This window comes from Podarcis bocagei (genome assembly GCF_964188305.1).
Source record: "Podarcis bocagei genome assembly, chromosome: 1".
Classification (NCBI taxonomy): domain Eukaryota; kingdom Metazoa; phylum Chordata; class Lepidosauria; order Squamata; family Lacertidae; genus Podarcis; species Podarcis bocagei.
Genome location: NC_138125.1, coordinates 29062520 through 29206698, shown reverse-complemented (window position 1 = coordinate 29206698; position 144179 = coordinate 29062520). Strand labels below are relative to the sequence as shown.

General features: G+C 43.7%; 1 protein-coding gene and 1 long non-coding RNA gene across 3 annotated transcripts; both read right to left on the bottom strand.

Moving 5' to 3' along the window:
* Positions 1–74731: 74731 nt before the first annotated feature.
* DIO2 (iodothyronine deiodinase 2) lies at positions 74732–99810 on the bottom strand. The gene is made up of 2 exons (XM_081206991.1): positions 97508–99810; positions 74732–81277 (listed from the first exon to the last, which is right to left on the bottom strand). The coding sequence occupies exons 1-2, from the start codon at positions 97727–97729 to the stop codon at positions 80708–80710; spliced, it is 792 nt and encodes a 263-aa protein (XP_081063117.1). The 5' UTR covers positions 97730–99810; the 3' UTR covers positions 74732–80707.
* Positions 99811–107616: 7806 nt separating this feature from the next.
* Positions 107617–143872, bottom strand: LOC308576021. 2 transcript variants are annotated; one of them, XR_014003001.1, is made up of 3 exons: positions 143751–143872; positions 108840–108959; positions 107617–107964 (listed from the first exon to the last, which is right to left on the bottom strand). It is a non-coding gene; the product is annotated as an uncharacterized lncRNA (long non-coding RNA). The 2 variants fall into 2 exon arrangements; XR_014003002.1 differs by lacking the exon at positions 143751–143872 and adding an exon at positions 111200–111271.
* Between the last annotated feature and the right edge of the window lie 307 nt (positions 143873–144179).

Sequence of the window (144179 nt, the reverse complement as noted above, 5' to 3'; positions counted from 1 at the left end):
TCCTCCAATGTGGAGATCATGAAAATTTTGGGAAACCACAAGAGCAAGTTCCTGCCCATGATGGGAGCCATCAGTAAGAACAGGAAAGGACCCTATGGAGGAAAGAAACTTGGGGGGGGGATGAGACCCATTGTCTGAACCACTTCCCCACCCATGTTAGTCATAGGCTCAGTCAGTCGAGGGCTCACCCTACAGGGAAAGACTGCAGGTCAATGGCAGAGCACCCACTTTCCATCCAAAAGTCCCAAGTTAAAATAAATTCTAGACTCTAATTCTAAGTGCATGTCTACTTCTAGCTGGAAGACCCCACAATCCTCAAATGTGTCCACACCAGCAAGACACCATGGCTTATCTAGCCAAGATTGTTATACCAATGCCTATGGAACCGGAGCCCAACATCTTTATACTTTACAACTGCACATTTTCTAAAGAGAGGCTTGGGGAATCAGGATAGCAATGTTCATATGTTACATTCAACTAGTGTACAATGTGTGAACACAAATAGTTGGACTGTACATGTAAAGTTCAAGGAGTACACAGTTTGAATGTCTGTGTATACAGTAGCTGAGCTATTCAAATCTAGTGTACACTCACATGCACTTGCATAGAGACAGCTTGAACATGTGTTTGGTGTAATGTGGGAACTAGCCTCAGTTCTTAAGTCATTGAGGTATGCAGGAACTGTTGAGAAATCTGCTTGAGGAGGAAGTTCACTGGCTATCTAAAAAGAGAATATGCAATGGCAGGGCTAGGTTAAGATGTTTCCCTACATGAGGTGAAAGACAAACTGGTGCCCTTCTGTTCCAGGTAGACTCCAGCTGGAATGACATCTGCATTTTACTTCAGTATTAACAGTGGGGCATTTTGCACCATACCTGAGGACATCAGGGTAGCTTAGAGGGTACAGATCAAGCTACTGCGGAATGGTGAAGGGTTACTGCTCCCAAAACACCTGCGACACTTTGCCTAAAAGTAGGCCCAGCCTTGTGTAACAACTTGCTAGGGCGAAATTTAAAAGGCTCATCTTTTTTGGTTATCTGCCAAAAAGATTCCCTTCAGGACTTGGTGTCAGACAATTATGCACATTATGGACATTTTGTGCCTCATTCTGAACATTGTCCTTGAGGGGAACATATTACTGAGCCTGAGGGATCACTGTGCTCTGCTGCAGCACACCAATGCCTATGGCATTATGGAGGAGCATTGAAATATATCACCTATGAAATGAAGACATTAACCCAGACCTGGTCTGTTTATTCCAAGCCCAAGAAAAATCTCTCCAGAATCTTTCTCACAAAGCAGTTCTGCTACACATATTACTTTGAAATATAAAGAAAGAAGAAAGAAGGAGTCATAGGTACATCTTCACTAGTTACCACAAAGAAATTTCCCCTTTCTTGCACATAAAGCTTTAATTCTGAGATCAAGTTTTCCTTTTGTAGGGTATTTGGCTGTGAATATGCTCAGGTCAGCTTGGGAATCTTCTTGCAAGTCTGAAAGGCAGGGCATTTAAAAAAGAAACAACCACACAAGCCATGTGTAACATTAGTTCGTTCACCCCTTCTCCATTGCAAATAACTGTTTAGGAGCCTTCCCTTTCAGGTGGCCTTACAAGATACAAGAGTTGTGGCAGGATTGACTGTTTGCCACCACCTGAAGGAGAAGCAGCTAAGCATTCCTTTTCCTACTCCTCTTCTGTTGCACAGCCCTCTTCTCCTGTGACTATTCAGTGGCTAGAAGCCCCAGTGCCTATATTCTGTCTCCACTGCCAGAGGCAGTATGTTTCTGAATCCCTATTGCTGGAAAACACCAGTAGCAGGCAATACAAACCAGGGCCGGCCCACCTATGAGGCAAGGTGAGGCGATTGCCTTGGGTGGCAGGATCCACAGGAGCAACAGATCCAGCCTCAAAGGAATGCATCTCCTGTTGCTGCCACCACTGCTTAACAAAAGGAAAATTGGATCATTAGCACAGCCTAACTGGGGTTAGCAGATGACTATGGTGCAGCTCTAACAATAGAAAATGCTAAGCATCAGGGTGAGCCCTGTGACCAAGATGGTGAAGGCAGGAAACTGGGGCATGGTAGGCACTGGCAGAGGAACAGGAGTGCAAAGGGAGTGGACCACCCCCGGCACCACTATTCCCGTAGGGTGCCACTGCGGCGCCCACCCGACACATGCCATGCACCCCCGTGCGTGCGCTGGAGTCACGGCCCCACAAGCGGCACACCACACCCCCAAAACACGCGCCACGCCCTCGCAGGCGGCATACCATGCCCCCTGGATGTGCGCCATGCCCCTGGGGCACCAGCCATGTCCCCACCTTCTCTCCAGCCCCAACAGTGGAGCATGCAGCTTCGCCACTGACGGGAGGTGCTTGGACTATGAGAAATGGAAGCTCACAGCTAGAGGCACATCAACACAGAAAAAATGAAGATGGCAGTGATTGAATTGGGGCAGGAAGAAGAGAAGGTATGGACTTCCGGTCGGCGCCAGCGCTAATGGCGGTCCTTTTTCCGAGCTCCGGAGAAGGACTGCCCTGCGAGTTCGGGTCTGCCCCGCTACGGCAAGCGGGGGACCCCTAAAATCACAGGCGCGGAAGCCTGTGAACGAGGAGATTCGGTGGGCACCAAAAGCGCCCCCCCTTTACCGCAGAAAGAGCCTTTTTAAAGGCTCTGGAACGACATCGGGGGAGCGCGGTGCTGAGAATCGCTACCCAGCCCGCAGGGTGAAGCCGCGTCGCTATTAGTGGAGAGCGCCGATTCCTTCCTGTAAATTACGGACAGAAAAAACCCGTGAGTAAAACGGAACTTTTATTTGGATCTAAAATTCGGAGATTTGGCTGAAAGCGGGGAGGTTAAAATCAAGGAAGTCTGCCTCCCCCCGACTGCATGAAAGCGAAAGCAACGGAACTTTAAAGCTGCATCCGTCAAAACTTTGTTTTTATTTATTTAAACCTGACACTTGGACCTTAGATCTCCCCTCTAGCTAGCAGGGCAGAGGGGAGGTGAAAGAGACTTTGGTAACTGCATGATTTATTTAAAAGAAAAATCCTCTGCTGCCTCAGTTACTTAAGAGCACGAAACGGTCTGCCTTTTAGGACAATAGGACACTGAACTGACTTTTTCCTGTAAAAGTTACACTGTGATACAAAGTTTCTGTATTGTTTGGCTACAGTACATCAGAGTAAGACGAAACAGTATCTACTGGAAAACTGTGGCAATTTGCAGCTACAAGCCTCCAGCTATATTTGCTTTAATTGCTTTAATTTCTCTACGTCTTTGGATATTCTCTTTGTCTCTGCATTTGGACATTTTATATTTGGCCATTTTGATTTGCTCCCCCTAGAGGGTAAAGTAAAAGTTGGCACGGCTTAAGACAGTGGAATTTTCCAGTGGGGAACAGCTCCCGTGGGAAACGACCTTGACATGAGTGGCTCACAAGAGGAGATAGTCACAAGAGCCAAGACCAAGCAACAACAACAACAACAGCTGCAGCAACAACAGACAAAGAAAAGAGGCTCAATTTCAGGCGTAACTGCCGGACTTGCAGGAACAACAGGACAAGAAAAAGGGACAGCTGTTTCTATGGAAGCCGTGACAGAAGCCCTGCTCAAGGTAAATCAATCTCTGGAGTCTCTGACAAAACAGACTTCAGAAAATACACAAAAATTAACAGAAATATCAGTAAGACTAAACCAGAATACAGAATCTATAAATAAATTGGTGGAGGAAAATTCTACTACACGTAAAATTGCCGAAGAAGCGAAAGCTATTGCTGGAGAGACACAAGAGAATTTAGAGCCGATTGCCAAGAAGGTCCATGAGCATGACGCAACTTTAGCTCTGTGGGAATTACAGAGAAAAGAGAGAAATTTGAAATTGAGATTGATTCCAGAGAATAAAAGAGACAATCTTGCGGAGTACTTGACACGGGAGTTTGTTGACTGCTGGGATCTGGAGGAAGACGAATTCAAAATTACAACAGCTTTTAGACTGGGCAAAAAGCAGGACAGAAAGACCCCGAGAGACTGCCTGATTACATTTAGATCTAAGGAGGAAAGAGATAAAATATTAGGACTACACTTTGAAAAGGCTTTGCAAATTGGAAACTCAGCTGTACAGATCTTTAAAGACATCCCAAAATATATCTTGGATTTAAGAAACTTCTACAAGGATTTAGCTCTTCTGTTAAAGAAAAACTCCATCCGCTTCAGGTGGGAATTCCCACAAGGACTGTCTTTTGACTACAACGGAAAGAAGGTGAAAATAAAGACAATTCAAGACAAAGACAAATTTTTGGGAAGAAATCAGGAGGACCTGCAGAAGGGGACTGTGGACCCAATTGCAGAACAGAGGAGAGCATTAGACATTCTGAATTTCTCGCTTGGACAAAAACCACCACCATCAGAAGAAGAGCAACAACTTGGAGCTGTTGGAGGAGTGTCAGAAAAATAACAAGATGGCTCTGCAATTCCTTAGCTGGAATTGTAATGGGCTCAATGGGCCTTTGAAGAGAAGACAAGTATTTCACATTTTGAACAGAGAACAACTGGACTTGATATGTTTACAAGAAACCCACATAACCAGAGCTCACAGGAGATTACTTATAAACAAAAGACTAGGACAAGAATTTATTTCATCAGACAAAGTTAAAAAAAGAGGAGTTGTGATATATGTGAAAGAGAAATGGGCCCCAAAAATGATGTTCAAAGATGAGCAAGGGAGATATCTGGCAGTGGAGATACAAGTACAAGGAGAAAAACTTTTAGTTGTTGGAATCTATGCACCAAATGAAGGTAAATCTGACTTCTTCAAGAGACTTCATGAAACTCTGATGGACTATTTGGATTACAATATGATAATCATGGGAGACATGAATGGTGTGGTCTCCACCAACATGGACAAGGCACAAAGACTAACAGTTACCAAGGAAGGGAGACTTCCTAGGACCTTTTTTGAAATGATGGAAAACATGGACTTGATAGATATATGGAGAACAAGGAACCCTCTAGAGAGAGAGGGAACCTTTTTCTCCCAAGCAATGATGACCTGGACCAGAATTGATCAAATCTGGATTACTAGTGGCATGGCTCCAAAGATTAAGAAGGTAGAAATCTGCCCAAAAACTTGCTCCGACCATAACGCCGTGAAGATGGAAATGAAACTTACAACAACTGGTCAATTTAGATGGAGAATGAATGACACCCTCTTTCGAGACAAGGAGATCCTTATCAAGGCCCAAAAAACCTTAAAAGACTATTTTGAAATAAATTTGAGGGCTGACGTGGAGAAAAGAGTGATCTGGGACGCAAGTAAAGCGGTGATGCGAGGCTTCTTGATTCAACAAAATTCAATAAAGAGGAAAAAACAAAATGAGAAAAAAGAAAAGATTTTGGAAAAGATAAAGGAAGGAGAGAAAAAATTAAGAGTAAAACCAAAGTCCCAGGAGATCCTAAGAGAGATCAAGTTATACCAAACACAATATATGGAATTGATGAACCAAGAGATTGAATGGAAGATAAAGCAAATGAAACAAAAGACATTTGAATCAGCAAATAAATGTGGCAAACTTCTGGCATGGCAATTGAAGAAAAGGCAGAAATTAAATACAGTTACAAGCCTAGAAGTGGATGGAAAGAATATATCTAAACCTAATGAAATTAGAAATTGTTTCTTGAGTTATTTTAAAAAACTCTATACTCAAGGCCCGCAAAATGAAGAAGACATAGACAAATATCTTGATAAATATGGATTACAAAAAATCTCTCATCAAAGCAAGATGGATCTGAACCAGAGAATAACAGAACAAGAGATAGAGGCTGCCATTCAGAATATGCAATTGGGCAAATCTCCAGGACCAGATGGACTGACTTCCAGATACTACAAATCGCTGAAGGAATGGTTGACTCAACCATTAAAAGAAGTTTGTAATGAGATTCTTGAGGGGAAAAAGGCACCTGAATCGTGGAAAGAAGCATATATTTCACTCATACCAAAGACAGAGACTGAAAAGACTCAACTGAAGAACTACCGCCCAATATCGTTACTTAATGTGGATTACAAAATTTTTGCAGACATTCTGGCAAAAAGATTTAAAAAAGTGCTGATGGAGATGATTCATGGGGACCAAGCAGGCTTTCTCCCAAAAAGACACCTAGCAGATAATGTAAGGAACATAATAGACATTTTGGAAAAGCTAGAGGTGAATATAAATACTAAAGCAGTACTGATTTTTGTGGACGCGGAGAAAGCCTTTGACAATATTTCTTGGAGCTTTATGACAAAGAATCTTCATGGGATGGGGGTAGGCCAAGGTTTTGAGAATGGTATGGCTGCAATATATTCTGAACAAAAAGCTAAATTGATTGTAAATAATGCAGTAACTGAGGAACTTAAGATAGAAAAAGGAACACGACAGGGGTGCCCAATTTCCCCATTACTCTTCATTTCAGTTCTGGAGGTGTTGCTGAATATGATTAGGAATGACCAGCAGGTTAAGGGAGTGCAGGTCGGAGCTAAACATTACAAGTTAAGAGCATTTGCAGATGACCTAGTATTGACTTTGCAAGAGCCAAACACTAGTACGAAAAGGGTTCTAGAAATAATCCAACAGTTTGGCCAGGTAGCTGGTTTTAAATTGAACAAACAAAAAACCAAAGTTTTAGGAAAAAATTTAACAGATACGGAAAAAGAGAAATTCCAAGAGGAGACAGGGTTGACGGTGGTCAAGAAGGTGAAATACCTAGGGGTTTATTTGACATCTAAAAATGTGAATTTGTATAAGGACAACTATGAAAAATGTTGGTCAGAGATTAAAAAAGATCTAGAAATATGGTCAAATTTGAAATTGTCAATGTTAGGCCGAATTGCAGTGATTAAAATGAATGTATTGCCTAGAATGTTATTTTTGTTTCAGACCTTGCAGATTCTTGATAAAATGGAATGTTTCAAGAGGTGGCAGAAAGATATTTCGAAATTTGTCTGGCAGGGCAAAAAGCCCAGAATTAAATTTAAAATACTGACAGACGCTAAAGAAAGAGGGGGTTTTGCCCTGCCGGACTTAAAATTGTACTATGAGGCAGCAGCTTTCTGCTGGCTGAAAGAATGGATGCTCCTCGAGAACACAGACATTTTGGATCTGGAAGGTTTTAATAATGCTTTCGGTTGGCATGCATATCTATGGTATGACAAAATCAAGCTGCATAGTGCCTTTAAAAATCATATTGTTAGAAAAGCATTGTTTAATGTTTGGATAAGATATAAAGATTTGTTGGAAAACAAAACCCCTAGATGGGTATCACCAGTGGAGGCCAAGGCAGTGAAGAAACTCAATATGGAGGTCGGATGGCCGAAGTATTGGGAAATTTTGGAACAGGATGGAGATAAGTTGAAATTACAAAGTCATGAGAAATTGAAACATAAAGTACAAAACTGGTTTCAGTATCATCAAATAATGGAGTTTTTTAAACAGGACAGGAAAATTGGCTTTCAGATGGAAAAATCAAAACTGGAGACTGAATTGTTAGAACCCAATACTAAGAATTTATCCAGAATGTATAACTTGTTGCTGAAATGGAATACACAGGACGAAACAGTCAAATCGGTTATGATTAAGTGGGCACAGGATGTTGGTTATAATATTATGTCAGCTGACTGGGAATGGTTATGGAACACCGGTATTAAATTCACGGCATGTAATGCCTTAAAGGAAAACATTATGAAAATGGTCTATAGGTGGTACATGACCCCAGTCAAGCTGGCAAAAATTTATCATCTGCCCGATAACAAATGTTGGAAATGTAAAGAGACTGAAGGTACCTTCTATCACCTTTGGTGGACATGCCCGAAGATTAAGGCTTTCTGGGAAATGATCTATAATGAAATGAAAAAGGTACTTAAATGTACTTTTCCTAAAAAACCAGAGGCCTTTCTCTTAGGCATTGTCGGCCAATTGGTGCCAAAGAGGGATAGAACTTTTTTTATGTACGCTACAACAGCAGCAAGAATACTTATCGCGAAGTATTGGAAGACACAAGATCTACCCACTCTGGAAGAATGGCAGATGAAAGTGATGGACTATATGACATTGGCCGAGATGACAGGCAGAATCCGTGACCAAGGAAAAGAGACGGTGGAAGAAGAATGGAGAAAATTTAAAAGTTATCTTAAGGACTATTATAAACTTAATGAATGTTAAAGTGTTGTGGTTCTCAGAAACAAAGGGATACAGTGATATAAGGTCAGAATATAGAGATGACTAAGATGACAGAGGTTGGAAAGTAACAATTGGGAGTTGCTATAAAACTATGGACATTGGGATGCAGAAAGGGGGGGTATGGGGAAGTCCGAGAAAAGAGGTTTATGAAAATATGTTATGAAATTATACATGTATGTTTGTCCTTTTAAGTGTTTGTTTGTTTTCTAAAATTTTGTAAAACCAATAAAAATTTTATAAAAAAAAAAAGGAAGAAGAGAAGGTATGGGAATCCTTAATGACTCCCTCCTCCATAGCCCTCTAAGAGCAGTGGTAAGTAACCTTGAGACTCCTCTCTCCCCTGCTTTGGAGGGCCATAGCTTAGTGGAAGTGTGTCTGTCTTGCATGCAGAAGGTGCCACATTCAATTCCTGGTGACTCCAGGAGACACTTTTGCCTGAAAACTGCCTGGAGAGCACATGCTGAGCCAGCAAGCTAGACTCATCATTGGCTCTAACGCAGTATAAGGCTGCTTCCTATGTTCTTCAGACCACCCTGCAATTGGAGCACTCGGAGCAAAGGATGCAAAAAGCAAATAAAAAACAAGGACTGAGAATATTATCTGGTGCAGCAAGGTGGGGGTGGGGTGGCTCCTCTGCCATAATTGAAGCCTCAAGGGCCACACAATATTTTCTGGGCACAAACTCAACTTCTGGAAATGAGCCACAGGCTTAAAAAAAATATGTTTGCAGGCACCAACACTTAAGGCTGTTGCTGTTGCCAGACCCACTGGCAGATGTGATTGCTCTATTTGGGGGGGGGGATAACAGACACTTGGCTGAGCGGCTGCTACCTCACTGCAATTTTGCCTTGTGGGAATTTACCGCCCAGTCTTGCAGACGCTGATATGGCCGTGCTTCATGCTCTAGAAGAGAAAAGTTAACACTCTTTCCCAGCAATTGCCTAAGAAACGTTTTCTTCCCCTGCAGCTTTGTAGCCTGCAATAAGCAGACTGTGTCTGTAGTCAAGTCTACTGAAGATTAAAAGGCCAAAGAGGTGCAAGGAATTTTTGAGCTAAAATGCTCCAGCAGCAGTACTCTGCTCTTGATTTCAAAGGTAGCAAAGGGTTGGTGATGATGCTGAGCTCAAAGCTTTGATTTGGTCCTTATCTAATCAGGATAGAGGAGCCAGGGGCTCCGTGCGGCGCATCTGCCGGTGAGGTCAGATTGGCCAGTGACCGTGAAATGTTTTGCCATTTGGTTTGGTTAGTTGTTTATCGGCCTACCTTTGCAAAAAGGAGTTGGGTTTGCTGATGTACATCTTAGAACTGTATTACGGACTGTGGTGCAGCTCTGGCAACATAAAACATATGGTTCACCCTGTGGTCAAAGAATATGTTGAATATTAGAACTATCTAATATGTGAACAGCATAGTAAATAAGATGGTAGATCAGAGCCAGGTTCAAATCTTACTTCAATCATAAACTCATCAGTTGGCCTTAGGTCTGCCAACATCCTCTCAGCCCCATATCTGCAACATAAGAAAACCATGCTATACTTCAGGTTTAGCACCAGTGTGTAGAATATTGAGGCAAGTCCCAGTCAGGGGGTACCACCACTGCTTTGGGTCAGTTGGGCAGAGACTGAAGAGATGAGCCGTCCAGCGAATGATGTGTAGCAGGATGACTCCCTTTGCCACAGCTGTTCCTGAGGTTTTGGTGGTGAGCTCATGTACACCAGCAAGTATACATGCTGCTGGTGTGTGCGTTTGTGTGTGTGAGGCTGGCTTCATTATACCAGTGGCGCTGGTGAGGGAAAGGGGCATCATACAGTCCCAGAGTTTCACTTGGTGCTGCCACTATAGCCTGTGCATCACCTTGCAAGTGGCAAAAGCCAGGCCCTTTCAGGGGGCCTTATGAGGTCAGACGGAGCACCTTACCCAGTTCATTGCCTCCAGAAAAACCTGGGAAAAAGACCTGTCAGCATTACTGGATTATAAGGATTACTGTGACAATAATCCTGGACTCACACATTTTTATGAAAACTTTTTGATGAATACATGTGGGATCAGGACTGCAGGACTCTACTCTTAATTCCTAACCTCCATGTCCGTTTAGACATTAAACTGAACTCTACACAGAGTTTTCTCTGGACAATTGAGAACTTAGAGTTTCTAGTCTTGCAGAGGGATATGCATGCAAAATAACTGCACATGCATGAGCTTTATGGAGCTGTTCAGCTGAATGCATGGAGTCTGGGAGGGGTGACATTTCAAGTGACCCCACCCCACTGTTCCCACATTTTCACTGTAGCATTTGACTAGAAATTGTATGCATGAAGCATTTTGAATGCTCTAACGGTGCTATTAAAATATAAATATTATTGTCAGTTAACTGTTAGCTGGGCAAACACCTATTTGGACTGCACCTCATTTCTGTTTATAGTGCACTGTGGTCCACTTGTGAGTGCAAACAGTAATGCAGACGGAAAACACTCTAGGGGTGCATTTTTTTGACCACTTAATAGTACTTTGCATTTGTATTGTGATTTCAGGTATTCAAGGTGCTTCTCATCCTTTATCTAGACATAATCCTTACAGCACTATAGTAGGGTTGCCATTTTTTGAAGTGCAAAAAAGAGGACACATTTGCTGACTTCTGCTTTAAACTATGGATCGCTTTGACGACTCTCATTTTACATACCCATGAAAAAGAGGACGTGTCCTGGAAAAAGCATCCATATGGCAACCATGCACTATAAGATAATTCAGCATTGTTATTTTCATACTTTAGATGGGGAGACTGAGAGAGAGAGACCTGCCAGTGAGTTCATGGCAGAAACATAATTAGACTGGAGGCTTCCTGACTCATACCTTGGCTTCTTCACCACTGTGTTTTATCAGCAGCCTATCATTTGACTTGGGAATGAGTCTGATTGACCTGAACCAGTCCTTTTTTCCAAGTAAACATGCATGTGATCATGCTGCAGAAGTGCCATTAATTAGTGCATTTAATTACGCACATGACTAGTATGATTAATTACTGTAAAATAACTATTCACCATTACTATTAAAACGACACCTTCAGGTTCCATGTGAATTCACTCAAATTGGCTGCTACTGAGACAGCTGAAGCTTCCATTTGTTGGAAGACGTTAGACAAGGAGGAATTCATGTCATGTATTATGAAAAGCAGAGGGCACTTGCTGCCTGTTGCCATTAATTGATAGTGAAGGAAATGGTCCTTTACTAAATGCCAGGAATTGACTTAATGGGATAAAGTTTGTGTTCAAGCCCTACGCGTGCCTAGTGATGAAATTACAAACGCACTGTACATTTGTTTTCAATGCAACTGTCAATTGAGCGAAAGGCACACTAGCACAACTACATGTCTAATGGCTCGAATCTGATCTCCCACTCTTTTTTCTCCACAGCAAAGTGGCCTGGCAACTTCAAAAAGAGAGAGGAGGAAATGCTTCCTTCCTAACTTGTTAGCTGCTGTACATGTCTCTGGCTGAATGGCAAAGTGTTTTTATTCGTCAGCTTACATGGGAACTCTAAACATTTTAACTAAACACCCCAAACAGCTGTTACCAAGGGCATTTCTGCAGTTCTTGGGAATGATCATTGCTGTGGGGCGGGGAGGAACGTTGCCTGTAAACAGACCATAAGCTGAGTGATGATAATTCTGTGGTGAGAGCTAAAAATGGTCTCCTATTGCCACTAAAGCACTGTGGTGCATCTCAGTTCCTAAAGCTTCCCGATTAACTGGACACAGGGCATGTTTGAAGATGCTTCGGTGATGTAAACTCAATTAAGTGTGCAGGACCTTGGAAACAAGTTATTCTGTGCGTAGGTGGGGAAGGCCTGACATTTTGCAATAAACTAAACAAAAATCCTTTAGGCAGCACTGCAAGAGACAATTCTGTTCTGTGCATCAGAAGCAATAGAATTAAAGGGGTGGAGGAACCTTATTGGTTGTGCTGTCCATGTTGACTCCTTGTGAGTTCAGCTGCTATTTCTGCACTTCTACACATTGAGACACCTCATGTGATATAGAACCTGGATCTTCTCTGAAGAGGGATTTTTTTTTAAAAAAAGAAGTGTTGACATAAAACTGAATTCTCAAGCTGGCTTTCCTTTCTTTTCCTGATTATGCTCTTGAGTGATAACCTCTGCCTACCTATGACTATGAATCTGCTGCTGGCCTTACTGATCCCCTAATCCTGCTTTTGAGATTGATCTCTTCCTGACTTTGACCACGTATATACCTCTGGTCCTTTACCACTCCTGGACTCTGCCCTCCACCATATCAGATATGCTCCTTGGCCTACTTGAATGGGCAGCCGCCCTCCAACACCCCCCACCCAGGGCCACAACCTGATGGTAAGGATGCTCAAGGATTTTTTTCAGTCTGCATTTTTAAGCAAGCTAAATTAATACTTGGATTAGAACACAGTTATCCTCGAGGCTTCACATTTTTCCGAATTCTGCAACACAGCTCAAAAATGTAATAACATGCATATTTTAGTTTTAAAATGTATACAAAAAATCTGTGAAAACTACATTTTAAAATAATGTGTATTTTCATACAAGTTTTTTTAATGATGATGATGGTAATAATTATAATTGCAGATTGATATGGGAACAAAATAGAATGCACTTTTGAATGAGCACCTGCGGATCTCACATGGACCACAGATAGAAAGATTTATCCATGGGTACCTGATGGTCTAGAGGAGTCTGTCTCACATGCTAAAATGTCAAATCTAACCCAAAAATTCTGATGAGTCAGATCACCAATGCACATTGACTTTTGCCATCAGCACATGATGATAATTAAGTAGAATGAAGTATGGCTTACACATCATCTGACACCTGCCAAGCTGAACACAGCCTATCACACATGATTGGCAGTCTAGGAATAGGTTGATATGTTTACCTGCCTCGGATTACAAAGATTCATGAACAGGAATGGTAAGAGTGGCAAGTCACTGTTAAGGACCACTGAAATGGAGGCAGAATGCCTTTCTAAAGTCAACATCCTGCAAATGTGAAATGATAGGTGGTCCTTAACAGTGACTTACCACTCTTACCATTCCTGTTCATGGAACATTTATTTGATGTTTATTAGTTTGTGACTCCATGCACATATTGCATATCTTCTGTTTATGAATTTTGAAACAGTATTATGATAAAAATATTGTCATTACTGTATATTATTAGCCAGCATGTTGCTCGTTGTTGCTTAGAGTGTTTTGCAACACCGGGGATTTTCTTTGTTGTAGGATTACAAAGATGGCATGATTGTCAAACACCTAGCAGGTGGCAACACATGGATGATAGGTAGCATTTGGCTTGGCAGGTCTGTTGTGCTGGTCTGGATTTGGCTTGATGTGTCACTTTTCCTGCACAGATTGCCTGAAAGGATTCAACGAGCAAGCTAGCATTCCTCCCAAATTTTGCTATTTGACCACAGAATGTTGAATGCCTTCAGACAAGCTTGTTCATTTTGATTCTGACCACATGGTGAAATTGATCATGCATGCAGTCTGTTGTATAGAAGCAGCTTCTCTGTCTTTTGGCTGCCCCAGTTTCAATGCAAGCAGGAGATCTGGGCAGACCAAGTGATATGCACGAAGCCGAGTTGCTCCCATTGAGATAAAACAGAAAACCTTGACATTTACTCCAGAGCCAGTGTCAAAAGAGTGAAGAGTCAAAATCCATTCCAAGGCTTGCAGTCTTTGACGAAAACATCCCCTGTAGTTAAGCAAAAGTGACAATTGGCTGGTATTGTATTCAACCATCTCTGACATCTCCAGCTTGAAGGAATGAATGAGCATTTGTAGAAGCTGCCTGATAGGAAATAGATCCAAAACCCTTAATTACTTGGACAACCCAATCTCTTGCATACAGTCAGTAGCAGCAAAAGAAAATAAAGAGGGGCAAACTCGAGGTTAATAGTCAAAGATTTGTTTGCATGTGTTGGAGATACGTTCTTCTCCCTCTCCCATAGTATTAGAACTTGACACCACCCAATGAAGCTGACTGGCAGTAGGTTCAGAACATACCAAAGGAAGCAGAACTTCATACCATATACATGGAATTTATTGTCGCAGGTATTTAAATAGTGAATTAGCAAAAGATACGTCTGTCAGCAACAAGTACTGGCCTTATTAGCTAAATATTACCCCTAAGGCAGTATATCTTTAAATATCAGATATTAAGGACAAGAGTTACTGCCTTCCTGTCCAGCTTGTAAGTGTCCTGGGGGCATCTGATGGACTGCAAGAAACAGGGTGCTGAATGAGATCAGGGAACCTGTGGCTCTGCAGATGCTGTTGGATTCTATCAGCCTCAGCCAGTATGTGATGGGTCATGGATGATGGGAATTGTAGCTCAGCAACTTATGGAGGGCAACCAGTTTCCCTTCCCTAGACCAAATGGATGCTTAGTTTGATCCAGCAAAGTTTTTGTTCTTAAGTGTGTGTGTGTGTTCTGTTCGTTCTGTTCTGCTGAAGAGCATCATTTTTTCCTCAACCCCACCCTTCCTTTGGACATCTCCTGGAACACAATGTCAAATCAGTTACTAACTGTAATGATAGCACTCACAATTTGTTGACACACCCTTAGTGCTAAGGACTTGGCAATTTGAGGACTTGCTCTGGAGTCACATGACCTGGGCAGCTCTGTGGGCTTTTAGTTTCAGATTTGACAGAGACACTTAGAGGGTCTTCTGAATAAAACTCTTGATATTAAACTATTCCTCATTCTTGCTGCCTGTTCTTAGACCCAGAAACTTGTCACTAAGTTTCTTAAAGGTACCGCTTTCTAAACCAGTGAGCCCACTGTGTTCTCGCCTCCTTGCACATCACATTTCACCCTGAGCGTTGTGAAATAACAAGTGCTACCTCAAAATATCATTGAATGCCTTTGAGAGCAGGGATGAAGCAAGGGGGTGCATATGTTTTAAGTTCATTCATGGCCTAGATGACTTTCCTATATTGATTAAGCAGTACTTTCCAAGCAGGTATATTATCTTAGAAAATAATCAGTAAATTAACTCCAGGACATCAACCTCCTAGGAAGATTAATGATACATAATTTACTTCTATGAAAGAAGCAAGCATCCAATAAATTAGAAAATGCACACCACTATCAAAGCAAATTGTTAAATATCTCCAGCATTCACTTTATTGAGTGGTTGACAAATGGATTTTACATTCATTCAGTCACATCAAAACTGCCTCCTTGTTGCACATCCTGCTATGGCTCTGGGAACAAAGGTACTTGTTGCTTATTAAGCATGCCATGCACATTCTACTCAATCCCAAACTGAGATAGACAGACAGACAGACAGATAGACAGTATTATGCCACTGTCATAGATTTCTCCCAAAGAATCTGGGGAACTAGTTTGTTAAGGGAGCTGAGAATTGTTAGGATACCCTCATTCCTATTGCACAGCTACAATTTCCTGAGTTTCCTGGGAAGAGGAATTGATTGTTAAACCATTTTGAGTATTATGACTTTTTGAGAGGAACACAGGTCTCTGATCAGCTCTAAGCACCCTTAACAAACTGTGGTTCCCATGATTCTTTGTATGGTGTGGATATGCCAATAGATAGATAGATAGAGGATAGATGGATACAAGCACACACACACAAACTGACCTAGTATATAAAGTAGCTTCTTCCCTATGACAGTGACTAGGAAAAGGATCTAGGGGTATGCACTCTCCAAAGGCAGATTCCAAATTATGTGAATTTTTTAGCACCCCTTGCCAAATGGTTGTAATGACTGTTTCTAAGTCAGTGCAAAGCATGGATGCTATAAATACCCTGGAGAGCTGCTTCCTGTGTTACTATGTAAGGCCACAACAATTTCAGGCGTAAGTTTAAGGCATAACAATTTCTGATGAGGACGTGGAATGGACCATTGCAGGTCTAACACCACAAACGGAACAGTTGTGTCACTTTAAATGACATCCATTAATTCCATACATTCAATATAGGGAAAACAAACATGGTTGCATGTGTGTAGGCACGCTAAAGTAGAATTGACTTTTTATTACTTTTATTTATTATTATTTTTTAAAGACCTAGAAGAAGAGGCTGAGATTATCTACATAGGAGTGAGAGAGAGAGAGAGAGAGAGAGAGAGAGAGAGAGAGAGAGAGAGAGAGAATGTCCGCTGCAGCATACAGAGGACGATAAAGAATTTCTGCATCTTCCAATCTTGGCAAATAATTAAGCCTCATAATATCGGTGCCAGTATGATTAATGAAGAGGAAAGGACAATCTCTCTGGTGCTGCTGTGCTTTTTAAGTCGCAAGGGACCTTTAACCCTTTCAATCTAAAGATGATTTATCTCATTTCAAGGCAACAATTGCTCTCCTTGCCGCTGCCTTTTAGAAACAGAATCCAGTCATTACTGATACTCCCCATTCTGCACCAGAAGCTTTGAGAGACTCTCCATTAGGGCCGTTCCAAGTTGTTTTCTTTTCTTTTGTTTTTGCTTCACCAGGCATATTAAAAATTTGCTATGCCTCCCCCAGTATGCACATTTGTGTCTTATTATAGACCAAGCAACATAATAACTCATTCAAGCTGAAATCCTATGCACACTTACCTAGGAGTAGGTCCCATCAAACACAATAGAATTTACTTCTGAATAGACATGTAAGACATGTATAGGTTTGGGCCATGGTTGGCTGTGATAGTCCCTTTTAAAATTGTAATTTTATCCATTTTTAAAATTTATCAGCAGACGTTATTGTGTTCCATTTTACTTATTCTGGAATAAATACATTCCCCCAGCCCCAGATTCCTGAACATCATTCTTAATGCAGATTGACTTCCCTCTGGCTATAGTTCTATGTGCACATTCCTGGAAGCCCCCTTTGAACAATTGGAGGTATGCAATAGGGATGGTAGGAAGTGGATATATTGCAAATATGATGTGGCAGCTTTATCCAGGCGTGCTTGGAATGTTGAACAACAAAGACAATTGCTTCATTTGCAGTTGAGCTAGCCTGCTCTCCATCCTGTAGGACAACTTGTGGAAGGGTTTTATCATGTTCCTTCATCCCACCATAATGGCCTAACTACATATGACACTAACAACATGGTTAGTGACACACACACACACACACACACACACCATCATAGTATCAGACTAGATGTGATTCCAGATTATCACCTGCTGTTGTCACTACTGGGGCTTCCTGATAATAATACGTTTCAGCCTTTTTCTCACCTAGGTGTAATATAAGCTATGGGTGTGCGTGGGCCACAAGATGTAGTCCACACCCTAATTCAGTTCTTCAGAAAATAGACCAATTTGGTCCAAAGCACTTCGCAGGCTGTGCAGTTTAGTTGAGATCTGAATACTGATTCAGAAAAATGTCTCCCCCTTCCACTATAACAAGAAAATAAAAAGCAGTTATAAATTAGGCAAAACTGGATGAAATTTTCAGTGTTCCGTTCTAAGTAGATGAAGCTTGCTAAACTACAGACAAATGGGTCCAGGAGTTTTAGCACTGGGTACATTTAAAATCTGATTTTTTAAAAGAAGAGAAAGGAAGCATCTATAGCTCTCTCTCTCTCTCATTTTGCACGATTAGATGAAATTTGCAGGCTTCTTAGCCCGTTTTGAGGGAATGAAACTTGCCAAACTTCAAAAGGAAAGTTGCAGTGGTTTTCCTGCAAGAGCAGGCTTTACAGTTTGGGGGTGTTCTGTTTTGTTTTAAAAAAGGATTCACCTAATCTCTATTTTGTGGACAATTTGTATGCAAATAGAGTACATGAGCGGTGGTCCTAGCTAAGAAACCTGCCAAATTACAGGCAAATAGGTTGAGGGGATTTTGTGGTAAGGTCCATTAGACTTGATTTGGGAACAGCGGAAATTTCAAAGGAATTTCTTTTCCTCCCTATGGTTTTGAGGGAAATGATTTTATTATGAAAATGGTATGCGTTGCAGAGGTGCCCTTAGCCTGCAACATTTCAGAAGCATGGGTGAAAGGCTAGGGAAGGTGGGGACAGGCAGAGCTTCAGACTTGGTCCACTTTGGTCCTTGATTCAGGATTCAAATGAATCAGATGCACACCCATAAAGTGAGACATGGCTCTGAAAGTGAAAGAATCTGAGACTAATAGACAAGATAATAGAGTGAAGATACCACATAGCACCAGAACCTCTGTGTTATCCTTCCACTGACAAGCTAAGACCTTCCTAGTCAGACAGACCTTTGAAAATTAAGGCGCAGACAGTGCTGATCACTGAGTTGCTGTGTTCAAAATGTGTTATGATGTATTTTTATTACTGTTTCTAAATGACGTAAGCCACCTTGAATCCCAACTTAGGAAAAAGGAAGGATAAGTAGGTAAACAATCGCAGTGAATTGGGGCCTGCTATAAACCATGTGTACTCTGGGATATATTTTCACCCCCACCTCTGACCCTTTTATCTTCCTGAAATGCTACAAGACTTAAATAAAGGGATCCTGTCTTTGATTACAGCAGAACAACCAGGCAATACCATTGGCACACTTCAGAGATCCTTGATGTAGACCTTGAGGGTTTTTATCTAGTTTTTATCTGTTGGCAGAGTTCTTCCACTGGCTAGAAGTGAATTCCTCCCAATTAGACAAGGCTAGGAGTAGTTCAAGGGGTTGCTTATCTAAAAGGTGTTAGGAGAATCAACACTACACTGCACCTCGGTCGGGAGAAGGAAGCATAAAACTTCCACTGTCACCACTTCCCCAAGAGCATAAGGAAAATGTTCTCACCATGGATAAACTTTCATTTGATGTTTGCTAAAAACTCCTCCCTTATATGTAAAAGTTAGTTATGAGATGTAAAAGTGTATTTAAATAGTTAGTCTTTGAATTGTTAATTTTTTTGAGCTCCACCATATCTCTTTCACACTATGTGCACAAAGACATCATCATACCCTTCCTCTAATCATGGAAACCTCCATTTGGCTTGTCATAGGTAATATCTATTGATAGGTCTCGTCTCCCTGAACTTCTCTCTCTCTCTCTCTCTCTCTCTCTCTCTCTCTCTCTCTCTCTCTCTCTTTCTCTCTCTCTCTCTCTCTCTCTGCACAGTAATAGCCATTGCCACCTGTTATTGGTATGAATTCTGCAAGTTAATTATGCATTGTGTAAAGAGGCACTTAAGGTATTTTCAGAAATCTTTACCATACTTTAGATATCACACCACAATGGACTGTTAATGTGCCCTTTTCATAGCTACATTACTGACATAAAGAAAGTCAAAGAAGGACCCATCTAGTAGAATTTTCTCAGCAAGCTTTTGTGTATATAAATCCCTCAATGTGAATCTTTTCTTTTCTTTTCTTTTTACTGGAATTCCAGGAAAAACAAATTGCCAGGTAGGAAGAGAAGAAAGAGGAGGACCAAACCATTAAGACAGTACGAATTAAAAGCTTTTGGGAAGATAATGCAGGATGAGAGATAGCAGACTTGTATTCCATCTGCCGTTAAAATTTTGCTTGACCAAATGCCTCACTTCCGGTCTGATGCCAGTCAAGAGAATATGAATCCATAAAGCTATTCTCTATCTATTTCAAATACAAGTAATCGCTCTCATTCCCACCCACCCTTGCAATATACTTTCCATTTGAAAAATGGCCTTTTCTCTTGCTCTCCATTATATGAAGCTGTTATCCATGGAGATGTAAGTGGATGGTTTTGATTACCATTTGGTTATGCTGCCTCATTGTTGCAGGAAGGCTCCTTCTGTAATAAAGACAGTGAATAGCACTTAGATAATAGCCAGGCGTAGGGTTGATGATGTGTTAAATTATTCCTGATGTATATGAGAGAAGCAGATGATTAGTATTAGCACTATGAGAAAGATTTCTAAAGAGCACAATATAGATGTTGAAGATGGGGTCCAGAAAGACCCCCGTGTCTTCGAATACTTTAGGAGATTTGTTAAAATGAAATGGAGCCAGTGACTTGCCACCCAATTGCTCCTAATGCAAAACTTTGAGGCTAATCTGGAGGTTCCAGCTCAGGCAACAAGGCTGGCTCTGCATCTGACGAGGTCCTGGGCAAAGTCTCCTATGATAGGCCCCTTCTGGTGTAATTAAGACATAGCAATATGTTGCAGTGGAAAACTGGGGTATCTGTCTTCTGGGGTGTGCTCCTGTGCGAGTCACGTGACCCACATGAGAGCACAGTGTCCCAAAATGCCTATTTTGGGGCACTGTGCTCTCATGTCAGAGCACGGCCCCCCAAAACAGGATGTCCCGATTAAATTGAGGGGCTATGAATAGTGGGTCTATCTGGTTGTGTTGCACTGTTCCAAGCAGTAGTGGGTGACTCCTTTGAGACATTAGGTCAGGAGCACTGAGGGGAATTGAAAGGGTGGCTAGGCCCACCTACTTGAGAATGCTCAGAGTACCAGGTCCGGCGGGGGGGGGGGAGGAAGCAGAGAGAGGCATCTTCTCTGGTCTGGACCCTTCAATATTGCTGGGGCCCTGGCAGTATCTCCCAGATGCTGTTTGGTGGGCTATAGAAAGTATAATTTGCATGGGCATAATGACTCTCCCCATACACATTCCTTCCTATCACAGTTGTGCTCCTCTCAGCCTGCCAAACATCTGATGGGCTGAGGGTAGGGTGGCTGCTGGTACCACTTGCTGAGATCCCATTGCCTGCCTGTCTGCTCCCCATCCTAGTGGATTGGACCTGCAAAGAGCTGAGGTGCATGCCAACCAGCTAGAGGGGGGGAATGCATGATGGGATTGCTGTTCATCATGTGCCTCTCTGCTGCCCAGCTGATGGATCTAGAAGAATGAAGGTGAAAAGCGGTATTGACATTGTAACCACTAGGAAGGGCTCTAAGGGCGTTTCAGAGTTGTTCATGGTGAGAATTAAGTAGTTTCACAGGGTGTTCCTGTACGTGGCTACTTAGAGTACATTGAGTTTACCCAGGTAGGCGTGTGCAGGTGTGAAGCCTTAGCCATATTAAGGCAAAGCTATAGGGAGAAGCAAGAAAAGCTACCTAGGTGTGCATTAGTCTGATGATGCTTATGGTTAAGTTCTGTTAAAAATCGTTTCAAACTGTGCTGAGCTGTTGGCATTAATTGCTCTTGTCTCTCTGTACATCTGTAATCAGCACCTACTGGCATACATTCCATGTTCCCCTCCAGGGCTGCCATTCACAATACTAATCAAAATGGAGAATGTTCTGCATTTAGGAGAATATTCAAAACAACAGCATGGAATTTGCCACTTGGACATAGGACAGGATGCCAAGGGAAACCTTTTTTTCATCTTCTGAAGTATTGTCACTGTTCTTTCTGTAAGCACAGAGAGAAACGTTGCAAAAACATGTGGCATACCTTCCCCTTAATGAGTGCCAGCACTTACTAGATCACCCAAGTCCTTGGAGGGTACTTGAAACCACTCCTAGCATCTTCACCAACAAAGGAAGTTTTCTGCCTGCTTTCTTGGAATCAGTTAGCATTACGTCACACAAAGGGAAAACTCCAACAGCAACGGAGATATTGCATTTTTTTTCTCAGGTGAAGTGGTTAAGAATGGAAACAAAAACATCTTTATCTCTTCCCCCGCTCCCCTCAATAAGAACAGGAGTTTTCTCCATGTGTGTTAGTAGTGCTTATTGGTAATACCAGTTATGTCATATCAATGGTGTAGCAGGGGGGCGGGGGGAGTGTTGCCCCAGGCACAGTTTGGGGGGGCATTCCTCATGACGCCCTGTGACATTGTGAACTGTTGTGTCCTTTGCATACGGCCCTCCAGTTGGAGGGCTCCATGAGAAAGATGCAACAGGCATGCACCTGTTAGGATCACCCTACTCACGTGTAGGACCCTGGCAGAGACACATGCCCGACTGGCATGTTCTCTACCTCCTGGTCGGTCGGTTGGGAGCTTCAAAAGCTTTCTTCAGCCCAAACATCACAGTGACTGATACCAAGAGGCATCAGCACACTTACGATCCTGCAGACTATTGGCAGTTTGCGTAACAGAACTCAGTAGCACAGCATTTTGGCTAATCTACTTTTATTTACATATAATACACTTGGAGCATTCTGACTCAGCTCCTTCCTCTTTCTCATCAGACAGCAAAGAGAAAAAGGACAAAGGACAATAATCCTGCATTCCGGAACACAGTAACATAAAACAACCTGTCTCCGTCACTTCCCACTCTGTGGAATGAAAACATACACCATCATGTGATAGACAACAATCCCATGACTGCAAACACAAAGCAAGAATCCTAACATCACCCTGCCAGCCCCATGGCATTTTTGCAAATCTTGCCAAGTGACACTGGGCTCGCAGGCGCCCTGAGTGCACCTCTCAAAGCAGGGGGGCATTGGCTGTATTGGCCAGGCCGGCTCTCCACTCCAGTGGGCGGGAGTCACTCCAGCATCGCACCCTGCCCCCACAGTGGTGCATGTGCACACACCCCAGGCACCAGCAAGGAACACTCTGCCACTGTGCCATATCACATTTCTGTGAAAGGCTAACAGTAGAAACATGAATAGAATCTGACAATACATATGAATCTGTGAATGTCTGATTCAGGGAGAAATCATGTGTTTACCTGCCTGTAAGCCTGTATCATTAGGCCAGTATAGACCCACTTCTGCAGTCTGGAGACCTCCAGGAATAGTTGGGCTACAGCTCCTATCATTCTTGACAATTGTCTATGCTGGTTGGGGTGGATGGAAGTTGTAGGCAGGTACCAGGTTCTGGTGTAGGCTGCACTGGCTACGTGAACCAATGGTCTGATTCAGTACCAAACAGATTCATAGATTTCTGTGTTCCTACAACAGAGATCTAAATGACAAAGGGAAAACACTATTTGCTTTTGTGGGTAAGTTTCCAGACCATGAAATACCAGAAGGCTGAGCTATTCAAGAAAATAAAACAATGATTTTTGCACCTAAGAGTGCAAAGTGAATCACTGAGTGTGGAAACTGCTTGGAGTAAAAGAAGAGGAGAATTTTCAGGAGGGCTTTGGTGATCACCTTTTAGCAAAGCATTTATCCAGGGGGTTGCCAAGTGGATGTAAGGTGAATTGAAAAACAGAATAGGGTGTTGTCTGTCTTTCATCTCCCGTCAGCAATCCAACAGAAAGTACCTCTATTTTCCAGGAGAGCTTCCGGCAGAGAACCGGCTTTTGGGCAAGTGAAAGATTTCAGGCCAGTACATCTTATTACATGGGTGGTCGAGTTATTGAACTCTATTGACAAAGGGCTGGATTTTCTAGCAAGACGGAGCTTCATTAAAATTCTGCAGAGACTGAAAATTCAATAATCTCTCTCACAAAGAGCTGCATGAGTGGGGCTGATTAGGCAATTTCTCTCTCATTCCATTCCTTTTGCTAAAAGCGTTGTTACTTCTTGTTGGTACAAAAAGACAATCATTAAATGAGCATTCGCTATAGTTGATCGAGTGGAAAGTTTTAAAGGTGCACCAGTTTCTTTCTTAAGGCTTTATTGAGGCCTTTAAAAAAAAACCTCACAACATGAGAGTCACAATACTAGATAATTCTAGACCGAATGATTGAAAATTAGATCAGAGACCGTTCCGTTCTGGGATCCTTCCTCTTTAACTCCTCTGCTGGTTGTTTTTTTTCCAATGGCAAGATGTGGAGAACCATTGGTGGCAGGTGTGCCAAATTACGCCCAACATTGTGGGTGCCTGGTGCACAAGTGTGATGTCACATGCTGGGAGGAGCCCCAGTGTGCCCTCTGAAAGGCCTGGCGGGGCCTGCTGTGGCTGTGACAGGCTCCATCGGGTCCTGCTGCTTCTGCAACGGGCTCCAATGGAGCCGACCACTGCAGCGGCAGGGCCCGGCTGAGCCCACCAGAGCTGGAAGAGAGCCCAACAGAGCCTGTCTGACTGTAGAATATTGAGGGGCCCCAGCCCCCACATTGAAACTTTTGTGGGTGCCTGGGCACCAACAGCCCCACAGAGATGGTTCTGGTGACTGGTGTTGTTTGCCAAGGGTGACACACAGTATGTCTACACTGCTCTAAAACCGTAACTGAGGAGTCTTCATGTAAAGGAAGTCACATGGTTCCAAAGGGGAGAGAGCTCACTGCAATGTGAGCCTGTTGCACATTGTACAAGCACAGGTGAATGTGGAGGTGATCTTTCACACATTCAGCAGGGTATGCAGGTGTCCTCTTTTTTGCTCTTCAGAATATGGCAACCCTAGTGTTGGTAGGACAGGGACAGGAGATGTACCAGGGGCTTCATCAGTGAATAGAGTCCCACAGCCTCCTTCATGTGCTCAGTGAAAAAAGTCTGTCTAATAGCTTCTGTAGATGAGACCTGCTCAAGTCATGACCTGCCAGCTGGCCATGAAGGATACCTGCAGGCTCCTCAACTCCCCCTCACCCTGTTTAATCAGTCCCTGGCAGGCAAAACAAAAAGTTTATCAAGCCCTCAGTGGGGCTGGTTAGTGGAGCACTGTGCTCGACTTACTATACCACATAAAAAGAGCCCTGCTGGATCAAGCTAAAGTCCATTATAGTCCAGCACCTTGTTCTCACAGTGGCCAACCAAATGTATAGGAGAAGCCTGCAAGCAGGACCTTTGTGCAGCAATGCTCTTTCCTTGTGATTCCAGCAACTGGTATTCAGAAGCACACAGCCTCCAAACAAGGAAGAAGAACATAGCCATGATGGCTAGAGGCAAGTGATTGCCGTATCTTTCATGAGTTTGAAGCAGTCTAAGTTGGTGACCATCATTACATCTTGTGGGAGTGCATGTGGTCCAGCCATCATTTAGATGGTTAAACCATCCTATGTATTACGGGGGAAGGCATGGGTGCCCGCCAATCTCACCTCTCCGACGACCTTTCCTTTATCCTAAAAGTGGAAATGTATTCTACCCTTGAGGAAATAGCTCTTCAATCAAACAAAATATTCATCCTGACATTTTTCATCTGAAGGATTTATTTGTTGGTTTATTTGTTTGTTTATGCCCCACCTTTTTCTCTGGCAGGACTCAATGTGGCTTACAGATAAAAATAAGAACCACTTAAAACACAGAAAAAACATAATTTTTTAAAAAATTAAATATTGATACAATTAAAAACAATGTACAGATATAAAATCTATGAAACCCACACCAACAATTACAATAAAAACAGCACAGCACCAGTCCTTTCATTAAAAGCAGTCAGTTCCCAAAAGCCTGTTGGAACAAGGAAGTCTTCACCTGCCAGCAGAAGGAAAACAAGGTGGGAGCCAGTCTAGCTTCTCTGGAGAGGGAGTTCCAGTGTCTGGGAGCAGCCACTGAGAAGGCCCTTCCCTGCACCCTGACCAAGCATGCCTGGGACGGTGGTGGGCCTGAGAGAAGGACTTCCCTTGAAGATCTCAAAACCCAGGCAGATTTGTATGAGGGAATAGGAAGCTCAGTCATGAAGAGCTTTAAAGATCATAGCCAGCACTATGAATTGTGCCTGGAAGCAGACCAGTAGCCAGTGAAGCTGTTCTAGTGAGGGAGTCATATGCTCCCTATAACCAGCCCCAGTCAGCAATCTGGCTGTAGCTCTTTGAGACAGCTGAAGTTTCTGAACACTTCTCAGAGGTAGGCCGACATAGAGCATGTTACAGTTATCGAAACAGAATGTAATTAAGCCGTGTGTCACTGTGGCCATATCAGGCATCTCAAGGAATGGGCTCAGCTGGCACTTACCTGTGCATATCTGGAAATCACACACCAGAACCTGAACATTTATGCTCAGGGCTGAATCCAGGGCATGCCCAAACTGTGCACCTGTGTCTTTAAGGGAAGGGTTACTCCATCCAACACAGGCCAAATCCCTATTCCCTGTTGTGCCTTCCGACTGACCAAGAGCACCTCTGTCTTATCTGGATTAAGTTTCAGTTTGTTCACTGAATATTCACTTTATTGGGCCATTGTTTCCATAGATGGCATCCCGGTGGAAAAAGTGGGCAGTATGCATTATTACCCACTAGAGGGCAGGCAAAGCTCACAATTTCAAAGGCCAATGGCTCAGTAGAGAAGAATTGGTTCCTGGGATCTCCAGCATGTTCCACTTGTTCTGAACTTCCTTCCTTCCTCTTCTCAGCCCAGAACATTGACGAAAAGCTGTCTAAGGGTGAAGCTTTCTTTAGCTTCATCTGAAATGACCTAGCCCCAAACCGCTTGTCAGATCATCAGAGGTGGCTCAAATTGGCACAGGTGTGCTGCGTAAGAAGATAGGGATATTTTTAATTTAGTTTATTTTAATTTTTAGCACAATCACCTCCAGTCAATCTGCAGCCTGTGCAATAAACATTGGGGTGGCGGGGACAGGCTACTCTATATCTGCACCCAATAACCTTTCCTTTTATAAATTCACCCATTGCCTCAAAGCATTGAGCCCAAAGTCATTAAGCCAAGTTTGGCCTGGAACAGGGATAATAGCTGTTTCCCTTGCCCACCCCTCATGAGAGGGAGAGAGACCCAGAATGTAAAAGGTAGCAACTCAAGCATGAATTTAATGGGACTTACCCCCAGGGAAATATGCACAGGACTGTGCTTACTTATCAGTAAATGTGCTTGGGTTGCACGCTTAAGGAAATTACTGAGGAAAGTAGAACAAATTGTATAGGGAGGGATATGCAGCGCAAGATAGGTAAGGAGAGACCCCCTAGCTCAGAGGTAGGCAATGTGATGCTCATCAGAAGTTCCTGGACTACAGCTCCCATCTGGTCCTGCCAAAGCAGTCAATAGGCAGGAATGATGGGAGGTGTAGTTAAATGACATTTGGAAGAGCACTACATTGGCTATCCCAGACTACTAGCTTCTTTAAAAAGAGAAAGAGAGAGATAGAGAGTTCTTATCCCAGGAACAGCAGATGCAACGGTTGCCGAGTTAGTGGCTCAAACTGGAGGGAGGCTATGAATCGTATGCTACAGGGCTCTGTCCTAGGTACCATATGCTGTTCAAAATTTGTATAAATCAGGAGTCAGGAAACTTTTCAGCAGGGGGCCAGTCCACTGCCTCTCAGACCTTGTGGGGGGCCGGACTATATTTTGGGGAAAAATAATGAACAAATTCCTATGCCCCATAAATAACCCAGAGATGCATTTTAAATAAAAGGTCACATTCTACTCATGTAAAAACACACTGATTCCCGGACTGTATGAGGGCCAGATTTAGAAGGCGATTGGGCCACATCCGGCCCCCGTGCTTTGTTTGCCTATCCATGGTATAAATGTCCTAGGAGCAGGGATGAATGAATCTATAAATTTTGGCTCCTCTTAGCTTCTAACATTTGCAATCTTAAGACAACTCTCACTTGTTTCTGACTGATAGGCCTGGATTCAGTGTTCGCTGACTGCCAGTGCAAGGACTGTTGCACTAACGTAAGTGTGAAAATAATGCTTTTGCAATATGAAATCCAATGCAACCCTTGCAGTAGCGGAAGCTTGTTGGGCAAGCAGTGGTGCAACAGGTTGTGCAAAAGCTTGCACAACAGGAAGAACTAGGGCTACAGCAATCTGTTGCACAACCCTGGCTTCCTGTGCCTACTTTAGCATTAGCACAACTAGTGCAACATTAAGGGACTGTAACTTAGCTCTGTGTTGAATTCCTCCATTTGTTTCCCCTAATACACACATTCTCCTCTGTAAGTTTGTCCAATACAAATATTTTTGCAAAGCAATTTCCCTGGATATCGTGCATCTTTATATCTTACTTTCCCTAACAAATGTATTTATGCAGTACTATGCATCTTAATAGGGACGCGGGTGGCGCTGTGGGCTAAAGCCTCAGCGCCTAGGGCTTGCCGATCGAAAGGTCGGCGGTTCGAATCCCCGCGGCGGGGTGCGCTCCCGCTGCTCGGTCCCAGCGCCTGCCAACCTAGCAGTTCGAAAGCACCTTTGGGTGCAAGTAGATAAATAGGTACCGCTTACCAGCGGGAAGGTAAACGGCGTTCCGTGTGCTGCGCTGGCTCGCCAGATGCAGCTTTGTCACGCTGGCCACGTGACCCGGAAGTGTCTCCGGACAGCGCTGGCCCCCGGCCAATAGATGTGAGATGGGCGCACAAACCCCAGAGTCTGTCAAGACTGGCCCGTTCGGGCAGGGGTACCTTTACCTTTACCTTTTATGCATCTTAATGCGAGAACGGCACTGCAAAATTAGGATAAGTGTGAATTTCAAAGCATGGCCCTCTTTGGTTTGTGTTTTATTTTGGAAGATTTGAATAAGGTAGGTTCACCTTTAAATGCAAGCGGAATTGAATTTCTCCCCCATTCCTACTTGGAAAAGGGGTAGAGGGAATGCTCTTCACATCTGCCAATGACACAAACCTGGGAGGGGTAGCTATAACTCTGCAGAAGACAGAGTCAAGATTCAAAGTGAACTTGACAGCCTGCAGCACTGAGCCAAAACCAACAGGATGAAATTCAACAGAGATAAATGCAAAGCTTTTCATTTAGGTACCGAAAACACACAACCCTGACACAAGCAGAGGATGGGCGAGACCTGGCTTAGCAGCAGTACAAGTGAAACGGATCTGGGTGGATCACATGCTGAACTTGAGCCAGCAGTGCAGTGCGATTGCTAAAGCAAGTGAATGCAGTCTTAGGTTGCATTGACAGAAACAGAGTATCCAAGACCATGGGAAGTAAGAGTTCTGCTTTGTTCTGTGCTGGGCAAGCCACATCTGGACTATTATGTCCAGGTCCGCGTGCCACATTTTAAGGACAATGAGACACTGGATTGTGTCCAATGGACAGTATTCAGGATGGCGAGGGGTTGGAATAGTTGAAAGGGCTGGGAATGTTTATCCTGGAGAAGAGGAAGCATGATATCATTCTTCAATCATCTGAAGGGCTGCCATGAAGAAGGACAGAGCAGACTTGTTCCCTGTTGCACCAGAGGCCAGGACAAGAAGTAAGGGGTGGAAAGTACAGGGAAGTGGATTGTCATCAGAAGAAACTTCCTGATGGGAAAGCTTGTTTGACAGTGGAGCAGACTGCCTTGGGCAGGCGTGGGTCCTCCTTTGCCAGAGGGTATTAAAGCAGAGACTGGGCAGCCATCAGTCTAGGATTCTGTAGCTGCAACCTGTATTGCAGAAGCACAGCGTTTGGACTAGATCAGGGATTCCCAAACTTGGGTCTCCAGCTGTTTTGGGACTACAACTCCCATCATCCCTAGCTAGCAGTACCAGTAGTTGAGGAAGATGGAAACTGTAGTCCAAAAACAGCTGGAAACTAGATGGCAACTCTGGACTACATGACCTCCCTTTTAATTCTATGATCCTAGGGAATGTAAAGGAATTGTTCCTCCTTTGTAAAATTTATCCAGCCTTGCCATCCTTTCTACTGGCCTTGCTCTTGGGCCTTTAACAGCCCCTTTAAATTAGCACATGAAGCTTTGCCCATCGTATGCCATCCCATAAAAAGATCCAGCTGTCTGCTGCCATGCCTGTGTAAGGAAAGAGAGAGACAGATAAAGAAAGGACGCAACTCTATAGACGCATATTTAAAATATTGCTATATTGAGTAAGGTAGGGCGTATTCCAGCTAAACAGCAGCCCTTTTGAGTTCCACTTTTTTCAGTGTAAGAGTTAAGGGCATGCTTAATTCTCTGTCACATAAATCAATAGGCTTTAGGGCTTAGCTTTTGCTGGATGGTGCCCTAAGTAGGTAAAGAGATTGGCCCTGTCAGAGGATAGAGTGTGGATTTCGTTAGGAGTCAAAGAAGATCTCCTTTAGTTCATAAGGTCAAAAGGCCTGTGTGTTTGGCGACTGGAAGAGCTGGAGTCGCACTCCCTCTTCTCCTCATGTGTGCTTGATTTAGGGGGTTGATATTGGAGCAAGAAAGAGACTTTCCATTGACTTCAAAGGCCTTTGGATCAGGCTGCTGTGTAGTCATTGTATCAGTGGCCTGAATTCATTTCAGATTGGCATCCAGACAGCACAGCTGACTGATGATCTGTTACAGATGCAGCGAAGTGGCCTGATGCAAGGCACTCTCCCATCCAACATCCACAATGGAGTGAAACGTCATACCAGCTCTGAAGAGCTTCAGGTCCCTCGTTGAGCATTTTACTCTTTGGAGAGAGTCTCCTCCAGGGAACCAAGGCAAGGGAGATAAGTTGTCAACAACAAGTTCAGGTCATCTTTATGGTTTGGGTAGGAGATCCTACAAACACATAACAGAACCATCCTATGCATGTCTACCCAGACATGCCCATGATGGAACTACCCATGCAGGGCTGTCTTTACCCAGGGGTGCAAGGGGTGCAGGGCACTCGGGCGCAAATTCTGGGGGGCACCAGGCGCCTGCCACTGAAGCCGCCTAAGCTCTTAACTATCTACCTGTTATGAAATTATAAATAATTTTGATCAAGCTAGAAAAACAAAATACATATATACCTAGGTATTACTGAAATGTATACCTACTGTTTCACTAAAGGACTTTCGACTTTGTGCACTCATTTACCAAAGACGCGCCACGCCAGAGGTGGCGCTTGTCATTCACAACGGCGCCATGCACGCGAAATTAACTCTTACATCAAAATATTATGTTAAGTGTTGTGTTGAGCTGCTATGCGGAAGCGGGGTCAGTGGCACCTTTGACACGACTGATGTTTCTCCTAAGTAGGTGCCTAAACAATACTTATAAGTTTAAGTGTGGTGGTGGTGTATACTTAAGTATAAGTGTATTGTAAATAAATGAGCAAATAAAAAAGTTTGTTTCTTTTTCCTACCTTCTTTCGTAAACAGGAGATAAGGCGTAATCATGGTGTCTGACACAAGCACAATAAAAGTTAATTTGGGGGCTAAACTAATTTTGGGGGTGCTGGACAGATCTTTGCACCGGTGGTGCATATGCTAAAGACAGCGCTGTACCCATGTAGTTCCACCATCGTTCATACTCTCTGGGAAGTGGGTATAGGACTGTAGCCTAAAAAAACTGGAGAAAGTGATTTTTTCTGGGACGGAAGGTCTTTTAAGGAAAAAAAGGGGGGATATAAAATCTGAAAGCACAACTGTACAAAAACAAATCCTTCTTTTAATGAGCTTCTGGTTCCTCCTGGAAAGCCAAGAAGGTACCTCACTGCATATAAAGTTCTTCCAATAGATCATATTTTCCACCAGAGTCCCTTTCTCTATATCTCTCTTTATTTATTATGAGAAAGCTATTTCCTACTTAAAAAGGAAACGCGTTAGTTGTTGTTAGAAAGCTCTTTCATGAATCCCAAGCAACTGATTTTATGAAACGTGTTTGCTTGTAAGAATGCCAGGTTCTTATTTAAGAGGAGTCTGTGCTAGATCAGACTAAAGTCCTCTTTCGTTCAGCATCCTCTTTCCCACAGTGGCCAAGCGGGTGCCTATGGGAAGACTGCAAGCATGACACAAGGGCAATAGCCCTTTCCCACTCTTGTTCCCCAGTGGCTGCATTCAGAAGTGTGCTGTCTCTGATCCAGGAGCTAATACATTGCCAACATGATTAGTAGTTACATCCTCCAGGACTTTGTCTAATCTCCCTTTAAAGCCATCTATGTCAGTAGTGGACTTCCTGTTTTAACTATGTACTGCATTGAGTTCTGTCCTGAATTTTCCACCATTTGCCTGCATTGGCTGACCCTGGGTTCCTCCCTAAATTTCCTTCAATTTTATACACCTTTATCATGTCTCCTCACTCACCGTTTTCCAAGCTGAAAGACCCTAGAAATTGTGTCCTTTCCTCAGAGATGCTGAAAGTGCAACAGTAGAGATCAGTCAGTTTCCATCTTAAGGGTTAATTTTGTTATCAGTAATTCAGCTAACCAAGAGGCTGGTGGAAGAGGTGTTGCCTGGCAACCAGGCAGAGTGGCAGGAGCTTCACTGAGGTACCATGTGCTTTGATTGACTGTGTAGTTTTGAGGTAGTTTTATCCCCTTTGTATATATGTATGGTTGAATGAATGTCTTCCTTCTATGTACACAAGGCCTGACCTAAGAAAAACAAAGCCACTCTGTTCCTTTTGCCTCAAATGTTGCACTATTTTGTTCACTTTTACTCAGTAAAGTGTTATTGGGGCTTTTCTCTCTGGACTCTTTCTACATTATTTAAGGGAGCAATCCAAACTCAAGATCTGCTAGGATCTAGCAGATTTCTGGTGCAGCTGGCCAATTCCTAGTACAGCTGGCTGTACCAATGTAGCTCCCTCATCCCAGCTCAGCCACAGCTAAGCCAGCTGAGTCGAGACTGGCAAATCTTATCCTGGCATAAGCCTTGAAAAATTATACTTCCTGCATAATGTGAGTATTGACCATGGTGCCAGTTCATAACTTTGAATGTTTCCACACTAGCCTGTTTCTATGGGGTTGCCATCTTCCGTTCACTTGCTGTATACAGAGAATTCAGTTTTCATCAGTGCTAAGTTCTGTTTCTCTCTCCTTGTGCCATTTGAGCGGCAATCTTACCAAGCACCAAGAGAAGGGGAGCAAGGGCTCCTGGACTGCGCTGTTAGTAACTAAGAGAGCAGCATTTCTTCTGCCTGCTGCACCAGTACCCAGGTTCTACATTTAAAGAGCATCAACCTTGAATGTAGACTGTCCCAGTTTTAATCCAAGGCATCTCCAGGTACAACTGAAAGAGGCCCCGATCCTGAACAATAGCTGTTGGTCAGTGCAGACAATACTGAGGTAGATGGACCAATGGTCTGACTCAGGATAAGGGAACTTCCTTTATTTTTCAACATCCCTGGCCATGCTGGCCATCTAAGGGCTGCTGCCCTCCCTGCATCTTCCCCTGGAAGCTCCCAAAATAGGTAGGAAAGGGGATTCATATAAATCCAATGGTTTCTCACCCCCCCCCTCTTTCTCTATGTGTGATTTTTTTTAAGGAACCACTTAACAATATACTTGGTTGTACTGTCTTTAAAAGTGCTGGGTTAATCCCTTCAAAGACACATGGAAGCCTTTGGCTTGGAGAACCATGAGGGCCTCACGGATTGCAACATCAGACTCAAGTTCGTTCATATATCCATTCCTGCAGCTTCCCTAAGCCAAACTTAATCTCTTCTGCCCTCGGGTTTTAAGAATAGACAGTGCCAGCTTCGCAATCCAGGGCAGCAACATGCCACTGGCAGGGATCCCAAAGGAACTGGTAGGGCAGATCAGGTTCATAAACGCTGCATCCTAATGGCTTGTCTGGAGCAAGAGCTCACCCACCTGAAGAGCTTACATCCTGACTTCCTCTAATGACTCATCCCAATGAAATCTGGCATAATTAAGTGCCTTAATCCTCTTTTCATGAACTCAGTGGCAAAACTCCACCTGCCTTTCAACCTCTTTTGGCCATGTGTGAACTTGTTTCTTCCTCTGACCCATCTCAGTTTTTCCCACATTATCATGACTTGTGTGAGACATCCTTTTCCAAGTGTCCCCTTCCAATATGACTCCTTTGAGTGATTAAAAATCCTTCAGAAGATCTACAGTCCTAGATCTTCCACCATCTCTTCTGGTTTGGCCCTTCAAAACTAAACTTGACCGGTTATTCATGAACTCCTTTCTCCTGGATCACAAAGCCTGGTGACCATGATTCTCTTGGCCATGTTTGGATTCAGTTTACTCACCAGTATCTTTGAGTAATTAGGATCAGGGGAAGACGAAAGAGACACAGAGATGAGTGTTAGATCAGCAAAATCCATAGCACAATGTTCCAGGTCTTGCACTCTGGCCAGCAACTTTTCCACTGCCACTCAAGTCACAGAATAGTCCTGGTTAGTAGTAGTAGTAGTAGTAGAAGAAGAAGAAGAAGAAGAAGAAGAAGAAGAAGAAGAAGAAGAGGAGGAGGAGGAGGAGGAGTAGTTGTTTGGATTTGATATCCCGCTTTATCACTACCCTAAGGAGTCTCAAAGCGGCTAACATTCTCCTTTCCCTTCCTCCCCAAAACAAACACTCTGTGAGGTGAGTGGGGCTGAGAGACTTCAGAGAAGTGTGACTAGCCCAAAGTCACCCAGCAGCTGCATGTGGAGGAGTGGAGACACGAATCCGGTTCCCCAGATTGCAAGACTACCGCTCTTAACCACTACACCACACTGGCTCTCTTAGTGTGGAAATGAAAGTCAATTAGCATCTTCCTTTAAAAACCTATGGAATTCACGCATCTCTAGAGAGAAGCAAATCTATTTTGCACCCCGCCCAGTGATTAGGAGGAAAGATTAGTGCAATACATTCTCTGAAGGTAACTTCCCAACAACAAATCCAGTATCTTCTCAACACCCCCAATAATTGCAGTGTCTGCTTCCAAGCCAATGCAAAGCATAAACCCAATATATGCCCCAAGCTATTCATAACTTGGAATAGATCCATCACTATTATGAAAGCCACGAAATCCTACACTGTCTTGAGGGGGTCTGTCTCATCCAGTATGTCAAAGATGCTCATGCCAATAAAATTGGACATGGTCAACATCGGCTCTGAAACGAACACATCCAGATCATCAGCCTATTGTGCAATGGGGAAACCAGTATAAGAAAGCCTTCAGGACAAAGAACACACATTCATCACTGGAAATCTACCTTCATCAGGCAAAGCCAGGTGCATCTAAAAGGTGCTAATTGCACCAAGCACAACATGGGTTTTTGAGCAAGATTGGGGTGTTCTGATGTATATGTGAGTGTGCTATGTACTCTGCTAAAAAAAAATAACTGCACAAAACCAAACCAAATCCTGTATCTGAAAACACTAAATTCTGTGAACAGTGCATAAGTTATGTAAACCAGGACAATTTGCAAAAGGACACTCCTGTCCTCAGAAGGGACAGATTTCCATCATCCCCTCTGCCTTGGAAGAAACTGGATTTGGTCTCTCCCAAAACTGACACCTTGGAAAGTTGCTGTGAATAGTGAACTTGGGTCTTTTGCAAGGAAAGTATTTACTCTGCCACTGATATATGACCCTTCCATCTTATTAGCCACCCCTTCCTTCAACACTCTATCCTAAAGGCCTGGGCATCAATTCATCCCATCATTAAGTTACCTACAGTAGATCTCACCATAGTTCTTTAGGGCAGCTGTTCTCTCAAATCTGCTCAGGTGTTTTGTTTTGGTTTAAGTCTACATGCTGCTTTTTAGACCTGATTCAACTGCCCTTTCAGGTAGGTTAGGTTGAGCAACAGTGGCTGGCCCATGGTCCCCCAGTGAGCTTCGTGACTGGGTGGAAATATGAACTCCAGTCTCCCAAGTCCTAGTCTGACACTCTAACCAATAAACCACACTGACTCTCAATACTCCACAATGATTTTAAAAGTCTCACACTTTAGACCATCCTAAATTCTCACACAAATCATTAACAGCCCAATTCTGTATCCGGTACTTACTGTACTACACACATTGTTGCCAGGGCACTCTTATCGTGGATTGTTTGCAAACCCAGATGCTAATTCTGGCAGAAAAAACAATCAAAAGTTGGGGGGGGCTGGATCTACACTCAGGAAAAATGATATAAATAAGTCAGAAATTAAATCACTATAACTCAAGAAAACAAACACTATGTAAAAATCGCATATATATTTTTTTTGCTCTCCGGTGCCATCTGGTGTTGCATGTTTATCATGTATTCAAAACATTGTTTTTTGACTAATGTAGCTCAGAATTGCACTCCATAGGGCTGGGTGGAACTAGTGCCAAGAATTCAATAATTGTACCAAGCATAGCATGGATTCTTGAGCAATATGAGGGGGTTCAGATGTGCACCGAAGAAAAGTCTGTACTGAGACAAACCAAATTCTGTACCTCACAAAGCTGGATTCTGCAAACAACCATTGAATTAAGTACATTGAGCCAATTTGCAAAATGTAGCTTATTCTGGATCAACCCAGGTGGCACCCTTGAGGAACACTGCTCAGTCTGCACGACTTGTGACAGAAATGCCATGGATGCCTTAGGTCAGATTCCTGCATTGCAGGGGGTTAGACTAGATGACCCTTGCGGTCCCTTCCAATTCTAAGATTCTATGATTCTATGAAATATGGCTCCGAATGTGCAGAAGATAAGTTGCAAGAGGCTTGCTGTGCTGTGTATGCTCATTTGAGACCACTACAATTATCCCGGTCCTTTTGGAACTGTAATTTCAACATAGGATAAAGATCTGGGCACTATGTTTAAGTCCATCACACAGGGAAGAGCTATTGCATTTCCCCCCCTTGCAGCATACATCACTATATCCATTGCTGATAAGACCAATCAACTCCTTTCTCCTAGTGCTGAATGTTAGTTCTCATAAAGAGAGGTACGTTAATTCACATTGTTGCTTCCCATACCCCCAGTCCTCTAAGAAAAGGGGAATCATACATCTGTTTGTATGCTTGAATTAGAAAACAGGCCCTAGTCAACAAGAGACTTAGACAAAAGCCAAATGATCAAATTTACTGCTTGAAAAAAGAAGCTTGAAGTTTTAGAATTGATGATAAAAGCTCTGGAACTCTTGGCTGCGATGTGAGGCCGTTGCTGAGGAGGTGAAATCCCGAAATCCCAAACGCTGCTGCTTCTCTTTCTATATAACTTTTAAGAGTTTACTGTCTCTTTCAGTTTGCAACTGTTGCCAATTAAGACTTCCAGCTGTGCAACTCCCCTCTTAAATCTAGAATCAATTTGCCATAGCTGCTCTCTACAAGTCTAGAAAATGCGCACAGTGTAGCTTGACACGGTGATCATTGAAAGCTGGCTGTTGCCTGTGTGCCATAATTACCGATAGTGGTAGGAATATTTGTTATATAATTATTCCATAGCATTTTAATAATGTAAGATTCCTTTGTGTTTTAGAAAGGAGACAGCAGATACAGAAGGTCCCAGGTTCAGTCCTTGGCATCTCTTGGAAGGGCTGAGAGAGATCCTTATCTGAAACTCTTCTGCTCCCACTTAGTACAGACAACACCAAGCTAAATGTACCAATAGTCTTAAAATAAGCTTCCTATATCTAAATCAACCAGGGAAGTCCCTTTCCCCCCAAAACATTTTCCCCCACTTGTGAAATATGTTGATGTGTTTTTGGTAAAATTTTGCATTCTTTATTTGGATTAACTGTGTTATTACAGTCTTTCCATGTACCGTATATCCTAGGATGTTTCTTTCTGGAACAACTGGTTTCTTCTGGCTTGTACCTAAAGAACTACATTTCACGTAATGGCAACTTCTGATTCAATCATGCAAGAGATCTGTTATCCCACTTTCCTCAGCTACAGGGCAGTCTTGTATTGTGGAAACGGGTGCTTCACCTTTTTTTGCACGACAACAATGGAAAATTTAATCCAATCTGTTTAAGAGATTCCAGGGACTGTTCTAGGCATCTGCAGTCAGAACTCTATTGTTTTGGAGGAAAGCTAATGCACCTGGAAATTGCACATTCTGAAAGAACATAGCATCGTTGACAATTATAATCACTGTTTCCCGGTGATCAACAATGGAATTGTGGCGTACAAGTTAGTTGCAGAAGAAGGGGCCGTGATAGGTTTGCTTTATGATGATGTGAAATGCCAAAGATACAGACAGACCTTGCAACTCAAAATGGATTGGAGGAGGAAGAATATCAGCAATTCCAGATCAAAATAAAAGGAAGGCAACCCTTAAAGACGCTAGAGAAAAATAATGATGATGAAGAAGAAGAAGAAGAAGAAGAAGAAGAAGAAGAAGAAGAAGAAGAAGAGTAGTAGTAGTAGTAGTAGTAGTAGTAGTAGTTTGGATTTGATATCCCGCCTTTCACTCCCTTTAAGGAGACTCAAAGTGGCTAACATTCTCCTTTCCCTTTCCCCCCCACAACAAGCACTCTGTGAGGTGAGTGGGGCTGAGAGACTTCACAGAAGTGTGACTGGCCCAAGGTCACCCAGCAGCTGCATGTGGAGGAGCGGAGACGCGAACCCAGTTCCCCAGATTACGGGACTACCGCTCTTAACCACTACACCACACTGGCTAATTTATTCACACACCCTTCAGTTTATTATTATGCCTAATATGTTTTTTTCATCAGAGGCAGTAGTCATTTCTTGCCTCCTGGATGAGGAGTCTGTTCTGGGTGAACAAAGAGTTGTCATGCCTGAAACAGGTATAATAACAGAAAACAGGGCTAGTCTTGTAAATAAGTCATGCTATTTTTTTCAGCATCTTTTAAGTTAAAGTCCACCACTTTACAGTTGTTTTGGCCTTACAACCAAACAGATCCCACACAGTAAACATGAGGTTAATGCAGGGCAATTTTATTACCACTTAAACATAATTTATAATCATTTCTAAATTGTTCGTTCACCCCTGGTCAATCACTTTAGAAACATGTGGAGAATCTGGCTACAAGCCATTTGTCTACATTATTTTTAACATTAGTTTCCTATCTACCACTGGTGTAGGTAACATCATAGCAGTTTCACATAAAAGGGAATACAAATGGGCAGAGGATTCCCTACTGAGGCCATGAAGGTATGGAGTGGCAGAGCTGCCACCACATCCAAAGCCCTGCCAGTTGGGAGTGGTTGTGTGTGTGTGTTTTGGTGGGTTGTTGTTTACAGTTTTTGCTGTGCCATCTCCTAGGCTGGGGCAGTTTTTGGGACCAAGGATTGGGCCTCTTAGGGGATCTATGGAGCTTTGAATCCTGAAGATCCAAAGTGTCTTGGACCTCTTTCTTTCTTTCTTTCTTTCTTTCTTTCTTTCTTTCTTTCGACAACTTGGGGTGTTGGATTAGACTGCTCCTTTAAAAGCATTTCCATTCCATTCCAAACCCCAGATGGTGGGGTAACTGCTATGCAGTAAGCAACCTGTCTCACGAAGAGCTTAGCAAAGGTTTGCAGAAGCTCTGAAACTCTGCAGAAGGAAATGTTGCACCATTGTGGGACACGATTTGCTCCTTTCCATGAAAAAACCAAAACCAGCGAATACGGTGAGATATTACTGTCCAATAAGGACACTCACAGATCTCCTGTTGCAGCTGTAGGCAACAGGGCAGCCTCATACATGGCTGGAACACTTTGCTTTGTTTGAACACACCAGAGTCTATTGACCTGGACCGTTACAGAGAATTCCAAGTACATTTATCCAGAATAATATTGAGATATGGGTGAGGTGAACGTGTCCGTGCCAAAATCCAAGTTGTCAAGGCCACATTTTCAGCAGTTACTCGTGTCTTTCTATCTGTCTGTCTCTCTGTTAAAAATGCAATCTATGCACTGCCAAACGACTTTACATTTCTCACCATGCACTGAACCAATGTTTTCAGGGGACCCAAATGCTTTCAGTATCATGTCTTTCGATACAGCTGTCGATTTTTAAATCACCCTGGGTTTGTCCAAGCGGTACCCTACTTCATGGAGAGCATGAATAATAAACAAAAGCGTACAGGAAGGTTTTCATAGGAGATTAAGTGTGAAAACGAGGGAAGCATCCAAGATAAGAAAAGCAGATGTGGTTGCATCAGAAACATGGGAACAAGAGGTCAAAAAGCAGCAGTGAAGCAAATACAGGATAAAAATGGAAAAATGCACTGCGGGACCCAAATTCCATGTAAATACTGATAGGATATTGGGAACAGAGGCTATATATGGAAAGGTAACAATTTCACTCCCAGCAGCAAAGAGCCTATCCAGCTGCATCATGAGTTTTGATGGAAATAGGAAATGGTGATGATGAATGACACTAAGGATATGATAGTGTTCCACAGAGTAACTATTTCCAGAAGGGTATCTTGCAGAAAAACAACCAAGAGTCTTGAGGCATATTAAAAACTAATAAAACTGATTATGACATAAGGTTTTGTGGACTGGTCACCTGATGAAGTGGCCTCCATACTATGTCACCGGTGTCATGGCACACCCTTTTTGTTCTACTGAAGACACCCAAGACTATAAAATTAGGTGTGTGTGAAGGGAAAAGATGTCATGTTGATATGGCTACTTCACATGTGGGAGTGCCATTATTTGATGACTGCAGTATCAAATGATGACTTGCAAGTGTGAAAGGGCCATCCACAGATAGAGCTTATATAACACCTCCAGGGTGTTGTTTTTTAGCAGAGTCAGTCCACACATTCAAGTGCAAGTCATCAGGTATATGAAATGTCTCCCAGTACGTTTCCGAGCACAATTCAAAGTGTTGGTGCTGACCTTTAAAGCCCTAAACGGCCTCGGTCCAGTATACCTGAAGGAGCGTCTCCACCTCCATCGTTCTACCCGGACACTGAGGTCCAGCACCGAGGGCCTTCTGGCGGTTCCCTCACTGCGAGAAGCCAAGTTACAGGGAACCAGGCAGAGGGCCTTCTCAGTAGTGGCGCCCTCCCTGTGGAACGCCCTCCCACCAGATGACCAGATGTCAAAGAGAACAACAACTACCAGGCTTTTAGAAGACATTTGAAGGCAGCCCTGTTTAGGGAAGCTTTTAATGTTTGATGTATCACAGTATTTTAATATTCTTTTGGAAGCCGCCCAGAGTGGCTGGGGAAACCCAGCCAGATGGGCGGGGTATAAATAATAAATTATTATTATTATTATTATTATTATTATTATTATTATTATTATTATTATTATTATTAATGAAGTGATGCATAACTATCCTAAACCACTAACTACAAGGAAACCAGAGTGTGCATGGCTAAAGTACAGGGCGAATATACATAGGGATCTGTTTGTGCAGATTCTCATTTTTCCAATATTCAGTTCTCCATCTTTCTACATCAGTTTGCAATTATTATTTTTAAAGAAGTCCTCTTGAAAACTCATCAGCATTTTAATGTGAATTTCTCTTTTCTGTGTGCAATTTTGCCTAATACACATATTTTGCAAAGCAATTTCCCCAAATATAATGCAGGTATGTTATTGTCACTAATATATGCATTTATAATGCACACCTCATGGTAGTACATTTACTTTTGTACACATCACTGGGCTGGAGAACTGCATTGCAAAATTCAGAGAAGTGCAGATTTCAAAGGATGTCTGTTTTAGCTTGCATATTGCTTCAGAAAGCATTAATTAGGTTAGTTCACCTTTAAATGCAAACTTAATCAAATTTCTCCCCCATTCATAATGAGTATACTGAGTTCTTACATTCCATGTCCAGAGTGGGGCTAAATGTCACTAGGGCCATGTAAGGGCCAGTGAAATGTAGAACAAGCCAGTAATGAGCAGGATATAATGAAGGAGATCAAAGTAGTGAAGGGGGTGTTAAGTACTACGGACCCCAATCAAGGTTGACACTGTTAACCAATTCTAGATCAAGCAAAAATAAATGTGCATAAGTTAGGTCTAGCAAGGAGCTTTCAAGAGAGCAGTCAAAAATGGACAAAGGTTAAAGTCCACAAGCTATTTACTCTACAGCAGACCTGCTAAACCTAGAATAAATGTCATGTGGATTGCAGTTCAAGCAATGAAAACCCATTTGCATGATTTTGAAAGGAAAGCTATGGACCAGAAAACAGATCAACCACATTGCAAAGCTTAATATACCACATGCAATTGCATTATTTTAACAATATTCTTTCCATGCCTATTTTCTTAATAGTAACAATGGGGAAAAATAAAGACCCAAAATAGCATGCACGGATGTCATCAAAATTTGTTCTTCTCTACAAAGGATATAGTTATAACTTGCCAGATGCACCCATTGTGTTTTTTTAAGGGGGGGAAAGGCTTTATCTAATAAAGTGTACCATATTTTCCTTCAACAGGCATGCAGACTAGAACCACTGTACCCTTCTTTCTGTCATTGTTAGGGGTTTTTGTGGTGGTACCCACGTCATAAGCAATGAACCAGAGGGGGAAACCTTAATAGAAGCTAACATTAACCCATAGCCTTGGCCTATAACAATATGATTAGCATGATCTTTACAAGGGGAAAGCTGGGTGGTAGGAGAGGTTATGTGGGGGGAAAGTCCACACATGTGGACATGATAAAACAGGAACTGAGAAGCCATTACAAAACAAGGAAGAAACAATACTGGTTTGTAAGAAAATTAGGTTGCTACTGCAAGTTTAGACCAAGTGAGAAAACATGAAACCATAATCTTCTTTCTGAGACTAGCCCCCAAAAAAGGAAGAGATTTTATTTGTCTCTCTGGGGTAGACTGACTTCCTGCTAAGGATCACAATAAAATGCATGTTGTACAAACAAGCAAACAAGCAAACAAACAAAAACTGCAAACCTATAGCCCCTGGAAGGACAATCCAAAGGCCAAAGGATAGACAATATCTCCTTCTTCAACGTCAGACATAAAACTCCCACAGTGGAGAGTAAAATTTGAAGTTGGATTCTCCCCCTCCCATTGCCACCTATAAAAATAATATCTGGTTTGATACAATCCTACAGACAGATCCATAACATTCTCTCCAGGCATCCAGGGATACCCAGTATAGTACTGTGCTTCCAGTTCTTAAGAGAAATTAATTTAGTGGCAGCTAGTGACCCCAGTTCTTGCAAATATTGTATCACTCCTCATTTCATTTCTTTCTACAGGAATTGGTGATGTTGGATGTTTGTTCTCTTCATTTTTCACAGCTGGACTGGATTTTTACCATTCTTTTATGTGTAGAAAGCAGACAGAGTAAAGGAACACAGAACAGATTCCAGGAGTTCAAGCTGACTAACAAATGTTTGCTGGGGTCAGCAGCAGGGGATTCATTCCTATGGAATAAGAAGGTTTTTGTTAAATTTCCTCCTTCCATTCCAAACAAAACTGGCCTTAGCCTGCCTTCTGTTTTTATGAGATTTTTCATATAAACCTGCATTTATCTGTTCACTGGTTGATTTAAAAAACAACATCTTAATCCTGAAGTTCCACATGAAGAAGTGAACTGTAACACAGCCAAAGTCTGAGACAGTTCTTTGTTCTCCTTCAACATGAGGTCTAAGTCCACCGTCATGGCCTGTTGCCTCAAAATAAGATGCAATGTGTTGTGAATCCTAGGCTGAGTCAAGGTTCCTCCTTACTTTACAGCAGGACTGGAGATTCTGTGGCCTTCCAATATTGTTGGACTTCAGTTTCCCTTAGCCTCGACACACTGGCCAATGATTTGGGATTATGGTAAGAGATGAAAGGAGTCTAGCAGCATCTGGAGGGTGAGACAAATGCTCCATCCCTGTTTTGCAGGAGGGGACAGCTGCTACCACAAACAGTGGCCATGTGTGCTACTTTACAAAGGATTGTCTTCCATTTAAAGGCCCAGTCTGAAGATAAAGAGCTCTAAGTAAGGAGAGTTGGAGCCTTGAAGTTGCCCATCAACAGACTGAGCAGGCACAGTGTTCACCTGGTCACAGTCTGCCCCACCATGTTGAGACATATCAGTGGGGGATCTTAGGGTCTCAAATTTCAGTGGCACCCTGTGCGACACCCAAATTTGGTGCCCCCTCCGCCTCTTGCCTTCCATTCTACATCATAGTTGTGACACCCCCTGCAGCGTCCCTCCTAAATCGCGCTCTCCTAAATTCACCTCTGGACATATTGCATTTCTTTTAAATTTATAGTATTATGTGTCTGTTTCATCTTATTTTGGTTACCTTTCTCTCATAGATTAGAGAAGGAAACTAGCGAGAATTTTCCCACGGCATTCTGGCACACCCCTTGCTACTTCCACAGTAGAGTCGACTAGGTTTCAAAATTCAGTTTATGTCATTCAGCAACCCTTCTCACTGCCTCTTTCTTCCTCTTCACACTGTCCAGATTGAGATACTCAGTAAAGCTCTGTGCTTGTGCATGCTGTATAGAAATGAGAATTTGTTAGCTACCCGTGGCAGAATTCTCCCTTGCTCCCACACTTCTATGACCTAAGGTCTTCTGGGTCCTAGGACTTTCTTACTCAGAGGTTTGCTACTTGTTTCTGATCCCTTTTCTTTGCTTTTAAAAGACACCTGGTTTGGGGTGGGAGGGAATGAAGCTGGTGAAACATTTACCATTACTTTGTTTCACCACAAATCAGGAGCCAGAAAAATGACAGAAACCATCCTTGCTTATCAGCAACCCTCAACCCCTCATTTTACTAGGCCTGGCCAAGAATTGTCATTTTTATGTGACGACAGGGCTTCTATACCTGTAAAAGCTCCACAAGAGGCATAAATGCAACTACTGAATTAAATATGCTTATTATTAACCGGACAGAGATGCCTTGATGGGAAAAAGTGCAGCTGTTCAGTTTTGATCAGTCATGCAGCTTTTAAAGACACAGGAGCCCTGCTATTATATAAACATCCACCGTGTGGTCGGGCTTCCTTACGTATTTACACGCTAGCAATAGACTTCCCAGGAGGGCATGCATTCTTTGAGTATTAGGCAAACACACAAGGAAGGCCAATCATGTGGGCGGGATTTTGTATATATTCCTCAGAGTGATGTAGGAGCAACTGTGAAGGCAGCAAGAACTACATCGGAAACGGAGCCTTTGCTCAGTCTCTTGCTTTCCCTTGGCTCTGCTTAAAAGCCTAAGTGCATCTTGCTTACAACCAACGATGAAACAGGGGGCTGATGTTAATTACACATTTTCTTTTCCTGCAACATAGAACCATAGAATCATAGAGTTGGAAGAGACCACAAGGGCCATCACAAGGGCCATCGAGTCCAACCCCCTGCCAAGCAGGAAACACCATCAGAGCACTCCTGACATATGGTTGTCAAGCCTCTGCTTAAAGACCTCCAAAGAAGGAGACTCCGCCACACTCCTTGGCAGCAAATTCCACTGTCGAATTCCACATTTTCTCATCCAGTTAACTTGTAACCTTGTAGGTCTTCTTGGACTCCAACTCCTATCAGACCCAGTCAACGTGGCCAATGGTCAGGAAAGATGGGAGCTGGAATTCATCAAGATCTGGAGAACCACAGGTTCTCTGCCAATGCTTGAATGGGCAGATCACAGAATCACAGAACTGTAGAGTTCGAGGATCATCTAGTCCAACCTCCCTGCAGTGCAGGAATCTTTTATCCAACATGGGGCTCAAACCTACCACCCTGAGATTAAGAGTCTCATGCTCTACCAGCTGGGCTATCACTTAGCTTGAAGCAGAATACTTTGCTGGTTCCTTGAACCTGCCTGTTCCTACCCACTTTCCCCAAGGTTGAACTACTAACAGACAATCACATCAACATTATTATTATTATTATTATTATTATTATTATTATTATTATTATTATTTAAAAGGGGGGAATAGTTGCTTTCATTGAAGTTCAAACAAACCAAGCATCGGGGAAAATTGAATCCACAGCGTTTGGTTGCAACTATACAGCTGAGTGTATGGATTCTTAGAAGACTCGTTGCTGATTTCCCATCGGAAACTGCTCCACAAACTAATTTTGGATAATGTGCACCGAAAGGCCTTTCCAGTCAAGGTAACCTATTGGCGGCAGCTGCCCAGTCATGGAGGATTTGTTAATGAATGACAATATGTAAGAGACTTGAAATAATACATAAAATTCTACTAATAGGCAAGTCCTGAGCGCCAGCTTTAATAAGAGGGGAGAAATGATTACATGTCTAGCAAATCTGCTGGCACACAGTAGCTGGAAGCGACTCAGATCTACCTTCTGTTCTCTGTTTGAAGCCAGTAAAGCGAGCGGGAAAGCACCCAGACATCATTGGTATTAACCAAGACCTTCTGAAATTCTATGGCCCCCATTAGACATAATACATAAAATCTGAGCCTACATCATTACAAAGGAGACAGCTGGTGCAACAGTCACACAGGAACAGTGGGCAGGATGCTAAGCTTTGAGAGTTTATAATAATGAACCATGCATATAACTGCATGGAATGAGACAGTGATGTCCCCCTTGGTCCTCATTCTTCTGCAGCCGAGAAGAGGGAGCTTCCAAGGCAGCCAGCAGATATGTGCATATATGTGTATCATTTAAGTGGCTGCCAGGCTCAACGGAGAAATTACTGCTTTGATAGAAAAAGGGAAGGGGACTCTTGGGTAAAGCCCTGTTGCTTGAAGTGGGCCATACACAGTGGGGGTGCACTCGCAAAAGGACAGATGAAATAAAACTCTGCAGGCAAAATAGGACTTTTAAGAACACCCAACTGGTTTACGGGTGATATGGGATTGTCACGTAATGCAGTCTTAGAAATTTCAAGCAGCAAAGGCTCCCATATAGAGAGAGAAGCAACAGTCTAAGTAGTCCAAAAGCCCAGTATCTAAAGGACTGTCTTCTCCTAAACCAACTTCCTCCTCAACTGTGATTCTGTTCTTGTTTATGGATGGGAGAGAAATGTGGTCCAGTTCCCATTTAAAGGCGAGGCTATCTAATTTGCAATTTTTGAAACAAGATGTGAACCAAAACACAGCCATCCTTCAAAATTTGCAGATCTCTGAATTTTGCAATGTGTATTTTACAATGTGTACAAAATTGCATATACAAAATTGAGTCTTAGAAAGATTATTAGTGCCGGATCCTATGTGTATGTCATTGCCCCAAATATGCTTTCTCCTGAAACAATATGGCTCAAGCGTGTCATGCCATGAATCCCCTTTTGCAGCCCATCTTAAAACTATCATAAGACCACACTGAAAGAGGAAGAACATAAAGTTTATAGAAAGTAATAATAAAATTGCAAATTTCAGCATCCCCCACATATTTATCAATATGTGGATTTGCCGAAAGCAAATCTATATAGATCCCCATTCCCTTCACAAAGTTAGATGAAGGAAGATTTGTAGGTTGACTCCCTACGTAATCTGGGGGCATGTGATGCAATCACATGGTAATATCTAGTACAGCAGTGCCATAGAACCTCTCTTCCATCAACATTTCTACAGATTATCTGGACAGGGCTCAGGCAGGACAGGGGGGCAGCAAGTTTGAGGTGGCTTGGACACACTGGCAGGGGCACCGGATTGGCTTCCCTGATGTGTCTACCCGACCCTGTCTTTGCTGACACCCTGCCCTGCCCTGCCCTGCCCCACTCCATCCCCCTCCAGATAAACTCTAGCAGTGCCAGTGTCAAGACACCTGGAATACTATGTCCAGTTCTGGGTGCCTCAGTTTAAGAAGGATGCTGACAAGCTGGAATGTGTGCAGAGGAGGGCAACCAAGATGATCAAGGAAACCAAGCCTTATGAGGAATGGTTGAAGGAGTTGGATATGCTTAGCCTGGAAAAGTGGAGACTGAGAGGAGATATGATAGCCTTCTTCAAAGATCCCAAGGGCTGTCACATGGAAGAGGGAACATGCTTGTTTTCTCCTGCTCTGGAGGGTAGGACCCAAACCAATGGATTCAAATTACAAGAAAGGAGATTCTGATAAAACATCAGGAAAAAACCTTCTGACAGTAAGCTGCTTGCTGGTGGAACGGTCTGTCTCAGAAGGTAGTGGACTCCCCTTCCTTGAAAGGAGGTTGGATGGCCATATGCCATGGATGGTTTAGCTGAGATTCCTGCATTGCAGGGGGTTGGACTAGATGGCCATTGGGGTCCCTTCCTACTCTACAATTCTATAATTTGATGGCAGTGGCTTTGGAACTCTGCTGCACCGCACCACCCCCTACTACTACCACTATCACCTTCTTGAAGCTGAGCATATCTGGGGCTGGTCCTGGCCTAGACATAAGATCACTTGGGAATCCTAATAATGCCCCTTATTTGCCTTTTGTTCTCTCATAGCACAATGAGGGAAAAATGCATTCTAATACCTGTTTCATGGAGATGATGTGATGATTAATTAGTTAATGCCTTTAAATACAAAGTAGTAATACCCAGCCATAAAAGGAAAAGCCTACAGGTTTGCAAACACGTTTGGGCCTGCTGGGTCTTATTCATCAGTAATAACAAGTGGGGTCTTGAGGGTTAAGAAACTGACACATCTCTTTTGCTGATGATATTTGTTTGCATAGCGCAAAATGTTTATAATCTTGCCTTTTTAAGGATTTGCAGTGTTGCGAGGAGAGTCCAGGTGCGGTGGGGGGGGGGCGGATTCTGTTGCACAACCAGGAGTGACTGAACCATGCACAGGGAGCAATTGCTTTGGCCCAGAACAATTGAATTCTCTGGGTGAAAGGCTCAAAAAGCAAGCCGGCGGCAAGTCCACAAGTTCGAACTGCAGCTGGCTGCTGTTTGAAGCCAAAGAGAAATTCTCTTTTTCTGGAAAAACAGCATACTTGCTCATTCTTTACAAACAATATAAAGAAATCTTTAGGAGGACAGATGGGCCCAAAGAATGGGGATGCTGAGAAGATGCAAGGGCTTCGCAATATTCTAGCTCCTGCGCTGAAAGCAGACTGCTGTTAATGTGAAATATAATTGATTTTATTTCATACTGCTCTGCTCTTTCTCCCTTGCTGCCTCAAACACTGCCTCCCAAAACAGGTTGAAAGGCATCTTTTCCAAAAAGTCATTAGCACAACCCCTGGTTCCCATGCTTTACTGCATGCAAGTAATCCTAAATATGTGTACTTGAAGTTAAATTACAACACATGATTTCCCTCTGTTGCAATTTTAGATTGCAAGTTCCTCATGGCAGAGACCTGTCTTCCTGTAGTCCATTAAGCACTGTGCATGAAGGAGATGATAGATAAATAGATGATGATAGATAGATAGATGGTAAATAGATGACAGGCAGATAGATAGATAATAGTTAGATGTTTGATTGATTGATTGATTGATTGATATAGATGATTGATAGATGATAGATAGATAGATAGATAGATAGATGATAGATAGATAGATAGATAGATAGATAGATAGATAGATAGATGATAGATAGATAGATGATAGATAGATAGATGATAGATAGATATAATAGAAATAAGATAAAAAATAGATAGATATACACACACACTTTTCTTAGGAAGAGATAAAGATAGTACTCATAACATCTTTTATCCTCATGCTTTTGCCATGACTCTCTAGAGAGAGGGCCATGTTAGACTAACAAGGAGTCTTGCAGCAGCTTGAACTAATGGGGTTTTTAAATATATATTTTCAAGGCATCTCCTTTTTCTACTAATAAAACATTTCTGTAGCACATTTCAAGAAATAAGACCCTTCATGTATGCTATGTAAGCTTTTTGTAAGCATCTAATTGGCCACAATGAGGAACGGTCATTGGACATGATAGATCTTTGGTCCAATCAATGGATTCTTCCTATGTTCGTTTATTATTTTAGCCCTGCCAGGAAGACTAGTGTGACCTTCCTGTTGCAGATGCAAGGCTGAAGTAGAGAAAACATTTAAAGGATGGGGAGGATCCTGTGGCCACCCAGATGTTGCTGGATGTTAACCTCATTGGCTGTTACCTCTTCCCTGAGCATTGGCCATACTGGCTGGGGCTGATGGAAGTTGGGCATCCATCATCTATCCAGGCTTCCTATCCCTGAAATATTGGCTTGTCTAATGACCACCTGATGTCCCCTCAGCTTCTGCTTATCACCTGCTACATTGCTCTTAATTCACAGCAGAACATCAGCATTTAGGTATAAGCCCGTTGAAATCCAGATGAGTTGGTACATATCAGCAAACGGTGAAATTTACCCCTGAAAGAATTTGCACCATTAATTGTACACAAACTTTATTTTTGATTGTATGCTGGATGGTAGAAGAGATAGGAAAGAAAACTACACAGATGATAGGTTCTTTCAGTCCTATCACAAGCCAATATGGTCTTCGTAGTTTTAATACTAGTTTTACCGCAGTGTGATCATGCTGTTCAAATGATTATTATTTGCAAGCCTTTTTGTAACTGCTAACACTCAATGACCAAAGCTTTCATCAACCGAACATAAAAACTGAGAAGTGTGAGATAGACTTTCTTGGAGAGAAACCAGGAGCACAGGGAGTGGCCCACTGTCATAGGAGTTACGGTAGCTTCAGAGGATATGGAGTTGGGGATATACTGTGATCAGAATAATGCCAGTTGGGCTATTGAAGGTTGTGTATACACACCCATTAACTCATTTACACTTACTATCATCATCATCATCATCATCATTAATTTTTATATCTCATCTTTTTCCCTCAAGGGACTCAAGGTGGCTTAAAGGTAAAACAGGAACAATATTAGCCACGACCCACATCTATCCTGAATCTATCCTGTCATTTCTTATACTGCATTGTTATACTCAATACTATTTTTCTAGCAAAAAAGGTGCCTCACCTCCTCGTTCTCTTATAATAGCAATGGCGCCCACCTGAGAGGTGCCAGGACTAAGTTCCAGCAAGTTCCGGCTGGAAAAAAAAGCCCTAGTTATACTGCATGTTTTTAACTGTTTTTCTTTCTGAATTTTTAAATTGTTGTAACTCACCTTGGGAACTGCAGGTGAAGGGTGGGTAATAATAATAATAATAATAATAATAATAATAATAATAATAATAATTTTGACCCAGCTTCAATCAGAATTGACAAAAAGAATGACCTAGCTGCATTTAAACTTGGAATGTTTAGTTATTGAAATAATCATGAAAAGAAGGTAGATATGATTTATTACAACAGGAATTTCTACCTCTTCCTCCAAAAATTGCAACTTATTTTTTCATTTAATTTTCATGTATTAAGTTTCTTATCCACCCTTTGCTACAACAGTAAAATAGGCAATTATAACAATCGGCAGAACAGTTAAAGCCCTGAAAAAAGAAACATGTAAAAACAATTCCATATAGAAAACCATTAAAAACCATTTATAACATTGAAATATAGCTGCACAGAAATTTGAGAAAATGATTAGAAACCACTAGAATGTCATGAGAGAAAGAGGGCCATTTATATATTGTCTGTCTAAAATCCAGGTCCCAACATTTTGCTGCAGTTCCATAAAAATAGAAAACAACCAGGAACAGGCTTCTTTATTCTGGTGCCAGAAACACCAGGAGAGGGTAGCGGATTTAATTGTCTTCTGACCATCTATGCAGAAGGTGGGTTCAAATTGTATAGACAAAGCATTAACCCTAATGTTCCGAATGCACCCCTTTACGTTCTCCATTGTGAGCAAATAGTTGCCATCCAACTCCCGCAAATATAAAGTCATCAACCCAAATCTGCCCACCACCTCTTGAAATTGGGTGCTCCAGGCCTGACTGATGCGAATTCACCACCCAATGGAGGGACCAGCTGCAGAGTGTCTCTATATGCAGGGGCCATGGCGGTGACACCCAAACTCCAGGGCATCTAGTAATACAGTATATGCATTTTCATATCACAGTAACGGGCATTTTGCTAGCTAAGTCATAAGCCTCAGGGACGAGGAAGGCAAGCATGTCATATGTTTATCTTAATAAGATCTCCACAAGCTACGAGTTGCAGCCCATAAGAAAATTAGGAGATGACTGTGATGGCAAAGCGGGGAAATACCTGAAGTAGTCATCATGTCTGATGTCAAGATCAAGAGACTTCCAAATCTTAATCAAGGTGGGAGCAGGCTTGGACAGAAGCAAATGCTTGAATGTCAACTGTAACTCTTGCTGTAGGCAACAGCCATAAGGGCAGATCCAAATTTCCAGCCCCTGTTAAGTGCATCTGTCATCAAATAGCTTGCTTTTACTACAGTTAGTTTCATCTAAGCTACTATACAGGTATTCTGTCCTTTGAGGTTCATGAGCAGTGGGTGCTTGGGTGTTCTGAAGGCAATGTGGAGAATGCCCTCCCATCAGATGTCAAAGCGATAAACAACTACCTGACATTCAGAAGACATCTGAAGGCAGCCCTGTCCAGGGAAGCTTTTAATATGTGACATTTTAGTGTATTTTTCATCTTTGTTGGAAGCCGCCCAGAGTGGCTGGGGAAACCCAGCCAGATGGGCGGGGTACAAATAATAAATTATTATTATTATTATTATTATTATTATTATTATTATTATTATTATTATTATTATCAAAGAATGCTGTGCTATAAATGGAATGAATGAATGAATATGTGGAATTTGCAAACTGCTACATCTGCCCACATGGAAGTTCTGGCACCCCTGAGGTGCCATCTTTATGTTGCAGCAGACACAATCAGTACTGGCCCCGACTTGGTGGAACGCTCTGTCACAAGAGACTAGGGCCCTGCGGGACCTGACATCTTTCTGCAGGGCCTGCAAGACAGAGCTGTTCCACCTAGCCTTTGGTTTAGTCTGACTCTTATGTTTCCCTCCCCTTATGGCTTTTGATCTATGAGCTATTTTTAAAATGAGGCTGCATTTTAAATTGCGTTTTAACCTGCATTTTAAATTAGTTTTCTCCTATTATGTTTTTACTGTAATTTTATTGGTGTTAGCCGCCCTGAGCCTGGCTCTGGCGGGGGAGGGTGGGGTATAAATATATTTTTTTATCATTATTATTATTAATCATTGAGGTGACTGGCAAGCTGAACAAAGTGGCAAAAAAATCCATCCCCGGTAGGTGCCATGATTCAAAGGTGGCTGGGCCATGCCTGCACAGCACTATGCTGGTTATCTCCCAGCAGCAACTGCCTGAAGGAGCCGCCTGAGCTGTGGTCACTGCAGTTGCTACTGCCGAGAAGCCCCCGGCCTCAGTGGCGGGAGAAGGAGGTGGAGGCAGCGACAGCGTGGGCAGCAGCGGCAGCCTTGACTCAGCTCGCGTCATAGGGAAGAAGGTGCAGCTCTCTTCTGCGCCCCACACCAAGAAGCTGGAGAAACTGGGCCTAGCCCTGCACTGCACTCCGCTCACCACTCAAACTCTTCCACTCCCTGAGCCCCCTGCTAAACAATATTGAAGGGGCTGACGATACCTCAACCCTAAGGAGTTGACACCTATGGCTGTGGGATGGGGGGAAGCACCAAAGCTGTTCTCTCCAGGTAGAAAAACCTCTACACTTACTTTCTGTGTTTACCAATTTCAACTGCAACATTACTTTCTCTCTTTCCTTCTCTCTCCCTCTCTCTCCACACACCCCCTTCCTCTGCAAAGCACACACCTCAGCTCCTGCCCCCTGCAGGTAAATTATCCATTCAGGAGCCCATTAAGAAACAGGAGCCTTCTTTTATCAAGGCCCTGATGACCAATCATTCACAACAATCAAGGCAGGCGCTGCTAACAGCACCATTTTCAACAGCAGGGTCGTCTGCATCGTGGAAGACCTGCTTAAATTGGAAATGATTTCCGAAAGCAGAGGTTACAGACTTTGGGAACTTGCTTTCTCTAGAAGTGACAATAAGTGCCAACACCTCAATGGTAATTGTACAGGTTCCACAGGATCAGCAAGGACTCTGTGACCTGCTGGGACAGATCCCATTATCTGATGCAACTGACTTCTGCCTTTTCCTTGCCAAGGGGAGAGGGCAACGACAGCCTGAGGTATTATCAAGTTTGCCTTTTTTTAAAAAAAGTTTAATGTGTCGTGTGTTGACCTATGAGCTTTCCCTCCTTATGTAATATGACCTCATTGTCACTGGGGGGGAAAGGCATGAGTTCCTATGGAAACAGTTGGTTTTCTGCACAAATAATCCAAGGCTTACCAGAGATGCTGTTGAATCTCGTTTCCCGACCACAACTCCTATGTAAGTAAGCATCTGGTTTCCGTGTTGCTATCATTTCCAAGCACATCGAAAGGGGCCACAAAATGTCAAAGGCTGTTACTGCAACCTAACAAAGGCATTGCAAAAAAGTTTGGAACTTTTAAGCTCCTTTCTGTATTGCACATAGAGAGTTTTAATCTATTTATCTGAAGGACATGACTCCTTAATATTAATTTCCATGGAAATGGGGGCTGCTGGCTGTTCCTTGCTGCAACACTAGACATATCAAATCTGGTACTCAACAAATGTTATTGAATTCCAGCTCCCAACAGCCCAGCCTGCATGGCCAATGGTCGACGATGAGGGGAGCAGTGGTGGAGAACCCTCCCCGGCACCCGGGGTGTGTCAGCCCATATAGAGTGTGCATGTGTGGCATCCCACACATGCACAGTCCGTATGGGATGCTGCACATTCGCACTCCGTACAGGCTGCCGCTCATGCGCAGCAGTGCCCATATGGAGTGTGTGTGCCCTTGGCCACTCTACAGCTGGGGGGAGGCAGGGGCCATCTTGGCACCTGGGGCAGCCTGCCCCCTCCGCCCCCCACTTCGTATGCCCTTGGATGGGAGTTGCAGTCTGGAAACACCTAGAGAGTATCACATTTGTTATTCTTGCTAGACAACCTGGTTCACTGCAATATCTCAACATGTTCTCCGATACATGGAAGGAACTGCATAGAAAACATATGCAGCTCACAAAACAGTTTTTAAAATATGGAAGTTTTTTTAGTGTGTGTGGTTGTTGTTTTTAAGACATAGGAACACAGGAAGCTGCTTTATACCAAGTCAGATAACTGGTACAACTAACTAAATATTGTCAACACTGACTGGCAGTAGCATTTCAGGAGTCTTTCTCAGGCCTGTCTAGTGACACCAGGGATTGAACTTAAGACCATTTGCATGCAAAGCAGGTTCTCTACCAGTAAGCTATGACCTGTCAAGCAGCTGCACTGTGGTCATATGGCTAGGTAGGGAAAGCAAATGACCCCTGGTTGGTTAAGTCCAGTCAAAGGCGACTATGGAGTATGGCACTCATCCTGTTTAAGGCCAAGGGAGTCAGTGTTTGTCCACAGACAGCTTTCTGGGTCATGTGGCCAGCATGACTAAACTGCTTCTGGTGCAATGGAACACCGTGATGGAAGCCAGAGTGCACAGAAACACTGTTTACATTCCTGCCACAGCGATACCTATTTATCTACGTGCACTGGTATGCTTTCGAACTGCTAGGTTGACAGAAGCTGGGACAGAGCAATGGGAGCTCACCACTGTCGAGTGGATTCAAACTTCTGATCTTCCAGCACACCCAATCTGCACACCCAAGAGACTCAGTGGTTTAGACCACAGCGCCACCCACATCCCTGATTATATGGACAATGCAACAAATAAGGATCCATTCTTCTCCATTTCCAGAGTGGCAATCAAGACTAGTTTTGGAGAGCAGCATAATGCCCTCTGGTGGGTCTCCTTCATTTGGCGGTGCCTCCCATCAGCTCCTGTGAGCCTACCTGGCAGTGGGCTGTAGTAGGCAGCAGCAGAAGGAGTAGGAAGTACCGTGCTCCCACAGAATTGCAGAAGACCTTGGAGGACTATGTCTCCCATAGGTCCATGGGCTTTTCATCCCTATGTACTGCTAATCAGCAGACTGGGGTAGTGAAAAGAAAGGGAAGGGAAGGGCAAACAAAGAAATGAGTTTCCTCTAATAACTTTTGTACTTGACCAGGAGGAAATGTTCAAGCAGTGATACTGAGGTAGAAAAGAATGTCCCTATTTTCTTCTGAGCAATGTTGGAGGGTATGCTTTTCTCCTCAGGAGGAATCAGGTATCCCCCATCCTACAGAAAAGGCTATCCTATGGAAAGTCACTACCCTGAAAGGAGGAAATTTCTGCAGGTGTTGTTTGCATGTGTTGGCCAAACAGTGCCATCTTATTAATTTATATTGTCCCAGTTCTTCCCTGCTTCAAAGCAGTGGTGACCAGTGAAGGACAGTTCACCGCAGATCCACCCCAGGGCCACCACCTAGTCATGTGCTTGCAGGATGCTCACTCCAGCAGCCCCCTGGCTCCACTGCTGTCTCTCAGCATAGAAAGGGAATAGTGGGATCACTTTTCTATCACCACATCTCGGCCACCAGTGCTTTTGCTCAGCAAACCACACCTCCTTGCCCTGCCAGTACTAACAGCTGCTGCTTCCCAGACACTAGACTAAAGTTTGCATGCAGAGCTGTAAATTATTATATGCTGCTTAAGCCAGCCCATAGGACTACAATGCAAGAGGAATACTGATGGGGTGGAAATTAACTTTTCATGGGTTTGAAGGGAGAAAAAATGCTGTATAGCTGGAGGGTTTCTATCCCCCTTCCTTTTATTGTTATGATGCAAACCTCCATGGGACAAGTGTAAATCTCATCACTTAAAAGGAGACTAGAGAAAGAAAAGGGGGGGGGACCAAAGGCGGCATTGTAAAGGAGCAGTCTTGAACTTGCCTCTAGGGACATGGATTACCTGAATAAGCAAAGCATTTCTATTGCAAAGGTCACTGTTTTTATTATCATCAGAATCCAGGAATTGCCATCGACAAGAAATAACCGACAGCCAGATTACTGTGGTTACCTGTTTGGATACATTCCAGTCCTTTAGAGGAAGTTGGAGCATTCCTACAAATTGCAAGGTCACATTTTTGTGTGTGTGTTTTTACTTTTATGCCTAGTATAATACAACCGGCCACAAGTGAGTGGGCTCCGGTCTCTGTAATCGTTGTAGTGGATGCTCTGCTGCTATTCACAATGAAAGGAGGGCCTTAGGAGAGACAGAAGCAGCTGCCCAAGAGGTTAATTAAAAGCAATGGATAAAAGGAACAGGGAGGGAAGGAGAGAAGACTCACCCAAAAGCCAATGCAAGAATCACATACCATAAATAAGCCAGAGGGAAAAGAGACAGCCAATTATTTGTGGGAGAGAAAGAGCTGGTTTGGTACATTCTTTATGGCTGAACACCTCTCAGGCGCAGTTCCACCACTGAAATCAAATGAGAATAAATATGCTTCCAAATAGCAACATTCAGGAATGAGACAATACATGGTGTGACCTTCATCTGGACTTTGGCGTTGAGTGGAAATGATTTGTTCTCTTCCCAGACAGCTATTCAGTTGTTTTCATATAGAGCTAATTTTTCTTTTCTTTCTTTCTTTAAAAAAAATCAACCCTATTCATATCACAAAGGGATTTCACTTCTTTACAACTTCCTCATTTGCTATCACTTTGCACATAGCAATAGGCAATGAGCAAAAAGGATTGTCTTCTGTGAAAATGGGAACTTGACATGACCTTGTCAGTTCGTGGTGCTTCATTTGCCCTAGCATTCAAAAGTTAAAAGATTTCACCCCACTGTATCCCTCACTCGTTCTTGATGCATCTTTTTTTCTTTCCCCTAAACTTATTTGAACTCTTATCGTAGAGCCAGTGTGGTGTAGTGGTTAAGAGCAGTGGGCTTGTAATCTGGTGAACCGGGTTCGATTCCCCGCTCCTCCACATGCAGCTGCTGGGTGACCTTGGGCCAGTCACCCTTCTCTGAAGTCTCTCAGCCCCACTCACCTCACAGAGTGTTTGTTGTGGGGGAGGAAGGGAAAGGAGAATGTTAGCCGCTTTGAGACTCCTTAGGTAGTGATAAAGCGGGATATCAAATCCAAACTCTTCTTCTTCTTCTTCTTCAATCATGCCTTTTATTATCAGACCCAGGTGGTGAGTGCCACCAGGATTATAGCTAAAACAGAACAGGTACTACACAGATATTTGCTAGCAGATGCTGCTGCCCCTAATATTGAAAGGTTGGAGGACCATTTTAACTCCGAAAGCGTAAGATGTTTTCTTGTTTGTTGCCACAGTTAAAACGGCCCAGTTGGAGGATCCTGCTTCCAGACATCTGTAAATAACTTTATGATGCTACTGCTTCTTGGCAGCTCTCAAGTTTGTCTGTCTGTTTTTATTTTCTCAGGGATTTGCATTTTGAGGAGCCAGAGGAAAGTCCTCAATCTTGCTCTTCTTCTCTCCACCCACTGTTATTTTGAGAACTGCTAATAAGTTCATGCTGCAACAAACAGCGAAACCAACAGATTTATCTCTGCAAAAATGTTGTCAAGTAGTTCTTGGGATTATGTACTTTGCCCACCATGTGCAGGCATCTACTCACAGTCTCACTCATGAGGCAAAGTTGCATTGCATAATTTGTCTTCTAGGAGTGGACAGAGGCCCCAAGATTCACCTTGTATTTGTGCATTTTTAAAAAATTAGAATCTGTTTCTAAATCGCTCTGTGCTCTCACCACTTTGATCTGTGTGTTTTAAGTTCCAAGCTGCTCTGTATGAAATGAAGCTATGTGTTCCCCATTCACTAGGGTTTCTAAGAATGGCTATAACTTTGGCCATATTGTAGACAAATAGGTCCAGACACTTTTCTGGAGAAATTCTCTTTCCTCCATAATTTACACTGTTACATTAGGGGCGTTGTCACATTCGAGACAGCTATACTTCTTGCAAAGCCCATGGATCCAGAATAACATAAAACTATAGGAAGATATTGATATAATGCCCAGAAAAGGACAGGAACTAGAGAGTGGTACATGGTTTGGGAGGTGGGGGCTAATTTAACAGGTGGATAGGAGTACGGACTCCACACTTTGACTCAGGAGAGAGGAAAAATTCACTGAATCAACCCAAATTGCCTCAGTATTTGGTGCCACAAAAAGCCAATTCGTACCCCCAAGAATCTTCTTTAGACAGGCTAGTGGACTAGGAATCATTCCAATAAAGCTACTGGGTTTTAAAAAAACATTATTTATTGAAAAATTTCACTGCAAAGAAGAAAAACATACATGGCTGATTGCCATCAATGGTAAGGTGAATTAATCACCACAAAAGAAAGGAAAACATACATAAAGCAAAATATAAAACAATGTCACTAATCAAAAGGAAATGGAGCATATATACCTTTACACATCCAGCTATGATATAGGTGATTGGACAAATTTTAGGATGCTCTCAATGAAAATGTGTTGCATCGCACAGCAACAGATAAACAGTAAATGATATTAATAAGGCTACCTTAAGTAACAAAGTAAAGAAAAAGTGATGTGGGTTACAGTACCACCGACTTCAGTTAGGCTAAATATGCTAAAGGGCAAACTGATAAATCATATCTGGAATGGACAGATAAGATTTACACAAATGGGGAGCATTAGTATTATTATATTTATTACCTACCCTTCTCCAGCAGATCGAAGGGTGGTTTATAACAATTTAAAATTCAGAATTAATAACCGTTAAAACATAACCCAGTCACAAGAAAAGGGTAGGCCCTGAAAAAAACATATCTTTTGTGTCAAAGGCCAAGGTAAAAAGGTGTGTCTTCAGCATTTGCTGAAAGCTATATAATTTAAGAAATGCAGCTGGATTTGGGGTGGCGGGTGATGGTTCTTTTCAGCCCAAACTTCACTATGAGATGCTAGGTTTGGACCCAACTCCTAGGGACGTACAGGATTTATTCACTTTTGGCACTCATTTTATTTTTCTTCTGAGAAATACCTCATGCCAGAGATGGGAACTGTGCCCCTTCAGGTGTCATTGGATGACAACTCTCATCATCTTTGATCACTGGCAATGTTGTCTGGGACTGATGGGGAGCTGGAATACAACAACCTCTGGAGGGCCACCAATTCCCCATCTCTGTCTTATACAGTTTCTAAAATGGGAATAATCCTGATTAACTCCTCAGCACCATGTGGCATGGGTTTGAATCAAGTTGGCAAAACTTGCAAATTAGAAAGAGGAAGGATAACTACTTTGCAAAATCCATTTTCTTCATTCCTTTGCCAAGACCATTTAGATTTTAATTATTATCATAACGCTACATTGCTGTTCTCTAATTTTCTCTCTGCAGTTTTGGTAATGCGATCTCCTCAACATCACTCTGCAATTTAATCTTTCCTGAGTGGGAAGAGGCTGTAGTCTTTTGCATTCATATTATGAGATGTTTGGATAGTGAAGTTTGAATGAAGAGAGATGAAGCAGTTTAAGACATTTTGCCGAAATGTGAGATCACCCTCTATTTCCTTTTTCCATTACAGAAACAGATTGTGTACAAGGAACATGCCAGAGAAAATGCAAGAGAAGGTGATAGCAAACAAATAAAAGAAAAGAGGAGAGGGAGGTGGACCTTCTGCATTGTACTCCATAACAGTTTTATCCCTTAAACTGTTTGATAATTGTATTTGGTAAAAAACAGTGGGCTGGATCCACATGTAGACACAATGAAATCATGTGTAGACTCAATGAAATCAGAAAGACTTGTTAATCATATTGATTTCAATGAGCTCATTCTACGTAGGACTAAATCTCTCTGGGCCATATCCAATGTTCTCTGTCCATTAGTTCAAGAGACCTTGTTCTAGAGAAGGACAGAGTTTAAAGGTTGTGCAACAAAGAAATGTATTGCAGCAGTTGTTGCACAACAGCTAGTCCTTGTTGTCCAACCTGTTGTGAAGAGGTTACTTGCATGTAGAATGACTGAACTAAGAGGAGAGCAGCTACTCCCCCTCCTACTGTGCATGAATCAATATAACATCAACATGCAAACAATCCTGCTCCAACATGCACATGCATTCAGCGTACATTAAGGTGTAACAACTGCCCATCCTTTTTGCCAAAGCAAGGCAAACAAGATGTCTTTAGCTACTGAATCATACATTGTGGGAGTTGCCTTGTGCTGCCATTTTAATGATTTCATGTAGTGAACCCCTTTGTTTCACTACGTGAATCCCTGACTCACCCATGGCCCGAAGTCATGCCAGCGGGTCATGCCAGCTACTGTCAAAGGTCACCAAAACAATGAGAAAGAATGATAAGGTGCTTATTGATCTCCTTAACAGAGGTCAAGACCTTTGGTGCATTCAAAGTGCCATGCCCAAGGAGCCAGAATCTAGTACAAAAAGAGTTTTAGAACTGATACAGAAATTTGGTCGGGTGGCGGGTTTCAAGTTGAACAAACAAAAAACTAAGGTGTTAGGGAAAAATTTGACAGCTACTGAAACAGAAGAGTTTCAGAAGGAAACAGAACTAAACATTGTTAAAAAAGTGAAATACCTGGGGGTTAATCTCTCTTCCAAGAACCTGAACCTATTTAAAGATAATTACGAGAAATGCTGGTTAGAAGTTAAAAAAGATTTAGAAATTTGGTCAAGACTGAAGTTATCCTTGTTAGGCCGAATTGCAGCTATAAAAATGAACGTTTTGCCAAAGATGTTGTTTTTGTTTCAGGCCTTACAGATTGTGGACAGAGTGGAATGTTTTGGAAAGTGGCAGAAGGATATCTCTAAATTTGTCTGGCAGGGCAAAAAGCCCCGAATAAAGTTTAAAATACTAACTGATGCAAAGGAGAGAGGGGGATTTGCCCTGCCGGACTTAAGGATATATTACGAAGCTGCAGCCTTCTGCTGGATGAGAGATTGGATTTTGTTGGAAAACACTGATGTCCTGGATCTGGAAGGCTTTAATAACTCGTTAGGTTGGCATGCGTATTTGTGGTATGACAAGGCAAAAACACATGGAATGTTTAAAAACCATATTGTCAGGAGAGCAATATTTATGGTCTGGAAAAAATACAAAGACTTATTAGAAAGCAAAACTCCGAGGTGGGTATCACCAATAGAGGCCAAGGCTCGAAAAAAACCCAATATGGAGGCCGGATGGCCGAAATATTGGGAAATAATAGAGAACATTGGAGACAATTGGAGGTTGCAGAGCTTTGAAAGGTTAAAGGGTAAGGTGCAAGATTGGTTTCACTATGCCCAAATTAATGAGGTTTTTAAGCTAGATAAAAAAACAGGATTCCAGGTGGAAAAATCGAAACTTGAGACAGAATTGTTAGAACCAAAGACCAAGCTATTATCGAGAATGTATAACTTGCTGCTTAAATGGAACACTCAGGACGAGACAGTTAAATCAGCCATGATAAAATGGGCTCAGGACATTGGTTATAACATCATGTCTGAGGACTGGGAAAGGTTATGGACCACCGGTATGAAGTTTACGGCATGTAATGCCTTGAAAGAAAACATTATGAAAATGGTATACAGGTGGTACATGACCCCAGTCAAGCTTGCTAAGATTTACCATTTGTCCGATAATAAATGCTGGAAATGTAAGGAGGCTGAAGGGACATTCTTTCACCTCTGGTGGACCTGCCCAAGAGTGAAGGCCTTCTGGGAAATGATATATAACGAGTTAAAAAAGGTGTTTAAATACACTTTCCCTAAGAAACCGGAGGCATTCCTCCTGGGCATTGTCGGCCAGAAGGTGTCAAAGAAGGATAGAACTCTTTTCATGTACGCTACTACTGCAGCAAGGATTCTTATCGCTAAGCATTGGAAGACTCAAGATTTGCCCACACTGGAGGACTGGCAGACGCAACTGATGAACTACATGGAACTAGCCGAGATGACTGCAAGGATCCGAGATCTGGGAGAAGAAGCTATGGAGGAGGATTGGAAAAAATTTAAGGATTATTTGCAAAAGTATTATAAGTTATATGAATCTTAAGACGCCGTATGATTTGGAATGTTAGCCCCAGCAACAAAAGTGGTTTATATAAGAAATTGGATAATTTTTATGAAAGAATTAAGGTTTAAATGGGTAAAAATGACAATATGCTATATTTTAAGAGTAAATGGAAAACAAGAGATTTAAACTTAAACTGCAATTGAAAGTAAAAAAGAAACACATGAAACAAGGTTATAATTTGCTGATAAATTTTATTGTTAAGAATGCATTATGCGGGAGATGTGGGGAAGTCCGATAGAATTCTGAAATAAGTTGATGAAATGGTTGAGATTCTCTGTCTTTTTTCTTTCTTTTTACTGTTTATGTTCTTTCTTTTCTATCTGTAATTTGGAAAAAACGCAATAAAAATAATTATAAAAAAAAACACAAAGTGCCATGCCCATAGCAAATGTTGCACTGGCAGAGGTCAAAGAAACCAGCAGAACTTCCAACTGCCTCAGAAGCTAGGTAGTAACCACCCTCTCAGTAACTCCCACCCACAACAGAAAGATGGGGTATGGGTAGAATGACCAGTGAACTAATTGCATTTGGATTTTAGTCTCCGTGTCCTCGGCCATCCTTAAGAGAAGCACTTATGAACTGCCCCAGGTTATCCATGGAGGACATTCAGTGGCTGCTGGCCATGATGGTATGTTGTTCCTTCAGCAGAGGAGGCCTCTGAATACCACTTGCTGGGAATCACACATGGAGAGCAGTGCTTTTGCACTCGGCTCCTGCACAAAGGCTTCTGATAAGCATTTGGCTGGCCACTGTGAGAACAGCATGCTGGACAAGGTAGACCAGCAGGGATCATCTTACATTGTTATGATTCAACTTCTGGTTGGCTTGCACCTTATATGGTGGTGAAAAATAAAAACTGGTGGTTTGTTTGTTTTGTGAATGGGTGCCTTAACGTTGCTAAAATGACCAAGGATGCAAATAATAATTATTTTGGGGAGTGTGGCCAAGCGTCTTCATCTTCTCAGCATGTTTCACTTGTACGAATATGTTTGTATTCTGAGAAAACCCATAGAAGACCTTCTCTTTTTGCCTCTTCTAGGCAGTGTGAAAATGTGTTTAAAGGTAACAGTGCGGTGTGTTTTTTTCCCAAGCCTCTAACACTGCAGATATTACTCCCTGCTCTCCAATATTTACTTCATCTCAGTTAAATGTAAACTTTGAGCACAGCATTTCACTGGAACCACAGCCTGAAAGGGACAGTATATATGCCAACAGACAATAAATAATCAAAACAGGTAGCTGTAAAAATCTACATTATTATAGCATGCTTATTTAAGGTTTGCTGTTTTACGGGGGGGGGGGGTGTTGCCCACAAATCCTTCAGCAACATTAATCACAGAGCAAACCATTCTCTCTTTTTTGCAAAAGTATAAGGTGCCCTAAAGGAGGTATCGGTTCTGATATTGTACAGTGACTCATGAACAACTGGTTACAGGAAATATTAAGGGAAATTGAGTAGGGAAGTCTTGCTTGACTTATGACTGAGTCTTCGAAACAGGTGCCCTCAGGAAATCCAGTATATATATGTCATCAGAATATTTAGCTTAAACAGCTCTTAATTGCAACAGTTTCACTGCAGTGAAATACTATCAGCATAATCCATAAGTACTTGTACTGGCACATCTGCTTAGGATTCTGTTATGACACACCAGCAGAAGGGTATAGCATGTTCTCCACTGGCGTGATTTTTTCATTCACAGACGTGTTTGTGAATGGTGAAGCAAATGTTAAACCACAAAGACACCTTGATTTCCCCACAATAAATTGCAATCCGCAGCTGTCCTGCTAAGATTAATACCACAATATTTCCAGATAGTATCTCTCTTATCCTCATATTAGACCCAACAAGAATTCAGTATTCTGCTGACGCATCTTTCCTGGAAAACCCATGTGGATTTTCAGTTCCAGTGTAATATTTCCCACATACATTGCTTCTTGGGAATAATTCCAGTCACAATATAGTGGTGGAAACTTTGCATTGGGACAGATATATAACTAACCAGAAGCATTTGTGGTTAATTCAACAGAATCCTGTGGAAATCAACTTCATTCTATGTCACAAGTACTCAGATGTGCCAAAAAAAGTTCATAAAATGAATGTAACACAGTATTGTCTATAGTATATTGACTGGATTTCTCTCCAGGGTTTCATACAAAAAAATACTCCCAGCACTACCTAGAAATGCTGGGGATTTAACCTGAGACCTTCTGCATGGAAAGCAGATGCTCTTCCACTTAGTTGCACGCCTTCCCCAGGAAGCAGGAGGAGTTTTCTGAGAGGATATAAATCTCCTGGACTCTTCTGGGTCTTTGCAGAGGGAACAGCTCACCATCAGGCTCTCCTAGGCAGCTCTAACTTGCCCTAGATCCAGCAAAGATCTCAAGCTCACACCAGCTCCAAGGTACCCTTGCTTCAGTCCTGTTTTACCCCGCTCTGAGGTATGGGCAAAGGACAATGGCCATAGGGCAGAGAAGCACCCCTGAAAGAGAGCTTGGCTGCTGCCACTGATCTTAACCCAGCAATGGGGAGGTGAACCACCAATGGATGTGTTTGAAGTCACATGCTTAGGTCATGTGGGGCAATGGAGGGATCCAAAGGCCTCACTGGGTGAGCTTCTGGGGACATTTCCCAGAATTGTTTGCAATGCACTGGAGTTCCATTGCAGATGCTTAGCAATTCCTTAGAATAAAAGTAAAAAATAAAATAGCATTCCCTGAAAGTTTGCAAACTAACAGGACAGGGCAGCCTTAGTACAGGTCCTACAGCTGTAAGAGTTGTGGATTTCACTGAAAAATATGTTTCATTACCATTGTGACTTGGTAGCTGCCACCAGAAGCTCCTGTTTTCTTCCTGACAGCAGATATGAAGACATAACAGTCTAACTATTCATCAGTTATATTGGGTACACTGCCATTGATATTTCTGCTCTCATACACATCCTTCCTCCTCCGCTGCCTCTATGCCAGCTCCCCCTGCCCAGCTTGGTAGTGTCCCTGGCCATTGATAAGACACAATTCTTTAGAATACATTTAATTAAAGTTCTATTGTGTATTAAATAGATCATGACTGACACCTGATGGTAGCAGAAACAATTAAAAAATTGTTACCTGACTTCCCACGTATCTGTCAAGTGAACTGATTTATCCTCTGCCCATAAGGGAAGATCAGAAGCAATTTAATGGCAGTTTAATAGGAGGAAGCTTGATAAAATACCAGCAGATGGTATTCTGGGTAATGATCCAGCCCATAATGATTTCAGTAATGGCTTGTCTTATCTATTTACCTGGCCTGGAACAAAGCACACCAACAAAGGAGAGCTCAAATAGTTCAGTCGGATTAGGTTGTCCCAGAGATATAAACGTTTAAATCACTGAAGCAGCCCATTCGCTTCTGTTGCAGGAGAAAAATGTGAAATAGATTAAAACAGTTGAAACTCAGAACCTGAGAAAGGCCAGCCCTCAGCTTCTGCAGCCTGGGAAGCAGCTGAGTCTTTCTTATCTTCCATTATGGGCTGCATGTGTTTAACCAGAGGCATAGCATGGGGGGGCCAGGGGAGCCATGCCCCCCCCACAGAATTATGAGGGGGTGCAGCCAGGCACCCCCATGCAGGCGCTGGCTTCAATGGGGATCCCTGCCCCACCCTGGCAAAGCATCTCTGGCCTGTGGTGAGCATGCATGGAGGGAGGGAGGTGGGCAGGGGGCAACCCCAGTGCAGCCCGGCCTGGCGCTCCTCTCCATGGGCATTGGGGGATTCACCCACCAAGGGCCATGTTGGCCGGCTCGACACCACCCCCCTGTGCAAGCATGCAGGCGGCGCAGCGTAGCCCTGATGGGCTTGGGTGGGGGGGAGCACTCCAGTGGCATCAGCAGCTTGCCTGCTCTGAGTACCAGCAAACCACGTTACGCCACTGTGTTTAACTGTCATTGTATGGTCTCTATGAGATTATGAGCAGGACCAATAATATTTTATCGGCAAATTTAGGCTGCCCAATTAACACTGATCTGGCATTCTTGCGCAGCAAATCCATCCCCCAAGTTGGACTTTTTACAATAAGGAAAATGATAGGAAAATGCACTGGAAAGTGGCAGGCCCCAAATCGATTCGGGGGTGTAAATAATAGAATCGTGGAATAGTAGAGCTGGGTCATCCAGCCCAACCCCCTGCAATGCAGTAATCCTGTTCCTGGGTGGGCTCGAACCACCAGCCTTCTGGTTAACAGCCAGATGCATTGACTCATTGCAACACGGGGAGCAGCCCTGATTAGAGTTTAAATAGGATGTCTAATTTGGCCACAGTGACACATGCCTTAGTTTTGCATCCTGTTTGGATTACTGAGAGCCAGTGTGGTGTAGTGGTTAAAGAGTGGTGGTCTCGTAATCTGGAGAACCGGGTTTGCGTCTCCACTCCTCCACGTGCAGTTGCTGGGTGACCTTGGGCTAGTCACATTCTTTGAAGTCTCTCAGCCCCACTCACCTCACAGAGTGTTTGTTGTGGGGGAGGAAAGCAAAGGAGAATGTTAGCCGCTTTGAGACTCCTTCGGGTAGTGATAAAGCGGGATATCAAATCCAAACTCTCCTCCTCCTCCTCCTCCTCCTCCTCCTCCTCCTCCTCCTCCTCCTCCTCTTCTTCTTCTTCTTCTTCTTCTTCTTCTTCTTCTTCTTCTTCTTCTTCTTCTTCTTCTTCTACTGTAATGTACTGTACGTGGGTCCGCCTTTGAAAAGGGCTGAGAAATTTCAACAGGCTCAAAGAGTTGCAGCCAGATTACTGACCAGGGCTGGTTATAGGGAGCATACGACTCCCTTACTAGAACAGCTTCACTGGCTTCTGGTCTGTTTCCAGGTGCAAGTCAAAGTGCTAGTTGTCACCTATAAAGCCCTATTCGGCTTAGGTCCAGACTATCTGAAAGAACACATTCTCTCATACAAACCTGCCCAGGTTTTGAGATCTTTGGGGAAAGCCCTTCTCTGAGTCCTGTCACCCTCGCAGGCATGCTTGGTGGGGATGCAGGAGAGGGCCTTTTTGATGGCTGCTCCCAGACTCTGGAACTCCCTCCCTAGAGAAGCTCAACTGGCTCCCTCCTTGTTCTCCTTCTGCCAGCAGGTGAATACCTTCTTGTTCTAACCGGCTTTTGGAAATGGAAACTGACTGTTTTTAATGAAAGGGCTGGTGTTATGCTGTTTTTATGAGAATTATTTATATGTTCTAAACAGATTTTATATGTGTATAGTTGTTTTTGTTGTTGTTGTTATTATGTCTGAGAAAGGTTCATCTCCCTTGGCCTAGCCAAATCTACCCCTAGGGCTGGAGTCACTCCCACCAAGGGATCTGCTCAGCAGTAAGTCCCCCAGCCTTTCACTTGGTGTGGCTAAGACAATTACACAAGAGCAATGCAGGTGGATCTCAAATATGCAAAGATCAGCCCCGTATTCCCTGGGAGCAAGGAAGAGCTACAAAGATAAAGGGAAGGACATTAAGAGCTCTGGGTTGGATTGCATTTCAAAGTGGCGTTCACTATCTCATGTTGGGGTGAGTCTCCTGACGCTGGAATCCTCCTAGTTTTCTAGTCACCCTGAAGGCAGCTAAGAAATACTCCTCTGTTTGCTGCTTTCTGCTCCGTCTTACTCTCTTGATGGGTTTCCTTTGGCTCTCCATGACGGCAGCTATATAAACAGTGCAGGAGCTTTCTGTCAATCGTCCCTCATAGGCCCATAGGAAGCTGCCCTATGCACACAGTTAGACCAGTGGTTCACTGGCTCAATTCTCTCCACAATGACAGGCAGCTGCTCTCCAAGATTTCAGGCAGGTGTTTCTCTCCAACCAGCGTCAGACCACTGGTGCCTCTATTGCAGTTCTGCCCACACTGATTGGCAATGGTTCTCCAGGGTTTCAGACAGGAATTGTCTCTCAGGCCTACTTGGAAATGCTTGGACTTCATCTGCTATGATTAAATGGGCACAAGATGTTGGACATAATATTATGTTTGCTGACTGGGAACAGTTATGGACCACAGGTATGAAGTTTACGGCATGTAATGTCTTAAGAGAGAATATTATGAAAATGATATACAGGTGGTACATGACCCCAGTCAAGCTAGCAAAAATCTATCATTTGCCCGATAATAAATGTTGGAAATGTAAAGAAACTGAAGGTACATTCTTTCACCTTTGGTGGACGTGCTCAAGGATTAAGGCTTTCTGGGAAATTATATATAATGAACTGAAAAAAGTATTTAAATATACCTTCTTGAAGAAACCAGAGGCTTTTCTCCTGGGCATTGTCGGCCAATTGGTGCCAAAGAAGGACAGAACTTTTTTTATGTATGCTACAACAGCAGCAAGAATACTCATTGCAAAGTATTGGAAGACACAAGATTTACCCACTCTGGAAGAATGGCAGATGAAGGTGATTGATTACATGGACTTGGCAGAAATGACTGGCAGAATTCGAGACCAGGGAGAAGAGTCGGTGAAAGAAGACTGGAAGAAATTTAAAGACTATTTACAGAAATATTGTAAAATTAATGAATGCTAGAAGGATGTTGGATAGAAACTAAGGGGTTTCCAGCTGTAATGCTTTAGGAGATAGGAAAAAAGGTTTACAAAAGGGTAAAAGCTTAATGGTAAGGATTTGCTGAACTAACAAACTGAAGTGGAATACAAAAAAGGGAGGTACGAGGAGGTCTGGGGAAATAAGTGTAAGGAAGATATGTTATGGAAAATCAGTGTGTTTTTTAACTTTTTTATTTTGTATCTTTCTTTTTATTTTTCATTTTTACTGTTATACTTTAAAAAAATTAATAAATATCTTTTTTTAAAAAAAGGAAATGCTTGGACTTCAACAGGGGACCTTCTGCTTTATTGCTGAGCCACAGCCCTTTATCTACCATGTCTCCTAAGCCTCCCATCATCAGGAAGAGACCCACATCTGCTATCTTTTCTCCATGCATGGCCTTTCTCTTGCTTTATGGAGAATCTATTTGTGTCCAGCCTTGTTTTCATGCTGTGGACATCCCACTTATTCTAGGAAAACGCTGGGACAATTAAATAGCCCCAGTCCCCTGAATTCCATTACGCATTCATTTGGCCACTTCATTTCATGTCCTGAGGCTAAGAAACTTTCCATTTAAACATGTTGGCAACCGATGCAGTCATAAGCTGCATTAACAGAAGCATGGTGTGCGGATCACGAAAAGTTGTTAGCTCCATTCAGGCACTGTAACCCTTCATCCTGCACTGATGGCTTGTTGGATCCTCACTGCAGACATTTGCCTGTCACTCAGGTTACAAGGATGGAGACAGGAAGGTGGAGCAAGGAATCTCCCTCACGTTATTCTACTCACACGGGGGGATTGGAATTTGAACAGGGGTGTAGTTCCACTTTAGGCAGGGAAAAAGCCGGTTCTGGGTCTGGTTCTGGATTCCACTTTTTAAGAAAGACTAGAACCCCTGAAAACAAGTCCTGTGAGGAATGGTTTAAAGGAGCCTGTACCTTCTCAGCAGAAGAATGGAATGAGGCTTTGTTGAATCTAGTAGCAATAAGAACTTTGGGTTGTATTCAACGTAGTGCTGAGATCATTCCATTTCTGCTCCCCTCTTCCCCCCTTGCACACTGTTCTTGGGGTCCTTCTGACCCTCTGGAGCAGATTTGGGGAGGGTTGCAGGGGTGGGTGCAGGAGGAGAAGGGGAAAATCCCATTGCACAAGCAGGAATCAATGTGCTCATTTCCACTAGCACAACTGTTCAGGTCCCGTCCGCATTATACGTTTGAAGCAGTATTGTACCGCTTTGAATGTATCGTGCAGGTGAGGACTTAGTTGAATATGGCTGCTGAGCTGTCTTTGGTTGCTGAGATGGTAGAGGAAAGTATGTGGGCAGTTGGTTTCCATTCCTAGACCTTTACAGCAATTAGCTTGTAGCAATGATGCTTCTGCCATGCTGACTCAGCACCCAGGCACTAAACTGGAAGGTGTGTGGAGATCATATTGCAGAAAACAGGAATCAGTTCAAGGTGAGACATAAGTACTGTAGAGTTGCTGTTTTGCACTGCATAAGTCATGGTGATCCAGCTGAAACACCTGTCATTGGGCTTCCAGCTATCACAGGGAAGGTCACCCACCCACCATGGCTTGTGTTTGCAGAGCACACAGAATCAGCTGCCCAGAAACATTTTGTGAGGAAGTGTCATGGGCAACACAGTGGAAGGGAAGAAGAAGAGAAGAGAAGAGTTTGGGTTTGATATCCCGCTTTATCACTACCCTAAGGAGTCTCAAAAGCGGCTAGCAATCTCCTTTCTCTTCCTCCCCCACAACAAATACTCTGTGAGGTGAGTGAGGCCAAGAGACTTCAGAGAAGTGTGACTAGCCCAAGGTCACCCAGCAGCTGCATGTGGAGGAGCGGAGACGCGAACCCGCTTCACCAGATTACGAGTCCACCTCTCTTAACCACTACACCACACTGGCTCCCAGGGAAGAGAAAGAAGCAAACTTTTATTTTGAGTTCCCATAAATTTTCAGGCAATCAATTTATTTTTCTTCTTGAATACATTAATAAAACATGAATTCACAGAGGGGTGGGGGTTCTTCCCTTTTGAGCTCAAGGATAGTACCATCTGGTTTGCTAAAAAGCCCTGAAGATGTTTCTTAAAGCTCTACTGTGACAGAACAATGAATCACAGAACTTTGGCACATCATAAAGCCATCAGCAGAGCAACAATGTCTGCTGCACTTCCTTACACATCCATACACATGGATGGGTTGTTTAGAAAGTGGTTATTACAGAGGCTGGCTAAGACACTTTGGTATTTGCAGTTGGTAGTATTCTTTAGGCAAAAACCTACCACCATTAAACATATTCCACAAAACTGTGATTGGCTTCGATTGATTTCTTGAAAATCTTAGAACTAGCCTTGAAGACAACATCTCCAGCAACCTCTGGCCTAGATGCTTCCAGGGGTGGGCTCCTCTTAGCCAAACTGCAATGAAATATACTTCTACTTATGAGCAAAAACAAATCCAAACCTGATGCCCTCCAGATGTTGTTAGTCAACAAGTTCCCTCATCCTTACCCATTGACCATGCTGGCTGGGGTGATGGGAACTGTTATCCAAAGCATCTGCAGGGTACCAGGTTTGGGTAGGCTGTTATAGCTTGTAATACTTGGCTATGTCCCTCACTTTAATATGCCTATAGGAAAATTCATTAGCGTTCTCCCTCTCTCTGTACAGTCACAGCTCACAGTTCGTATGTGGCAGGGTCTAGCATCCAAACAGTTGTTCTGGTGGCATGCCCACTCCCAATATTCAAAAGTGTTGGGTATCGTAGATTTAAGAGAGGAGAAAAAAATAATGTTTCGGCAAACCTGATGCAAGTTGGTTTGGCATATGTGGGGCATAGAAAATAACAGCTTTATATGGACCATTTAGCAATGGAAAGATGCATGTATCAAATGAGGGTTGGCAGAGCTCAAGCCAAACGGAGGCAATTTCTTTACAGTACAGTGCCTATTTCTAGAGGCGGAAGCTAAAAACTGGAGAAACATAGTGTCATTTTGCTGTAATAGTAAATACTATGCAAAATATGTTTATCGTTAGCAATGATTTATCTTTTAGATTTTTTTTTAAAAAAGTAATTATTTTGTTAAAATACAAAATTCTAAAAGGGGAGAGGGGAACTACCTTAAATTCTTACCGCTTAGATCAAAGAAAAGAATGTTTATACCTCTTCCATGCTTCATCTTGCACAAAGCCTCCTTTCTCATTGCATGCTAGACCCTAATTTACAAAAAAAGTCGCTTGTGAATGGCTCCCCGTTGAAGAAAATATCTAGGTGCTAACAAAACACAGAGGAGGATACAGTTGATAGGAACAATGCTGTTTTGTGATGGCCCCTTTCCCCATTTTAGTTCTGCTTCAGGGTCTAACCCATTGATCTAGAAACTACATTATGGTCATTAAAGTTATTGCACAAATGCTTACAGTGCGTACAAGTGGGGGTAGGGTGGGAGGGGAAAATCTTCTTTAATTCAAACTAGATGTTATATTACAACCACCCCCAGTTGGTGTTTGAGGACCAAGAGTTTGACACAAACAGTTGGCATTCCCAGAATGTCTCATGCCACATTAGTCTCTTTAAAACATATGTATGCCAGTGGGTTCATTAACGCGACTGGCAATTTAGAGGAAGGCAGGCAGGCGGGCAAAATGTAGTGAGTCAATTAATGCGGTGAACCATAGACAAGATACTGACTTTAGCTAAAATTGATCACTTGTCTGTGATCAAGGTCTTTAGCCAGCAATTAGGGCTTTTGTTGAAAGGTTATACTTGGGGAAAGGTTAATGATGTCTTAAGAATGTTGCTCTTTTTTGTTAACAGAGTGTGTGTGTGTGTGTGTGTGTGTGTGTGTGTGTGTGTGTTCCTGTCATTGCATAAACCTGGATATTGAAATTTGCTATTTTGCTTCCATTAGAGATGGACAAGATTTCTCTCCCCCACCTCACCATTATTTATTTGATACTTTTGTCATTTATTTATCTGTGGAACACTTTGATTTATTGATTTTTTTGGTAACCAATTACACAAAACACACAACACAGGACTCCCGCTCCCTCCCTACAAATAATTTTTTAAAAAATAAGTACACTTGCAATTACATTTAGCTTATTTCTCCTCCTTATAGCTCACATTTATTTTAGTTCACTCGGCATACAGTGGAAACAGAAAGCAATTCATTCAAACATTTAGTTTTGTACTCATTTGGCTCATTTGAGATACTCCCATTTCCAAATATGTGATTATTGCCCACTGGTCTTTCGTAAAATGATCAGATTTCCACCTCCCATTTTGAGCCCTAATTTATGGTGATAGATAGAGATAGATACCAATCCTTTTCTGTAGGTGATTTGGTAAATTTCCGTTTCTATGTTATCACTAATTGGTCAGCCATTAACGAATGATGAATTTATTTCTTATAGAAGTGTTTTAATGACTGGTGCCATTCATGCCTGGGAAGTAGGAAACTGCCTTATATTGAACCAGGCCATTGTCTGTACTGATTGGCAGTGGAGTCCCAGTGCTGCAGACTTTCTGAGCCCTACCTGGAGATGTGGAGGATTAAACATAGGAGCTTCAGCATTCAAAACACACACACTTGTCATTTTGTTGATGTTGTGTGAATCTTAAGAACATAAGTGAATCCCTGCTGGATCAGGCCAACGCCCCATCTAGTTACCAGACCCTCCAAGTGTCCCCATTTTCCAGCGACAGTCCCAGATTGAGAGAAGTCATCCTAGATTCTGATTTGATCCCAGCATGTCCCACTTTTCCTAAGGGAAAAGTCCCTACTTTCACTGGAGAACCCTTGGAGGATATGGAGCTATGTGACCCCTGAGCCAAGGAGATAAGTAACTATACAATCTTTAGAAGACACCTGAAGGCAGCCCTGTATAATGTTTATTGTTTTATTATGTTTTTATATATGTTGGAAGCCGCCCAGAGTCAGATGGGTGGAGTATTATTGTTATTTAATAGGACATCCCTATTTTCATCGGAGAAGTGTTGGGAGGTATGCTAGTCTAGCATCCTGTTTTCTCAGTGGCCAGCCAGATACATGTCTGTGGGAAACCTGCAAGCAGGACCTGAATGCAACAGCTCTCAAATATTCCACTCTTGTGGAATCAGGTTCAAAAGTCATTTTGTTTGTACAATGCTGCAATAGGCTATATTTATCTATTTTAAGCATTTATAGCCCAGCTTTGTACCTGATAACTGACTTCCCAGAAAACTGGCTGACAATAAGCAAACATGAATATAAAGTTAAACATAAGATTTCATTTAAAGGCAGTTGTGGTGACTCCCTTAAGGGCTCTGAGACAGAGATGGGTAACTCCAGATGTTGCTGGACTCCTTCAGCCACAATCAGCATGGCCAACAGTCAGGGGTGATGGGGATTGAAGCCCAACATCTGGAGGGTCCTGCTCAAGAGTTTAATAGCGTAAAATGTCGACTCCCCGGGCTTAAATGCTCTGGCTGCTTTGCACATTCCAGTTCCTGCTCAAAAGACCTATGGTGACCCCAGATTCATGCTATTTCACAACCAGGGCCAGATGTTTTAGTTGCTAGTGGGTGATGCATCCTCTCACCCAAGCATCTGGACAGCCAGACATGATGGCGACAGCAGAAGCTAGAAGTCATTGCCACTTCAATATAATGGCAAGGACACTCTTCCTCCATTTAATTCATTCCATTTTGTCTTGAAGAAGACCAAAACTCCCAAGTCCCCCCCCCCCCGAATCCTGGAGTTTAACTTTGGGTCGACTGTGCCTCATCCAATTATTTTGCTTACTCTTTCATTCACAGATTGAATGTATTACTTTCATAGTTCTCCTAAATCACTGGTGATCAAGCCTCTCCAAAGGCAGTTTAAAATGGCCTTTCACCTCTTCAGGGTCCGGAAGTTCTACGAGAACCTGTGTCATGTACCCACGACAGAAGAAAATGAGTCTTTTTCTTCTTCTTCTTTCACTTTTATTAAAATACAAGGTGGAAAACACAGTTCTATAAAGTACATGGTCCACGCAGCACCAATATTGTAACATGTTTTTGCTGATTCTTCTACAGAGTGTATTTGTGACATCTAAACAAGGATACATGCATACACACAAAAAAGTGATTTCCTCACTATGTTGACTCAGGACTCATATTAAATGGATATCAAATACATCCCTACTTCTGAAGGCAGAAACAGAGAGGCAAAGAGAAATGCAAGTGCAAAAGCATCCGAACACCAACTGAGTGAGACACTCTTTTGTCAGTGATCTTCATGGAGACACCAACATCTCTGCTTCACCCTCTTCTCCCATCCTTGCAAACCAAGTCTTAGGTCCAGCCAAAGTTTGGTCAATATGAGTCCTGAACTGACATGGTGTGGAGTTGAATATAACTGGCCAGTATTCCCTGCCTGATACATCTTTTATTGCTTTGGTTATATTATTGAATGCAGGTTGTAAAGATCTAAATCCAACATCCAGCAACACGAAAGGCCACACAAAGAATACCAATTATGATCTCAACCGAATACTCAGCCTTAGTCCCCTCATTTAAGTGAGCTCACCTTAAGCTTTCTCAATCCCCCTAGAGTATATATTGAAAAACAGCACTGGGTTTGATTCACTGACATGTGATTTGCATCTGTAAAAGAGAAGCATGAGACTGCTTTTATTATGTGATGGTTGTGTGAGGCCCCTTTTCTTCACAAGTCCACACATAAACTCGAAGATGTGAGGCATAAAGGGATTGGCTTCCCATGCTGCAAGTTAGATCTAACACTATGTTCTTCCTTAGTTAACCACACTGGCTTGTTTACGTTGATCCAGCTCAGTGTATTCTGTGATAGGGTTCCATCTGTTATCTTATTCCTTAATATGTCAACTCACTGCTTCTGCCTAATTCCCCATCTGGAACATGGCTGTGCAAACTACTATCAGAGACAAACATGATTTATAATACATACTCAGGAATTACATCCTACTGGTGGTACAGAGTGGCACATAGACCTTTTGGTGGGTTCTTATAACTTGGGAGCATCATCAATTGAAAAGTGACAAATCCATCTATATATCAGTATCCTGCTTCCAACAAAAGCCAGTATTGTATTGTATTTGGGCAATTAATATCAGAACATATACTTTTAGAAACATTTTCATTATTATACCTGAAGCCTAATAGTCTAATTTTATGTTTTTAAGTTCTGCTGATTGAAGAGTAGGTGCTGGTATTTTCAGTGGGTGGCCTAACATCTACAATATTTTTATCATGAATGGTGAGAGGCTGCTCACAAAAACTAAAACCTTAAATCTATTTTTTTCCCTTTTAAGAACAATAGCAAAATCATATCCCTAACAAGACTGAAGTCACAAAAGTCTTCTCCTTGTTGTTGTTGTTTTTTGGGGGGTGTATTTTCCTCTGGGTTTTTGGTCTGCTGTTTTCTAGTGGAGTTTTTTTTTAAGAAGGTAACACTGTCATGATTATTGTGTTGAGCTGATGGGCATAATTAAGTTTATGAACAGAGTCAGAAATCTGTGTTGTTTGGAAAGAAAGAAAGCTGGTGGATTTTCCTTTGACATATGTCCGTTTCCTAATCCTCACACTGTGTGAGTAACAGACATCTATGAATAACAAGCATTTCACACATAAGAAGAAATCTCAGAATAATGGAAAACCAAAAGGAAGAAAATAGCCATGCAAAATAGCAGTGACTTTAGATATGTAAATGTATTATAGTTTAGTCACTCACAATCCCTATTCTGAGTTTAAGGTATGTTCCAACTGTCAAGAAAACACTTTGGTTGGTCTTTCTATCCAAGGCATATAAATGAAAAGGAATTTGAATTTTTGACAATTTTTTTAAAATGTTTTTTTTAAAAAAAAAAAAAAGCCTGAAGAATATAAAGAGCATAAACATGCAAACCAACTTCTGTCACCATCCAGAATAGTGACTTGTGTTTTATGTTCACCAACATGAAAATAGAGCATTTGCCAAAAAAACAAAATAGGATAAAAATTATCAAAAACATAGAGGGACTTAAAAAATAAAGCAACAAGGTTGTGGTTGTGTAAGGAAACAATAATGGAACCAAATGCCTCATTTTCCTTAATACTGTGAGAAAAAGGAACATTCTGTGAAATGACAGGACAGCAAATTTGAATGTGATCAAATAAATTATTTGGCATTGTATATCCCACTAAATGAACTTCTTGAATTGATAAGTCATTGATTATATCCAGAGGTGCAGCTGCAAGCCTATGCACATTGACTTGTGAGGCCCATTGAACACATTTGATCTTACTTTGGCATTACCATGTGTAGGCTTGGGCGATTCAGGCCCTTTGAACCTATTGGTTTTCACTTCCAGGCAAACCTGTTTAGCACAGCACCTCTTTAACACAGTGCTTAAAGTGCTTAACTGTGTCTCCATTGTGGTTTTAAAAGATAAGCGTTAACAGTCACTGCTAAATTGTTCTGGAAAAAGCCATAAATTGGATTTTTGAATTTGCCTCTATAATAAAACCTGACAACTATTTGAAACAGGATACTGAATAAAATGAATTAGGTGGCAATCCCACATGCAGTCACTGGACAGTAAGTCAATTGAAATCAGTAGGACTTCTGATTAAATATAGTTGGGAACACACAGTTAATCTGATAATTGCTTCTATTCTTCACAAGGGTAAAATCAGGCTTTGTACTAATATTTAGTTCTTTGTTGTTGTTGTTTTTAAAAAGAATCAGCTAAGAAATGGGGGATCATCCATATTTCCTCTTGTACCACTGCTTTCCCCTGGGGAAAACTGATCTTTAGTGCTCAATCAGAGCAAATGGCAAATTGGGTTTTCTCTGGATTGATGTTTGCATCGATTTAGCACTAAAGACATATTTTCCTTGGGAAAAAGGAATGCGTTGAGCAGAACACCACTCAGACATGTCATTTTGGGCATGAGAAGTGTGGACAATCCCACTGTCTCATGTACCTGCCAATAGGCTGGGGAAGACCTGCATTCCTTCCATACTGACCATTTTTCCTGTGTCTATCCCACCCCCTTTATTTGCAGCAGTATCTTCTTCACCCCGAGCTAAAGAAGCCCACCTTCCCTAACACTTTCCCTCTTTACTTCCCTCCTCAAGCCCTTACACCTGTGCAATACCCTCGACCCCAAGAGCACACCCCTTCCCTACGTCTTCCAACTGCCAGCTTTCCACACTTCGTTCATCCTGTCAGCTTCTCCAAAACCCTCTCTCGGTATTTGTGTGGCCAAGTGCTGTGCGTCTGTATAAGGGAGGAAAGGAATGAAAGAGGACATGGGGAGGGGAGGGGGAAATAGCATTCATACCACACTGTCAAGTTTGCATACCTGCAGTGGAGAGAAGCACGTTCTAAAAATGCCATGTGCATGAGCTGGACTGGCCAACATCAAAACATAAAGATAGGCTGAATCTACAAATAAGGAGGCAACATAAATGAAGAGGTGGGGAAGGAACACTTCTGGGTATTGGTGAATGGTTTCCACCAATGATGTAAATTGCTTTCCTTCCCCTGGTTTTTTGTGTGTGTTTTTTTAAGGTGGCTTGTGCTCAGTGTCGCTTTCAAACCCACTCCTGAAAAACTCATACCAACTATTGTATTTCTATTCTTCATCATGCTTGAAATGGTGGTGGAGGGGAAGGGGAAGGAAAGTAGTACCTATGCGGCTGACATGAATTTTCCAAGGAAGCTCCTTAGAAAATGAAGCTGGGCAAAGGCAGCTGGCCCTCTGCAGCTCTGCAATTCATCAGCCCTGAGGGCGAAACCTCTTTCATGCTGAACTAACTTCACCGAACTAATCTGATTAAAAACTAATTGCAAACTTCTAGAACAGAAGGGAGGGCAATATCGACGCAACCACATTTAACTAATGGACAAAGTTTCAATACCAATGAGGTAAAGTGGTGTGCATCTCCCTCCCTACCCCCTTTCCTTTTCACCCGCACACAAAAATACACCATCTGCATCATGGCTTCTAAATGCAATAAATTATTTTTTAAAAGAGCATCTACTAAACACACAGTAACGTCTAATCCTAATTGTACTGTTGTTGTTGCAGCTGCACCCATGGCTGCTGTTTCTCTTCAGAAAAGCAAGCAAGTACACTGATTAATAAACTGTTTCAGTTCCATGCATCCAAAGCTAGTGTTAAACCAAGGTTGCTTCTAGGATGTGGCCTTAGGAGGTTGTGAACACACACACACCCAGTCCAAGAAAGCCCAGGTGAAGGAATTCACAAATGGTCCCAATGTCTGAAATGTCATAATGGCTCTCCCACAATGAAGTTCCTGGCCTGTGTGTTCTTTCTTGCCTTACTCCTGTCTTACTTTTCTTCCCTCACTCTCTTTCTAAAGATTACGACACACACAATATTTTTCCTACATGGAGGTAATCTGACAGCACAGAGCACATGAGCTTCTCCCTGTTCAGAGATTATCTGAGTGCAGGCATAATGTTAAGCACATAGCAATCCTAAGGGCACATTTATGTGGCTATTTATGATGAGATCAGACACACAGTATCAGCACATGCTGTCCCTGATAGTGTTCTTTTGCCTGTGCTGGTCCACAAAGCTAAATCGTCTGGTGCAGACTCAGCAGAGGCTGCAGAATTTTCATTGGTGGGATCCCAGAGGGCAACATTTTCTGATTTCCCAACTGGGTGTGGTCAAGTGGAACTGCATATTAAAAAATGCTGCCATGTGACTGTTCTCTAAATTCTTCATCTGATGAGAATACAAGATCTATGCTGACATGGTAAGAACACTTTGTCTTTGATGATCTGAGACCCAAGTGAGTTATCTTAGCAGATTTTTCTCACACAAGATGACATGAGTCAGCTATCTTGGATGCATTCAAGCTCAGGCATGGTAGGACTATCACCTTATCTTACACAATGTACATTTTCATTATGTAAGTTGGCTTTGGCAAGGCAAAATATCCCAAGGGGTGAATTCAAACTAACAGGTTGTCCCCCCATCCCATTGCTGCCTCTAAGTGGTGGGAATCCAGTGGAACTGGGTTGTCTGAAGTGATCCAGTGCAAAGTGGACTGCTCTGCCACAACATTATCACGAAGTTAGATTTTGAGATATAGCCTATGATCTTAAAATAGACATATGTGTTTTTCATGTTGGGTGGTGCTGTGAAATCTTTAAGTCTCCTTAAGATTTGAAGACCACAGTGCAGGGGTTATGCATGAATGTATAAGCTGAATCTCTTTGTTTCAAAAGCATGGAAACCATCTAGCATCAAATCATCTGTTTAGATTAAAAGCTTTCTGAATTGCAGCTGTACAATACTGCAAAGAGAGATTTCTAGTTGTGAACACCAATACTTTCAGCAAAAAAAGAGGTCAACTGACTAGCCAGTTTGTAGCAGATGCTGGAACTCGCAGTATCTATAAAGCCGTACCCTCTCTATCAAAAAGGAATAGTTCTATTTCATGGCACTTGCAAGCCTCAAATTTCTAATTTTGCTACATTTGAATTCAGCAGGACAAACACGGGAGGGCAAAGAGATACCCCTTCAAATGATGGTATAGCCTTTTCAACAAACTGTTCTAGAAGCGATGCTTTTGGTTCCTTCTGCACCAAACACCTCAACACAAAGATCACCTGCTCATGGCACAGGAATCTCATCTCACCAGTCTTTCTGTCCCAAACAGAACGCTTCTCTCAGCTCCCTTTTGGGAAGATGATGGGGAATTCGGGTTTCATTTTGCTTTCATGGTCTGTTGTGTTGATCTGGCCATATGATTTGGCCTGCTGTTCAGTAACAGGCCAAAAAAAAAAAAAGCCTATCCAAAAAACAAACAAACAGGGTGCAATTTCTTTCCCTTTTGCATTGCTTTAAAGGGGCACTATGTGCAACGTATTTTCCTCTAGTAAGTCTGGACACTTCATCTTTTCCTGAAGTTCTGCTCCAACCAAAGTCGAACTTCTTGGAGGTTGTAGAAAAAGGGGCCCTTGCCCCCTAGGTAGGCAATTTTTTGTCTTTGTACAATACACACACGCTCAAAGGAGACCCCGTAGGCCACGTTTGCATTGTTGTCCATGCAGTCTGCCACTATCTGACACTGAGGTGGCAAGGAGAAACGCTTCAAAAGCTGGTGAGCAGCTGCACACCTGTCTTCTTGGTTCCTATGTTTCTTGACGTCAAATGAGGAGGAGATACCAGGAGCAGCCCAGCCGTCTGATGGGTGAGCCTCATCAATGTAGACCAACAGGAAGTCAGCCACACTGGAGAACTCTTCCACCAGCTTGCCAAAGGCCGACAGCTGGTTTGTGAAGGGGGGTCAGGTGGCCGAGCCGAAGTTGACCACCAGCGGGCGCTCCGATTTGGCAAAGTCTAATAGGTGGCACTCGGTACCGTACTTCCCACCAGAGCTTTTCCATCTGCTGCTGCTGTCACTGGTACCATTGGGTATGTGAATCACGTTGGAGTTAGGTGCTTCTCCGCCCAGTTTCACCTGGTATTGAAAACAAAGAAAGAGGTTGTAAGTTACTATTGTTTGCTGCCATTTGCTTTTTGTGTTCCCTGTTGCTCAACCAATAGCAGCCAACTGCTCCAATAAGATTATGTTTGTCACATAAAACGCTACTGGTAACCCTGTTTGCTTTCACCAAATGATTGATGGTGATGAATTTTATCTCCCGCCCTCCCCAAGGAATCCAGAGCAACTAACAACAAGCAATAATTTTTGTAGACATCCAAAGGCAGCCCTGCTTCTGGAAGCTTTTAATGTTTGATGCTGTATTTTTGTTGGAAGCTGCCCAGAGCGGCTGGGAGAACCCAGTCAGATGGGTGGGGTATAAGAAATGAAGAAGAAGAAGAAGAAGAAGAAGAAGGAGGAGGAGGAGGAGGAGGAGGAGGAGGAGGAGGAGGAGGAGGAGAAGAAGAAGAAGATACAACAGATACAGCCCTTGACTAATATTTGATGAGAGGCAATTCCAAAGGTTCAGCTCCACAACACTAAACGCCCAATTCCTATATTGCGTGGAATGGTCCTCCTGATATAATGTGCCCCAATCTCCCGTTATTTCCCCCCTCTTTTGGTTTTGAATTATTGTATATATACTTGCTCTATTGCTGTAGTGATAATTTAACAGTTCTGTGGCAGAAAAACTACCAAGTAATAACACGCTTACATTGTGTAGATAGATAGATGATAGATAGATGATGATGATAGATAGATAGATGATAGATAGATGATAGATAGATGATAGATAGATGATAGATAGATAGATAGATAGATAGATAGATAGATAGATAGATGATAGATAGTAATGAAAGAACTGTACAGATATTTGCTTATGTTCAGTGGCTCCACATTTTCAAATATATGGTTACTTTCAACAGACTTTGGGGAAATGGAAGAAAAGAGAATGCAAGGAAGGCCAATGGTGGGAGCCAATAGCGGCTGTAGTCCAACAGTATGTTCCAACTTCCAAAGTTAGGGAAGGCTGCCTTTCACAATAGCCGTAGGAGAGGAGCAAAGAACAATGTTCCATAATTAATGCCTATTTGTAGCTACTAGAAGTCAAACTTTGCACCCACAATGGTTTCTGAGCTTCTATTATTATTATTACCATTATTATATAAAAACACAAAAATACATAACAGTAACAAACAAAGGCAATACCCCACCCCCAGTTTAAAAGGCCAAAGGTTGTTTAATTAGCCAAAGGCCTGACGCCTAAAGATATCATATCGTATCATAATGAAGGCGCCATGCGAACCTCCCTGGGGAGAGCATTTCATAAGTGGGGAGCCACCACAGAAAAGGCCCATTCTCATGTTGCTAACCCGCCCCCGCCCCCAGCCTCTCATGGAGGAGGCACATGAAGAAGGGCTTCAGATGATGATCACATGGTCCAGGTTGGTTCATACGGGGCTAGAAAACTGTTTTAAAATGAACGCTAAGTAATAATAATAATAATAATAATAATAATAATAATAATAATAATAATAAATTTTATTTATATCCCGCCCTCCCCAGCCAAAGCCGGGCTCAGGGCGGCTAACAACAATCAAATAATTACACAATAAATAGTCACACAATCTAAAAATATTTCATTATAAAAATTAATTAAATCAAATTGATGGCAACCAATTAAGCAAAATTCTGTGCAGGTTGCCAGAGGAGGGAGTCAGGCTGCGCCCTGACCAAAGGCCTGGCGGAACAACTCTGTCTTGCAGGCCCTGCGGAAAGATGTCAGGTCCCTCAGGGTCCTAGTCTCTTGTGACAGAGTAGTCTGAAATGGATCCCATAACTTTAAATTGCACTGCAATTTCTACGAGCACATGGAATACATACAGTAGTCTAAAGGGTTTAAGTAACAATGGGAATCTTTTATTTTGTTACATGAGATTTATTTCAAGACCCAGACATGGCTGTTATGACTAAAGCGGCAATCCTAAGGGAGCAAGCGCCACTGAATTTAGTAGGAGTTATTTCTGAGTAGATATAAGAACATAAGTTTGGGTTTGCTGGATGAAAGGCCCATCTAATTTCAACCTCATATTTTTACAGAGGCCAACCAGATGCCCCTGGGAAGCTTGGTTAGGATTGTGCTGTAAGGCAATAAATGTTTGCATACAAAGCCTGGAATAAAATCCCCCTTTGATGGCATGATTACTGTACACGCTCCTCAAGATTCATGAAGCGAAGCCTTGCAATTTAGTCAACCAATTGTGACAAAGTAAAATATGGAATTTCAAAGAGAATTTCTGAAGTGTGGAGATATACATACATCCCATCAAATCACTGGAATATACATAGGTAAAGGTAAAGGTACCCCTGCCCGTACGGGCCAGTCATGTCCGACTCTAGGGTTGTGCGCCCATCTCACTTAAGAGGCCGGGAGCCAGCGCTGTCCGGAGACACTTCCGGGTCACGTGGCCAGCGTGACGAAGCTGCTCTGGCGAGCCAGCACCAGTGCAGCACACAGAAATGCCGTTTACCTTCCCGCTATAAAGCGGTACCTATTTATCTACTTGCACTTAGGGGTGCTTTCAAACTGCTAGGTGGGCAGGAGCTGGGACCGAAAGACGGGAGCTCACCCCGCCGCGGGGATTCGAACCGCCGACCATATGATCGGCAAGCCCTAGGCACTGAGGTTTTACCCACAGTGCCACCCGCGTCCCGGAATATACATATATAGATATAGGAATATACATATATAGATATAAAAGAGAATGGATGGATTCAATGAATGGCTAGAACAGGATATTTGCCTAACAGCCCAGTCTTACGCATGTTTGTTCAGAAGCAAGTCCCACTAACATCAAGCAATTGCAGCCCATGATATGTGTACATTTGCTGCCCCATACATGATGCACTTTTTGTCGGTTGCACCAATGCAGGGGGAAAAACCAAGCTTCTCCTGCAGCTGTAATGTGAACAGGGGCTGGGGGGGGGGCGCGATGTTTGCTTTATCCAAAGAGTAAAAAGGAAAGCAATAGTGTCTTAATTTTGAATCCTCCACTCTTCATGCTATTCTTAAAATGAATAGATCCTTGAAACCTGGGACGGGGAGGGCGGGAAGGGGGAGATAGAAGGACCTAGTTCTGTAGGGCGTTGTTATCATTTGGTCTTTCAAGCACCAAAACTGCTTTGCTGCCAAGGGCATTGGTTTAATTATGTCCCAACAAAGGAAGGGTGCCCTCTGTGCCTCCCTCCCAGCCGCAGTAACTTACAAACGAAAGGGAGGAAGGTTGACTTTGGAAGCAAAATAATAGCTGGTTTCACGTCATCACATATCTGGAAAGTACCCAAGCAACCCTCTGGTGTGGCTAGCATCACTGCATTTCCCACAGCAACAAAGGAACTCTCTCGGCCACAGGTTACCTATCGTGTTAATGTTTTCCCCGCTACCAGGAGTCCTTGCGTCTGTTTGGAGATTTTGGTCCTTAATGAGAAAGTCTTGCCAAGCAGACATTCACAAGGCCTCCTCTGCTCTAGCGGAGGAGTAATTAGGTCGGTGCCTTGTTCCGTGCTAGCGTTAAGCCACTCCGAACCCCCCCCCCAACCCTGCCCAGTAGTTAATGCTCAGACACAACCAGCAGCATGTCCTGCTAATTGGTCCTGATGAAGCTCTTACATTCCCAAAGGGCCTCTTTATTCCAGCAGGCTCAGGAATGGGATTGACATCCTCACTGATCACCCACTTCGTGGGGCTCCTTTGTTTCTTTGTTGTTGTTATTCGTTATTGAGAGGGGGGTGCGCGGAATTAGCTCTTGGAAAGATACCCACACCACACCACAATGAAATGTCATCCAAAATAAAATAAAAACGGGGGGGGGGGGAATAAAAATTATTGCTCTGCCAAACCTCTTTTGAAATTATAAACAAAGGCAAGCAAGGGAGCCGTTCTGAGGAACCGACCCAGAGAATTTTACTCACACGCAATAGCTCAGGCTCCAGAGTTCCTATAATCATGGACTTCTGTCAGCTACACCAGCCAGCTACTCTGTGTGCCTCAGTGGTGGATGATGCGGAAACTGGGCTATGGGTCTCTGCATCAACTACTTCTCCTCCACAGGGAAGCTTGGAAGTTGATCTATCTCAAGGCATTTAATCTTCTGACCTCAAAAGTAGCAAGTGAAATGATTCTCCCCTCCCTCCCTCCCTCCCTCCCTCCCTCCCTCCCTCTCTCTCTCACAGGATTGTCCAACGAAATCGACAGACTGTTGGCTCAAGTTGCATAAAGGGCATGTAATACACTGTTATGCAATACATTGCTGCAACGTGAGACAATGCTTCAAATAGCTTCTAGAAAGATTAGACATATTTTAATAATACCTTTATTGTCAATGTACAACTTGTGTACAATGAAAATAACTGAGCCTCCCTCCCCTCCAAACACTCAATATCATTGCACTCTGTGTACTTGTCGCACAACACACCAACCCCGAAAGTCAGTTGCACTATATTATATTCTTTTCATATAGTTAAAGCTATGGTTTTCCCAGTAATGATGTATGGAAGTGAGAGCTGGACCATCAAGAAGGCTGATCGCTGAAGAATTGATGCTTTTGAATTATGGTGCTGGAGGAGACTCTTGAGAGTCCCATGGACTGCAAGAAGAACAAACCTATCCATTCTGAAGGAAATCAACCCTGAGTGCTCACTGGAAGGACAGATCATGAAGCTGAGGCCCCAATACTTTGGCCACCTCATGAGAAGAGAAGACTCCCTGGAAAAGACCCCGATGCTGGGAAAGATGGAGGGCACAAGGAGAAGGGGACGACAGAGGACAAGATGGTTGGACAGTGTTCTCGAAGCTACCAGCATGAGTTTGACCAAACTGCGGGAGGCAGTGGAAGACAGGAGTGCCTGGCGTGCTCTGGTCCATGAGGTCACAAAGAGTCGGACACGACTAAACAACAACAACAAATTCATTGATGTCAGAGAACTGCAGTGTTGGAAGGGACCCTGAGAATCGTCTAGTCCAACCCCCTGCAATGCTGGAATAGGCAGCTGTCCCATACCTCCAACCTTGGCATTATCAGTGCCATGCTTTAACCAACTGAGCTATCCAGGCTCATTGCATTATGTCAATAGCTGTAGGGGTTGTATAAGCTAAAACGAAGCCTCCACATTTAGCAGCACTATAGGAATACTGAAAACTGCCCTCTATGAAGCCAGACCATTGGCCCATCTAACTCAACACTCTCAACATGGACTGGCAGTGTAGGGTTTAGCGTTTCCCCCCCAGCCCTCCCTGGAGTTGCTGGGGATTGAACTTCAGGCCTTCTGCATACAAAGCATTGTATTGAGCCATGGCCCTTCCCACAAAGTATGTTATGGGTTGTCAGACAATACAAGCACAACCTTGCCTATATGACCACGATGTCCTGCTTCCGAGCACCCGCAGACCAGAAGTAGCAGGCTGGCTACTTCTGCAGAAAGAAAATACTGGACAAGATGAACGTCTGTTTGTGCATGAGGTTCAATCTGCATTTTTAGCTAACTGCCCAGACTCAAGGGATCTCACTTTAAAGCTGCACCAAGTAGCAAGGGCATGATTAATGTTGCTCTTGCATGCAGATTGAAAAATGAGGTGGAAGAGGTAGGGGAGAAAGAGGTCCTTTCATAAGCCGCTAACCAGAAATAGAACTTACCACTGTAGTAACATTGTTCATTTAACGCCCCATGGACAAAGCATCAGAACATTTAGACACTTTTTCGCACTTATTTTCAGGGGATAATATAATAAGGCTTTTCAGAATCTGTACACTAATGTTTTTGAAGCACAGCATTAGAAACTTCTGAGTTCTGAGCAAAGTTAAGTCCTTACAGAAGATAGACATTGTTGGATAATTAGCAGGCTGTGGTGCTGGCTGTTTAAACATAGACATGATGTATTAGGGCTATGGAGAGAATCCCCTTGAGCTCTCAAATACTTTTGAAGACCTTCTCTTTGATTTTGTTCCATTCACAGGCATCCAAGCCCTTAGGAACCTGTCATTTTATAGTGTGATTCATCCAAACTGTCATCAGCCACTGGAAAGAGGACAATTCCAAAGCTACTATTGTTTTTCCCTCTACAGAATCCAAAGTTGTGGTAAGTTGCTCAGAGGCCATGCAAGATGCATATGTGTAAAGTCATACCCATTAAAAAATAGCAACTGTAAGTAGCCAGGGAAAATCTTCCCCCACTCACCCAAGTGCAGACCCTCCAAGTATCCCTATTTTCCAGGGACATCCCTGATTTAGAGAAGCCGTCCCGGTTTCTGATTTGATCCCGGAATGTCCCACTTTGCCTTAGGATGACCCTATTTTCATTGGAGAAATATTGGAGGGTATGGTAGGATGTCCCTATCTTTATTGGAGAAATGTTGGAAGTTATGGAATTATCCAACCCCTGAGCCATCTGAAGGCATTCCTGTATAGGGAAGATTTTTTAAAAAATGCTTAATGCTTTATTATGTTTTTATATATGTTGGAAGCCACGCTAAGTGGCTGTGGCAACCCAGTAATATCTGTGGGGTATAAATAGTAATATTATTGTTATGGAATGGGATGTCCCTATTTCTATCAGATAAATGTTGGAGGGTATACAAGTGCCACCTGCTTACTAGTTGCCAACTATCATCTTTCCTCATCTCCCCACTATCAGAGTCCTGAATCGTCTATTTTCCTAATATTCTCCTGTTTCACCTGAATGAGCAAAATATTTCTTAAAGGAGAAGAATGGGCCTGGATATATCTGCTGGCTTCTTAGCAGAGTTTTTTTTAAAAACAACAACAACAACACAAACACACAAAGAAACCACCAGATTGTAACAAAACCTCTAAGAGGTTTACAAGAAATATTAAAAATATGAATAAAAACCAGTTAAAACAAGTAATTAAAACATTTTAAAAACAATTGAACAAAGCAGAAAACTAAAAGGAGATTAAAACATGTCAACATGTATGTCTCTGGATACTTGTCTAAACAAAAATGATTTAAGCAGGCACTGAAAAGAATAGTGAAGGAGCCTGCCTGATGTCAACAGGCAGAGTTCCGAAAGTTTAGATGCTGCCATACAAAAAGAAAAAATTCTTACAAGTATGGGCCAAGAAATGTGTGGCACCTGTGATAGGGCCAGTTCTGCAGACTTAAGCGGTTGAGTGGACACCTATGAGGTAGGGCAAGAAAACTGGCTCCAAGCCATTAAGGGCATTATATTCCAATAGTAAAAAATTGGCAACCACTGCAAATCTCTGATCAAAGGCATCTCTGATCAAAGAGTCTCACAACCATGTTGCAGCATTCTGCAGTAGCTACAGTTTCTCAATCGAGTGCAAGAGAAGCCCTACCTAGAGTGCATTGCAGTAATCCAATCTTGGAAGTCACCAGTGGTCAAGCTCTCCTGGTCCAGGAATTGCCTTAGCTGACTCACTAATCACAGCTGGTTAAAGATGCTTCTAGCCACTGAGGCTATCTGAGCCTCCGGTAACAGAGCTGGGTCCAGAAGCACCTCACTTTGTATACTTGTCCCTTTGAGAGAGTGCAATCCCATCCAGGACAGGCAATTGAGCAATTCCTCTGACACTAACCCACAGTGCCTCCATCTCGCTAGGATACAAGTTCAGCTTATTTGCGATCATCTCACTACTACATCCAGCCACCAGGCCAGGTCCTGCACATCCTCTCCTGATTCAGACATTATGGTGAAATGATGCTGAGTGTCATCACTGCACCTACAGCACCTTGCCCCCAAACTAATGACTGAAGCTCCATGTGGATATTAAATAGCACTGGGAAGAAAATAGTATCCTGAAGCAGTCCACAGTGGAACTGCCAGGTGGCCCAAAGCACTCTCCCATTGCTGCTTTCTGGACTCGGTCCCATATGTGCTGGGATCACTGTAGCACAGTGCCCCCATTCCCATTTCACAAAGCTGGTCCAGGAGGATACCATGGTCAATGGTATTGAAATCTGCAGAGACGTCAAGTAGCAGGAGTAAGATTGCACTCCCCTTGCCCCACTCTCAGTGAAGGTTGTATGCCAAGGTGACCAGGCCAACTAGGTCCCGTGGCCAGGTCTGAACTCAGCTTGGAACTAATCCAAATAATCCAAGTCATTCAAGAATGCTCACAGTTGCGCCATCACAACTCACTTCACCACTTTCCCCAAGAAGCAGACATTTGCAACTGGGAAATACTTATTCCAATCCATTCCATTTTGTCTTTCAAGGGAGTATCCTCTAACATGGTGAAGGATTACCTCCTGAACCCAAACAGTCAAACCCACTCTGCTGCACGTGGTCAAAATGTGAGGCCAGTTGGTCACAGCAGGTCTTCAAATGCTCCATAGGTCCCTCCACCACAGTGGGAGTAAGTTACCTTTGGCCCGTCCAAAATAACACTTCCAGCCAGCTACTAGAAGATACATTGCTAACTGAAAAGCAAACCTTCCTCACAGCCTGCATTGCCACATGGGCACAAAATCTGTGTTAGATCAGCTTTAGAGCAAGGCTTGCATCACTTGCACTCAACTTGCTCCATAGCTCCCCACAATACCAAGGAGACACTTGGGCTCCACTAACCCAGAGAGGATGCTTGGGAGCACTTGTGTCAACTGCTCATTTCATCTCGCAGCTGAAGTAGGCCTTGATGCGTAGGCTTCAACAAGAAAAGAATCAGAGCAGGCACTGCCAAGGACTTCCCTAACAATCTTGGGGAACAATGCTACATTTGTCAGGAACAATATCAAAGAAGCTCAAAATATTGTGAAAGATCTCGGGTCATGTACATATATCCTCAACAGGAAAAGAACTCGTTCCCTCAAGTGCATGATGTTATCCTTTCCTTTCAACTTCTGTGGATTTGGGGGCAGTCACAGGAATGAACACATTCCCAGGCCTAAACCTAGAGTTAGGAAGTTCATCCTTCCCTAAGTACATAGGAAACAATTTGTGGTCTTGCTTTTTAAAAAATAGTTTGTAAATGTTTGCGCCTGAATAATCTACTGAGATCAATTATCTGCCTTCTAGGCTGCTATAAGCAGAGCACTCTTAATGTCAGCTTGGGAGAAAACTACTCACTATTTCTTAATAAACATCCAGTAAGACTATTTTAGACCTAGAACTATTGGACAATGTTTTTTTAATAGAGAGCTTCTTTCATAAGATACTCTCACTGCTATGAAATACAAAGGAAAGCACTTCCTTGAACTCCAGGCCAAAGTAAACAAAGATGATGAAAGCAGATGGGCTTAGGCTAAGAGGCCTTGTTCCACTGCCCTAAAAGCCTGCCAAAATAGTTTACTCTCCCACTGGTGTGTCAAATAGACAAAAGTCAGAAAGAAGCCTATCCGTTATTCCACACACTGATTTGTCTGCCTTTGTAAATATATTGCCTCTGCCGTGATGCTACACAACACTGTTGCTCATATTAATAGAAGTCATATTGGGATTACATTCTGGGAAGGTTTGTAGCTGCTTCATTCTAGGAACAAGTGTGCAACCAAGGAGTTGTTCTTATGCACAAACTGGGGTCCTGATATTAATTCTCCCAGATCAAAGGCAAAGAACAGAACAGAACCTTGAGACAGACAGGTAGATGGATAGATAGCTGGACAGATAGATATCAGTTGAAAGACTAAAGGAAATGCTTGGATAGATTAGGATGGAAGAAAATGGCTGGCTTGACTCCTGGTAGACCTTAACCAAAACCTTTCGATCAGGGATGGCTAACCTGTTGTTATTGGACTACTGCTCCCATCATTGCTGACTATTGGTCACACTGGCTGGGGCTGATGGGAGTTGGTGTTCAGCAGCATCCAGAAGTCCACAAGTTCCCCATCTCTGCTTTGCACAAGAAAATTAGCCCATGACAACACTGTCCATAGCCAGGTCTTGTTGAATGCTGCTGTCAAAGTCCATTCTGCTTTGAGGGAGCAAACACATGGAAAAAGTGCAGCAGCTGCCACTTAACCTGGATACACGTGGGCTAAATAAACAAGTTGCAGTGACACAGAGCTCGTCCCCACCTTGTTTGCCCTGCCATTTCCCCCCAGGAAAACCCATGGTTTATTGCTGAGTTGGATTGCAGATCGAGAGGTGGTTGTACATAAACCCTTGACTTTTCTGTAGTATAGCAATCCAAGCAAGCAACATGGCTGGGTTGGTTAGGGCTGTGGCCTGGGGAGACTCATGAGGGCCAGACAGAGAGGCCTCAAGGGCTGCATTTGGTCCACAGGCCTGAGATTCCCCAATTCTGCTTTAGCCAATACTGAGCTAGATGAACCAGTGGTCCGACTTGGGATGAGGCAGCATCCTAAATTCCTATGAATCTGAATTACCAGCTGTAGTGGAACAACAGCAGGGGAGACCTGATATTCTCATGTCTTGCTTGTGGGCTTAACAGAGGCGGCTGGTTGGCCACTGTGGGAAACAGGATGCTGGCCTTTGATCTTGTTTTCTTATGGTTCCACCCTAACTTCAGTCTTGGAGACTCTTATCAACATTTCCAAAAACCATGGAAAGGAGGAACAAAGAGATCTGTCTGTAGGACTTCATGCAGCCCATTCCCCTGCATTGGTCTGGAGATGGCAATGAAACTAAAGCCCAGTGTCCTCCATGTGTCTCTGGGCTCCTTGCACAGTAACAGAGATTAAAAACAGAGTAAACACCCTGGAGAGACTGGGTTTCTGGGTTTCCACTGGAGTCTAATATATCTGGGACACGGGTGGCACTGTGGTCTAAAACACAGAGCCTAGGGCTTGCCGATCTGTAGGTCAGCAGTTCGAATCCCCGCGATAGGATGAGCTCCCATTGTTCAGTCCCTGCTCCTGCCCACCTAGCAGTTTGAAAGCACGTCAAAGTGCAAGTAGATAAATAGGTACCGCTCCAGCGGGAAGGTAAACAGCGTTTCCGTGCACTGCTCTGGTTCGCCAGAAGTGACTTAGTCATGCTGGCCACATGACATGGAAGCTGTACGCCGTCTCCCTTGGCCAGTAAAGCGAGATGAGCGCCGCAACCCCAGAATCATCCGCAACTGGACCTAATGGTCAGGGGTCCCTTTGCATTTACCTATCTATCTATCTAGGGCCACAAACTTCAGGTGCTTATGTTTGAGCTGCTTCTTGAGCTGTGATGTAATGTAATGTGGAGGTTGGTACTGCCCCACCAATTTCAGGCTGCCCTTAGCCAACCTGGACTTCTCATTTGCAATCAGTCCAGGGAGTGATTGCCTGTTAGTTTCCATCTCCGCACAGAACTCGGCAAGGAGAAGAACCTCTGCAACAGCTCGGTTGTTTAGAGTGTGGATCTGATCACAGTTACGGGTTTGATCCCCATATGGGTGCATATTCCTGCATTGCAAGGGGCTGAACCAGAAGATCCACGGTGATGCTTCCAACTCTTTGATTCTAGGATTCTGAAACTTGACTTAGTTGGCTTTGTCGCTCTCTGGGTCTCTCTGCCTACCACCCTACCAGTCTCAATGGGCACCAGCCTCCACAGCTTAGGCTGCTTGAAAATTACTTTGCTGTTGGTTATTTCTTTCTTCCTTTTTTCTAGGTTTCATAAAAACAGGTTCCACACAGTGCTGAAGCATGACCTGTTCTACAGGGAAAGATTTTGTTCCCCCCCTGTGACTGGGGGGAAACATATGGGTTATTGTGTATAGATCAAACATGGTGGCATCGCCTGCCACAAAGTCTATATTGGCACTCATCCGGATGACCTATATAGCGTAGGAATATTGTGCATATCCTGCACGTATACAATCAGGGGTTTTCATCATCCTGTTTTCCCAGCAGTCACATCACTCTCTAAATATGTGATGGAATACAGATGCCTTTTTCATCCTAGCAGCATCCAGCAACATTACAGAACCTTTTTTGAGTTGAAAGCACAAGGTATTCTCAAAAACAAGCCCTGTCTTTGAACTCTTCCTCTAAAATGTAAAGATACCCAGCCTTAAACACTGGCTCCATTAACCCTCATTATGATAATTAACCTTGTTATAAAGAACCTCTCTGTGCAACGCAGGGTGTGCTTGCCTCCTGGGGGCTGCAATTCAAACGATAAGGAGGGAACAGTATGGCAAAAAGAAGGGGGAAAATCCATGCTGAATCTGGCAGGTGTTCAAATCGGAAAGCAAAGTTCACCAAGTATGTAGAAACCTACTAAAAGCTGGGTAAAAAATATACAAAAGAGGGGGGAAATGAGCAAACATTAGAGAATCATCAAAATCTCTCTCTCTAATGAAACAGAATCTGCCCATGCCAGCTTTAGCAACAAATTACCCATATATCGAATAAGTCCATTAAATAATGCTTTTCAACATCCAGCTTTACATTTAGCATTGTTGCTAATGGTTATTGCCCTAAAAGCCAGCTTCCTAACAACACAGTTGTACTGAGGTGTCTGCTTCTGCCGCCAGCAGTGGTACATTACAAAAGGGGGGAAAAGACAAATGCGCAAATTACATCTCACATCTGGAAGTTGTACCAGTTAATGTGATGTTAATTGAAAGCAAGCTTAGCAAAAGGAGGGGAGAGCTTTTTTCTCCCGCAACACCCAATTGTCTGGCCTTCCACACAGTTTCTTTTCCTCATGCCACCCTGTGACCCTACATCACATTCTGGCCTTCTGCAAACTCCTCTATAAAATGTGTTGTTGTTGTTGCTGTTGTTGTTCCATTCTACATTACATTATATGGTGGGGCAGTGGGGTGTTGCTCAGACATCTTAGCAGTGCAGTGTGTGGAACCTGGAAACACTGTTCATGGAAATGAGATCCAAGCCTCTTTTCTACGTATTGCTCAAGGCTACAGGGAAGAGATAGCAGCTGACTTAATCAACTGTTCTGGAATATGCTCTTTTTATACTCTCTCTTTCTGTGGGAGTTATAACCTTGCACACTTCCTCTCTCATTCTTTGTGGTGGAGACCTCAGCATTCTGCTCTCCCCTAAAGAATCTTACAGAATCTTGCATGACCTTCAACATTCAAGGGACCATTCACAACCACTTCCTCTGAACTCTTACAAGAGTTATATTCTCCAGGTCTGCTTTAGATACACTCTTGCTGTGAAAGGATACAAAGCAGGGGAAAGGAGCAGTGGCCTAACTTTTTATTGATCCGGGAGTATTTACATTTTCAAGATGGAATGCACAGAGCATCTGCATGCTGTCCCTGCATATCAAAGTCAGTTATGTATGAGAAGTATGTTTCTGGAGTGTTTTACAGGGAGGGTTTTACAGTTCTTGGCCACTGCAGGTGAGCAGATCCTCTTCACAAGAGGTGCTGGCTGAGGCTGACAGGAGTCGCAGTCCAAAATATCTGGAAGGCATCAGGTTGGGGAAGGCTGCACTAACTTACAGGTGCTTAACAGTGTATAACGGCAAGAGCACCTGGTGGACAGAGAGGACTCTGAGGAACACCTGCTCTCTCACTGCCATCATTATCTCTGAAGGATTGCCGTGGCAGCTGGGCACCTGCTCATTTGAGGAAGCCCTGCTCCACAGGGGGATGGAAAATTTAGGGAAGCTAATGAGGAGGACCATAGCTCTTTGCCACAGCATCTGCTTTGCAGGCAGGCAGTCCACAGTTCAATCCTTTGCATCTCCAGGTAGGGTGAGAAAGGTCCCGTCTGAAACCCTGAAAACCTGCTACTAATATTGGCCTGACTTAGTATAAGACAGCTCCCTATGCTCTTCCTAGCCAGTCAGGGAGTAGACTCTGGGTTGGAGTCTGTTTCCTCTGTGACCACTGCTGTGAACATGGCGAGGCATTAACCCCAGCGATAAGGCTGGATAGGACTATGTATGTACATCACTGTTCCAGTGCCCTCCCCCTGGAGCTACTGAGACCCTTTGCCCACAGTGTCAGCAAGAACACTTGGCGGACTGGGGAAAGGACACCGGAGAATGTATGCCCCCTTTCTGCCACTGCCTTAAGGTAAACTCAGCCAAGAGCCATACCATACCATCTGTTGATATAATAAGCGTCACCAGAGATTTCCTCCAGATGTTGTTGGACTCCACCAGCCCAAGCCAGCATGGGCAACGGTCAGAAATAATGGGAGCTGCAGGTTTCCCACCCCTGTGTTAAAGCCATTGTGTTACTTTGGTCCGCTTTCAAATCTTTACACCTGTTTTCACCTTTGCAGGGCTGCGACCTGGCAGACAAAGTGTTGCTCCAGCACACACCAGAGTAGATAGTCACAATTTAAACTACGCCAAAGAGGTTTTGTGGCATGCAGTTTAATAAATAATAATTTCAAAAATTTTAGTCTGTGGTGCTCAGACTTCAAGGTATCACTTAAATTCTAAGCAGGAGTGTATTTTGAAAGCATTGGGTCAACTATAAGCATATTCTATAGATGCAATTAGAAGTGTTTCTGGAGGACCCTGGGATAGCTGCAGAGTGTCCCGTGAACTCTTCTATTCAAGAATCATGAGGGATATATTGCATGTGAATATTATTGTCCCTGGGTGCCTAACCCGCCACATTACTCCTGATTTAACCATGGGAGCTCTCCATGGTGCAAAGCATCACTCAGAAATATGCACACGCCATAAGAATGGCTAGATTGCAATATTACCCTGAATAACCAATTAGGAACATAGGAAGCAGGCTTATACTGAGTTAGATCATTGGTCCACATAGCTCCATACTGTCTACACTGACTAGCAGCAACTCTCCAGCCTTTTGGGCAATGATTCTTTCCCAGCCCCTATCTAGAGATGCCAGGAGCTGAACTTAGGACCTTTTCCATGCAAAGCAGATGCTGTAATACTGAGCTACGACCCTTCAATTTCCTGGTAGTTGTCACAAGATAATGCCCTTTCCTAGGGAAGATGCCGTCACTGTCCTTGACATGAATGGAAATCAAGCATATTCTTACATACTGTAATGAAAATGGACGGACTTCCAAGATTTATAGTGTAAGCTCCTTTGTAATACAATACAGTAGATAATTTAGTTTAGCTTATGAAAGATGGGCATATTTGCATGTTATTTGTTTATTAATGTCCAGAATGTAAAGAGAGGGACTTCTGTATTCATTAGTTTTCATTCTGTCTTCACTGAGAGCTGAGCTTAATGCTTCTTTTTTGCTACTTACACCAATAAAAGCACAACATTTCCCAGTACCATAACTAGTGGAAATCCTATAAATGATAACTGGGGAAGCACCAGGCTGTTAAATGAAAACCTGGTGAGTAAGTAAAGCAGCACAATTTCATTTCTATTATGTTGCTCAGTCGATTGACCCAGTTGTCACATGCCCCAACAAGAGGTTGCTGAAGTCAACACAGGGAGTTCCTGCTGAGGAAGCTCTTTGTGGATCACCCAGTAAGTTTACTACCCATGTATTACTGAAGGCCTCCTACTAACTGTTCTGCAGACTGTGCCATATCCCTTTGCTGAATGCAGAGAGTCCTTCTCACGTGGAAGTTTGCATGGCAGCTCTGTGGCTGACATTATTACCCTTGCCCACCTCACTTTTCCCATCTGCAAAATGGCAAACATAGAAAGCTGTCTTGTTTTGGCATGCAGAATGATATATTTAGTTTCAAATCTGCCTAGACACTGGAAATCAACAGGACGTGCCAAGCATAAGGCTGGTGGCCTGGCTAATTTTGATAGCTGTGAAAGTGGGATATAGTGATTATATGCTTGCTTATTCAGTCTACAGTCCTGCACATATTTACACCCACACAGATTCTATTATTACACTCAAAGGAGAGACATGTAGGAATTCACCATTTATTGCATGTATATATTTAACGTTAGGAAGAGTCTTTCTGTGCTTCAGTGAAAAATGAACCAACAACATGTTATCATTAGCAGTTAAAACTCTTAAAAGAGTTAATACAACGCTGGTCCAGAAGTGGGCATCGCAGATACACTTCCTATTATACAAGTTCATACACTGTAATGAAACCCATATAGTTTGAATGGAGTGGATCTCCCTGCCTAAAACTTACCTCTGTCCTTTGCTCCCACCCGAAAAAGTCTTCATGGAACCATGCATTTGAATAAGTTAAGCTGCAAACCAGGAGGCAGGATTCGAATCAGAGTTCAAATCCTGACTCTGTTACTTTCTGTGATAAATCGGTCAGACCATGTGCCTCAAATCTTCCTTGCGCTCTTGCAGTAAACTTTATCCCAAGCTGCCTTTCTATCCGCAGCGGAGACAAATGTCCCCACCAGAAAATTTTGCTTTCCACTCAGTGTCCGCCAACTCACCTGTTTGTAGGCATCTAGTAGGAAGCTGTTCCAGACGCAGCGCAGCCCCTCCGACGTGAGCATCCTTCGCCACTCGCAACGTGCAGCCTTGGAGCGGCTCAGAAGAAGCACCATGTGCTTTAGGAGGACCACCGAGTCATAGAGTGCAAGGAAGAGGCAGTTGGAGAAAAAAACCGGTAGGATTTGAAGGGTGATCAACAGGTCCACACTTAAGAGACCCATCTTGCTTGCTGCTGCTCTTCAGAGGCTTCCCTTGAGTTCCCTCGTCATGCCCTGTGCTCTCATTAACAATAATAATTAAAACAAAAAACAAAGTGCTCCTTAAAAACTCATGGTGCCCTGTCTCTTCTCGTAGAGTTGCCTCAGTGCAGCAGAGCACGGGCTTAATGAAAGGAAGGAAGGAAGAAAAACATTAACTCAGAACGCCAGTATGAAAATCTTTTCCACCCTGAGCTGCTTTTAATTTTTCAGAAACTCCTAAGTCAAACTTTGTGTTGTTGTTTCTCCTTAGCCAGTAGCCCCTTTTCAGTCCGCTACAGGGAGAGACAGCTGCGCTGCCAATTGCTTGCAGTTCTAAAACTGAAGCTGAGCAAACTGCTAACTTTCCTCTAACTCTGAGGTATTGAAAAGCGCTGAGCAGCTCTAGCACTCTCGCTCTCTCATTCCTTTTATCACCAAAGCTCTCAGGTGAAACAATACTTTTTTTCGTTTGGTGGAAGAGGGGTGGGTGGGAAGAAATCTTTGTACACAAACTTTCTGCTATTCTCTCTCTCTCTCTCTCTCTCTCTCTCTCTCTCTCTCTCTCTCTCTCCCCCTGTGCTGCCTCCGTCTCTCTCTCTCTCTCTCTCTCTCTCCTGCCACACTCTTCTTTCTCTCTCCCTCTCACTATCTGCCTGTGGTACAAAGTGCTTTCCCTCTGGAGTTCTAGCCGGCTTCCCTCAAGCCTTTTATACATTCCCTGGCTAATTGCTGCAATAGAGAAATGAAACCCTAATCTTAGTAAAGATCTTGACGTCAATGTAAAAAGAGGGCTTTACTTTGGCCAGAAGTGCAGTGAATAGAAAAGTGAAATTTTCTAAACTCTTTTTTCCCTCTCTCTCTTTTAAGGAAAGAGAAGGGAGTGGGGAGGGAAGAACTTTGCTTTGTTGGGTTTTTGTTTTTTATATATATAAAGGAGAGGGGGAAATCTCTTGATACTTGTGGTGCTTTTTTCTTTTACAAATGCTTTCAAACTTTGGAAAAATATTTTCATATGACGTGGAAAGTAACACCATAACAAGGTCTTCTATTGTTTAGAAGGGTGCCCCCCCTTTCTTAGAGGTTTTTTTTAAAAAAATATTATTATACCCTTTTATATTTTCCAGGAAGGTGTAAAGGCTGATGCATCTTAGAAAAGGGCATGTTTTGGTATGTTTCCCTCCCACAACCATCAAGTACAGAAGCCTGTGCAATTTTAAATATCTTTTGTCTTCTTCTTGGTATTTAAGGAAACACAAGGAACACCCAGGTCTGACTTCATCTGCTGATGTGGAAGAGAATTAAAAGAGGTGGGGAGAAGAGTAAGGCTTTAACTTTTATGTAAAACTGAAGTTCATCAATGAAAATGTATTGTACTGAATTTGGAGCTGATTTAAAGTAGAGTGCCTCATAAATTCCAATTATAAAGTTACAAGGGATTGCATTTGTTCATGGGGATCTATTTCACACATTAAAAAGAATGCATTGCTTTTCTTCAAAGGGAGAACCATTTCCTCTGAAAGATTGAGATAGCCTCCTATTTTCATATAAGAAAGGCGTAGGCACAGAAAATGTATCTGACTCTAGTGAATGGCACTGATAGTTACAGCTGTGCCAGCAGCCTAGGCTGATGGCAAACTGCCCCAGGAAGACACATCACTGTTCCCCAGAACCAAGGAATCTGAGACAAGAAGAACAGGAGTGCATGCCCTATCAGATCAAACTGGGCCTCTCCCTGCATGCAAAATGTTTTCTGGTGTTAAGTTCTTTTCCTCTGTTTGGGATAGTTAGCAAAATTATTAATGCTTTTGGTATGAGGTTTCTGTCTTCCATCAACATGAATCAAGGAAGGCAATCACAGCCAATGTGGTGCCCTCTAACCAGCACAGTCAATGGCTAGGGATGCTGAGAGTACTTAATCTTCAGTGCTTACGGTTTTCCTTGTGCAACAATGCTCTGCCAGCGCAACAAGTATACCAATAGGTAACTTAGCACTACATTGGGTACAAACCATGGAATCACAGAGTTGGGAATCTACTGTTTCCCCTCGCTCAGTGCAAAACGTAACTACTGTTTCGCGAAGCTTTTAATGTTTGATGTATTATAGTATTTTAATATTCTTTTGGAAGCTCCTTGAGCCTCTGTTGAAATACCTCCAGCAATACCTCCTAGTTGTTCCCTCTGGAGCAACCTAGAATAGATGAATTGGCACATGCAAGAAACAACTAACAAGACTGCATGTAGCAATACTGGGGAGAGGGCACAACTGAAGTGTAAGTGTAAGCGTGGGATACAGGGTTTGATTTCAGTTTAATGATGCCTCCAACTGCAGTCCAAATCTTCCCCTGGTTACCCCATCTTTACTTGAAAGAATGGGTTTCCCTTTTCCCCCGAAGTCTTGCCAATTGCATCCCTTTAACTTTGTCCTACATAGGAGGGTGGGGGTTAGCAGTGAGAAGCAAGCATCTTCTGTTCTGCAGTGCCCCACCCCAAATTCATATGGTAGTATATGACATATAAAGACCGAGCTGGGACAATGGCATCATTGTAATAGGCTGAATGTGTGTGTGGAGAGACCCATGCATTTTAGGGACCCGCAGAAGTGAATGCCAGCCATTTGCTTACATAGGACTACAAACGGGTGCACTATGGGGGAGACTGCTAGGGGAGGGAATAAACTTGATCATCTCCTTTCCATTATGCCCCAGTTTGTCAGCCATTTATAGTGGCCCACAACGTTTAGCTCGCCATCAACGGCATAGCTTCACCCCTTCCTTTGCTTTTGCAAAGGGTTGCAGGTTTTTCCCTACCCCCAGAGAGGAATGCAACTAAGAGCTGGAATTTGGGAACTGGCTGAAACATATTATTTGTATAGTCTTTCCTCACAACATTCCTATCAAATGTATCACTATAGTTCCTATTTTTAAGACAAGAGACCAGAAGACACTGACATGGCAGACTTAGTTGCCAACCATGCGTCATGGTTTCCAAGTGTGGGCACGCCCACCAATTTATCTGCACACAGACCATCATGTGTGATGACTGTACATAACTACAGCAAGTTATGTGCATGCATGGTGTAAATGACGGGGCCTCGCCCTGCAAACGTCCCCCCAGCCAGAGAAGGACCAGCACTACATCTGTTGCTTTGAGATGGTGTCACTCATTGTCGTCTACCACACAAACACCTCTCAGAGCTGGATGAGAAGTGGCACTTTTGAACTGGAACTTTTATCATGTGCACCGTCTAGGTTAAGTTAACCAAAATGCCAGGCCCTGGCCCATACAGCTATGTAATCAATAAATGTCACAGATTGATGGGCTGGGGCACTACCTTTTGAGTGACCTAAAATGGTGGGCAGCCATGTGGATGAGAGCTGCTGAAAAGCATCTTGGGGCCCAGCAGTAAATGCAGTGAATGGTGAGGAGCCCTTCAAAACCTCTGGGGCCCTCGACTAGTGCCTGCCCAGGCTGAGTGCTGATGCTAGGTCTATGCAGGGCCATCACACATGATAATCTACACTTGTACAACACATAAAGGCCTTTTGTGAAGGGGAAGAGGCTCTCAGCAAGTCCAAAACCTGTGAGATATCTGAGATACTTGAGAGATCCAGATCTCTGAAATAGTGTCTAGTCCATTTAGAGAGACACAATGACTCTCCTTCCCCTCCCCCACCTCTGGGAGAGGCAGCAAACCAACTGAGGAAGAGATATGTTGTACAAGCTGTACCTTCAGCCAGGTACACCATGTTCTCTTAAGTGTTGTTCTGCAAAGCTTTAATACAGAATTGAGAAATACAGAGAACCCATGTTCAGTTCTAGGAAAAGTGTAGGGTGCAGTTTGCTAAAGGAAAGAATGATTCCTGCCATTGTGGCATATGCCTTAAGCTCGTCAAGGGATCCCTGAATTGTATGTCAGTGCTGTTAAGAGGTTTGGCAGGTGCCAGTCAGTGGGGTTGTTGAGAGTTTGGGGCAAAAGTCCAGCAACCCACCCAGCAAGAGGGTCCCAAAGAGAGCAAGGCTGTTTTACCACATTTTGGAGCATTTCTATCTAAAGATAGTCCCCATAAGACTATTAAGTCCAGAGTCTAAAACAACCTAACTGCTCCACTGGCAGTGATGAGATACTGAGCATTTTTCCTAGTTGTATCCTTCCTCTAAGTGCTTTTCCTGTGGAAGCCCATCTGAATTTGTTGAACCTGTCCTTTAGAAGGCAACTTAATTATTATTATTTAAATAACCTTTCTGGAAGGAGCTTGGATCAATGGGGAGTTCTATCCAATTCTTTCTCCTTGACTATTTGTTTTATATTAGAATTGTATTATTTGCAAAAAAAACAACAACAAAAAACCACCACACTGCTATGAGACCTCATGGGGCTTATGATATGGCTTACATTATATATATATATATATATATATATATATATATATATATATATATATATATATATATATATATATGCTTTCGTAGATTTTCACGGGTACAGGAATGCAGGTTTTGGTGTCTTCGGGTGTCTTCCCGTGTAAGAGTTGGGGTGTCTAGGCGACGTTTCGACGAGGTCTCACTCGTCATCTTCAGGCTGGTGCTTTCGGCTTCTTGTTACTGGAACAGAGCTTCGTAGATTTTCACGGGTACAGGAATGCAGGTTTTGGTGTCTTCGGGTGTCTTCCCGTGTAAGAGTTGGGGTGTCTAGGCGACGTTTCGACGAGGTCTCACTCGTCATCTTCAGGCTGGTGCTTTCGGCTTCTTGTTACTGGAACAGAGCTCTGTTCCAGTAACAAGAAGCCGAAAGCACCAGCCTGAAGATGACGAGTGAGACCTCGTCGAAACGTCGCCTAGACACCCCAACTCTTACACGGGAAGACACCCGAAGACACCAAAACCTGCATATATATATATATATATATATATATATATATATATATATATATATATATATAACACACACACACACACAAATATATACTGGTGGGGTTTTCTTTTTTTAAGGAAACTTTTCTCTTTGGAACAGAGTTGATCCCAACAGAAATCACATTGATCTTACACCTCCCAACCAATTTCTACAAAATATTTCTTAAGGACATTCTCTCTGCCTCCCTTGTGGTGGCCCTCAGTTGCCTGCTTGTCATATAGTGCTTACGTATTACTCCTACTGGCCTCTGCAACATTTGGGTGACTTTGCATCAGAACTCCCTTCAGAAGGGCAGCCGCAGATGGGACAAGTGGCAAGCACCATCAGCACACTGGAAGCTCCAAGGCCAACAGTGACATGCTCCCTCCAGTAGAGGTCAGACGTGACACTGAAAGCGGGTGTGAATAGGAGGCCAGCAGAGAGGATTATTCATGTGCCTTTGGGAAAGGGACTTGCTCACCCTGTGATAATCTCAGGAAGGAACAACCAAGAGCCTTTGGGGCCCTTCTTATTATTACATCGTTCCTATCTTCTTCTTGCTGAACAAGACCTTGCAGTTGTGCTCCGAGGCCTTTGCAAAACCAGTTCATTCAACATGAAGATTGTCTGGCTTATCTTATTGGCCCCAGGGAGCCCCTGCAACAATGTCACCAGTTTCACTTGTATGCCATGTCTTGGTTGAACTTGCATGTGCCTGTGAACAGCCTGACAGATATGCACAACACTCTTAGAATCAGACACTTAGGTGAACTGAATTGTTCTGAGTCCGTGGATAAACTGACTACATGGAGAGGGTATAAGCTTGCCAATTTTGTGTGTCTGTCAGCCCAGCTCCTGTGCATTTAAGAACAGTATGACACAGCAATAAAATAAATAAAATAAAATTAGCAAGTGAAGCTTCCCTACCAAATTTCTAGGCGACAGGCTGCTGTTAAAAGCAGAGCAGCAGGGCTATTAAAAAGATAGCAACTAGCAACAATAGCAGAGCAGGGTGGACTTCATCATCTAGTTATTTCAGAGGAATGAGAGAAATGCTAATGCGGGGTGGGGGGGTGCAGTCATGGCAATCCTAACCTGACTGAGTGGATCACCATGAGCACATTACATCATGTTACTTGGGTTTAATTAGTATATAGCTTTTATGTATAAAACCTTAAATGATTGGACACTAGTGTTGCCATTTCCCTCCACCTCCACTGCCTTTTACCTCTATTTGGAACGTGCAAAAATGCAGTGCCAGTTTTTCCCCAGCAAGGAGATACAGTGATGGGGAGATTCTGCAGACGTTGAATTTCTGCCTATTTGGAGGAAATGTTTCAGGAGATAAAAAATCCACCTTGAATTTGACAAACCTTGAAGCCAACCTTCTCCTCCCTTACATCCATCCTCAAATCTTTAAACTCAGCCAAGGTCTTATTGGCCAATGTGTCAAACAAATTGTGAAAGTATCAAGAGGTGTCCTCAGCAGTTGGCTGTCCTACAGTTGAAGAACTCTGTTTCCCAGAAGACATTTTCTGGAAGCATGGTCATGTTTGGACTATCTTTTAATAGCAAGGGTTAAGTAGATATGCAACCATTTCAAATCAATTTAGTGCTTCAGTCTCTCTCGTGGGAATTTTATTTACTGGTTTTGGAGCAATGTTGTTTCAGCGTTGCTACCCAACCAGAGACTTCAGGATGGTGCAGGTTAAAAACTCAAATAAACAAGTGAACACACAGGAGTCTAAGATACTGCTGGAGTTCAAATATACAGGTGCCTATGGTATTGTCAAAGATCACGTAATGGAATTTGTTCATCTGTGTTTCCTTGATACCTTTGGCGAGGAACAGAGAATTGCAAATAGGCTGCCTAATGCCAATCATTAGCATACCGCTGATGTTTCTTGGGATTGACCCAGACAATTACTCACCTCAAGCATTTGGCATAATTTTCCCTTAAGGAAACATCGATCAACTCCACTGCAATTCACATACATGTGCCGAAACAACACTCAGCTGGAGCAACTCTCAGCACATGCTGCAGGCTGTTGATGTCTTCTTAGCGCTTAGGCAAAAGCCTGCCAGTATCCATTAAGAACACACACCTATAGCGTGGACTGCAAAGCTGCACTCCTGCACCAGCTCTGTAGGGTAAAAGGTAAAGGTAAAGGGACTCCTGACTGTTAGGTCCAGTCGCGGACGACTCTGGGGTTGCGGCGCTCATCTCGCTTTACTGGCCGAGGGAGCCGGCATACAGCTTCCAGGTCATGTGGCCAGCATGACTGAGCCGCTTCTGGCAAACCAGAGCAGTGCACGGAAACAGCGTTTACCTTCCTGCTGGAGTGGTACCTATTTATCTACTTGCACTTTGACGTGCTTTCGAACTGCTAGTTGGCAGGAGCAGGGACTCAGCAATGGGAGCTCACCCCGTTGTGGGGATTCAAACTGCCGACCTTCTGATCGGCAAGCCCTAGGCTCTGTGGTTTAGACCACAGCGCCACCCGCATCCCTGTAGGGCACCTCACCATCAATGGATGAACCATTCCACTTCTCTCTTCTTGCCACCACCCAATTTTAGGAGTAGGAGGATTGCTAGCTGAAATCATGCGTAGTCATTTCAGCCCATCAGTCCTCCTAATCTCCCAGGCACTTTGGAGCAATAGCATAGTTCACAAGGTCTAAGTAAGGTGTGTGTGTGGGGGGATAATCAGCCCCAAACTACAATTAAACAGCCTATTTAAGTGAAGTGCTAAAGAAAAAAAAGAAAGTGAGAGAGAACAGTGAGTAGGCACTATCAAAAAGGGAAGAAAAAAAACACTAGGCCAGAATGTTGACCTCTGTAACCGTACACAAGGCAATCTAAAGTTACTCTTATGGTTATCTCTAACATTGGCTGCCTCGGAGTTGGTTGTAGGATAAGGGACAAAGGAATACAGGGAACATTTCAATATCCATAATCTTTTGTGTGAAGATCACTTTGAGGGACAGGCCTCTGGGTCAGCCAGTTGCAAAGAGAAAAAGCTTCAGGGAAGTGAGCTTAATACTTTGGGAGAGGGGAAACTGTCAAAATGTTAACTACTGTCAAAGTTCTCCAGCTTCCTAGCTAGAAGGCAAGCTTTCCTCAGTTTGTTTATTTGAGGGGAGATGTGACCTCTCCACTTGGACATGATGGAGAAGTAGAGAAATCAGCTATCTTGAAGGGAAATGCCCAGGCAAGGCAGGTTTTCATTACAATTTTCACATCTGATTCGTGTGGACTCTTGGCCTGTTTGAGGGAGATATTTTGGCAGGTCACCTTATCCAGTCACTGAGACATTAGTTACACAATTTAAGTTGCACTCTCCAATTCCCATGAGCCCCGACCAGCCTGGCTGATGGTCAAGTATGATGGGAATTGTAGTCCAGCAACAACTAACCTGGAGGACACCAGGTTAGCCACCCCTGTCCTAAATAATCTGCTTCTGTTGTTCTGTAACTTTTTAAGTGTAGTGAGATTCTGCCAAGGAAGCATTGCTTCTATGGGCCTCTTCTATGGACATAAGCAACATCATCAGGTGAAAGACCTTCCCCATGCGTTTCATACACACAGTAAGTATGAATCTTTAGTTCTATAACAGGAAGATGTGAGCAGCAGGAGCCTTTCAGGCAACTGAATCATGGGAACATGTTCATGCCATCTCTGTTTAGAAGGACTGTATTTCAATGACACATGTGCTGCATGCAGAAGGTCCCAGGCTCAGTCCCTGGCATCTGCAACTAAAAGGGATGAGTTAATGGGTGATGGCGAATACCAGTCCAAGATCCTGGAGAGCCAGAGGAAGCCAGTGATCAGGAACCAGTGGTCCTCCAGAGGTTTTTGAACTACAACTTTCATCGCCCCAAACTACCAATAGTCTGGGACACTGGGAGCTGTAGTTCAGCAACAGCCGGATGCCCATAGGTTTCTCATCCCTGGAGTAGATCATTCTGGCCTGAGGATTTGCAGATAGACTGGCCAAGTATAAGGCAGCTTTCTAGAGTCCCAGTCCCAACCATCTCATATTTAGAGCCTTCCTGCTGTTGAGCAATGCTATCCATTAGATGGTATTTCTGTGGATTGATTTGTTTTCTATCCTGACATGCAGAGGCTTAGATCTGGAGCATTTTGTTATTATGTTTGACAGGTAAGTTGCCTCATGGCCTACATTGACTTAAGATGGCACAATGTCCTTTTCCTTGCCTCTGACACTCACCTGCCAGTATCTAAAACCTAGTTGTATTATGGCTTTGCACCGCTAAATGCCCATGCTTACGGAACATACCTTTCTAATACTTCTGAAGATTTCTCCCCTTAATAGCAGTTTCCATGTTCCTAGCAGATCATTAGGTTTGCAAGGTCACACCCTGGCATTGGACTGGGTTGTTTGTTTGTTTGTTTGTTGTTTTTGCAAAACTTGCAGGATATTTTTTTCAGGTACGCATGGGCCACAATTTTTCATCTAGACGTGCACTTCAAAAAATGAGCTATCTGGATAAGGGAAAAGAGAATGCTACTGAGAACGTTTGGGGTCAATGTTACAGCACAAATGGGGGAAACAACTGTCAGGGGCTGCCTGCCTGACGAAAGCAAGCTGGTAGCCAAGATGGGAGCAACTGCTGCAGAAAGGCAACCTGAGGGCTACTCGGGACATGAGCAATACTTAGAATGAGGAACCAGGCTACAGCCAGAGACTATATAGCATCAAGTGGAACCAATGGGCTCTTTCTCTCGCACAGCTCCAGCAAAGCAGGCAGCCGCAATACCACCCTTTGACCACCTACAGTAGTGGAACTGAAGCACAGAAGAGGAAGACCAGCAGATCCTCCTCTCTTTCTGTCAGACCACCTGTGCAAAGAGTAAGGCACCTACATCCCTCTGCCAGGGGACTCAGCTATACAGCTGCAAATAAAACGTTTTGAATGTGTTGTTAAGTGCAATATACAATTGTGAGCTATAGCAAATTCAATGCATTTTTCAAAATGATTTTTTTTTAAAGCATTTTGAACGTTTTTTTTTAACATGTGTGTAGATTCCACCAGAGTCTCTGGTTTGAGATTTGCAGCGTCTTGCCAAATATGTGTTTGGCACAGGGCTAGAAAAAGCAGCCTCTAGCACTAGCGCTCATTCAGCCAAAAGAACAACCCTAGAAAAACAGAAGAAGAGTCCTGCTAGATCAGACCAAAGGCCCATCTAGTCCAACCTTCTTTTCCCCACAGTGACCAACCAGTTGCCTTGGGGGAACCCACAGGGAAGAGAGGAGCACAGCAGCCCTCTCCTGCTGTTGTTCCACAGCAACTGATGAAAGCTCTGTACAGAAGGAACAAGGGGAAAGGGGTGGGGTTGAGATGCTTTTTCAGGTGACATCTTATTCTGGAGAATCTTAGCTGCAAAACTGTACGTTGTCACTTTTGCAGATAAACCACATTATTATGCAAGAAAGGGTGGAGCATATGAAGAACGATTGTACTTCAGTGCTATCCTAACCTCATTGAATCATAGATTTGGAAAGGACACTGAAGACCATATAGTCCAACCCCCTGCAATGCAGGAATATGCAGCTGTCCCATATGAAGATCGCACGTGCAACCTTGGCATATTTATTTGTTTGTTTGTTTGTTTGTTTGTTTGTTTATACCCTGCCCATCTGGCTTGGTTTCCCCAGCCACTCTGGGCAGCTCCCAACAAAATATTAAAAATACAATAAAACTTCAAACATTAAACACTTCCCTAAACAGGGCTGCCTTCAGATGTCTTCTAAAAGTCAGGTAGTTGTTTATTTCCTTGACATCTGATGGGAGGGCGTTCCACAGGGCGGGTGCCACTACCGAGAAGGCCCTCTGTCTGGTTCCCTGTAACCTCACTTCTTGCAGTGAGGGAATCGCCAGAAGGCACTCGGAGCTGGACCTCAGTGTCCAGGCTGAACGGTGGGGGTGGAGACGCTTCTTCAGGTATACTGGGTTGAGGCCATTTAGGGCTTTAAAGGTCAGCACCAACACTTTGAATTGTGCTTGGAAACGTACTGGGAGCCAATGTAGATCTTTCAGGACCGGTGTTATATGGTGTATTATCAGCACCATGCTCATAACTGTTGCTGTCCGTCTTCAGTGGGTTTTATGAATCTGTTGTGCTAGCTCTTTCCACGATTGCTACGTTCTCCCATCAAGAAAGCAAAAGAAACTAACCTGCAAGTCTTAGTGGCGGATGAGAGGCTGCAAAGCTCCCTGCACCGCTCTCAGTGATGATCCTCAGCAATACGTGCAAAAGAACCACGTTTCTCCCGGGAAGTAATCAAGTGAACAAACCTGGCAATGAAACACACCTGGATGAGTCAGACCTGATTTTGGAACAAAAACTAACCACCTTGCCTGCCCAACCCAATATAAAAAAAGCAGTTTCTCTGAAGAGAAAGAAGAAGAAACAGGAAGGTTGGTTCATAATTATTGATGGGAAACATTCCTGAGATAAAATCAAGAATGCAACAAAATCCAAGGCACATGTTGAAAGAAGTGGTTAAAAATTCATCAGGCAACCCCTATTGGCTGGATGTGCTCTAAATGCTGAAGGGAAGAGGGCTGAATATATTATCTCTCATGTGTCCTGTTGGCCTCTTGCAGCCTTCATTTAAGACAATCACATTCCATAGAAGCTGAAGAGCTCCGAGTGTTAATATTTGTGACGCTGAATTGTATCCAAATAAGACATGCTCAAGAGTAGAGCCATTGAAATTAAAAGACTTAATTTAGCCATGACCATTATATTTAATAGGTCTACTGTGAGTAGGAATAGCATTGGCTGCATCTTAGAACAGGTTGAGTATGGTAGCTCAGAGACGATAGATAGCCGAACTCACAACATCTATCACAATGGAAGGCAACACTCTTGTCAATATCACCTACTTCCCAATTCAATTACCAAAGCCCTCAGGCATTCAGATGAGGCAAAGTATGTTAACTGTTGAAATATATATTGTTATGTTTTCTATATAGTGTAGATGGGCAATCTGTGGCTGTGGGGCCGCTTGCAGAATGAGAAGCCCACAATTCTTTCATTCCCTTCGCTGGAGCCCGTTTGTTCCTGTTTCTTTCTTCCTTTCTCTTTCCACCATCCCCACCCCACCTTTCTGTATAATTTCAAAAGAACTAGAATGGGAAATATGTTGCTTAAAAACCACTCCTTTTTGTTTTTAAACATTTTTCCTAGTTGTATGGCTTGGATAAAAGAAGCCTCCACGCACACACCCCAGATGTCTTAGAACAACACATATACAGTGGTACCTCAGGTTACATACGCTTCAGGTTACAAACTCCGCTAACCCAGAAACTTCAGGTTAAGAACGTTGCTTCAGGTTGAGAACAGAAATCGTGCTCCAGCAGCGCGGCAGCAGCAGGAGGCCCCATTAGCTAAAGTGGTGCTTCAGGTTAAGAACAGTTTCAGGTTAAGTACGGACCTCTGGAAAGAATTAAATACTTAACTCGAGGTACCACTGTAATCCTGCCTTGTGTATGTATGCGTGCATACATGTTAAAATCTGAAAGGAATTACTTCACCTGCTTTCAAGAAGAGTAACCATATTAGCCTGTTGTAATAAAAAAGAAATTCTGGGTTCAGTCCCTGGCATCTTCAGGATATGCCTGAAACCTTGGAGAGACACTGCCAATCCGTGTCGACAGTACTGAGCTAAATGGAGGTCAGACTTGGCATATGCCAGCTTCCTGCACACCTTACTTTACATCTAGTTAGGCCCTAAATGTGAGCAAGCATGACCTTGAAGAAACATTCTTACTTCACTGTGTAGCTTTTCTTTTCCTCGAACATGTTTAAATGTGTAGAGTTGAACAAGTCTCTTGCCAGATAACAAAAATGTGTGTGTGCGCGCGCATACACACACACACACACGTACACACACACACACACACACACACACACACACACACTGGATGAATAAATGAGCTGCCCTTCAGGCAAAGTAAAATAATTGTATAGACAATATGAGCAGCTTGTTGAGAGCTTCTGCTTGACAGTTCCCATCAATAATCAAAATGAGCAAACCCTCAAGAACGTTTGTTTTCCTTTTCTGCTAGTGAGGTCCGACCAACATGTTTGCTTTACATCTCCTTACCCAGCTAGTATTACACATTCCCTCAAAGAAAAGCCTCTGCCCTTTAGTGGAATAATTATTATTATTTGATTCTGGTAAAGGAAGTCGCTGGCTACTTTTTATTTTTATTTTTAAATGGAATGAGGAAGGCTATTCTGTGGTGCACTCAGAAGAAGGCCAAGAGTTGAGGCTCCCAAGTCCCTTGGCTTCGTCTGCACAGAAGGAGGTGCTAGAAGGCCAAGGAAGTAGAACAGATTCCATTACTTCAGACATCCCCCCTACATTAAAAAAACACAAACTCTCTTCCCCTGCAAATAGAAAGCCAGCACACTCTTGCTCTCTCCCAGGCTTTTTACTTGCAGAGGGTTTTCTTACTGGGGAGCTTTAAAAATGGTAGCTTCCACCTTCAAGACTAAAAAATTGTAGTCTATTCTACCAGTTTACCTGATTCCTCTTCCATTCCGCTACAAGTTGACACCCAGCCTCGGTTTCTTTGGATAGCCTTCCCAACCTTGGTGCTCTCCATATTTTTGGACTACAACTCCCATCAGCCTCAGCAATGTGCTGGCTGAGGCTGATGGGAGTTGTAGTGCCTTAGGATATAGTTTCTTATTTTAACTATTAGTTACTTCCAAGTAAAATCACTATTACATTTACATCCAATACAGTGGTACCTCAGGCTAAGTACCGTATTTTTTGCTCTATAAGACTCACTTTTCCCCTCCTAAAAAGTAAGGGGAAATGTGTGTGCGTCTTATGGAGCGAATGCAGGCTGCACAGCTATCCCAGCAAGAGGGATCGCTGATTTCGCTGCGCAGCAATCCCTCTTGTTCTGGCTTCTGAGATTCAGAATATTTTTTTTTTTGTTTTCCTCCTCCCAAAACTAGGTGTATCTTATGGTCTGGTGCGTCTTATAGAGCGAAAAATACGGTACTTAATTCATTCCGGAGGTCAGTTCTTAACCTGAAACTGTTCTTAACCTGAAGCACCACTTTAGCTAATGGGGCCTCCTGCTGCCAGAGCATGATTTCTGTTCTCATCCTGAAGCAAAGTTCTTAACCTGAGGTAATATTTCTGGGTTAGCAGAGTCTGTAACCTGAAGCGTATGTAACCTAAAGCATATGTAACCCGAGGTACCACTCTAAATTGGTCTGTCAATTGCTTCAGACCTTCCAAGTGCTCCTATTTTCCAGGAACAACCCTGATTTAGAGAAGCCGTCCCAGTTTCTGATTTGATCCTGGAATGTTCCGCTTTTCCTTAGGATGTCCCTATTTTCATTGAATAATTGTCGGAAGGTATGGAGTTATCTGACTCCAAAGCTGTCTGAAAGCAATCCTCCATAGGGAAGTTTTTTAAAATCTTTAATGTTGTTGTTTTTAATATGTTGGAAGCTGTCCAGAGTGACTGGGGCAACCCAGTAAGATGTGTGGAGTATAAATAGTAAAATTATCATTATGGACTGGGACGTCCCTATTTTCATTGGAGAAATGTTGGAGGGTATGCTGCTTCTGTCTGGCCACAAACGCAGGCTTGAGACCAACAGCACAGAATCCTTGAGAGAGCCCTAGACTAAAAAACAAAACACCTTTCTTGAGGCAGAGAGCATAAAATATTCCTGGCCATTACTACTTGGGACTGCAGGTAGTGAATGTTCTCCCATCTATTAAAATCAAACCAGCAGACCTCTCTGCACATACATTGAAAACTTGGAAAGTTAGAAAGTCAGAAAGAAGTCAAGTGCACAACTGTAGCCTTCTTCCTGATACCCTAGTTTGCTATGAGTAGGGATTTCCCCCCACCCTTTGTTGCTGGGAATTTGACTGTGCATTATCTACTCTTGCAGCTTGAAGTGGTACATGTCAAGGCACGTTTTGTCATGTGGAGAACTGTTTGCGTACATTCCTTTGGTTTTCAATTGTTGTGCCCTGGTGGAACGGCATGCCTGGCCAATTGTCTTACCATCATTTTCTCTTTCTGCACACTTTTTATGAGAAAACATGAGGAAAGAAGAAGAAATTGCATAGAGAAGGAGTGACGATTACACAAGAATAATAAAAATTAAAAGCCGTAGTATGAAGCACTATTAGCCTCTCATCAGTGTGTGTACCAGGGCAGCATAAAAAGAAATCTTCATCTCTGGTATGGATGGTAGGTGGGATGGGTGACTGCATAGACAACCACTTGCAATAGGAATTGCACCAGCAGTTGGTCCTTCTAGGAGGCTGACCATCATTCCGCGCGCGTGTGTGTGTGTGTGTGTGTGTGTGTGTGTGTGGAATAAGGAGCTTAAGTCAAAATTAAACCATCATGTCACAAGTTTTCTGCATTGTAGGGGAGAATCTATGATTCTATGCTTGCTGTGATCATGGCACCTTCATCTGAGGCTCTTCCAACAAGAAATACTCCAAGGAATAGACTAGACCTCTGAATGACTCTTCCACTTAGGCATCCGAACCAATGCTATCTGCTGGAGAATCAGAGCACTACAGACTAATTTCTCTTTTGGGACTATGTTGCCATTGCATATTTCTGGAAAGAAGTAACAAGAAGAATTAATATGATCTTAAACAAATCCTATCATATTACATTTCTCCATGCTGCTATAAAACACATAATTTTAAAATGGGACAGGTCTACCCAATAGAGAGCCTGGGTTCACAGAGCATCCTCCTAGTCAAACACAGATTTCCCCAATCAGGTGTCCTCCAGATGCTGTTGGATTCCCATGGCCATTGGCAATGCTGAATGAGGCTGATGGGAGTTGGAGAAAACAGAAAAGCCTCTAGATTCCTCATTCCAGTAGTAGATAGGTAGCCGTGTTGGTCTGCCATAGTCAAAATAAAAAAATTCCTTCCAGTAGCACCTTAAAGACCAACTAAGTTAGTTCTTGGTATGAGCTTTCGTGTGCATGCACACTTCTTCAGATACACTGAAACAGAGTTGCCAGATCCTTCTATAATAATAAACGGACATAAATCTGACATCAAGAATCACAGAACAGAGAAACCAGTAGGAGAACACTTCAATCTCCCAGGACATTCTATACAAGATCTCAAAGTAGCTGTTTTACTACAAAGGAATTTCAGAAATAGACTGGAAAGAGAAGCTGCTGAATTACAACTCATTACCAAACTTAAAACCATGAAAAGACCTGGGCTGAACAAAGACATTGGATTCTTATCTCACTATACATAACTAAACCATTTCTCACCTTCCCACCCCTTGCCTTTTCCTGTAAGACCTATTACAGTCGTTAAGAGTCGTCAAGAGGCTCTCTCAGCTATCTGCCTATCTCCCATTCCCACCACCCTTCTGAGTAACACCCCTCCCCACCTTCTCACTATATAGAAGGATCTGGCAACTTCTGTTTCAGTGTATCTGAAGAAGTGTGCATGCACACGAAAGCTCATACCAAGAACTAACTTAGTTGGTCTTTAAGGTACTACTGGAAGGAATTTTTTTAGATTCCTCATGACGACCAATGGGTAAAAAACATCTTAGGCCTCACAGCTTATGAACAAATAAGTAAAGGTAAAGGGACCCCTGACCATTAGGTCCAGTCACGGACGACTCTGGGGTTGCGGCACTCATCTCACTTTACTGGCCTAGGGAGCCGGCGTACAGCTTCCGGGTCATGTGGCCAGCATGACTAAGCCGCTTCTGGCAAACCAGAGCAGCGCACGGAAATGCCGTTTACCTTCCCACTGGAGTGGTACCTATTTATCTACTTGCACTTTGACGTGCTTTCGAACTGCTAGGTTGGCAGGATCAGGGACCGAGCAACTGGAGCTCACCCCATCGCGGGGATTCGAACTGCTGACCTTCTGATCGGCAAGTCCTAGGCTCTGTGGTTTAACCCACAGCACCACCCACGTCGCTCTTATGAACAAATACTTTACATGGAAAGAGGGGTGAGAGAAATTGCATTACATTTGGCAGAATTTCTTAGAAATCTGGGTGGACTAAAAAGATGGGTATCTCCCTCTGGTACCTCCCATCATGAACTATACCATGTTTTGCTTTTCTTTTTCTTTCTTTTTTTCCTTCCCACTATAGTTCCTTTATAACCTGTAATGAATATAGGGGTTGCTCGTGCGTAAGTTGCCGCCACTCCTGGCTATGTTGCCTTGTTAAACCTTTTCTGTCTGGACAGCCCTTCACTTCGTGGCTGCCTCAGTCGCTAGCAGAATCCGTCAGTGGGCGTTTCTTAAACCTTTTCCAGCATAAAAGCTGTTTGACGCCAAGTCTCCTTCTACTCTCCCTGCACGGAAGTCTTCTGCGCAGGGAGTGTGTGGGTAGTGGAGGACCCGTGCTCTCCCCGCTGGTCTCCGGCGAGGAGTCTTGGAGCCCCCTCGCCGATTCCCCCATCTGCCCCCCTTTATCCCTGGTGTTACGCTGATTTCCTTCCCCAGCTGATGAGCTGCCTCTCTCTGCTGGGCCCTTCTCCAGCATCACTTGAGAGCCTTGCCTCCACCTCTGGCTCCGATGTCAGTTCCCTGACATAACCATTCTTCTTTTTTCTATACAGTATATATTACCAAATCTCCCATGTCACCAAAAATATAAATGAGAAAGGCAGGAGGTCTTTTATTGTAAAAATCTCAAACAAAAATCTATAAACAATTTTTAAAAGGCTTCCACTAGGGATATCACAAAACCCATAGATTTTGTATGCGTAAAGAAGCCTATATTACAGATAAATATCCTAAACAGGCAACAAATATTATTGTCATATTTTTTCCAGTGGATAGTGTTCATTTAATCATAGAAGCTGCCTGCTCCATTAACAAGTAATGTCAAAAACAGCCCTCAAAATGTCAAGCATCATTAACCTGTGGTGGCAAATATTCTTAAATGAAATTATTATGATGTGGGTTTCACTAATTAATATCACTCCAGTTACATAGTTTAATGATAGGAATGCATTACTGTTAAGTTGTCGAGGCAGCAAGCCATTATTTTCCAGTGCCCAGACTCTGTACATCTTGCTAAAGTTCTCTAAAATCAGCTGAATGCAATCTCAGGATGGTGGAAAAAAGCACAGCATTTGAAAGAATGAATGCTGTATTCACTTACGAAACAAACAAAAAGCTTTGGAGTCGGGATTATTGGTTCTTTAATCAGGATGGGGAGAATCCGTAAGTAATACAGCTAGTAGTAGCCCAATTCTGGTGTCACCTGTAACCCTGAGATGTCTGCAAACATGACATGAAGGCTGGCAACATGACCCTTGCCATGTGGAAGTCCCTTGCAGACGACCGTAGTGCCTGGCAACAGGAAGTCAAGTTGTGTATCCGTAGCAGTGACCAGAGGAGGAATGACCTCTGAGAGGAGCGCAGAGAGAAGAAATGCCATGGTTCATCTGCAGCAGCACAACCAGATGCCTTCATCTGCCCCAGCTGCAACGAAACATGTCTCCCCCACATCAGTCTCTATAGCAACAGGAGGTGCTGCAACCAGCCAATAGTTTGACCTCACCCCCAAAGGCGCACCCTTCCATTGTTTCCCGATTCAGACGGATGCCAACTCAACATATAATTTGAGTTCAAAGCTGATGTTTTCCTACCTGGTCAGAGATCCCATTGTTCTCTGTTTATCTTCTTCCTAAAGTTTGCCTTAAAATGCCTAACATTTCAATACATTTTGAGGCACAAAGGTGTGTAAGTCAAGATGAGACTCAATGGTTTAGCACCTGGTTATGATTCAGGAGTTAAGTACACTAACTCACGCAAAATAAAACCTTAGAGTTATACTTTTTTTAAAAAAAAAAACCAACAACTATAAGGGGCTCTATTTTTATACCAAAAAAGAGAGAGTTAAAATTGGTGCAGATACTCCACAAAATTGGATCTGTTTAGTAATGTCAACACAAATAGCCCCAATTCAGCAAGCAAGCATCTTTACCACATGTCTAAATTTAACTCTGGGAATCATCTCAGTGGCGGCGGCAGAGTTTGCTTAGCAGTGAACTCACTTGCGGCGCCCAAAGAGAAATAAAATATCACCAGCATCACCATTACTCCTTTGCAGTGGTTTTATTTATTTATTTATTTATTTATTTATTTAAAAAATGATTTTAAAAAGGCAGAATGATATTTTTGCATTGTTTGGGCACTGAAGGGCTAAATGTTCGGCCTCATTAAACTTTATGAGAGAAATAGAGAAAGTAGCAACGGACTTAATAATAATAATTATGTTGCACTGTTCCACTCTGAAGTGGCATACCTATATGAAATCATCTGTGCCAAAGAAAGAGGCCTTGAAGTTTTAAAAGGCCCATTGAATTTAGTGGAAATGCTGCCCCTGTTGCTTTCTGAGCTGTTTGCAAAGAGCCGCCATTAGAATTGCTTAAAGGCTAACCCTGATGCACACAAAGAGATAAGCTGTATAATTATAAAGGAAAACGTATGAGCTGGAAACCTGAAAATACTCCTTTAGAATCAATCTTACCCAATATAATAGGGCTCATGCAAGATGGTCTGAAGGATGTAGCCTTAATTCCCGTGCAGCGTCAGTTAGCATTAAGGGGAATTTAGTCCTTGAAACTGACTATGACATATATTCTGTTCTCATTGATTGCATGTATTTGTTAAGAAACAAAAACAGTATATTGAAGAAAATAAGGAAAATGTTTTAATTAAATGAAAAAGCTGGACACTGATTGTGTTTATAGTTATTTATTTATAATATTTATATACCTGTTGGCATTTATAGGTTGTTGTTAAGCCACACCTTCATGGCTGGTGCGCATTAAGCTGCCTCAACTCATTTATCTGTTAATAAGTGTAAGATATACCTCTGATCTATTATACATTTTTATATTGATTAACTTGAGTGGCCTGAATTGGCAGGTGGATTATTTGCTCATGAAAAATAATGGCTGGTGGCTCATGTTGTAGAAGGTGCTTGCTTCAACTGTGAACTGAAATCACCCTTCCTAGAAAAGATCTGATTTCAAAAGGGTTTTTTTCTTGAGAAAATGGACTCTTAACAGTGGCCAAGCACAACAGGAAGCTGACCTTAAACTGAGTCAGACCATCTGTTCCTTTAGCTCCGAATTGTCTAAAATGGCTGATAGCAAATCTCTAGGGTTGGTCTCTCCCCCAGTTACAAACCTGCCCTGTAAAAGGTAAAGGTAAAGGACCCCTGGATGGTTAAGTCTAGTCAAAGGCAACTATAGGGTGCGGTGCTCATCTTGCTTTTCAGGCCGAGGGAGCCGTCATTTGTCCACAGACAGCTTTCCGGGTCACGTGGCCAGCATGACTAAACAGCTTCTGGCACAACGGAACACCATGACGGAAACCAGAGCACACAGAAACACTGTTTACCTTTCCACCACAGCGGTGCCTATTTATCTACTTGCACTGGACTTGAAAATGGAAAGCGTAATGCTGGTGGTCAACAAAAGAGGTTTAAAGACTGTCTCAAGGCAAATCTTAAAAAATGTAGTTTTTTCCAACTGACAACTGGGAGACACTGGCCTATGAGTGCTCCAGTTGGAGAATAGCCTTTACCAAACGTGTCATGGGCTTTGAAGACAAACTCAGGATGCAAAGGAGAAACGTGCTAAGAGGAAGGCACACTTGGCAAATCCACACCATGATCAACTCCCGCCCGGAAACCAATGTCCCCACTGTGGAAGGACGTGTGGATCCAGAATTGGCCTCCACAGTCACTTACGGACTCACTGTTAAAACCATGTTTATGGAAGACAATCTTACTCGGCTACAAGTGATCGCCGAAGAAGAAGAAGAAGAAGAAGAAGAAGAAGAAGAAGAAGAAGAAGAAGAAGAAGAACAACAACAACAACAACAACAACAACAACAACAACAACAACAACTTGCACTGGCATGCTTTTGAACAGCTAGGTTGGCAGGAGCTGGAATAAAGCAACGGGAGCTCACCCCATTGTGAGGATTCAAACAGCCGACCTTCCGATCGGCAAGCCCAAGAGGCTCAGTGGTTTAGACCACAGCGCCACCCACATCCCTGTATTCAATGTGTGTAATGAGGACCTGCATTTTTATATGGAATAGCAGCCTGAGGAGGGTGCTCTTTTGAATGTAGCAGTAGGAAGGCAGTGAAGCTTAACCCTTTCTGTACCAAGCACTGTTCTGCTCAAAATCCCCCACCACCACTCTCAGCAATGAGCAGGGAGATCTGCTTTTCATTTTTCTTTCAAACAATAAAATAAGATACCAAGACTTTGTTTCACAGCTTTGCACATAATGGTTAGTTTGTCCCCCATTCTCTGTCCTTTGGCAGGTCACCATCTGCCAGCTTCAGTTCCCCATCTATAAAATGGGACCAACAGTAACTCATCTCATGGAATTGCTTTGGGACTGAATACAATAAAGGCTGTGAACCACTTAGCAAAGACCGAACATGCTGTAAAAATGGTACAGAGTATACATGAGCTGTATGAATTACCAGCTGGGGATAGTTAATTCCTGAGAGACATTCATTATAGGATATGTTACTGTGACCCGACCGTTTAACAAAAACATTTTCCATTTACATTAACACTTTAAAAAATTGACAGCAGCTGCTCTAATGGCACTGGCTTGCATTCCCTGCTGGTCTATGAAACAAAGCCAATGTACACTCTGCCTCCCCCCCAGACAGGCAGCCCCCACAAGTGCTTTAAAATAGACAAACAAATGCCAGCCGTTGTGCCTCTCACCTTTACTACGCTGTGTAATTCAGTAAAGGATGGCACACGTGTTGAACATGTGGACCTCAAGTTGCAGTCCTAAAAGCCTTACCAGAGAATAGGTTTCATTGAAGACAGTGGGGACTGTAGGGATGGGAGAGACATTCAATTCAGTTAGCATTTAAAGGTGAACCTACATCATTTGCACTTCCCCAAGCAAAGGGTGAAACACACCCATCCCTTGAATTTTGTACTTCTCCGTGTGTTCACAAGTGTGTTCTCCAGCCAAGCAGTGTATACAAAAATATGCATAATAAAGTGTACATAAAAATGCTTTTATCTATTAGAATAACACACAAAAGTGTGTGGTATTAGGGGGAAATTGGTTTGCAAAAATGTGTCTATTACGTCAGGCAGAAATTTGCACTAAAATGCTGAATATTTTTTCCTGAGGACTTTAAATGAATCAGAAACGGACGTGGAAATTCTGAAGAACTGAACTCAAGGTTGGGAAAATGAGAAACTGAAATTCATGTATAGTCACCCAACCCCAGAGGCTTACTTTTGAACAAACCTGCATAGCGCCATGCTGTACCAGTGTGGTGTAGTGGTTAAGAGCGGTAGTCTCTTAATCTGGGGAACCGGGTTCGCATCTCCGCTCCTCCACATGCAGCTGCTGGGTGACCTTGGGCCAGTCACACTTCTTTGAAGTCTCTCAGCCCCACTCACCTCACAGAGTGTTTGTTGTGGGGGAGGAAGGGAAAGGAGATTGTTAGCCGCTTTGAGACTCCTTAAAGGGAGTGAAAGGCGGGATATCAAAACCAAACTCTTATTCTTCTTCTTCTGTACGTTGTTAACATTTGCTCAGTGGATACCTAGATAAGGGGTTAATCAGGATTGGGGTAAAGGGAGATGCAAATAAATGGAAGAAACTAACAATGACCTTTTGAGAATCACCAAGCACACATTATCATTTATCAGCATTCATTATCATTTATCTAATTAGGCAGATAATATATATTTCAAGTGCTTTTAACAAGGGGTAAACCTTAAGTGCATGTCTAAAAGAAGAAAGCCCTGCTGGGTTCCATAGCACCTACTGCTATGAAAAGAGAGGCTAGTACCCCAGCCTTAAGCACGTTTAGGTCCTCCTGATGGAAGAGTTAAAATGGGACCTGTCTTTTTTGCTTGTGTATCAGTGCTGCTATTAGTAGTAGATGAAGAAGTAGTATTAACAACAATAATTTTAAAAATGATAATTGAATTGAAATGAAGTCAATGAATGGCTCCAAGCTTAATCATCAATCCAACGCAAGATCTCCCTCCACCCTGCTCTGCTGGCTGTACCCATGAAGTGACGGCATAGGGTTGGCATATTTCCAGAAATTCTGGGGTGTATGGCAACCTTAGATGACACCATCACTCTGCTGGCATGGAGCTCCAAATGAGCAGGTGGAAATTCCCAAAGTTGGGCCTTCAGAAAGCCCCCAAATGTTCTGGGGTGTTCTGAGGATGGAGCTGAGGATTAGACTGTGACTTCTCTGCTCCACCACACTTCACCTGCCCAGACAAGGCTTGGATGGTCCTGTAAGTCGTGCTTGGAGTAGACCCACTGAAATAAAAAGGGACTGAATCTCCCTTGATTTCAATGGGTCTACTCTAAGGATGGCTAAGTTTGGATCTAACACTATTAGTTTAGCTAATAACCCCGAACATATATAAAATAAGTGTGAGTGCATTTTTATATTATTATTATTATTTAATATATAAAACAGTTAAAACAAGTGCATTTATGAAAACAATGTTTAAAAACCTATAGAAAGCGAGAGATGATAGATAGATAGATAGATAGATAGATAGATAGATAGATAGATAGATAGATAGATGATAGATAGATAGATAGATAGATGATAGATAGATAGATGATAGATAGATAGATAGATAGATAGATAGATAGATAGATAGGCTTAAAACAACAACATATACATAAGCTCAATCAGAGGCTGGATCTAGACACATCAAAAATGTGATTCAGTTAAACACACTGTAAACTTCATAAAGGGAAATCCTGTTGGCAAAAGACAAGACTCCACAGAGCATTGTATCACAGTGTTATAACTCATATAAAATGTTTTTTTTTTTCTTCACTGATGTAGCTGAGTCCCAAATCTGAAACAGATACCAACAGGGATACTGTAAATATTCTTTAAGGATTGTAGCTTTATTCTGTATTTCAAGTGTGATTTATTTCTTTATTTTGCAGAAACAAATGCTCTAAATTGGAGTAAAACTAGGCAGTCTCCAAGCAAGAAAACACTGGGGGTTTTTTAATTCTGTAGGATGGTAACTCTGAAGTGTATAAATATCCTATCTCCACAAGACAGAAAACAGAGTCTCTCTCTTCTTCTGTAAGATTATCCATCTCATTTGGGAGCAGAGTTCAGGATATCTAGGTTTTAAACTCCAGGTCCTGCACTTTGTGAATATGGGCAAATCATATAATCCCTTGGTGTCTCCATCTGTAAGATGGAGATAATAAATTTCTGCACAACACAAGTTTGATTTCAGCTGGGCAGTTGGAGCCTATGAATTGACTGTATGTGCTGTAGAACAGTCAGTGGTGTCAGCAAGCCCCATTCCTGGCTTGTGAATGAGGACTGGCTAGGTCTTGGCTGCTTGGAAAGAAATACCCATCCACTTTGTTACTCTTGTATTTAACAGATGCATACATAAGCGAGTTTCTCTGGCTTGTCCAGGACAGAACAGAAAGATGGAAACCCATGCTATCCACATCCATGAATGTGCATAGTAGGAGGAATTTGCATTAAAATGCTGATAATTTTGTATTTTAAAAAATCACAGTGGAACTGTAGAAAAACAAGAAACAAAATCAGTACAGTATATCCCTACCACCCAATGAGCAAATTTGTTTAGGAGATATTATGGACACAGCCTGTTGTAATACTTTCTGTCGCTATCTCTCTTTTTATGGAAGGCAATGGCATTATTACTAGACAACAGAAGGGGACTAGATAGCAGAATGAAATGGACCTCTGTGATTGCATCAGTCTTTGTAGTGTTTTGTCAGTGACAGGCCCAAAGGAGCAGCTCTGAAACGACGGTCTTTGCTTGGCAAAAGATAACGCTGACAAATCCAGGGAGAAAGTAAAATAAACCCATGAGAACTATTCTGAGCTTGCAATACAAACAGAATTGACCTTCCTAGTGTAATGCGCCCTGATGTCTTGCATCCTCATTTGGCACTGTTGTAGCTTGGCTTAGACCTCTCACAATGAACAGCCATAACCAGTTCAAGGCTTGATCAATGTCTGTGAAGCTCTTGCTAGTACTGCCACTGCATTCTCTTTGACTGCTGCAAAGCTCCTAATAGCAACAAGATTCTCTTCTCTTCTAGTTGGGCTCGCCTCATTTCATAGGTTCCTGCAGAGGAGCCACTGAAGGAAAGCTGTTCTTTATTATTGTACCTGTTCAATGCAATCCCTTTCAAGCAGGGCAGCCAAGGCTTGACCGGAAAGGCGCAGCTATGTAGAGCAAGGATACACTTTTCCTAGACTTCTGCCAGCGTATCCCGGATCTCCCTGGTCAGGGCAGGATGTCTGCAGTCATTTTGGGTCTTCTAACAAGAAGATCATGTCATGGTTGCCAAACTCCAGAATAAAAAAGCCACCGGAGCAATTTTGGCTGGTTTGAACATAGGCGGATTTGCTTTTTCTTTTTTTCTTTTTAAGCGCCACTTAGAACATTTTCCTTATTTCCAAGCCAGCAGCTAGCATAGCAGGACAAATTTGCTTTTACCTGATATGGTTATGAATGGTTTTATAATAATGTTCCACCACAGATCCACAAATCTGTTGGTTCGTCCGCCTCTTTCTGAGCATTTTTGCTGGTTTGTGTGGAAGAGGTGCCATCACAAATATGAGGGAAAATAAAAGGTTGTATTTGGAGGGAGAGTCTTGGGGACAACCCAGGAACTGCATAGGGAAATGGCATGGTGTTCCTGTGCTTTGGAGCTACATTGGTGCCCTTATGAAGTGCTTTTTTCTGGGGGGGGGGATGCAGGGGGACGCATACCCCTAAACATTTTGTGAATCTAGGTTTGGCCTCATTGAGAGGCAGAATTTCAATATGAGTAGGAAAATGAGAGTACCCCTAAACATTTTTTTAGAAGAATAAAAAAGCACTGCCCTTATGTACACATTACTCTAATCCCCAGTTTAATCTCAGACCCAGTGTTTTTTTTTTTTCTGGGGGGACACAGGGGTACGCATACGCAGTCCAATCTGGGCATCTGGCATAGATGATTTAAAAATAATCTTAACGGTAAATAAATATAATCCTTTTTAAAAACCCCACCCCTTTTTACTACAGCTGTGGCTAACACCATATTTTTAAAAAACAAAAACTTTGTGTTCAATAAATTCTTTTGAAACCCATTTTGAATGAAAGATGTTATAGAATCCAGCATTCTGCAGTGAAGCATAATAATACACTTCCTGAATGCCTAAAACATCTTTGATATAAATGACTGAACAATAAGGAAGTCATGAGAACCAAAGATGTGTGGGCACTCAGAAATTTGAGGAATGAAATAATGCTCCACTTTCTCTGCTTAGTCTGATGGATGACTGTACGTCCTGAACATTTCTGCACAGAACGATGGAGAATATGGAAAATTCATTTCAAAAAAACGCATCATTTACTCCAAATATTCACTTAGCATGCAAAGAGTGTGCCCAGATGGGACATAATGTTTCTTTTATTTATGGCAGAATATAACTACGTACACTTCAGTAAAAAGGGCACCAGTTATAAGCAGTCCCATTCAGAAATTCCTTACAAATGATGGATTACGAGTTCAGTCTTCTTTTCCTCCTTTCTCGGTCAAGGGAAGCACATTGTGTCAGAACTTGTGTTTGCAGCTTCCAGTAATATTTGCATACAGATTTTAAGTAACAATAATACTGTATGCATTACAAATTCTGAGCATTGGTTTGGTATCTCAAGAAGTTAGAATTGCTGCATAAAATTGGTATGTGTCAGAGCTGCTTGAAGATCCTAGCTCACAGAGGATCACGCTAGCCAGCGATCATTAAGTAAAAGTCTTTATTGAATTGCAGTTTCCATTCTCACGCTGCTGCGCGCAACTCTACGTCTAGTAGCTAGATCGGCGAAGCTCCGTCTGAGTCTCCGCCCCTTGTGCACCAACTTAATATCCTAGCCCTGCTCCACCTTTTCCGCCTGACTGTCCTCCTCTGGGTCCCTCTACCCCCCGGGGTTTCTTCCTTCCTGGATTCTTCTGACGCTGACCCGGACCCTCCTGCCTCCTTGCGCCGGGCTTTAGGACCTGGTTCCCTTTCCGGGCTGCTTACTGCGCCGCCTTCCTCTGCATTTGAACTTGGCGCGCGCGCCCAACCTTCCACTTTCCTCTTAACCGTTTCTTCGCTCCCCGATGGAGGTGTGGCCACTCCTGACTCATGCCCTCCCTCCTGTGGTGAGCTGCCAGCGCTTGCCCCCTGGCTCCCTTCTTCTTCCCTGCTCCCTGGCGGTGACGCTGGTCCCGATTTCCAACTGCTCTCCCCTGAGTCCCCTCTGGCTCTATCTTCCTGGGGTGCCCCCCTAGACTCCCCCCTTGCCCTGGCCACTGGTGCTCCTTTCTGTGAATCCTCTGATTCACTGGAAAGACTAGGAGATCTCGGGTCGTCGTCATCACTCATCTTTTCTTCTGCCTCCTCCCCTTCGCTCTCTGTTTCCTCCCTTGGCCTTGCCTCTGCTCCTAAATCCCTGACATCCATCCCCCCCTCGAAGCCCCCCATTCCCCCCTCCCCTCCTTCCGGTGCTGGAGCTGGGTGCTGCTGTTGCAAAGGGACGAACGTCGGATATCGTTCGCTTCCCGTGGCGGGCCTCCATCTGAAGTCTCGCGGGTCTCCCTCCCTGCTCTCGTCGACGACGGTCACCTCCGCTTCCATCTCTGTGCCGCCGTGCTCGAAACCAGGGTCGTCCCCGAAAACGTCCATGTCCGTTTCTCCCTCACTTCCTCCTGGCGGCGTTGCTCGTCCTGGGCCTTCCAGCCACCTTCTGCGGAACTGCTCCTCTGGTCTATCGTCCCACCAATACGAGGGTTCTGATGCAGATCCCGAGGGTGACCCCTCCGGGGAACGGACGTCTTGTGTCGGGTCCTCTTCCGAGTCGAACCCCCGGAAAGTGCTGGCCGAAAGCGTGGGCGTGAAAAGCCAGTCGTCGAAAAAGTCTGCTGGCATAGGTCTATGTGGGAAGAGGGCATGAAACTCGTCTTTGAGTAGAGGTTCGTCCAAGGCGTAGCCCGGCACCCAGCTGTTCGCACTGGCCGGGGTGCCCTCCTTGGCGAGAAAGTATTCTACCCCCTCTTCCCCCCATCTGGAGTCCAAAATCTCCGTGACTTCGTTGATGCGCTCCTTCTGTGCCACTCCCGCGTGCCCTGTTCTGTCTCTGACCGGACTCGGCGCCGTTCCGGGTTCCTGGAACCTGTGCGGTGCCTTGTAGGGAGTGAGCACCGATCTGTGGAACACCGGATGCATTCTGGAACCCTCCGGAAGTGCCAGTCTGAAAGCTACCGGGTTGACCTGCTCTTCGACTTGGTAGGGCCCCAGTTGTTTATGCCCTAGTTTCTTCTTGGCCAACGACCTGGCCGGCACTGCGTGGGCTGCTAACCAGACCCAGTCTCCCACGTGGAGCTCTTCGCCAACCCTTCTGTGTCTGTCCGCTTGTACCTTGTATGCGTGTTTGGCCAGCTCCAGGTGGCGCCTCAGCTGATCGTGGACTTCCTGCAGCTCCGACGCGAACGCATCTGCCGTCTGCGGCTCCCCCTCCCCCATTCTTTCCAGTCCCGGGAAGGTTCTGGGGTGCCTCCCGTTGTTGGCGAAGAACGGCGTGACCCCCGTGGACACGTGCTTCGTGTTGTTGTAGGCGAACTCGGCAAGCGGCAGGTAATCCACCCACGTCGCAGGCTGTTGATTCGCATAGCATCTCAGGTACTGCTGCATGATGGGATTGACCCGCTCCGCTTGCCCGTTGGTCTGCGGGTGTCTCGCCGACGCCAGGTTGATCTTGACGTTCAGGAAGCCCATCAGCTTCTGCCAGAAATTCGAGATGAACTGCCGCCCGCGGTCGGACAGAATAGACCGTGGCAGACCGTGAACCTTGAACCCGTGGTCTATGAACAGTTTGGCGGTTTGCTCCGCCGTGGCCACCTTAGCACACGGAATGAAATGGGCCATCTTGGAAAACAGGTCCACCACCACCAGCACTGCCGTCTTGCCCCTCGAGCTGGGCAGATCTGTGACAAAGTCCAGAGCCACCCTTTCCCAAGGTTCGACCGGAGTTTGCAGCGGTTCCAACAGTCCGGCCGGCGGTCTGTGCACTGGTTTGGCCCTCTGGCAGGTGTCACACCTTGCCACGTAGTCTGCGACCTCCCCTCTCATTCCAGGCCACCAGAAATCCCTGGCTACTAATTCCACCGTCTTCTCCTTGCCAAAGTGCCCGGCCGTGGGCGCGTCGTGCAGCTGCTGCAGCACCTTGGCGCGAAGGTCGTCTCCCGGCACGTAGATGGCCCCTTTACGGATGAGCAATCCATCTCGTAGCTGGAAACCGTCGGCCACAGCCTTGCCCCTTTGCACCTCTGCCATCTTTGCTTGCGCGAAGGAGTCATCCTGCAACGCTCGTCGCACCGCCTCCAGGTCCACGGTGGCCGCGGCGCACGCCCATACTGTTGGTGCGAAGATGTGCATGGCTGCCGCTGGCGTTGCGTCCTCCAGATACTGTGGCTTACGGGAGAGGGCGTCTGCCATGATGTTAGTGTCCCCCGGGACATACTCTATGCGGAAGTCGAAGTTCGCAAAAAACTCAGCCCAGCGTATCTGCCTCTGGTTTAGGAACTGTGCCGTGCGCCAGTGCTCCAGATTCTTGTGGTCCGTGCAAACCTGCACCGTGTGCTTGGCGCCGATCAGGAAGTGCCGCCACGCTTTGAACGCTGCATGAATGGCCAGCAACTCCCTGTCCCAGATGGTGTAGTTCTGCTCGGACTTGCTGAGCTTCCTGGAGTAAAACGCTCCCGGTCGCCACACCCCCTGCTGGTCCTTTTGCAGCAGGACCGCCCCCACGGCTCTGTCCGAGGCGTCTGTCTCCACCCTCATCGGCCTGCTGGGGTTGACGTGAAGCAGCTGCTCTTCCGACGCGAAGAGACGCTTGAGTGCCTGAAAGGACTGCTCCGCCTCCTCCGTCCAAACGAACTTCTTTTTCTTGGAGCTAAGCGTGTCTGTGATGGCCGCTGTCTGCATAGCGAAGCCCTTGATAAACTTGCGATAGAAGTTCGCAAAGCCGACAAACCTTTGGACCTCTTTCCGGTTGCGTGGGCTCTTCCAGTCCAATACCGCTCGAACCTTGGCGCTGTCCATGGCGAGCCCCTTGTCAGACAACTTGTAGCCCAGAAAATCCACCTCCGTCACGTCGAATTGGCACTTCTCCAGCTTGGCGTAGAGCCTATGTTGCTTTAGTCTGGTCAGCACTTCCTTGACGTGCCTGTCATGCTCCTGCTGCGATTCCGAAAAGATCAGGATGTCATCTAAGAAACAGACGCACGTCTTGTAGAGAAGTCCCGCCAACACGTGATGCATGAAAGCTTGAAAAACGTGGGAGCCATTTTGCAGTCCAAAAGGCATAACTCTGTATTCGTAGGTACCCAGTGGCGTGAACATGGCCGTCTTCCACTCATCCCCCTCCCGCATGCGAATGAGGTTGTACGCCCCTCGCAGGTCTAATTTGGTGAACACTTTTCCCTTCCGCACCTTCGCCAGGAGGTCGTCGATTCGGGGCATGGGGAAGTCCGACGGCTTGGTCACACTGTTTAAAATGCGATAGTCCACGACCAGTCTTTTTTGGGGCGTGTCTCGCTTTTTAACAAAGAATACAGGACTGCCCCCCGCTGCCTTGGACTCTCGGATGAAACCGCGCTCCAAATTATGATTGATGAACTCTTTGAGTTCCTGCAGCTCGTCCTCCGACATGGAATACAGTTTCCCTTTAGGCAGCGCCGCCCCCGGCAGCAGGTCAATTTTGCAGTCATATGGTCTGTGAGGGGGTAGCCTGTCCGCCTCCTTCTCGCAGAAAACTTCCAAAAATTCTGCGTACTTGTGGGGAATCGCTTGCAGCGTGCCTAGCAGCAGCTGTGACTCCTCTTCCTCTCCTTCCTGCCGGTGCATGATGCAGTGTTCAGCACAAAAGGAAGAGCCGAAGACCAGCTGCCTCTGGTACCAAGCCAGCGTTGGGCTGTGCTTGTCCAGCCAACTCATTCCCAATACAATGGGCGTATCCGATAGTTGAGTGACATTGAAGCTGATGATTTCTTTGTGATTCCCAAGTCGCATCGCCATTGGCGGCGTCTGCTTCACCACTTGCCCCCCTAGCAACTCCCTGCCATCCACCGTGACAACCTGCAGGGGCAGTGTGGCCGGCAGCAACTGTATAGCGTGCTTGTCGACAAAGTCCTGCCCTATAAAGTCCGCGTTGCTGCCCGAGTCCACTGTGATGGGCACGTCCATGGTGATTCCATTGGGCAGCTGGAGAGATGCGGTGAGCCTCACCACTGGTTTGGGCGGGAGGGGGTTCACGGGCTGTAAAATCTCTGGGGACTGCGGCACTAACACGTCTGGCTGGGCCCCAGGGCCTCTTCCTCCAGCCAGACTGCTTCGTTTCCCTGCTGTGTTCCTCCTTGCTGCGTTGCTGCAGTCACCATTGCCGAGGCTGCAGTGAGCTTGTGGAGCCTCTGGGGACACTCTTTCGCCATATGCCCTGGCTCCTCACAGACGTAACACTTCCTGTTCCCTCTAGGAGGCTTCGCTTTCACTGCTGCCGGTGCTAGGGCTCTGGTTGCTGACTGAGCCCTTGCACCTCCAACCTCCATAGGTTCGGCTCCTCCTCCTGGCGGAGGCGTGGATTGCGCCCGCGCTGCTTCTCTGGGAAGGAAGGAGGGGCCCCTGGCTGGTTCGCGCCCTCCACGCCCTTCGTCCCTGCTCCACGGGCGTTCTTCCAGCCTCACCCCCACTGCCAGTGCCCTCTGAACGACCTCCTGGGTGGTTCGGGGTCTCTCCCCCCTCGCGATCTCATCTTTAATCGAGCTGTGCAACCCCTCCCAAAAGAGGTCTCTTACAGGGGCCGAATCTCTGTCCCATTCCAGGGCACTGACCAAGGCGAAAAAGCGGGCATGGTACTGCCTGACGCTGGCCCTCCCTTGTCTTAGCCCATGCACCTCCTTCCGGGCAAGATCCACGTCAATGCTTGATAAAAAACACCCATCCATCGCTTTAATAAAGGCATCTGCATTCTGGAGCGCCGGATCCTTATCTCTCCATAAATTGCGTAGCCATGCTTTAGCATCCCCATGCAAATGAGACATGATGAATCCCACTCTCTCTTGCTCATCTCTAAAGTCTTTATGCAGCAGTTGCAGTGCGCACAGTACGTCTGCTCTAAAGTTGGGATACTGTTGCAGGTTCCCATCGAAGTGAGAGACCAGCCCGCCTGTGCGTCTCGCCAACCCAATTCCCTCCTGCCGGGGTGTCTGCTTTGTCAGCACATCTAACCTGACCTGGAGATCCCTGCAGGCGGCAGCTGCCTCCTCCTCTCTCTTCCTGGATGCGAGAGCCTCGGCATTCAGTTGTGCCACTGCTTTTCTGAGTTCCTCTATCTGCTGCTCAGCCGTCATGTCGTCTGCCGTTCGTGAGCTCGCTAGTGGGCACCTGCTTCTCTCCCCTCCTCGAGGTTGTAGATGCCCACAATTGAGTGAGACGGAGCTTACTGTCAGAGCTGCTTGAAGATCCTAGCTCACAGAGGATCACGCTAGCCAGCGATCATTAAGTAAAAGTCTTTATTGAATTGCAGTTTCCATTCTCACGCTGCTGCGCGCAACTCTACGTCTAGTAGCTAGATCGGCGAAGCTCCGTCTGAGTCTCCGCCCCTTGTGCACCAACTTAATATCCTAGCCCTGCTCCACCTTTTCCGCCTGACTGTCCTCCTCTGGGTCCCTCTACCCCCCGGGGTTTCTTCCTTCCTGGATTCTTCTGACGCTGACCCGGACCCTCCTGCCTCCTTGCGCCGGGCTTTAGGACCTGGTTCCCTTTCCGGGCTGCTTACTGCGCCGCCTTCCTCTGCATTTGAACTTGGCGCGCGCGCCCAACCTTCCACTTTCCTCTTAACCGTTTCTTCGCTCCCCGATGGAGGTGTGGCCACTCCTGACTCATGCCCTCCCTCCTGTGGTGAGCTGCCAGCGCTTGCCCCCTGGCTCCCTTCTTCTTCCCTGCTCCCTGGCGGTGACGCTGGTCCCGATTTCCAACTGCTCTCCCCTGAGTCCCCTCTGGCTCTATCTTCCTGGGGTGCCCCCCTAGACTCCCCCCTTGCCCTGGCCACTGGTGCTCCTTTCTGTGAATCCTCTGATTCACTGGAAAGACTAGGAGATCTCGGGTCGTCGTCATCACTCATCTTTTCTTCTGCCTCCTCCCCTTCGCTCTCTGTTTCCTCCCTTGGCCTTGCCTCTGCTCCTAAATCCCTGACAGCTTCCAGTAATATTTGCATACAGATTTTAAGTAACAATAATACTGTATGCATTACAAATTCTGAGCATTGGTTTGGTATCTCAAGAAGTTAGAATTGCTGCATAAAATTGGTATGTTTCTATGGCTTGGATAGCTGAAGCTGGACCATAGAGACTAATTTTACTCAGAGTTGTTTCATTGGTGAAAACAGGTTTCATAGTTGAACAGATAATATTATAGCAATGCATTATATATATAAATCAGAGACAGGGTTGCCAAAGTTTTTGCACAGATGAGCACATTTGGAATTTTGAAAAAGGGCTGCGGGTGCCAGTCACAAAGAGGACAGTGTGGTGTCTTTACTAGAATCATAGAATCATAGAATCATAGAATCATAGAATCATAGAGTTGGAAGAGACCACAAGGGCCATCGAGTCCAACCCCCTGCCAAGCAGGAAACACCATCAGAGCACTCCTGACGCCTCTGCTTAAAGACCTCCAAAGTAGGAGACTCCACCACACTCATTGGCAGCAAATTCCACTGTCGAACAGCTCTTACTGTCAGGAAGTTCTTCCTAATGTTTAGGTGGAATCTTCTTTCTTGTAGTTTGAATCCATTGTTCTGTGTCCGCTTCTCTGGAGCAGCAGAAAACAACCTTTCTCCCTCCTCTATGTGACATCCTTTTATATATTTGAACATGGCTATCATATCACCCCTTAACCTCCTCTTCTCCAGGCTAAACATGCCCAGCTCCCTTAACCGTTCCTCATAAGGCATCGTTTCCAGGCCTTTGACCATTTTGGTTGCCCTCCTCTGGACACGTTCCAGTTTGTCAGTGTCCTTCTTGAACTGTGGTGCCCAGAACTGGACACAGTACTGACCACAAAATGGATGCACTGGGCAGAAAACAGATATGTGTCCTCCATCAGCCACCTCATCAATGTGGGGAAAGGCACCTTATGTCTTATGTCTTGCATGTGGGCGTCCCAAAGACATCTGGTTGGCTACTTTGAGAACTGGATGCAGGACAAGATGGGCCTTTGGTCTGATGAAGCTCTTACGTTCCTATGTCCAGCAACCAAGATGGATGTATTCCCCTTATTCTCAGTGTAGGTCATCCTTCAATGCAATCAAAACTGTCTCAGCCCCAGAAACAGCCCCAGAAAGGACCTAAATGAGCCACATCATGCAGGAAAACTTTGAGTTAGGATATCACCCCTTGCTATCTTTGCATACAATAAGATAATTCAATAATTTGTTTGGGTGTTTTGTTTTGTTTTTGCTCTTTTCTGGCATAGAACAGCTGCCTTATATCCTCTAGTCATGGTAGCCTTATTTCATACAAATTAAAATGTGTCTCAAACATGAAAGGCAGGATTTCTGCAGCTAAGTGTGGCTTCCTTCCCCCTCCCCCAGAAAAGCACAATGAAATATGCACTTCATCACTCTGTTGAACGAGGTCTTACAGAAGGTTGTTGAGGGTTTTTTTCTTGCTGACACCCAATAACCCATCAAAATGTGAGGCATAAATTCATCAGCATATAAATGAAAGGATCTAAGACTTACTTGGGCGCAATAGCTGAATCCTTTTTAAAGATTTCCATTATTTCTAGTATTATTGTTTATCAAAAATAAAGCTATTTTCCACTATGATTTACTGAGCATTTATTCTCAGATTTATTTGGAATAGGATGGATTTCCATTTTTATACCTTTCTCTAAGATCAGGGTAACAAATAAATGCACTATCCTGTAAGAAAATTTGAGGACTCATTAACTGAGGCTTGTTGTCCCTTGCAGTATTTTTCTTTTTTAATTCAATGGGGGGGGGTTAAACTCTCCCTTGACTTGGTTTAGTTTCCTTACCGGAAGCTTCTTCTCACCTGGATCTGAAGTGGTGCCCAGGGTCTGCGGTATACACTGCAAGAAAAAGCTCCAGATTTAAGCTACTAGGGAGGCCATGAGTAACTGGTTGTCAGGATGTAAATTTCAGAATAATTAAAACGCAGCTTCTTCTAATTCTACCTGTCCCCAACCTGGTGCCTTCGAGGTGTTGCTGGACTACAACTCCCTTCATCCTTGTCCACTGTCATGCTGATGGGGATTGTAGTCCCAAAATATGGAGGGCACTAAGATGGCGAAGGCTGGCCTAGAGTCAAACACTAAAGGGGTCATTCCAGAGTACTTCTCTATGTGATAAGAATAACAAATAGAAGCTTCAGTGATTTTCCTCATTCTCATACTTAAACTGCCTTTTAGTGATTAGAAAGGTCACTGAGATGCAAAGACTGCATTCCGGTTTATTGCGTTAGCTTTATTAGTTTTAATGCTAGCACTTCTGTCCCAATTTTTAATGTTCCTTTTACACTGTAGTAGTATGTGGGTGGCTCTGTGGGTTAAACCACAGAGCCTAGGACTTGCCGATCAGTAGGTCGGCGGTTTGAATCCCCGCGACGGGGTGAGCTCCTGTTGCTCGGTCCCAGCTCCTGCCAACCTAGCACTTTGAAAGCACACCTAAGTGCAAGTAGATAAATAGGTACTGCTCCAGCAGGAAGGTAAACGGCATTTCTATGCGCTTCTCTGGTTTGCCAGAAGCGGCTTAGTCATGCTGGCCGCATGACCTGGAAGCTATACGCCGGCTCCCTCAGCCAATAAAGTGAGATGAGCACCGCAACCCCAGAGTCGGTCATGACTGGACCTAATGATCAGGGGTCCCCTTTACCCCTTTACCTTTACCACTATGTTGCACTAAATTTCAAATAGGAGGAAAGAACTGTGTGCTGGGATACCACATTTGTCACATGAGTGGCAGTGATCATGAAAATTGTGGGAAACATTACAGTGCAAAGCTATATATGGGCAATTGTAAATCTACTTCTTACTTTTTGGAGCAATAATTTTGCATAGCCAATCTCAATTACTGAGTTTGTTTTAGCTCCTTTGAATATAAACTGATTTTATGTTAGCCTTGTAGTTTGTTACACACGTGTGTGTTGTGTGACATATCTCCAAGCTTTCAAATGAATGAACTTTTCCTTAAGAGTGTTTTACACAAGTTATTCCATAAGTGCTTCCATGATATATGATTATAATAAGGGTTTAAAAAGAAACCCTTTCTAGTGATATTGTTGTGCTATGTGCTTTCTTCCAAAATTCCAAGCATAAAGCCCCCTCCCCACCCACCCCAAAATACTTGACATGCAATTAGACAAGGAGATCTGTGACCTTTCTCAGACCTCCAACTTTTGAGAAACAACTTTCTTTCTTTTGTGACATTCCTGTAAGTCAAACTGATTAAATGTCGCTCAAAAGCCCATTCTCAGATTGCTCAGCAGGGCAAAGCCAGAAGACCAGAGCCCAGTGAGAGGTCTTGATCTTGTGGACAGTGTGTTCTTTCAATACCTTCCCATCCTTTCGTTCCTTTTGATCCCAAAGGCTCAGGTTATTTCGTAGAGTTCATGAGCCTGACATGGAAAATCTGACCTTTGTGAAAATAAATCTTTGATCTGTCCTGAGCTATAGATGTTGGTTTCCCCCCATTTTTCTTCCCTAAAGTCTGAAATGCTTTGCAAATGTTCAACACCGGTAGGAAAATAAGCAAAGGCAGTTCTGCCATGGCGGTGGCCTTTACAGCATTCTAGCTGGACACGACTAAACAACAACAAGCTAAGGGTTTGCCAATTCAGGAGCCCATTAGAATCATAGAATCATAGAGTTGGAAGGGACCCCAAGAATGATCTAGTCCAACCCCCTGCAATGCAGGAATCTCAACTAAAGTATCCAGGACAGAAGGCCATGCAACCTCTGCTTAAAAACCTCCAAGGAAGGAGAGTCTGACGCAGAGCACTGAGGCTCCTCCTCCTGGCCAGTCTAACACCTTCCCCTTTGCCCATACTGCACCTCTTCTCATTTTAAGATCAACTGCAACTTTAGACAGTTTTATATAATGCTAGGGTATATTGATCCCGCATTGGGTGATCTACTCTAAAGGTAAGCTAAAAGTAAAGGTAAAGGACCCCTGGACAGTTAAGTCCAGTCAAAGGCGACTATGGGGTTGTGGCACTCATCTCGCTTTCAGGCCAAGGGAGCCAGCAATTGTCCACAGACAGCTTTCCGGGTCATGTGGCCAGCATAACTAAACCGCTACTGGTGCACAGAGGACCGTGACGAGTGCCAGAGTGCACGAAAACGCCGTTTACCTTCCCGCCAGAGCAGTGCCTATTTATCTACTTGCACTGGCATGCTTTTGAACTGCTAGGTTGGCAGGAGCTGGGACAGAGCAACAGGAGCTCACCCCGTTGCCGGAATTCGAACCGCTGATCTTCTGATCAGCAAGCCCAAGAGGCTCAGTGATCTACTCCAATAATATACTGGGACCTTAAGCTTGCAGATCAGATTGCCTGGTGCAAGCTCTATATCGAGGTTGAGGCTTGGTTTGGGCACAGAAACTGCTTTCGTCACCCTGTATGATGACCTCTGTCGGGAGAGAGACAGGGGAAAGTTGCCCCTGTTAATTCTCCTCAACCTCTCAGCGGCTTTCAATGCCATTGATCATGCTATGCTTCTGGAGTGGCTGTCCAAGTTAGGGGTGGGTAGCATTGCATCGTGGTGGATAAAGCCCTACTTGGATGTTTGTCCCTTGAATGATTCAGGTCATCTCATCTGTTTGTCCCTTGAATGATCCAGCTCAAACGAAGATTCCAAACTAATTCACAATAAAGCAAGTTCATTTTCATGGACTGGGCATCATCATGCACTCTTTTGTGCATGCTCAATCTGTTTGCTTGAACATTCCACCTGGATTGGCAACAGTGGCTATATAGATTGAAAATAAGTGCAGTTTTGCGACTGTGTGATTTGTTTCGGGGTCTTACTCCAGTGGTTTTCTCAGGCCAAGCATTGTGCACCAGACAAATACTGGTTCTTCTTTCCCCTAGATCAGAGGTTGGCTTAACCGGCCCATGAGCCACCACTGAACCATGCCACCTGCTCGGCAAGTCCCCATGCGCTGTGCTAAACCGGTGCAGTGCGGCATGGGGACTCTCTTCCATGGCTCCTGAAATCACCTTTGCGCATGCCCAGACGCCGAAAATCGCTTCTGCGCAGGCGCGATTTCCAGCATCTGGGCATGCGCAGAAGCAATTTCTGGTGTCGCACTGCACTGGATCTCTGCAGGAGTGATCCGGCCCATGCCCGGTAAGCCTTGCCGACCCCTGCCCTAGATGTTCAGATTAAAACTACTAGGAATATGTTGACCTTACTTGTGCCTGAACATTCTGATTCAGATTCTGCTGAAAGGACTGATTTTACAATTGCCTATTAACTTCTGCAACCAGAAACATAAAGTTATATCGCTTCCTTTTAGCATTATAGCTCTATGGGTGCCCCCAAAGCGTTACAGAAATCCAAAGACCTGATGAAAATAGGGCTCCAATGTCCCATTAGCAATTTTAGATAAGCCAGAATTACAAAAAAGCAAAGCCTTATGGAATGGTCAGCCTCCAGAGGCTCTTTCTGTGTGGCCATGTGTTCATCTTGCTAATATGTTACGGAAGCAGAACCTTTGGTCAAAGGGAGAGGGAATACTATGTTGTTTTCTAATCCTTTGTTTGCAGCATCACAACGGTATCCACAGCAACAAAGTATGATGTGATACTGAAAGGAATGTGACTGTTGCGCCAGCTGCTGATGAACCCATAAGGAGCACACAAAAATCCTCTTTTGTTACACAAACACCCAAGGTAATGACGTACAAATAAACAAAGAGCTGGAATGCAACGACATATACAAAAAAATTGGATTTTATTTTTTTTAACCAAAGAAATATTACACTCAGCTTGCAGAGTGGCTTGCATATACAGGGTTACCTTGGATTAGAGATGCTTCAGGTTACAGATGCTTCAGGTTGCAGACTCCGCTAACCCAGAAATAGTACCTCGGGTTAAGAATTTTGCTTCAGGACAGAAATCACAGGGCAGCAGCAGGAGGCCCCATTAGCTAAAGTGGTACCTCAGGTTAAGAACAGTTTCAGGTTAAGAACGGACCTCCAGAACGAATTAATTTCTTAACCCGAGGTACCACTGGCAAGAGCCAGTGTGGTGTAGTGGTTCAGAGCGGTGGACTCGTAATCTGGTGAACCGGGTTCGATTCCCCGCTCCTCCACATGCAGCTGCTGGGTGACCTTGGGCCAGTCACACTTCTCTGAAGTCTCTCAGCCTCACTCACCTCACAGAGTGTTTGTTGTGGGGGAGGAAGGGGAAGGAGAATGTTAGCCGCTTTGAGACTCCTTCAGGTAGTGATAAAGCGGGATATCAAATCCAAACTCTTCTTCTCTTCTTCATTTAACAAACCTTCTTAGCTTCTTCTGCAGCAAAACTGCATCATGTGCCTTCATTCTGGAGGCTGATGTTACCCAGAGGTGTCAGCATGCGCTCCAGCTGGGAATGTGAAATACACCGGGGAAGTGAATGCGCCAAACCCACAATGGCTATATTGAGTCTCCAGGGTGTGCCCATGGAAGCCGTATACAACTTGGTCTTTGTTTGGCTAAAGCTAGTTTGCAGGGATGGATGGATATGATGTTTTAGTTTATTTCTGTCATGCATGTATTTTGGCAGCGCGGGAGATGTAAAGCTTTAAGTGACGCTCTGAGCTTAAACTTACAGTAAATAAGCAGGTAATTATTGCACAATGGTGTCTAAGAACAAGTCTCAGAAGTTCTATTGTTCGTTCTTCACTGACTTACAGTGTCATTTGAAACTGATCAACCTTACCAAGCACATTCTATGTGCCTCTATTTTTCCAGCTGGAAAAATAATTGCAATTTTTTAAAAGAAAATGATTATTTTTGCTTCAGTTTCGTGAGCCGCGCTATTTATAATCTGCACAGACTCATGCTCACAACCACACTGCTCTTATTTAGGGGATCAGATGTACCATTTCGGCACCACAGGCACCTGGAAGATACAGGTCCCCTACATATTCGCAAGGTTAACATAGGCCATACAGGAACACAGTAAACTCTCACACACAACGATTCATGTTCCACCCTGAACATAGAGCCTTCACACACATATACCCAGAAGTGGGGACACTGCTTCCATGTGATGTGACTCCATACCCCTGGGAAGTATGCATGAAGATTGTAGCATTATTGTAGCAATGCGTCTTAAATCATGAGTCTTCCCCACCCTCCAAGCCAGATGACAACCTGACCAGTGCCATCCAGGTGGATGGACCAAGTAACTGCATACAAAGCATGACTGCAACCTTAGTTTTATCAAATGCTTCTTTGGGTTCTTTATTTTTACATTATCTCCTGGGTGCTCATTAAGTTCCAGATTTGGATCAGTCATACAGACTCCTCCCAATAGGTAACTTCCCTATTCACTTCATCTTCTCAGAGCACTGAATTTATTTCCAATGAATATACTGCATCTTATTGTGCTGAGGTTATTTCTACCAGTCAGGACTTGGGTACTGACAATAACTTATAGCTAATGAATGAAACTCTTTTATTTTTCCCCTCCCTTACTCAGGAGCTCTTGCTTGATTCACAGATCATTGCTGGCATTGTTCTGTCAAACCTAACTCTAGTTTATTAGTTAAATCACTTCAATTCATTGAAGCCTGAAGATGCTTCGGTTTCCATTTACATGGAGACATTGTCAGCGGCAGCAATCAGGTGATGTTTTTGCTCTGAAAATTGTTGGGGCATTTCATGGATATCATCAGATGAGTTTCAGCTTTCTACTGATGAACTCCATTGCCCAATACACATCAACTTATTTCTCCTAAAATATAAAAGACCTTTGAGTTAACCATTCTTCCCTTCCTTGGGGGAAAACACATTTCCATTTCTCAGTGGGTACTGAGAATAGGTATTCCAACAAGCCTGGATCTCAGTTATAGACATTACTTTAATTGCTAAAGCCAGCATTTTATAATGGCATATTTCCTGTAAAGGAAAAATGTAGCTGGAACATTAAGCAGTACCCATGAACCCCAGAAAACATTGAAAACTTTGTCCTCTTTTTCAAGGATTTCTCAAGTAGCCATATTTTGAGTAATGGGTTCATCTGGACCACTCCTGCTATCTCAGACTAGCAAGCATTCTCCAAGGTATCAGGCAAAGACCCTTTTTGGAGAGGCCAAGGATTGAACCTGAGACCATCTACCTACCTCATCACTGACCTATGCAGTCTTCAGAAGCTACTTCTGCTTTTAAAATAAAATAAAATGTCAACGAAAGGTTGCATGCAGTAGCATGGCATTGTTTGGTCTGCCTCTTAAAATAATCATTTCCACATTTCTGTACCTTATTATGTGTAACCTTGAAAACCTTTGCCATATCTCTTCAAACCCATAAGTTATTTTTATGTCTGAACTCTGTGTCTCCCATATAGCCAGTATTTCAAGGGAAAGCAGAGGAGAAGGCAGATCTATGAAATGTACAAGCTGTTTCTATGCCCTGCAAGACAGGCTGGTGCATTTTGTGATATCATCCAAGAATCTGTATTTGAGCAGAGCTGACTTATGTAACTACCATTGCCATTTTAACTGAGTTATCAAGGGATGCCTGGACAGATGTTGTAAATAAGCAGATTACATCACCAAGGAGTGTATTCTCGAAGCTTAACTGTTTACACAGCGGCCACGACTTCCAGGAACACGGTTAATGAAATGCAGTGAGATGTGGCAAGTTACGTGTGTGTGACAGCAATGGAACGGGGCACAGGACTCGACATGCAACACCAGTCCTTTATTGCAAACAACTCTACCTCATTGTACTGTACAGGAAGCTCTACTGAGCAGAAAATAAAGGAAGCATTTTGTATTCACAGTGCCTTGCTCATAAGAGCACAACTTGGGAAGGCAGCTTAGTGTCCTCTTAGATGAAAGTCACTGGGATGTTAGGTGCAGCTAAAGCCAACTTTTGCCAACCCAAAATGCCCTCTTTTGAGTCATTCACATGCTATTATCACTGGGGTATGGTTTTCAAATGACATTTCAAGGAACTCTGGGTTTCCTTCAAAGCTTTTCAATGGTTTCTTACACAGAAGATCAGTAACAGCTGACAAGCTGCCCAAAGTCTCTTACTGACAGAAACTTCCCCACCGAGATGTGGAGATGCACAGAGGTTTGTCCGACGGTAAATTTTCAATTCACGCCAGACAGTGGTGAAAACTTGAGATGTGTGCAAATAAACTTGTCATCTGTGAAAACCACACAACAGCAGCAGGGAGAGGGGGGATTTTTTGTTGTGCAAGCAGACATCCTTGCACTAACTCAATAGGTGGCTTGGCACTGCACTGGATAAACCACTGGCTTTCCAGCAACAGCGTCACTCTTCCGTACTGGGATGGCGAGGGGGCTGGGTGGCAGTGGCAAGTTTGGGCCACTCCTGCTGGGGATCCCCTGCCAGGTAGAGCAGTCAGCGCCAGGCTACATGCCCTTAGAGAGTGGTCCATTCAATGGCATGTTGCCAAGAATCCCCCTGCCTTAGCCTGAAGGCAGAATAACTGACCACTGCATGGGGCAGATGGGTTAGTGAATTCAGAACCAGCTGCTGACTGCTCATGACTCTCAAGTGATACCAGAAAGGGAAAGGATGAAAGCAGTTGTGTGGAAGAAGAGAGGGAACTAAGAGAAGTGGTTAGGAAGGTACCAACCCAGAAAGCAGGTCCTCAAGCAAGTGCTCTTTTATGACCCAATGTTTTTGTTAATGCAATTAAACAGTGTTTCTATCATAATGGAGGTCCAAAATATATGTTCAGTGAGAGATCCATCACTGGCTTTCCCATCGTTTTCTTTTTGCAAAGTGCTGTGCAGCAGCTGAGGTGACTTGGGGCTAACCATTTGACCAGAGTAGTTGTAGAGAGGGAAAGAAAACCTTGCCATTTCATTTCCATAATCAACAACCCCCCTCCCCATGTTTTAGTTTGCCCAGGGGAACCCAGGCACCTAAATTATTTCATTCATTCTCCAGTTTGTCGAAAAGCACCTTGAGTATTGGAGGATTTTGATTGGGAAAATGACCATGGAGGAAAGGGTTAAACACTCCCCAAAAAAATGACAGTTCTGATCCAGTTGGCAGCCCACTGTGACTGCATTTCATTAATGAAAATAAAGCATAGTGAGATCAAACCACCCAACTGAAGTGTCATTTGGCCCATAAAAAGCAGCCTACAGCTCAGATTTCAAACCCGCTTCCAATCCAACCAAGAATTCCCATACATTTCTCAACAGAAATATTATTTCCTTGCACTTCCTACCACCACCGGCCAACTTCCCCTCTCTAGTTCACAGGAGCAGTGGTTATGTGGGGAATATATTTCCATCAGCAACCAATTGTTTCTCTAGGAAATGAGTCAGAAAGGAAGGTTAAGGAAGCAAACTGTATTTGTGGTTTGGTGACCATTTACTGTATGTACCACATCACAAAGGTCCAATACATATGCAACGAAAGCAGCTCTAGACACACTAAACCACCATCTGACCTCATGGTGCTCCAGGAACTTCTGCAAGAAAGAACCACATTATCTGCTACCTGGTTTGGTCCTTTCTTGCCGATGGTATCAAAGCAGCATAGGATCAGACCAAGGGAAATAACTCTCACTCAGAAAGTATTATGGAGTTGGGAAAGGTTTGGAAAAGGGCAAACAAAATGATCAAGGGTTGCAACGTTTGGGGACTTTTTAGTTTAGAGAAAGGGTGAATAAGAGGTGGCAGAAGTTTATATAATTATGCATGGCATGGAGACAGCGGATAGAGAACGGTTTTTCTCCCTGTGACATAATAACACTAGAGTTCATGGCCATCCAATGAGGTTGAATGTTGGAAGATTCAGAACTTATAAAAGAAAGCAGTTCTCCCTTTGCCTTTGCCGGCACGACCTCTCAGCCGGGGAGCGTGAAGGCTTTAACCCCCAACTGAGCAAAAACCCCATCCTATTGGCATGCACATGCACATACCAAAGGGATGGGGGTTTATTTGTGCACCTCAACCGGGGAGCGTAAAAACCTCCCACTCCCCAGCTGAGGGAGCCTGAATCCTTCTCCCGCCTGCATGCTGGCAGGAGAAGGATTGGGGCTCCCTCAGCTGGGAATCGGGAGCAGTTTAACGGAGCCTATGGCGGGGCGGGGACTCCGTAAAATTGCTTGACTGAGGTGAGGACAGCTGTGTGCTCCTCAGCCAAGCAGTTTAAAGAAACAGAGGGAGGAACAAGCTGTATACAACTTGAGAGCCAGTGTGGTGTAGTGGTTAAGAGAGGTAGTCGTGTAATCTGGGGAACCGGGTTCGCGTCTCCGCTCCTCCACATGCAGCTGCTGGGTGACCTTGGGCCAGTCACACTTCTCTGAAGTCTCTCAGCCCCACTCACCTCACAGAGTGTTTGTTGTGGGGGAGGAAGGGAAAGGAGATTGTTAGCCGCTTTGAGATTCCTTAAGGGGAGTGAAAGGCAGGATATCAAATCCAAACTCTTCTTCTTCTTCTCTTCTTCTCCCTCTGCACTGGGAAGAGGGACAGACCATGATGGTGGTTTCACTCCACCATCGCTGGTATATCGCTGGTGAGACCGCCATGGCTCCTGAGTCCCTCTGCCTCCAGCGACTGGCTGAAGCTTGTTTCTCCCTCAGCGTGCTGGGCGCTGGAGGGACTCACCAGCGGTGGTGGTTTTACTAGCGATATACCGCTGAGTGAAATCACCATCACGGTCTGCCCATCATACTGGTCCTGGGCAATATATTGATATATCGCCCAGGCCTAGTAGACAGTAGCGCAAGACATAAGGCAGCTTCCTATGTTCCCTACTGCAGCTCTCTGGATTTATTGGAGATTTCTTTGGGATCCTGAAGTAATACATTGTTTTAAACACCACACCAATGTGTGCTTTGTTTCTTTGGGTTGATTTCCCACATTTTGAGTTTTGGGTGATGTTACCGTAATTATTCAGCGGTTGGGAAAAGAAAATACACCCACCTTGTTTTCTGCTCACCTTTTCCCCAATCTCCTCCATCTCAACTCCATCTCCCTTTCCCAGCTGCAGTCTCTTTCTCCTCCCACTGAATACCCTTGGCCCTCGTCCCTGCCCCCTTGGGAGCTGAGTAAAATGTACTGCTGATCGCTGCATTGCTAAACCGGAATGCTGTTGGGCACAAAGAAGGGATTTCCAATACCAAGAAAGGGACTGATGATGCAGTGCGTGGAAGGAAAGCCACCAAAAGAGATACGTCATGTCAAATAACACAGACCTCGAAGCAGCCAATGGAAGTTCTCGGTAGCAGATTATGGGTTTCCCCCACCCCCAAGCTTTGCTGATGTCATTCAGGTTCTTTTTTTTAAAAAAATGTTGGCCATTGAAATTTCAGCAGCCTAATCTAATCTTTGTTCTAGAAATTCCATGAGCCCTCAGTCAATAGACATGATTTCCTTCTTTTTAACCAGAAGTAATAAAGGAATAGGAAGGGAGGCAGGAGGTAAAGCATGGCAGATTAAACTTTCGTGACATTCTGATCTTTGACTGGCAAGCACGCCTGTTGCCCAGCAGGAAAACCCTTAGTTCTTAGAAAAATTCTATGAAATCCCAGACCCAACCTGCCTCAGCAAGTGGCTTTGCTTACTCACCGTTCAAACAACAGTTCCCAGCAGATTTATTAACCTGCCTCTTACCGGGAACCTCATCATTTTAAAAAATATTTTTTTTTATTTTATTTTAGCTTTCCTCAAATCAATGCCCTGGGAAGAGTTTATTTTACTCACCATCTTTCCTGGGATGATCTCCTCCCATCTCTTGAGTTTCTTATGTGCATTTTTGTCATTTATAGAGTTCCAGAACAACGTGCAGAGTGCCTTGCAATAAATAGAGGCAGGCAGAGAATGGAATTCCTCGCTCAGGGGGGTTGAGAGCTCAAGGGCACAAGCAGATACAATGCAGAACAACAAGAGAGTGGAAAGCACAGGGGGACATGCCATGCCATTAGAGATGGAATGCTATTGAAAGTAGATAGCTTTTCAGAAAGGGAAACATACAGGAAAGAAAGCCCTGCCTCCATTCGGACAAAAACTGGGCATATCAGAGACAAACCAAGTGTGCCATTAAATATGTGCTTATATTTAATGTGCATGTTTTTAAAACTACAGATAGTATCCATTGGAAGTTGAGAGGTGGATAATTATTTGACCATTTTC